The sequence below is a fragment of the Antechinus flavipes genome, chromosome 3, assembly GCF_016432865.1.
Source record: "Antechinus flavipes isolate AdamAnt ecotype Samford, QLD, Australia chromosome 3, AdamAnt_v2, whole genome shotgun sequence".
NCBI lineage: Eukaryota > Metazoa > Chordata > Mammalia > Dasyuromorphia > Dasyuridae > Antechinus > Antechinus flavipes.
Window position 1 is genome coordinate 464,602,508 of NC_067400.1, and position 115,633 is coordinate 464,718,140.

Genomic DNA, 115,633 nt, shown 5'->3' on the forward strand with positions numbered 1-115,633 from the left:
CATGTAAGTCTCTCCAAGCCTTTCTAAAATCATCCTGCTGGTCATTTCTTACAGAACAATACTATTCCATAATATTCATATACCACAATTTATTCAATCATTCTCCAATTGATGGGCATCCACTCAGTTTCCAATTTCTGGCCACTACAAAGAGACCTGCCACAAACATTCTTGCACATACAGGTCCCTTTCCCTTCTTTAGTATCTCTTTGGGGTATAACCCCAGTAGAAACACTGCTGGATCAAAGGGTATGCACAGTTTGATAGCTTTTTGAGCATAGTTCCAAATTGCTCTCCAGAATGGCTGGATGTATTCACAATTCCACCAACAATGTATCAGTGTGCCTGTTTTCCCACATTCCCTCCAACATTCCGCATTATCTTTCCCTGTTATTCTAGTCAATCTGACAGGTGTGTAGTGATATCTCAGAGTTGTCTTAATGTGCATTTCTCTGATTAATAATGACTTGGAGCATCTTTTCATATGGCTAGAAATAGTTTCAATTTCTTCGTCTGAGAATTATCTGTTCATATCCTTTAACCATTTATCAATTGGAGAATGGCTTGATTTCTTATAAATTAGAGACAATATTTTGGAAATGAGGCCTTTATCAGAACCTTTGACTGTAAAAATGTTTTCCCAGTTTATTGCTTCCCTTCTAATCTTGTCTGTATTAGTTTTGTTTGTACAAAAACTTTTCAGTTTGATATAATCAAAATTTTCTATTTTGTGATCCAAAATGATCTCTAGTTCTTCTTTGGTCATAAATTCCTCCCTCTTCCACAGATCTGAGAAGTAAACTATTCTATGTTCTTCCAATTTATTTATAATCTCATTCTTTATGCCTAGGTCATGAACCCATTTTGACCTTATCTTGGTGTACGGTGTTAAGTGTGGGTCAATACTTAGTTTCTGCCATACAAGTTTCCAATTTTCCCAGCAATTTTTGTCAAACTGAGTTCTTATCCCAAAAGCTGGGGTTTTTGGGTTTGTCAAACACTAGAGTATTAAAGTTATTGGCTGTTTTGTCCTTTGAACCTAACCTCTTCCTCTGATCAACTAGTCTATTTCTTAGCCAATACCAAATGGTTTGGTAACTGCTGCTTTATAATATAATTTTAGATCTGGTATAGCTAGGCCACCTTCATTTGATTTTTTTTTTCATTAATTCCCTTGAAATTCTTGACCTTTTGTTTTTCCATGTGAACTTTGTTATTTTTTCTAGGTCATTAAAATAGTTTTTTGAGGGTCTGATTGGTATAACACTAAATAAATAGATTAGGTAATATTGTGATCTTTATTATATTTGTTCACCCAATCCAAGAGCATTTTTAAAAAATTTTATTTTATTTAATAATAACTTTGTATTGACAGAATCCATGCCAGGGTAATTTTTTACAACATTATCCCTTGCACTCGCTTATGTTTCGTTTTTTCCCCTCCCTCCCTCCACCCCCCCCAAGATGGCAAGCAGTCCTATATATGTTAAATATGTTGCAGTATATCCTAGATATAATACATATTTACAGAACCAAACAATTCTCCTGTTGCACAGGGAGAATTGGATTCAGAAGGTAAAAATAACTCGGGAAGAAAATCAAAAATGCAAATAGTTCACATTCGTTTCCCAGTGTTCCTTCTTTGGGTGTAGCTGTTTCTGTCCATTATCCATTGAAACTCAGTTAGGTCTCTTTGTCATAGAAATCCACTTCCATCAGAATATATCCTCATACAATATCGTTGTCGAAGTGTATAATGATCTCCTGGTTCTGCTCATCTCACTTAGCATCAGTCCATGTAGGTCTCTCCAAGCCTCTCTGTATTCATCCTGTTGGTCATTTCTTACAGAACAATAATATTCCATAACATTCATATACCACAATTTACCCAGCCATTCTCCAATTGATGGGCATCCATTCATTTTCCAGTTTCTAGCCACTACAAACAGGGCTGCTACAATCCAAGAGCATTTAATATTTTTCCAATTGGTTAGATCAGACTTGATTTGTGTGGAAAGTGTTTTGTAGTTTTGCTCAAAGTTTCTGATTTTCCCTTGGCAAATAGATTCATAAGTATTTTATTCAGTTTTCTCTTTTTATAAAAATAAAGGTGTTGGATTAATAGATAGCTAACCTCCCTTCCAGTTCTAAAAGTCTTTGAGACTACAGGTCTATCTGTGGTAAAAATCATAAGTGCTATAACATTTTCTTATCAGTTTCTTCATTTGTAAAAGCTGGGCTCTAGGACCTCTAAGATCTTTTCCAATTCTAAGTCTATGATCTTTTGAACTCAGAGTAGGATGGGTCAAAGAAGGGCTCATGGAGAAAGTTACATTTCACAAGGCTAGTCTGAGGTAGGTTTGGAAGATTTTACAGATGGATTGTTGTTAGACCTTCATACTGGAAGAGGACCAATAATATCACAATGTGGGGTCAAAGTACATATGTTTAACTGTGGCTATCAGTTCAATATGAACTTAGAAGGCTCTACCACAAGGTGGGCACAAATTTTGGACAGTCTGAACATTTGGCATAGAAAAAATCTTTAGATTTGCTCCTTTCAATTTCTTAGTGTTACTGCAATTCTCCGTTGCTTGTAGAGTACAGCGCCTTATAGTAAAGTTCTTCAGAGAAACCTTAAAAGAATGTCCTTATATTGCTTCTTCTGACCTATATGTGAACCCTTGCCTTGTTTGAATTTTCCATTTAGATAGGCCTATGTTTGCCATTTGAACAATGTGACCAGATCATCAGAGTTGTTCTTTCTATAGTAGTTTGAATGCCTGGCAGTTCAGTTCTAGAGAGGCTCTCAATATGTGTTACTTTATCTTCAGTTGATCTTCAGAATCTTCCTAAAACACTCTTCTATTGGCTTTGGGAGTAAGGAGATCAGCTAGGAGACTATTACAATAGAAAAAAAGAGAAATGATGGCGTCCTTAACTAGGGTAGAAATATGAATCAAGAGAAGTATAGATAGATGATAAAAATGACCTGAAAATTTAGCCCATCGACTATGAGGGCGCGAAGGGATGAAGTAGGCAAAAGCTAAATACAATACAAATGGTCGACATACTGTGCCATTAAAGTAGGTATTATATAAATAGTTTGGAATATCTCCTTACCTAGTTCTGTCCTTCTATTATGGTGTCATCCCAGTGTTCCCTAGAATTCTCTGTTTTGGTAACAGTCACAGCCTACTCCTTGAGACTTTCTAAGACTAAAAACAATCAGATTTGGGAGGTTCCAGTCCTCCCTCCATCAGGGACAATTTCCAAGATTCCAGTCATGTTTCAATTTCCTGATCTTCTTGTCTCCTGAGTTAACAATCCGGATTTGGGGACTGAGGCTGACAAGTTTAAAAACTTTCCTTATAACTCGCCTCTCCCTTCTCTCCCTTATCCACAGCAACTTTCCTCAGCCCTTCCAATCTCTATTTCCACTCTCCGAAGTAAAAAGGGTCTTTGAGACAGTGAAGGTTCTCAGAGGTCATAGGTTACTCCTGGGGGAGGAAGGTGCCGCCGAAAAGATGAGCGCTTAGGCCAATTCAGTTCCACAAACCTTGGAGCACTTACGAGCAAGACAACACTGAACTAAGCACTGAGATGGGGGGAGGGGAATGAGAGGGTGGGAGTTCGACCCTAAGACCCATGGAGAGAGTCTGAGCATTCGGTCGATACAGACTGCCCAGCCTCCCCCGGATTCCTACTCAGTTCACCCTTAGGCTGCCACTACTTCCCCACATCGCTCTCCGCCCAGCTCTCCCCGCAGGCCCCGCCTCCTCAAGCCCCGCCCCCTCCCTGTCTCCGATCCTCCCTTCCCCCTCTTCTCTCTTTTTTCTTCTCTCTCTCTTCTCCCCCCTCCCATCAGAGGCCACCCCGGCCCGGGCCTCGGCCCTTAACCCCACCCCCCTGTAGCCGGCTGCGGCGGGCGCGTAGAACAGCTGGAGCTAGCGGCGGCCCGGACTGGAATGGGGGGTGGGGGAGGGCGGGGTAAGAGGTCAGTACGAGGAAGGGCCACGCCGTCGACTACTGCAGCCGAGGAGGAAGACGAGGAGGAGGAAGAAGGAAAAAGAGAGGAAGGAGAAGGGATTCTCGCCACAGAGGAGGATTTAGGCGAGGACGAGGGGGAGGAGCTGCAGGCTGCCTGGGTTCCGCGGCTGCGGGTCCGCGGCAGGACGCGCCCCCGGGCTTGCCAGTCCCGCCAGCCCAGTATGACGCCTTGGAGGCTGCTCCGCTGCTGCCAGTGGACCGCGGCCTGGGTGCCGGTGCTCTTCATCGCCGTGGTCATCTGCTGGTCCTACTACACCTTTGTGGTGGAGCTCTGCCTCTGTGAGTACTGGGGCCGAGGGCCCGGGGGAGGGAGGGGAAGAAAAGGAGGAAGAGAAAAAGTGAAGGAAGGCATTCTGGGGAAGGCGACTCCCCTCCCCCTCCCCCTTCCCACCCGAGGCAGAAAGAAACTCGGCCGGCGGCCCACTCCCACCAGGCTGAGCTTTTCAGGAATTGGAGATTTGTCTTATGTCCCGCGCTGAAATCTGGGGGCAGCTTGGGAGTATTTTTGTGTCTGGAGGGGTGGTGGGGAGGGAGGATGATTCGCCCTCGGGCTACGAACAGGGAGTGGTGATTATTGTCACCATCCTCTTCATCACCATCTTTATTACCGAGTTACTCTCACTGAAACTCCAGCCCGGAGCCTGTCCCGGGAATCTCCTGGAGCCTTCCTGCGGGACTCTGAAGTACTCGTGGTCTGGCCCGAATGGGTGGTTTTTTAGGAATGAATGAATGAATAACTCCCCGGAGGTCCTGGTCCTTCCCCGGAGCTTCAGCCTGGGGTTCTTTCCGCAGCTCTCCCTGTTTCCCGCTTCTGGATCGTCTTTATGTTTTGTCGTCCTCTGTAAGCTCCTTGAGGACAGAGACTGTGGTTTTGCATTCTCATCTGTAAGCACTGTGCCTAGCACATTGCAAGTGCTTAATAAATGTTCACTCCCTCTTTTTCCTCTTCCTCTTGACCTTTTCTCTAGCTTTGTATCCCAGTCTCAGCAGTGTCTGGTCCAGAGTGGTTAATAATTCTCGTCTCTTCTCTGCTCCTCTCTTCTCTTCTTTCTATCCCCCTCAGTACTTAGTACTGTGGCTGGCATGTCGTTAAGTGCTTAATTAAATTTCTCTTCCTTCTCCCTCCCTCTCCCTTTTCCCCTTTTCTTTTTATTCTAACTGATTAGTACAGTCCCTGGCATATAGTGCCCACCTCAGAAGTGCTTTATAATTCTCTCACTCTTTGTTTCTCCCCCTTTCTCTCTTCTTTGTATTCCTAGTTTTTAACACTGCCTACTCTTAGAGTTAAGCACTTAATCAATACTTGTCAGACAGACCCCCTCCCCCTGCAAATGTGGCATCGTGTTATTTTCTTCTGAGAGGGTTGAGAAAGATGTTTATAGGAGCTTTTGAAAAGAAATGTCATCTGACTTTATTTTTTTTTAATAGATCGTGTGGGAAGTAGTTATGACTTGGAAAAAAATAAAAATAGGCTGATCTATTATGTGCAGAAGAAAAACGGATTTATTTTGATCTAACATTGAATAATAATTCAATTGAAGGTGACACTTTACACATTACCTTCTGTTGTAGCCACCTTAAGATGCTAAGAATTAAAGGGGTCTCTAGTTGTGATTTTTCTTTTAAACTACTTTTACCCGAAGGTTGAATTGTATAACCATTTCACAGCTGTAGAATGCTTTTAGTGAAGTTTGGGAAATGAGCCAGATAAACGTCTTTCCATTATGTTTGTTGGATGCTTATATTGTGATATAACATAAAACAGTATATAATTTGTGGTAATATTTTACATATATATTCTGATGGGTGTGGTGGCATCTTCTGACTACAATTTTTATTTCCTTTTTCAGAGAGTTTCTATGTGACTGGGTTCATTTCTAGGACTCTTAAGTCACTTGTTTAATTTGGCTCTACATATGGTTGGAGGAATTAGTCATAAATCCACAAATATTTATGCTATATGCAAGGCACTATGCCAATCAGTCACTGCAGATTATCATCTGTAAATCCTTCAGAGAGGTTGAGGAGAAAATGCCCATTTCCAAACAACAAATTTGCAAAAAAGCTTTAGAAACACAATGCTTTCTAAATTAGAGGTTTCGAGTACCTTAATACCAGTCAACAGTATTATCTTTACTATTTGTTCCATAATGTTATTACTTTAGCCACATAATGGGTTAAAGATACTTAGGTTCATAGGCTATTAGACGTCATAGGATAATAGGATCATAGAATTAGCACTGGACTAGATTTAGTTCAACCATTTAATTTAACAGATGAAGATAAATGATGTTCCCAAGGTCATTAACTATAAGTGGCAGAGCTGGGATTTGAGCTGGGCCCTTTAAAGTGGGATCCACTGTTCTCTCCATTGCACCATTCTCCCATAAGGGACCTTAAAGACAATTTCAGAGATGTGTCTCGAAGCTATTACCACCAAAATGAGAACTCCCAGCTTCCAGAGTGCTTTTTTTCATTATCCTTTGCTCTTGTTGGGATTTCTTAGAAGTACCTATAATAATATAAATAAACTATTTTAGAACCCAACTAGTAGACCCTAACCATGTGAAAATACATTTGGAGAGCCCAGTTCTGAATATGTCAGGCACACACCTCCTTTGCCTCTTTCCCCTTTTCTCTGCCCATTCCTTCAGTGCAGTGGAGGTGACAAACCTTCCCTTCCCCCTTTTCTGCAGGACCATAGCAGCATCCCATTTTTAAGGCTGCAAGACTAGGGTAAAAAGGTGCAAGGATTCCAAACGTTCACAGAAAGAAAATAACTTGGGCAGGTATAAAAGAGCTCTGAATAAATTCAGTTTAAGTCAATAAATATATATCTTTAGACTAGAGAATGATCAAGCCCACTTAATCTAATAAAGAATGAATTCCAGCAACAGAAGGTTTGAGTGTTAAATTTCAAATTTATAAGCAAAGAGCTGTCAAATTTGCTTTTGGGCTCTTGGATTTCTTTTCTTTTTTCCTCTCTCTCTCCCTCTCCTGCTTGCTTGTCTTCAAAGAAACCTTATTTATTAATATTGGGACTTATGGCAAGTAGTACCACCAAAAATTAATGAAGTTACTCAGATTATTAGAGGTAAACCACTTCTGTAGAGTTGCTATCTCTCCTTGTTTCTTCCTAAAATGTAAGGCACAATAGGAAAGTTGAGCATTTTTGTTTGAGGTCCTGAAGTAAATTTATATGATTGAGATGTTGAATCTATCTCTGCAATAAGCTGGTATTAATTGTATAGACATAACTTAGAAGTGAGAATGGTTCAGTAGTAATCTTTCTACTTTGATTGGCAAGTAGGAAAAGCCTTTATGTGTATTATGTGATATGACCCAGGATTCATTGTGCTATTTAAAAATTGTTTTTTGTCTGCACTTAATTGTCCATTTATCATATCACTAAGAATTGGTCTCATTGTTGTGTAATGGTTTAAATTTTATATCTAATATTCTTTTTGAAGGAATTTAGTTTATGTCTAGAATGATATTTTTATAACCTGATTCTCATAACTTAAACCAGTTCTAATCACTCTCCCCAAAATACAATTTACACATTGTTGTGTCTGAAGGATTTATTCATGATGTCTCCTTACCTGCCCTCCTTTCCTTGTGTTTTATCCTCCACTTTACCTATTCAATTCTTACCCATCTTTCACAGCCCAGCTAAAGTTTCATCTTTTTTTTTTAAGCCATGAACAAATGAAGGAATGAATAAAGCATTAATTAAATGCTTATCATATAGAAAAGTAATTAAATCCCTTATGTCAAGGAGCTTGTGATAAGATGATCTTTGTGGTTTCTTCCAACTCTAAAGTAATGATCCCATGATCTTGTTCTCTTCTGAAGTCATATCCTATTTGTTTGGACCGTCATTTGACAATTTATAAAATCGTAGACATTTTAAAGGTAGTTGGAAAGGATGTTAGAAATGATTTAGCAAATCTTCACTTTTTAGATAAAAATGAAAAGCCTGGATAGACTTAGGTGGTATGGTAGAGGCAAATAGGTGGTGCAGAGGATGGAGTGCTGGGCCTGGAATCAAGAAGATTCATCTTCCCAAGTCCACATCCAGCCTCATAGATTGTGTGACCCTGGGCAAGTCATTTAACCATATTTATCTCAGTTTCCATACATCTGTAAAATGAACTGGACTACTCTACTTTCTTTGCCTAGAAAATCCCAGATGGAGTCATGAAGAGTCTAGAGACAAAAGCAGTCATCATTTCAGCCTATGCAAAAGCTGTCAGCCCCGTTTTCCTCAACGTAAAAAAAAAAAAAAAAAAAAAAGATGATAATAATAACATTTGCCTTGAAGGATTGTTGTGAGGCTTGACTGAGATAATATTGTAAAGTGCTTAGCACAGTGCCTGGCACAATAAGCACATGATATAAATAAATGCTCATTCCCTTACCCTTCTCTTAGACTAAGTTTAAGAATTTCAAGAAATTTTGATTCTCATAACATAGTGCAGCATTTTTCTGTTCTTGAGATAAAGCATATCAAGAATTTGCTTTGATTCTTAAATGTTGCCAACTGAGAGAGAACAAAAAATGGTCTATTATTTAAGTATCTTCAAAATATTGTGGCGCAGGAAGGAGAACAGCTTTTGGAGTTGGGCCTGTTTTTGAATCTCAGGTTTAGAAATTACTCTTTGATTTTTTTTTAATTAAAAAAATTTTTTTAACTCTTTGATTTTTGACAAGGTACTTATGGAGTCTTTAGTTTCTTTATCTGTTAAAATAAGAGAATTGGATTAGATCTCCTTTAAAGTCATCTTCCAGTACTAGATTTATGATCCTGTGATTCTCTTCTAGAAAACTTTTTTTTCTTTTCAGAAATAAAAATATCTTAACAACTTTTAAATTGTCATGTGGATGCAAAAATTCTTTTCATTTATCATTATTTAAACTAGTCTATACCAAGAATAGAGAAATTGTCCTTTACTGTAGACTTAGTTAATATTTTGCTTATTGTTTGAAGAGTAGTTTTTAAAGTAAAAAGAAAAATGAAAGAATATAATATGAATTAACAAGTTACCACATTTCTTTTAGTCATGTTTTTTAAAAGTTAAGATGGTTTTGAGTCCTTCCAGAACAAAGTTGTTTAGTATTCTCTCCTGTTAAGCTCCTTTCTTCTCATTCCCACTCCCACCCCCAGCTTCAATTTAGTACTGATAATGGAGAAAATAATATAAAACCTACTTTTGTTCAATCTTACTCCAATATTTCAGATAGTTTCCCAGTTGCATCTCTACAATGAGGGCTACATGGTATACGAGTTAATGATTTCATAGTGTACCTGAAATCTCCATAATAGAAACTTGTCATGTTCTTATGCCTTGGGCTTAGATTGATGGCATTCAGGGCAAAAGTTTGCTGTAACCCCTCTTAGTTGTAGTGTATCAAGCTAGTTTTAAACAACATGTACATTTTTTTTTTTTTTTTTTGCATAGTTTTGTGAAAGGAGTAACTCAGATTAACCATTCATTTTCTGGAGGTAAATAGTATTTTCATCATGTCTTTTAGGATTGTTTTTGTCAGATAATGAGTTCTTGTCCCAAAATTTTGTATCTTTAAATCTATCAAACACTATCTATGGTCATTTACTACTGTGTATTGTGTACTATATGTAGTGTAATATATTCCACTGATCCACTTCTCAATTTCTTAGCCAGTGCCAGATTGTTTTAATGATTACCACTTCGTTTTTTCTTTTCTTTCTTTCTTTCTTTTTTTTTTTTTTCTTCTTGTAAACTTAAATGCAAAATAAGTGAAAAGGGAAAAAGAAAAAAAATTGTCATGTGCCCTGCGGAACATTAGGAAGGATTCAGAATATGTAACAATAAATTTTCATTTCAACAAAGCATATAAAATAATAGAATAAATTATATATTCATATCTTTCTATCATTTTTATGTTTCCTTGTAGGTTATTCTTCACTCTGTATTTTTTACTTTATTACCTCCAAGCAGGTTAAAGTTAAGCACATATATAGTGTATGTGTGTGTATATATGTGTGTGTGTGTGCACATATACATACCTGCACATGCATCTAGAACAATATTAATAATTAGCTACATTATATATAGCTTTCTCTTTTTAAAAAAAATTTTAATAGCTTTTTTATTTACAAGTTATATGTATGGGTAATTTTACAGCATTGACAATTGCCAAATCTTTTGTGCCAATTTTTCCCCTCCTTCCCCCCATCCCCTCCCCTAGATGGCAGAATGACCAATACATGTTAAATATATTAAAGTATAAATTAAATACAAAACAAGCATATATGTCCAAACCATTTTTTTGCTGTACAAAAAGAATCGGATTCTGAAATATTGTACAATTAGCCTGTGAAGGAAATCAAAAATGAGGGCTACATGGTATACGAGTTAATGATTTCATAGTGTACCTGAAATCTCCATAATAGAAACTTGTCATGTTCTTATGCCTTGGGCTTAGATTGATGGCATTCAGGGCAAAAGTTTGCTGTAACCCCTCTTAGTTGTAGTGTATCAAGCTAGTTTTAAACAACATGTACATTTTTTTTTTTTTTTTGCATAGTTTTGTGAAAGGAGTAACTCAGATTAACCATTCATTTTCTGGAGGTAAATAGTATTTTCATCATGTCTTTTAGGATTGTTTTTGTCAGATAATGAGTTCTTGTCCCAAAATTTTGTATCTTTAAATCTATCAAACACTATCTATGGTCATTTACTACTGTGTATTGTGTACTATATGTAGTGTAATATATTCCACTGATCCACTTCTCAATTTCTTAGCCAGTGCCAGATTGTTTTAATGATTACCACTTCGTTTTTTCTTTTCTTTCTTTCTTTCTTTTTTTTTTTTTTCTTCTTGTAAACTTAAATGCAAAATAAGTGAAAAGGGAAAAAGAAAAAAAATTGTCATGTGCCCTGCGGAACATTAGGAAGGATTCAGAATATGTAACAATAAATTTTCATTTCAACAAAGCATATAAAATAATAGAATAAATTATATATTCATATCTTTCTATCATTTTTATGTTTCCTTGTAGGTTATTCTTCACTCTGTATTTTTTACTTTATTACCTCCAAGCAGGTTAAAGTTAAGCACATATATAGTGTATGTGTGTATATATATGTGTGTGTGTGTGCACATATACATACCTGCACATGCATCTAGAACAATATTAATAATTAGCTACATTATATATAGCTTTTTCTTTTTAAAAAAATTTTAATAGCTTTTTTATTTACAAGTTATATGTATGGGTAATTTTACAGCATTGACAATTGCCAGATCTTTTGTGCCAATTTTTCCCCTCCTTCCCCCATCCCCTCCCCTAGATGGCAGAATGACCAATACATGTTAAATATATTAAAGTATAAATTAAATACAAAACAAGTATATATGTCCAAACCATTTTTTTGCTGTACAAAAAGAATCGGATTCTGAAATATTGTACAATTAGCCTGTGAAGGAAATCAAAAATGCAGGCGGGCAAAAATATAGGGATTGGGAGTTCAATGTAATGTTCATAGTCATCTCCCAGAGTTCTTTCGCTGGGTGTAGCTAGTTCAGTTCATTACTGCTCCATTAGAACTGATTTGGTTCATCTCATTGCTGAAGATGGCCAGGTCCATCAGAGTTGATCATCATTATATAGTTTTGTTGTTGAAGTATATAATGATCTCCTGGTTCTGTATAGCTTACTCTCTTGACTGAATCTTTTAGTTTGACTTTGTCTCAGATTAGTGATTATTAGCCCTACTTTTTTGTCTTGGTAAATTGTACTCCTGATCATTGTTATATGTTTGTGTCTATCTCTTATTTCCTATCTCTTCTATTTTAATTCTACTCCTTGTGTTACGATCACCTAACCTCTGCTTACCCGTGGATCCCTTCCTTATCGTCTGTCGGACTCTTTCCCTCCTTCTTTATCCCATTCCCAATAATCTAAGTACCCTTCTGTACTTCACCTTATTATATGCCACCCTTTTCCTGTCTTTTTTATCCCTTTTCCATTATTCCACACACCTTTCTATACCCTCCCTTATCCTGTTCCTTCCCCCTCATTTCTTTATAGATTTTTGAGGGTGCTAAATATCCTTCTTGGCATGTATATTTATTGTTCCCTATTTAACCAATTTCTGATGTAAGCATTCAGAGTTATCAGCCTCCTTCTCCATCTAATGCCTCTGTATATAGTCTTCCTCTGCACCTCATTTGTATAGCATAATTACTATTTTACCTTTTCCTAGACAGTTTTGTTTTTTAAATTCAGATCATAACTCAGCTCTGCCCCACTTTTTCTTTTGACTCCCCAATTACTAATGTCAGTCGTAGACATACGGTTTATATTTCCATGTATTAAAAAATAAGTAGTTTGTCCTTATCGAGTCCCTTGAAATTAGTCTTTGACATTAGCTCTTATACATTAACTTCTTTCTTGAGTTCAAGTTTGTTTGAGACAATCATGAAAATATGAGAGTTCATTGAATGTCCATTTTTTTCATTCAATACTATACTTAATTTTGCTGGATATAATGTTTTTGGCCACAGGACTAATTGTTTTGATTGTCAGTATGTAATATTCTGGGACCTGCAGTCTTTTGTTACAGCTGCTGATAAATCCTGTAAAATTCTAATTATAACTTGGTTATAATTAACTACATGTTAACTATAATTATAAGCATATTTGAATTGTTTCTTGTGAAATTTTCTCTTTGATCTGGGAGTTTCAAAATTTAGCAATAATGTTCTTATGAGTTTTTGTGGATGAATCTCAGATGGTGAATGGTGGGGGGGTTTTAAAATTTCTTTTGTTCTGTGACTTCAGAATAATTTTTTTGATTGTTTCTTGTATTACTGTGTCAAGATTCTTTTTTTTTTTTTTGGTCACAGCTTTCAGGTACTCTAATTATTCTTACATTTTCTCTTCTTGATTTGTTCTCTAGCTCTAATGTTTTTCTGTTCTGTTGTTTCATTCTCTGCTTTATTATTTCTTGGACTCATATCTTCATTGGTTTCCCCTTGCCAAATTCTAATTTTCAAAGAATCATTTTCTTTAAGACTCTGAATTTCCTTTTCTAGTTCATTGATTTTCTTTAATAATCTTGTTTTTCTTGGAAGGTGGTTCTTTTAAAAAAATTTTCCTCAATTTTTCTCATTTGATTTTTAGTGTTTTTTTTTTTTTTTTTTTGAGTTCTTTCTGGGCAGATAGCCATTTAACATTACTCTTTGAGGTAGGAGAGCTTTTTAAAAATAAGTTTCTATGGTTAGGTTCTTTCTCCTTTGTCTGTTCTTTAATTAAAAAAAATTATAAGAATTTATTAGTGTAACCACTTCTCATCCTGATATAGGGGACATGGTGCCTCAGGTTTACTTCAGCTCTCCCCTCTTGTAAGTGCGGAAGCCAGCAGCTTCCCTGTCCCACTGTTTCTGCACCCATCATTCCTTCTTGCCGAGGGCTGTGACTCAGCAGCACAGCTGAGCTTGGAGTTCCTTATCACCTGAGGTTTCCTCAATCTTCCTAGACAAAAAACACCAGGTGAAACTGTGGTTTGGGTTGAGGTTACCTTCAGAGCTAGCTAGCCTCAGGGCTCGCTGCTTGCTAGCCTGGGGTTTTTACACTTCATTCTGGCTAAACCTCGGTTTTGAGATTTTTCTTCCCTTCTTTTTGGGTAGTCCCGGAGGACCTCTGTTCTGCTCCAGTCTTCATTGTTTTTCCAGTCAATGTTTCCCCTGAGGTACAATTTTGTTTTGTTTGTGGGGGGAAATCTGGAGAGCTTGGAATTTTCTGACCTACTCCCCTGTCTTGATTACACTTTCCTTCATACATTTTTTCATTGATTCCCTTGCAATTCTTCCCTACCCTTCCCCCCCCCCCCCCGCGGCAATTGGGGTTAAGTGACTTGCCCAGGGTCACACAGCTAAGAACTGTTAAGTGGCTGAGGCTGAATTTGAACTCAAGTCCCTCCTGACTTAAGGGCTAGTGCTTCCCTTGCAATGCTTAACCTTTTGTTCTTTCAATTGCATTTTGTTACTATTTTTTTCAAGCTCTTCAAAATACTTTTTATCATAATGGCACTGAATAAGTAAATTAATTTAGGTAGAATTATCATTTTTATTATATTGGCTTGGTCAACCCATGAGCAATTAACATGAGTAACTTTTCACAATAATTTCATTTTTTTTAAACAATTTCATTTTTTGATAATATACTTTTAAAAAGAGACTTTTAAATTTATTTAGATTCTGTTTAACATAAGGGATGTACAACAAATGATGGGGAAATGCAGTAAATGAAAGCTCAGTAAAATGTTGAGATAAAAGTGGGCATAGAATTTGTTTTGCCATGTTAAAGAATGTTTTCAGGTAAATGCTTCTAAAGAAAAACTCAGACTCTTGTTTTAAAAAAATGAGAAAAACTGTTGCTGAAACTCAACAAGGAGGTAGAAACAAATATGGTATGTGAATAGGGAAGTGAAAACAATGGCTTGATTGGAGAAGAATGATTGTTTTCATGCCTACGTGATGAAAGTTGACTTAAGAGTTATGGAATATATTGATGACCTAGAGTATAGTTACTTGGGATTATATAGCCTGGAGAAAATACTTTGGCTTAGACATTATTGTCTTTAAGTATTGGAAGGACTTTTATGTGAAAAGAGAGACTTATTTTGCTTACTCCCAAAGAGAACTAGGAACAGTAGGTAGAAATTGCATAGAGATAGATTTTAGCTTGATAAAAGGGGAATCCTAAATTAGTTGCCTAAAAATAGAATAGGCTGTCCAAAGAGTTACTAGTTTCTTCATCATGGAAATCTTTTTTAGCAAAGGATGTTTTTGGAAGAGATTCATGGAAGCATTTATATAGAAGGCCTTTTTATTTTTACTTTTTTTTCTCAATGGTATTTTATTTTTTCAATTACATATGAAGATAGTTTTTTTTTTTTAATAGCTTTCTATTTACATGTTATATGAATGGGTAATTTTACAGCATTGACAATTGCCAAACCTTTTGTTCCAATTTTTCCCTTCCTTCCCCCCACCACCTCCCCCAGATGGCAGATTGACCATGTTAAATATGTTAAAGTATAAATTAAATACAAAATAAGTATACATGTCCAAACAGTTATTTTGCTGTACAAAAAGAATCGGACTTTGAAATAGTGTACAATTAGCCTGTGAAGGAAATAAAAAATGCAGATGGACAAAAATAGAGGGATTGGGAATTCTATGTAGTAGTTCATAGTCATCTCTCAGAGTTCTTTTGCTGGGTGTAGCTGGTTCAATTCATTACTGCTCTATTGAACTGATTTGGTTCATCTCATTGTTGAAGAGAGCTACGTCCATCAGAATTGATCATCATTTAGTATTGTTGTTGAAATACATAATGATCTCCTGGTCCTGCTCATTTCACTCAGCATCAGTTCATGTAAGTCTCTCCAGGCCTTTGTTCCTGTTGGCCATTTCTTACTAAACAATAATATTCCATGATATTCATATACCACAATTTATTCAATCATTCTCCAATTGATGGGCAACCACTCAGTTTCCAGTTTCTGGCCAGTACAAAGAGGGCTGCCACAAACATTTTGGCACATACAGGTGCCTTTCCCTTCTTTAAAATCTCTTTGGGTTATAAGCCCAGTAGTAACACTGCTGGATCAAAGAGTATGCACAGTTTGATAGCTTTTTGAGCATAGTTCCAAATTGCTTTCCAGAATGGCTGGATGTATTCACAATTCCACCAACAATGTAAAGATAGTTTTTAACATTCATTTATGTAAGATTTTGAGCTCCAAATTTTTCTCCCTACCTTCTTTATCTCTCATCTCAAGTCAGCAAGTTATCTGATATAGGTTATATATGTATCTGCCATTTTAAACATATTTCCATATTAGTCATGTTGTGAAAGAAAAATCAGAACAAAAGGGAAAAACTACAAGAAAGAAAAAGCAAACAAAAAATAAAAAGTTGAAAATAATTTGCTTCAATTCACATTCAGTCTCTGTAGTTTCCTTTGTAGATGCAGATAGCATTTTCCATCCCACTTCTGTTGGAATTGTCTTGTAATCACTGTATTGCTGAGACTACACCTGTCGTAGTGGATCTTTACACCATCTTGCTGTTACTGTGTACAATGTTCCCCTGGTTCTGTTCACTTCACTTAACATCAGTTCATATAAATCTTGTCAGGCTTTTCTAAAAGCAGCTTATTCATAATTTTTTATAACAATATTCCATTACATTCATATACCACATCTTACTGAACCATTCTCCAACGGTCCACATTCACTTAATTTCCGATTCCTTTCCACTACCAAAAAGCTGCTTATGATGCCTTTTTAGAAGACATTTATAAATGTTGATCAGATGACCTCTTGCGATCTGTGAATGAATAGTTGGAGTCCCTGCCATAAACTTTGGTTGAATTGGAACTGTATCTTTTTTCCATATGATAGCCACAAGAAATAGAGACTGAATCCTCATTCAGATGGACTCCAGAAGAAACTATACTTTTGGAAATTCTTGGAGCTCTATCTTCACACCATACTTATGTGAACATACATTGAAAAGATCCTTAAGGACAAATTTTGCCACTACTTTATACTTTTTAATTCTCCACAGTACTTAATTGTTTTTAATTCTGTAAAGGTCTAGTTTTTGATCAACAAACCTTCATAGAAAGTCATAATAACAGAAAGACTTGGAATTTATTTTTTTTCCTACCATACTGCATTTTCCCATGAGTGATGGATTCTGTGTCATCACAAGGCTTTTCTGGTTCTTTGTAGGCACTTTGTAAATGCTTGTTTTTTAATTCATTTTTAACTTCATTATAGAAAAGGGTGTGTGTATGTGTTTATGAAAGAACATGAGATTTATCAGTAAGATAGGCTCACATAAGAACTTAGCCACTTATTAACTTTGTGGCCTTGGGTAAGTAACAATTTCTCTGACTTTTCTATTCCACAAACAAATGTGGACAATAATATAACGTGTTCATAATAATTTAAATAAATGTGCATGATAATTATATCATTTAGCATATAGTTGTTGTGAGAAATGTTCTCTTTAAACTTTAATAGGCTATATAAATAGTGAGTTATTATTGTTAATGGCATGCAAAAGCATATGGGTGTTGACCAAAGTATATGTTTTAAAAGGTAACTGCAATATAGAAATAAGAATAATAATTGAGATATGTGGAAATTCACAGGAGATAAAATTCAAGAAAGGGATCAGAATAAAAGGACTGCTACCTATATGCAGATTCACAAAGTCTGAATAACAAGCAAGATAAATTAGGAGATCCTAATGTCAGAAGACAAATCTGACCTCAAATCTCATCCTGGTGAGAAGAAATCCACAATTGGAACATTATTTGGAAAGAGTATAACTTATTCAAAAAAAAAACAATGTATATTTTATGTCATTCTTTCTCTCAAACTATACTGTATATGCTCCTAAAATACAGAAGTATAATTGGATTTGAAGATATATACTTTAAAAAAGGAGAGAAAATGATTATTCATTTTTAGGGTTTGTGATTGAGGTAGAGCTAAGCCAGAATTAGTTTAACATACTCTCTAGATTTGGGGACATCGCATTTCAATGAGTTTAGAGCAGAGTTTCTTTTCTTTTCTTTTTATTAAAGCTTTTTATTTTTCAAAACATATGCGTAGATCATTCTGCAACATTAGCCCTTGCAAAGTCTTGTATTCCAGGGTCCCCCCTCCCCCCCATCTCATCCCTCTCCCCTAGATGGCAAGTAGTCCCAATATATGTTAAACATGGTAGAAATATATTAAATTCATTATAAGCATACATATTTATACAATTATCTTGCTGTACAAGAAAAATCAAATCAAACCGGAAAAGAAAATGATGGAGAAAATGAAATGCAAGCAAACAACAAGAGTGAGGATGCTGTGTTGTAAATCACATGCGGTTCTCCCAGTTCTCTCTCTGGGTGTAGATGGCTCTTGTGATTACAAGACCACGGAATTGGTCGGAATCATCTCATTGTTGAAGAGAGCCACATCCATCAGAATCGATCATCATTATAATATTAGAGCAAAGTTTCTTAACCTGGTCTGTAAACTTGTTTTAAAAAAATATTTTGACAAGTGGTTTTCTTTTCTTTTTTTTATTGTAATAAGTTTAGTTATTTTTAACACACATTGCTTTATGAGTCATGTTGGGAGAGGAAAATTAGAGCAAAAGGGAATAACTCTGGGAGAGAAAAAAATAAAAAAAAGAAGTGAATACAGCATGTGTTGATTTACATTCAACCTTCTTAGATCTTTTTCTGGATGTAGATTGCATTTTCTTTCCAAATTCTATTGGGATTGCTTCGGATAATTGAAATGTTAAGAAAAACCAATCATTGCACATTCTTGCTATTACAATATGTTCCTGGTTCTGCTTGTTTTGCTCAGCATGAGTTCATGTAAATCTTTTCAGGGCTTTCCGTAATCAGTTTGTTCATCATTTTTATAGGACAATATTCCATTACCAAATGATTTTCTTTGTAATCTTGTGAGTTCTATTTTATGACTTTAAAAACATTCTGAGAATGAGGCCATAGGTGTCAGCAGACTTTCAACTGGGTCCATGACACAAGATAGACACATATATAAAAGACATGTCAATGGGATATCAATACTTCAAGAAAAGCATTCTGACCATATGACGAGAAGTAGTGCCAGTAAGGAAAAGAAGAGATTGTTTTCCTATGAAATTAACATGGATCCACAGTTAAATTGTGATATTAACATCTACGTATTCTTAATGACAAGTGGTCATTGGATATGAACAAATAATTGTCCAAAGAATTGAATTGTCAATAACCTGTGAAAGAATGTGTCATAATAACTAATCAACAGAATGAGATGTTTTGCTTCTTGCTCAGCAAATTGGCAAAGATGACAAAAGATAGAGATGTTGAAGAAGAGGCTATTGAAAGACATTAATGAACTATTACATTTAAGTTTTATTGGAGCTTTGAGTAGTTCAGTTCCTCTGGAAAGCAGAAAATATGTGAAGAAAAGTGATTAAAATGTCCAGCTATAGTGATTTGACCTAAAGATTCTACTACTAGGCATATATCCCAAGAAGGTCAATAATAGAATTAAAGACTTTGCTTACACTTAAATATCTATATAATGACTACAGCAAAATATAAATGCAAAGGATAACAACAAAATTGTCACATCTGAATGTTGTGAAATTATAATAATAAGCAAGATTGGCTTCAAAGAAGGGAGCAGAAAAAGTTCCTTAGAGGTGGTATAATTTGGTTATGCAACAAAACTAAATTTGTCAGGCTTTGGCTTTTTTTTTTCTTCTTTTGATGGCTAGTTTTGCTTAATTATTTTTGGTTATTTTGTTTCTTAACAATGGTTTTCTGGGAGGTAAAAAGTAAAGGTAAACACATAATTATTTATTAATAAATAAATTATTATTTAAAAGAATAATAGTTATTAAAAGAAATAACCATGTCAATGTAAGAAGACCATAACATAGTAACATCAACTATTAATAATCTATACAAAGAAGTAAAGAACAGCTAAGTAAAAGGGAAAAGACAAATACAGATAGAGTAATGGAGGAATAAGTATAAAATCAATCTTTAGAATAGTTTCAGAAGTGATAAAGGTCAAAATGAACTAATGCTAGTGGGGAAACCTAGGGAAGAAAAAAAAATTTGGTTCTTAAATTCTCAACCCACTACTAGTAGAAGAAAGGATCAATGAAAAGATAGAGCTACTGGTTAGGATGAGTAAAATGATATGATTGATTATAGATAGACTAAAGCTGCTCAGATTTGTTTGGTTTTGGTTTTGCTTTTGGTTTTTGCTTGGCTTGGCTTTTATTTATTCTATTAAATAGAATGATCTTAACATTAGGAAGGATAGACCAAAAATTGTTAATGGGTGCCAAAGATAAATAAGAAGATAGTCACCTGGCCTGGTGCCAAAAGAACAGGCAGAAAAGATTGCTGAGCTATTACTCTTAGTTATCTGGGAAAGATCTTGGAGAGATCCTGTAAATTAGGAGAAGGGCAGATGTCCTGATTTTCAAAAAGGAGAAAAGAATGCAATATGCAAACTCCAAGCTATAGAGTTTCACTTCTATTTCTGAGGTCAAATTCTAGGACATATTGTTAAACAGATGGTTAATGAACATCTAGAAGCAGTAAGATGCTTTTTCAAGAATAGGTTGTACCAGACTAACTTTATTCCATCTTTTGACAGGCTTCTTAAATTGGTAGATGAGGGGAACATTGTAAATGCAGTTTAACCTACTTCCTAGCAAAGTATTTGATATACTTTCTGAAGATGTTCTTGTGAGGAGAAAAAAAAAGAGGGGAAGATGTAGGATAGGCAATAAACATAAGTAAACAAAATAATTTGGATAGATATCTTAACTGTTTAGAAAGAGGTCTCTTTTCCAATATAATTAGTGAAAAAGGAAACACCTATCTATTTTAAAGTATTTACAGCAGCTCTTTTTGATGTCAGAGGATTGGAAATCACTGGGATGCCTGTCAGTTTGGGAATAACTGAACAATTTGTAGTTTTATTTTGATAGAATATGACTGTGCCATAAGAAATGATGAACTCAATTAAAAATATGGATAGACTTGCATAAAATGAAAGGTAACATGAGCAGAACTGAGAAAATGTATATAGTAACATTATTTTTAGAATAACTTTGAGCGATTTAAGTCATTTTGGCTATTACAGATATCCAAATTAGCTAATAAAGAATAAATGGAGACACTATCTGAATCCAGAGAAGTTAATTGATAAATAAATGGATAGAATGATATTTTATACATACATACATAAATATACATATATATATTTATTTATTAGTAACCATCTTGGGGGGAGGAAGAAAAAAAAAGAAAAGTTATATAACTATTATATATTTAATAGGAATAGCAAATTATACATAATATATTTGCAGATTCATATACAATCTTTTTTTATTCTACTTTGTTATGGAAATGTTTGTCTTATTTCTTAATTTGAAATTAAAATAAATTAAAAAAAAAAAGAGATCTCTGATGGAGTGTCCCAGGAATATGGGCTTGACCTTATGTTTAACATTTTTATCCATGATGAGAGTAAAAGAACTAGATTTACAGATGACACTAAACTAGGAGCAAAAACTGACACCCCTAGATCGGGGGTCTTCAAAGTGGGAACCGTCCCTATCAATGAGAAGACAGATTACATTCCACTCTAGATAGGATGGCCAATCGTGGAATTTGTGTGAACTATACCATATTCATTCTTGTAGCCAGCTTTGTCCTATTCTCTCACAATCTTCCTCCTTTTCCTCTTCTCAGTCTCAGGGCAATTATAATCTAAAGTAATTCCAGCAATCCTAAAGGTGATGGGAAAATTTCCTCACCTCTTGCTTTCTAGATTACTTTGTAGCGGCAGCAGAATCAGTTGTCACATCTTGTCATTCTACCTTCGTATTTCTCCCAACTCTCAGCTTCTTTATTCATACAATCACCACCATAGTTCAGGCTTTCTTCAGAGAAAAGAGAATATCAAGAAAAAGGAAATTCATTTTGTGAGAGTAGAAAGGCAAGATGAATGAGGGTCAGGAAGAGGCAATTAATTAATTAATAATTATAGCACTATCTTGAAAAATTATTATGAAGTTCAAATGAAATAATAATGGTAAAGTATTTAGCACAGTGCCTGGCCCATAGAAAGTGCAATATAAATGTTAGCTATTATTTGCTATTGTTATTCTTCTACATGTGGAGTCCTTGTGGTAAAACCTATTCTTTTTTCTGGGATTTCATTTGTAATTATTTATTAAGCTTATTATTTGTAATTATTTTCACTTAGGATCATTTTAAGTTACAGTTTATTGCCAGTGTATTAGGAGTATTATTCTGTTTATTCATGTTTACAGTGTTAGTTCCTGGATTTAGACTTTGTACCACTACCAGGCTGAGTTCCTCCCACTTTTTTGCATAAAATTACTAGGTCCAAATCCTATTGCTTATGTAGGCTTAAGAGTGGGACCCTCCTTGTTCTACCAGGAATTTGAGCTAGCCTTAGCCTTGTCTCCTTGTGCTTCATCTCCCTGGGAAGTGTCTAGTTTTGTAGACCATCTTTCCTGGTACGTTGGTCATGGGCCATCTTCTAGACTTAATTAATTTATAATAATTGAGAAATATAATTTAATTTTTAAAGTTAAACAATTGAAAACAAAATGATAACACTGACATAATCTGTAAGATACTTGAGGACATTAATTCCTTTCTAACTTCACCTTTGTTTCCTTCAGTTGGACCTCGTGGCATAAATCAAAGACCCTTGTCCTTCAGTTTAGCTAAGCTGGACTATTTACCACACTTTGTACATATGCAGCTTTTTACTTACTACCTTACCTTATATTGTTCCATATGCTTCAAGTGCTTTCCTCACATTTAATTTCTCACACATTATTTCTACCTAGATATCCATTCCTTAATAGCCAGATAAGCTGCATTTATATATTCTGCATTGTGGTTATTATCCAGTTTATTTCATATTTTCATGTCTGTACATAGTGTAATTATTGCATATTTATATATATTTTTTATCTTCTAGAGAGTAAGCTCTATGAGGTTTGTATTCATTTTTATACATTTATAGTGAATAGGGCACTGAATCTAAAAGTCAGGAAAACCTAGTTTCAGATCCCACTTGAGATACTTCCTAGCTATGTGGCCTTGGGTAAGTCACTTTACCTCTCTGTGCCTCTGTTTCATCATCTGTAAAATGAGGGAGTTATATTTAGTGGCCTCTAAGATTCATTTCAGCTTTTAACTTATGATCCTGTTGTCTTTATATGTATAATGGAGTTCTCTGTTATTCAAATAATAGAATTATAGACTTAGAAAAACCTATTTAGTCCAATGTGAGTGAGAGTTTGGAACATAAGGACTGAAATAGAAGCTGCCAAAAAGAGATTATTTACATTCTCTTAAGGATAATACAATTAAACCTTATGCTTATTCATTTTACCAGTTGTTAGTTGCTTGGTTTTTGTCCCCAAAGAAATGATTGCTTAACTAAGCATAAGGATAAGGCTTTTATGAGTTCATTTTAGCAAAAATTAAACTTGATGCATATGTTGCTCATTAGGCATTGTGGTTACATTTAATGGGATCTGTGACCTCCAAATTACAGTTTATCCATACCTTATCCTTTGCAGCTTTTTTCTGTGACTTCTACAGAAATTTATCCAACATGATGGAGGACTTTCTCCACATTTGGGGTTTTATTATTGTCTTTTTAAAGAATTTTTGTTAGTATCAGTTCAACACTAAAAGTGGCCACATTAATCCTTTCATACCAAATTGAGGAGCAGGGGAGCAGCAAGAAAGGTCTGTCTCACTGGAATGGGAGGGGAATGAGATTCAACAACAGCAGTGGGAGCCAGTCAGCCTCATAGCAGGGAGCCTACAGCGAGGCTTCCAGCCTGGGTCAATCCATCTGGGAGGCCTTGCCCTCCTGCAAACTAGCAGCACCCTAGGAAAATGAGCAGTCTGTGCAGTATAGCAAGGCTGCACCCCAACAATTCCACCCCAGCACAAGCCACCAGCAAAACCTTAACCCCATTCTTGACCAGTAGTGAAGCTCCAGGGCTGGCCACCAGCAAAGACATTGTCCTTGGGGCTTACCAACAAAAAACCCTGTTTCTATAGCAACCCAGCAGCAGGGCCCACTCCTCCAGCTGATCATCAATAAAATTATTTCTTCAGGGTCTTCCTAACAGAGATGCCCTGTTTCCATAGCAACCCGCAGTTCCTATCCCTGGAACAGGCCAGCAGCTAAATCTTAACACCCATAGGAGACCAACAGGGATCTTCCCTGTACAAGCCAGAAGGGAGCTTACCCTTCAGAGAAAGAAGCAGCTAAGCCTTAAAGCAATAAGACCTAGTGCCCCAGCACAGAAAACTTAGGACAATGCAGGACCAGAGCCCAGCTCTGACATAAAAACACCAAGTCACAAAAAAGGTAAAAAAAGAGCAAAAATCAAAAAAAGATTTCAATTATAGAAAGATACTGTGGTGATAAGGAGGATTAAGGCATAAATTTAGAAGAGGACCATAGTGTCAAAATGACTATATGTGAAGCCTCAAAGGAAAAATATATTTTGGCCTAAGGCCCAAAAAGAATTCTTGGAAGAACTTAAAAAGGGTTTTAAAAAGTAAGTTAAAGAAGTAAAAGAAAAAATTAGTAATTGTGGGAGAGAATGAGATATTTACAAGAGAGAATCATGAAATGAGTCAATAGCATAGAAAAAGATATACAAAAATTTACATATCCCTCCCCCCCAAAAAATAAAGAGGTTAGAAGACAACTGCACTGGAAAGATGGGTGAGATTGAATGGAGTAAATGATCCCACATAAAAGAAACATGAAAAAAATTATTGTAATAAAAGGAAAGATGGGGGAGGGGTTTTCAATCTACCTGGTTTCGGTATCAGTACCATGTCTGTGTCATAAAAGGAATTTAATAGGACCCCTTCATTCCCTATTTTTCAAATAACTTATATAGCACTGGGCTAATTGTTCTTTAAATGTTTGGTAGAATTCACATGTAAATCCATCTGGTCCTGGGGATTTACCCCTAACTTTTTGTTGAATGTAGTTTTTATTGCATTGTGATCTGAAAAGAAAGCATTTACTATTTCTGCCTTCTGCATTTAATTTTGAGGTTTTTATGTCCTAACATATAGTCAATGTTTGTATAGGTTCCATGAATTGCTGAGAAGAAAGTAATACTCCTTTCTATCACTATTCAGTTTTCTCCGAAGATCTATCATACCTAATTTTTCTAATATTCTACCGCTTTAATTTCTTTCTTATTTGTTTTGTGGTTTGATTTATCTAATTCTGAGAGTGCAAGATTGAGATCTCCCACTATTATAGTTTTGGTGTCTGTTTCTTCTTGCTCTCTTAACCTCTCCTTTAGGAAGTTAGGTGCTATCCCACTTGGTGCATATATGTTTAATATTGATATTGCTTCATTATCTATAGTACCCTTTACCAAGATATAGTTTCCTTCCTTATCTCTTTTAATTAGATCAATTTTTGCTTTTGCTTGATCTGAGATAAGGATGACTACCCCTGCTTTTTTGACTTCACTTGAAGCATAATAGATTCTGCTCCAGCCTTTTACCTTTACTCTGTATGTATCTCCCTGTTTTAAATGTGTTTCCTGTGATGTTGGAATCTTTACAAACTGCTAACTCATTAGAGTCGATAGATTATTGATCTGATCTTATAAGAAGATGTTTTGGGCTAGAACCTGAAACAAGGTACTAAGTAGAACTAATTGATACAATGCTTGTGTTCACACCTTTACTCATTGGAGTTCACAAGTATGGGAGATTCACAAAATAAACTTTGTAACTTTGTGAATTCACACCTTCCAAGTCTTGTCTCTTTCCTTGGGCTCGGATAGCTGGATTCTTAGAGGCCTATCTCTCTGCTTGGTTCCAAGAGCTCTTGCCGCTTTGTCCTTTGCTTCTGCCTCTGCTTTTATCAGCCTTCAATCCAGCTCCACTCTTCATGTAATTCCGCTGAAATCTGTCCGAGAGCCTCTGTCTGTCTCATATATATGAAAGAGGAATTGTGGGATACGAGAGAGAGGGATTATTGGTTTTCTTCCATAGTGCTCTCTGGCCCTAAGAGCTTCAAGGGAGGTGTGAATTCACAAAGTTACACAATTAACTTTGTGAATCTCCCATACTTGTGAACTCCAATGTGTAAAGGTGTGAACACAAGCATTGTATCAATTAGTTCTACTTAGTACCTTGTTTCAGGTTCTGGCCCAAAACATCATCTTGTAAGATCAGATCAATAATTTATCAACTCTAATGAGTTAGCAGTTTGTAAAGATTCCAACACTGTAAACAATAAAATTGCTGGGAAAATTGGAAATCAATATGGCAGAAACCAGGCATTGACCCACACTTAACACCATATACCAAGATAAGGTCAAAATAGGTTCATGACCTAGGCATGAAGAATGAGATTATAAATAAATGGGAAGAGCATAGGATAGTTTACTTCTCAGATCTGTGGAAGAGGAAGGAATTTATCACCAAAGAAGAACTAGAGATCATTATTGATCACAAAATAGAAAATTTTGATTATATAAAGTTAAAAAACTTTTGTACAAACAAAACTAATGCAGACCAGATTAGAAGGGAAACAATAAACCGGGAAAACATTGTTACAGTCAAAGGTTCTGATAAAGGCCTCATTTCCAAAATATATAGAGAATTGACTCTAATTTATAAGAAATCAAGTCATTCTCCAATTGATAAATGGTCAAAGAATATGAACAGACAATTCTCAGACGAAGATTCAAAACTATTTCTAGCCATATGAAAAGATGCTCTTAGTCATTATTAATCAGAGAAATGCAAATAAAACAACTCTGAGATACCACTACACACCTATCAGATTGGCTAGAGTGACAGGGAAAGATAATGCGGAATGTTGGAGGGGATGTGGGAAAACAGGGACACTGATATATTGTTGGTGGAATTGTGAATACATCCAGCCATTCTGGAGAGCAATTTGGAACTATGCTCAGAAAGTTATCAAACTGTGCATACCCTTTGATCCAGCAGTGTTTCTACTGGGCTTATATCCCAAAGAGATTTTAAAGAAGGGAAAAAGACCTGTATGTGCAAGAATGTTTATTGCAGGTCTCTTTGTAGTGGCCAGAAACTGGAAACTGAATAGATACCCATCAATTGGAGAATGACTGAATAAATTGTGGTATATGAATATTATGGAAAAGTATTGTTCTGTAAGAAATTACCAATAGGATGATTTCAGGAAGGCCTGGAAAGATTTACACAAACTGATGCTGAGTGAAATGAGCAGGACCACGAGATCATTATATACTTCAACAATACTATATGATGATCAGTTCTGATGGATGTGGCTCTCTTCAACAATGAGATGAACCAAATCAGTTCCAATAGAGCAGTAATGAACTGAACTAGCTACACCCAGAAAAAAGAATTCTGAGAGATGACTATAAACCATTACATAGAATTCCCAATCCCTATATTTTTGTCCTCCTTCATTTTTGATTTCCTTCACAGGCTAATAGTACACTATTTCAGAGTCCAATTCTTTTTGTACAGCAAAATAACTGTTTGGACACGTTTACTTATTTTGTATTTAATTTATACTTTAACATATTTAACATGTATTGGTCAACCTGCAATCTGGTGGAGAGGGGGAGGGGAAGGAGGGGAAAAATTGGAACAAAAGAGTTGGCAATTGTCAGTGTTGTAAAATTACACATGCATATAACTTATAAATAAAAAGCTATTAAAAAGGGGGGGTTATGATCGCTGATGTGTCTACTAAAAAATAAGAGCATCAAGAGGGAATATCTAAAAGCCAAACAGTAAAAAAAAAAAAAAAAAGAAAAAAACTATAAAAAGCAGAAACAGAAACTCAGAAAATATTCACCTGGTGTCTTGTAGCACATAAACCACCCTATTTAGCATATCCCAACTGACACTGTATGGATATGTAAGGGATGTAGAAGACCCTTACCCAAAATGACTACTCAGAGATCCCTCAGTAGAAGGCAGAAAAGTTGTTTATTGAAAAACCTCCGGAGGATGAGCCGTCCCATCGCAAGATAAGCTCGGGGTAGGAGGGCTAAAGAAGTAGTAAAGATACATAGCTTTTATACAAGAAATTACATCACAAGTAAGAGAGCATTGAGAAGGGGAGGGAGAGGCATCTAATTGGTTGTTGCTATTTGGGGAGATTGGAATGGAAGGTTTCTGTTTCCCTGAAATCTCCTGATTTCTGGGAAACAGAAAGTCAGGCCTTCAGGCTTAATCAAGCAGACAGTGGTCCAGCTAATAGACTAAATATTGATAAATGTCAAATACCAATAAATGTCATCAGTTCAGGTTAAGTAAATATGTTTCTAGCTGGCCAAGGCTCAAATAGATATGAACCTGCACATATTATACAGGTCATAGGGGAGACACAGAAATAATAAAATACAGAAAAAGAATGCATACATCCCTGTAAGTTCTTCACCTTATCTATTCCCCACAGCTCCCCCCTTCTAACATGTAAATGATTTTTTATCATATTTCTATGAAGAACTTACACACTTTTCAAAATCAGTTAATATATCTATACATTGTTTATCAAGTTCACAATCAAGATCATCCCTCTTTAATACATTCTAGTCTTTTCTCTGAAGAATCATCATTTTAATAGCATTTTCTGTATGCAATATTTTGATAGGGACCACTGAACTATTCTGGTTACTAATGTAATTATACAGGATAGACATAGCAGCAACAGGATAATACCATTGACTGCAATAAGTTCATACCATAAAAATTGCTTCCACCAACTATCTTAGAAACAGTTATCACAGAACAGATTGGCATTTGGCAAACATAAAAATACAAAGATAAATAAAGATGACAATCTAGGGAAACTGAGGCACAACATTACACACTCTTCTTCTGAATATTTGAATTATTGAATTACCTCCCTAAGATACCTGGGAGGTCTCAGCACCATAATTTTGACCAATCCAATGTGAGGCAAATAAATCAAAATGAAACTAGAAAATGCAAGGACTTATGGCAAGGACAAGTCTCTTCCTGACAACCCCAGAGTTATCAGCAGTACAAAGGCCCTCATCTCAGCCAGAGAATCCAGTTTGAGATAGACAGTTCACTGTATTAGGGGGTCTGCAGTCATTTGTGCACTTAACTCAGCTTCTTCTTATAGAGGGAGTAGCAGGGCTCGAGACAGTCATGCTGCCCATTCAGAGGGGCAACCCACTCCAGGGGAGAAGGGTGAGGCTTAGAGTAGCTCCACCTGTCCCCACCCAGGGGGACAGACAGGGCTGCTACTAGAATACAGATTTCTGAGCAGAGCTATCAGAGCATGCACAGTTAGAACATGAAGGCAGGCAAACCCCAAACTTTAGAGGCTTGATCTCAAAAGGGCAATGTTATTAAAAATGCTGAGGTACCAGTTAAGAAACTGAGGTTACAGGGCTGGAGATTGCCAGTCCCACGACAAGTGTCTTTATCTTAGAGATTTCTTTAAAACAGAATAATTCCCAAAACTGAGTCTGCCAGGGCAATTCCACAGAATAAGGGGTTTCAAAGCTAAAACATAGTAAAAACAAAAAAGATTGCTTAAGGACTTCCAATTTAATCTGAACTGGTGGTATAGGGGGTGGGGCAGAAGTACGTAAGGCAAAAGTGAAAGAAAACTAAGGATTCCCACTCTTTTAGGTATTTTGAGAAAAATCCACCAGTTTCCCTAGTTCCCTATCTCTTCCTCTCCTTTTTTTTTCCTCATGGAAAGGAATCATCCAAAAAAAAAAATAATAAATAGTCAAATAACCATCCACATATAAATCCCGAGTGAATTAAAGTTCCTACATACATAACAGTCTAGTACAGGAAGAGTTTCCTAAAATCAATCAAATCAAATCAAATCAAATCAAATACCTTAAACAATTACATATTCTGAAGTGAACATAGATATTATAAACATATTATAACTTCCTTAACAGCAATAGTTACCATTTTTAATAATTTCCATCCCAAATCTTAAACACACAGTAATGTTTGCATTTTTTTTCTAACTCTAGTAATAGAATTGTAATTTTAACAATAATTCATCAACCACTTTCCCATTTCCCCCATATCAGTCCAAATTACATCAGGAGCACTGGCGATGGTCTCGATCTTAGCTGCTTCAGGCTGAGAAATGGGCGAAGGTGCTCAATCCATGCAGGGGTGTGGGTGTGGTGTCAATCTAAGCTTCAGATGGGCCGATCCATGTCTCAGAAGAGATTCAATAATCTGTGATTTGACCAAAATCTAGAACAAAAAACTAAATCTAACAAAGTTAGAACAGTTTGGACCTGCAACAACATGTGGGGATGCCAGTATAGATTGGCCAGCAGTTCCTGTGTGAAGGAATAAGCTTGCTTCACAGGACAGGCAGACAGCTATAGTTCCAATAAATAGCAGTTAGGTTTCACAGACCATTGTAAATTGTCCTCTTATCATTTAAAAAAAGAACATTTTAAAAATAAAACACAAATATCCAGTAACAGACAGATGACCAGGCTAAATACTTATTTGCCTAAGTATTTAGGATATAATGATTACATATAACCAGATTGGAAACAGCAAGGTATGACATATTTGAATTACATTAGCAGTTCTTATTAACTATTGTTCTGATCATAGAAATCAGTCACAGGAGGAAAAAATGCAAGAACATAACTATAACATAATATAAGCAGTTAAAACTCAATCTTCAGCACATCGAAGAGTGGAGCTTTAAAACTTCCAAATAGCATTAATTACAAGCCCAAAGAATTTCGTCTCCAAAGTTTCAAATAAATCCCAGTTATTTACCATGACCTTATATCAATAACAGTAAGAAATTTATCCCAGAAAATTCACACAATTCTTATATACCCAAGTAAATGTTGCATCTTGAATAAATTTAATATACCAATCATTTTGCTTTTAAAATACCCAATATACAGAAAAATCCCAAACTACATATGGTTCACAACAAAAACATTTTCAAAAGGAAGGAGGCAAAAACTATTATCCTTAAAGTCCCATTTCAGATAATTGGCATCAATACAGTTAATTAAAACTTCCTATTTTCACATAAAAAGAATCTGAAAAGTTCTTGAAAACATCAATTAAACTTTTTGAAATAACCCTTTCAAACTATATACCACATTTCTGATCATATTCTTTAATATTCATAACCATTATGTATCTAAAGAAACAAATATTCAATCAATTGACATCTTGTAAGAGCAATTTGTCTCTTTAAATAACCTTTTGTTTTCTTCAGCCAAAGGAACCAAGCGGCTGCCGCTTTCCACTGCTGCTCGCTTGCTCTCCTCCCACAAAAACACATCCCTTCTCACAATCATCTCTCTGTGACTACCCTTTCCAACCAGTTCCTTCTTTTTCCCACTGACGACTTCTTGAAATCATTTGTTTCTACTAATCAATCCTTCTTAAATTACCTTCATTCTCCTATCCCATCTCTCTGTCTCTCTCTCTTCCCAATGCTTACTTGCTCAAAATTTATTACATACTTTAAACACTCCTAAACCAAAAATCCGTCCGACTAGATGCTCTATTTAAACTATTAATTGCTTTTGTAAATCAATCTCTTTTCCCTTGTCTTTAAATCATCTTTTTTTTTTTAAACTTTAAACTTCAAGATTCACAATTTTGAATCAAATTTCATAAAACTTTTAATATAGTTTATAAATTACTCAATACTTTTAAAAAGCAACATACCATTTAAGTAGGGAGATACAAACACAAGCCCCCCCTAAGGTAAGCTACTGGCATTTTGTTTAATAACCTATATTTCAATTTGAAGTCCAACCAAATAATAAAAAAAAGACAAGTTTTTCTCTTCAGTTGTAAAGGCCACAATATTCGAAAAATTCTTAAGATTTTATACTCAGAATAAATCTAACATGTGTAAGGCAACAGTAAATTATTTCCCCCAATTCTATGAATTGTGAATATCTTAATTGTTTTCAGCAATACAAGAATCCAAGAGGACTAATGATGAAGCATTTTATTCACCTCCAGAGAAAGAATTGATATTGACTAAACATATACTAATGCATGCTATTTTTCACTTTTTTTTTCTTTTATTCATTTTTTTTTTTTTACAAAATGACTCATGTGGAAATATTTTATGTAATTGCACATGTATAACCTATATCTGATTGCTACCCTCTCTAGGAGACGGGAGGGAAAGAATTTGGAACTCAAATTAAAATGTGTAAAGATTGAGGGGGAAAAAGGTTCGTTTATGGAAGGGGATATAAGCTTTCTAAATTAATTTTTTTATTATTATTAAAGCTTTTTATTTAAAAACATGAACAGATAATTTTTCAACATTGATCTTTGCATAGCCTTGTGTTCCAAATTTTTCCCTCCTTTCCTTCATCCCCTCCCCTAGATGGCAAGTAATCCAATATATGTTATACATGTTAAAATATGTTAAATCCAATATATGTAAACATATTTATACAGTTATCTTGCTGCACAAGAAAGAGCAGATCAAAAAGGAAAGAAAATGAATGAGAAAACAAAATGCAAACGAACAACAACAAAAATAGCAAGAATTTTATATTATGATTCACATTCAGTTCCCACAGTTCTCTCTCTGGGTATAGATGGCTCTCTTCATCATAAGATTATTGGAACTTTTCCAGATGATTTTTAAAAAGGATGAATGTGAAGAAAAAAAGTTGTCCATTAGAATTCATATTTTTACTTTAGCATTTTAAAAAAATGAAAGTTGGTTTGGTGATGTGATAGGAGGGCTTAATTTTATGAGGGCTTATTTGTTTTTAATTATTAGGAAGGGGGAAGGAGTGCCAAACTTGAGAAATTGCCATGCCAGTAGAGCAGGTGAAAGAAATGAAAACCATGTCCAGTGGTCTGTAATTGGAGGAATAAATAGGACTTTGTTAAATTCTTGCTTGGAAGAAATGGATAGAGTCTATTCAGAGCCTTGTTTATTCCCAATTTCGCCTAAGTAGGAGGTTGGTTCATAATAGTAGTTTAGGAGTGATGGTGTCTGTCAGCATATCCTTCATTCCTATTAGAAGATTCCTTATTGGGGGAAGGGGGAGAAAGGAGATGGGTGACAACCCAAAGGCAAAGCACTCTGTGTTTATTGAATTGAGGAAAGATTGAATTGAAACCAGGGAATGTACACATTTCTACAATACTCACTAGGTATATCAGTGATTCCCATTGAAATAATTTATGTACAATGGAAAGAATGGGACACCTCGGTTTGAATCCTGCTTAGGACACATAATAGCTGTCCATAGTAGGAAAGTATCACCCTCTCTGAATTTCACTTTTCTCATCTATGAAATAGGGATAATACCGCCTGTATTATTTATCTTAAACTAGGCCATTGTATCAGAAGAGATGGCATATGGAAAGTGCTTTGTAATAAACCTTAGAGTGTACTACATGTTTGGCTATTATCATGATGATAAACCAAGAATTCCTTTGTAGTTGAAAGAATGCTGACAAATCCTAATTATAAGTTTTGTCTTTTTCTCATGTTTTATTATGTTTTTCCAGATTTTCTAATCTTTAATGATACTGAGCAGATTTTCATCTTTTCTATACCTTCCCTGTGAATTTTGCTCTCTGGAAGTTGCTCAGTTAGACATATCAATTGGTTTTCCTTTATTCCAAGGGAAGATTCTGTGGAGCAGAAAGTAGTAGAATGTTATTATGGTGTAAATAAAATAGAAGGCACTATATAAGGATCAATTCTGATGGACATGACCCACTTCAACAATGAGGTGAACCAAATCAGTTCCAATAGAGCAGTAATGAACTGAACCAGCTACACCCAGAGAAAGAACTCTGAGAGATGACTATGAACCACTACATAGAATTCCCAAGCCCTCTATTTTTTGATTTTCTTCACAGGCTAATTGTACACTACTTCAAAGTCCAACTCTTTTTATACAGCAAAATAACTGTTTGGACATGTATACATATATTGTATTTAACTTATACTTTAACATATTTAACATGTATTGGTCAACCTGCCATCTGGGAGAAGGAGGGAAAAAGTTGGAACAAAAGGATTTGCAATTGTCAATGCTGAAAAATTACCCATGCATATATTTATAAATGAAAAGCTATTAAAAAATAAAATAGAAGGCACTAACAATAACTAAACAAAAGTCAGTTTAGATTCATTTTCTAGTGTTATTCACCAAGATGGAAAGAAAGGAAAATGAAATTGTATTTTAAGAGGATGTTAATTGTCTTCCATTTCAGAGATTAGTCAATATAGCTATGTATAATCGCAGTGAAGCATCTAGGTAATGCTAGGCCAGGAGTCAAGAAGACCTGAGTTTCTGTGTGGCTTCAGACATTTATTAATTGCATGATTCTGATCAAGCTACTTAACCTGTTTGCATCAGTTTCCTTATCTATCACTTGCACCGGAGAAAAAGATAGCAAACATCAAAGTATCTTTGCTAAGAAAACTACTAATTGGTTCATGAAGGGTCAGGCACAATTGATACAATTGTGCAACAACAATAAATCACAATATCTGAAATATATCTTCAGAAAGCATAGACAGAAGAAAGTAAATTTCTTTCTTTTTTTTTTTAAATAATTATAACTTTTTATTGGCAGAACCCATGCCTGGGTAATTTTTTAAAATATATTTTATTTTATTTTATTTAATAATAACTTTATATTGACAGAATCCATGCCAGGGTAATTTTTTTTACATTATCCCTTGCACTCGCTTCTGTTCTGATTTTTCCCCTCCGTCCCTCCACCCCCTCCCCTAGATGGCAAGCAGTCCTATACATGTTAAATATGTCACAGTATATCCTAGATACAAATATATGTGTGCAGAACCAAATAGTTCTCTTGTTGCACAGGGAGAATTGGGTTCAGAAGGTAAAAATAACCCGGGAAGAAAAACAAAAATGCAAATAGTTCACATTCATTTCCCAGTGTTCTTTCTTTGGGTGTAGCTGCTTCTGTCCATCATTTATCAATTGAAACTCAGGGGAAATTAGTATGGCAGAAATTAGGCAAGGACCCACACTTAACACCACATACCAAGATAAGATCAAAATGGGTCCATGACCTAGGCATAAAGAACGAGATTATAAATAAATTAGAGGAACACAGGATAGTTTATCTCTCAGACTTGTGGAGGAGAAAGAAATTTGTGACCAAAGATGAACTAGAGACCATTACTGATCACAAAATAGAAAATTTTGATTATATCAAATTAAAAAGCCTTTGTACAAACAGAACGAATGCAAACAAGATTAGTAGGGAAGTAACAAACTGGGAAAACATCTTTACAATTAAAGGTTCTGATAAAGGCCTCATTTCCAAAATATATAGAGAACTGACTCAAATTTATAAAAAACCAAGCCATTCTCCAATTGATAAATGGGCAAAGGATATGAACAGACAATTTTCAGATGAAGAAATTGAAACTATTACCACTCACATGAAAGAGTGTTCCAAATCACTTTTGATCAGAGAAATGCAAATTAAGACAACTCTGAGATATCACTACACACCTGTCAGATTGGCTAAGATGACAGGAAAAAATAATGATGAATGTTGGAGGGGATGCGGGAAAACGGGGACACTGATGCATTGTTGGTGGAGTTGTGAATGAATCCAGCCATTCTGGAGAGCGATCTGGAATTATGCCCAAAAAGTTATCAAACTGTGCATACCCTTTGATCCTGTAGTGTTTCTATTGGGCTTATACCCCAAAGAGATACTAAAAAAGGGAAGGGGACCTGTATGTACCAAAATGTTTGTAGCAGCCCTGTTTGTAGTGGCTAGAAACTGGAAAATGAATGGATGCCCATCAATTGGAGAATGGCTGGATAAATTGTGGTATATGAATGTTATGGAATATTATTGCTCTGTAAGGAATGACCAGCAGGATGAATACAGAGAGGCTTGGAGAGACCTACATGGACTGATGCTAAGTGAGATGAGCAGAACCAGGAGATCATTATACACTTCGACAACGATATTGTATGAGGATGTATTCTGATGGAAGTGGATTTCTCTGACAAAGAGACTTAACTGAGTTTCATTGGAGAAATGATGGACAGAAACAGCTACACCCAAAGAAGGAATACCGGGAAATGAATGTGAACTATTTGCATTTTTGATTTTCTTCCCGAGTTATTTTTACCTTCTGAATCCAATTCTCCCTGTGCAGCAGGAGAACTGTTCGGTTCTGCAAATATGTATTGTATCTAGGATATACTGCAACATATTTAACATATATAGGACTGCTTGCCATCTTGGGGGGGGAGGAGAGAGGGAGGGGAAAAAACGAAACATAAGTGATTGCAAGGGATAATGTCGTGTAAAAATTATCCTGGCATGGATTCTGTCAATACAAAGTTATTACTAAATAAAATAAAATTTAAAAAAAAAATAAGAAATAGATTAGTTGATCAGTGGAAAAGGTTAGGTTCACAAGACAGAATAGTCAACTATAGCAATCTAGTGTTTGACAAACCCAAAGATTCTAACTTTTGGGATAGGATTTCATTATTTGATAAAAACTGCTGGGATAATTGGAAATTAGTATGGCAGAAATTAGGCAAGGACCCACACTTAACACCATTTACCAAGATAAGATCAAAATGGGTCCATGACCTAGGCATAAAGAACGAGATTATAAATAAATTAGAGGAACATAGGATAGTTTATCTCTCAGACTTGTGGAGGAGAAAGAAATTTGTGACCAAAGATGAACTAGAGACCATTACTGATCACAAAATAGAAATTTTTGATTATATCAAATTAAAAAGCCTTTGTACAAACAGAATGAATGCAAACAAGATTAGTAGGGAAGCAACAAACTAGGAAAACATCTTTACAATTAAAGGTTCTGATAAAGGCCTCATTTCCAAAATATATAGAGAACTGACTCAAATTTATAAAAAACCAAGCCATTCTCCAATTGATAAATGTCAAAGGATATGAACAGACAATTTTCAGAGGATGAAATTGAAACTATTACCACTCATATGAAAAAGTGTTCCAAATCATTATTGATCAGAGAAATGCAAATTAAGACAACTCTGAGATACCACTACACACCTGTCAGATTGGCTAAGATGACAGGAAAAAATAATGATGAATGTTGGAGGGGATGCGGGAAAACTGGGACACTGATGCATTGTTGGTGGAGTTGTGAACGAATCCAGCCATTCTGGAGAGCGATCTGGAATTATGCCCAAAAAGTTATCAAACTGTGCATACCCTTTGATCCAGCAGTGTTTCTATTGGGCTTATATCCCAAAGAAATACTAAAGAAGGGAAAGGGACCTGTATGTGCCAAAATGTTTGTAGCAGCCCTGTTTGTAGTGGCTAGAAACTGGAAAATGGATGCCCATCAATTGGAGAATGGCTGGGTAAATTGTGGTATATGAATGTTATGGAATATTATTGCTCTGTAAGGAATGACCAGCAGGATGAATACAGAGAGGCTTGGAGAGACTTACATGAACTGATGCTAAGTGAGATGACAGAACCAGGAGATCATTATACACTTCGACAACGATATTGTATGAGGATGTATTCTGATGGAAGTGGATTTCTATGACAAAGAGACCTAACTGAGTTTCAATGGATAAATGATGGACAGAAACAGCTACACCCAAAGAAGGAACACTGGGAAACAAATGTGAACTATTTGCATTTTTGATTTTCTTCCCGAGTTATTTTTATCTTCTGAATCCAATTCTCCCTGTGCAACAGGAGAACTGTTCAGTTCTGCAAATGTGTATTGTATCTAGGATATACTGCAACATATTTAACATATATAGGACTGCTTGCCATCTGGGGAGGGGAGGGGGTGGAGAGCGGGAGGGGAAAAATCGAAACATAAGCGAGTGCAAGGGATAATGTTGTAAAAAATTACCCTGGCATGGATTCTGTCAAAACAAAGTTATTATTAAATAAAATAAAATTTAAATTAAAAAAAAAAAAAAAGAAACTCAGTTAGGTCTCTTTGTCAAAGAAATCCACTTCCATCAGAATACATCCTCATACAATATCGTTGTCGAAGTGTATAATGATCTCCTGATTCTGCTCATTTCACTTAGCATCAGTTCATGTAAGTCTCTCCAAGCCTCTCTGTATTCATCCTGCTGGTCATTTCTTACAGAACAATAATATTCCATAACATTCATATACCACAATTTACCCAACCATTCTCCAATTGATGGGCATCCATTCAATTTCCAGTTTCTAGCCACTACAATTAGGGCTGCCACAAACATTTTGGCACATACAGGTCCCTTTCCCTTCTTTAGTATCTCTTTGGGATATAAGCCCAGTAGTAGCACTGCTGGATCAAAGGGTATGCACAGTTTGATAACTTTTGGGGCATAATTCCAGATTGCTCTCCAGAATGGTTGCATTCGTTCACAACCCACCAACAATGCATTAGTGTCCCAGTTTTCCCGCATCCCCTCCAACATTCATCATTATTTTTTCCTGTCATCTTAGCCAATCTGACAGGTATGTAGTGGTATCTCAGAGTTGTCTTAATTTGCATTTCTCTGATCAATAATGATTTGGAACACTCTTTCATAGTGGTAATAGTTTCAATTTCTTCATCTGAAAATTGTCTGTTCATATCCTTTGACCATTTATCAATTGGAGAATGGCTTGATTTCTTATAAATTTGAGTCAATTCTCTATATATTTTGGAAATGAGGCCTTTATCAGAACCTTTAACTGTGAAGATGTTTTCTGGGTAATTTTTTTACAGCATTATCCCTTGCACTCACTTCTGTTCCGATTTTTTTCCCCTCCCTCCCTTCACCCCCTCCCCCATATCATTATGTTCAACGTTCTGGTTCTGTATCAGATGCTCACGTGTTTCCAGGTTTTTATAAAATCATCCTATTTGTTTTTTCTTATATAGCACAACAATATCACATTATACTCATATACTACAGCTTGTTTAACCATTCCCCAATTGACGGGCACCACTGATTTCCAATTCTTAAGACACCACAAAAAGAGCTGTTAATGTATGGACGTGTGTGTGTGTGTGTGTGTGTGTGTAGTATTTAACTTATACTTAAATATATTTAACATGGATTGGTCAACCTGCCATGGGGGAGAAGATGTAGGGGGAAGGAGGGAAAAGTTGGAACAAAAGGATTTGCAATTATCAATGCTGAAAAATTACCTATGCATATATTTGTAAATAAAAAGATTATTTATATTTATATATATATATATGCTGTTAAAAATATTATTGTACAAATAGGTCCTTTTCCCTTTTGTTTGGGATGTCTTTGGAATACAAACCTAGTGGTGGAATTGCTGCATCAAAGGATATGCACATTTTTATAGCCCTTTAGACAAATTACTCCCAGAAAGTTTGGATTATATTCACAAGTCCACTAATAGTGCCTTAATATCCTAGTTTTCTTCCCAAATCCCCTCTAAAGTCCATTTTCCTTTTCTGTCATATTCAATCCTTATAATTTTGGTTATATTAGTTTTGTTTATGCAAAATCTTTTCAATTCTATATAATCAAAATTATAATTACAAACATTTTAATAGATAAAAATAGACAGAAAGGCTTATGATTTATGTAGCTTTATTTTGAATCTTGCAACTTTGCTAAAGTTGTTCATAAATTTCAAGTGTATTTTCCCCTAAGTTCTTTGACTATATCCCATAAATTTTGGTATGCTTTCTCTTTGTCCAAGAAATCCACTTCCATCAGAATATATCCTCATACAGTATCCTTGTTGAAGTATATGATGATCCTCCTGGTTCTGCTCATTTCACTTAGCATCAGTTCATGTAAGTCTCTCCAAGCCTCTCTGTATTCATCCTGCTGGTCATTTCTTACAGAACAATAATATTCCATAACATTCATATACCACAATTTACTCAGCCATTCTCCAATTGATGGGCATCCATTCATTTGAAGAAAGCAAATTTCAAAGAGATCTCATAAATGTTCTTAAAAATTAAAAAACTCCAAAACCCCAGATTAGAACTCTTACACTTGAAAAAAATATGAATAAAAATCTGAAGGCATTTTTAGCATAGATGCTTTTATATTGAATTAATACAAAGGAACATTAAAATTAGAAACTTTATGTTCTAAGGAATTTCAAACATTTAATATTTGAAATGTTTCCTTTCCAACAAAATTAATAGTACTTTGGATGATTGGCATTTTTTCGTTAAGAGATGGTAGCAACTTTTCTCTGACAAAAAAATTCCTTAACATATATGAACTTGAGCAAATCAAAGTCACAGAGCTTTGTTTTTAGTTTTTAGTTATATTAAACTTAGTGATACTGTTTTGTTAATACTTGAGTTTTATAAATTTTTAAAGTTAAGTCCCATCCTGGCTAAAAGTTTCTTCTCTGAAATGGATTCCAGTTAATAAATGAAAAAGAACACCAAAATGACAGACGAGAAAGACTGGATTATTTCTGAACAGAATATCCTTCGATAAAGTAGTTGGTTCATACTCATTTGGAATCTTCAAGGTTGGATAATCTGGGTGGTTATGCTTTGGGGGATAATTATGCTTTTAAACTTTGGCTGCTAATCAGAATGACAGCCCAGAAGGAACCACTAATTGTTTTGGTACATTATTGTATATAACATTGCTTTTATTTTTATTAATTTAAAAAAATTATCATTTATCTCATGTAAAGAGGTAGAGTACTTTTAGATATGATGATTTATACAGTACTGTCTTTTATTGTAAAAAATTGTTTATTATTCATTTCTCTCTGCTTTCCTCACCCACCTTGTGTGATTCTTGTCCATTTTCTTCTCTGGGTCCTCCAGAGAGGATCCAGTCAATTTTCCAGATTACATTTTATCAATACTAGTTTGAACAGCTTTTGGACTAATCACTTATTAAACCTTACTCTCACAAAATGATCAGCCCATTTCTCTTTCTCAGCATGATGATACACCATGCACTATTTTTTGTTCCCATGAAGCTTATCTGAGCCAACCTTGCCTCTGCCTCTCTCTATTGTCTTCTAGTTTTTGATGTTTCTTTGATTCTATAGTATTCTAAAATGTCAAATTAAATAGCATAACTGAAAGAATATTTGTATGGAAAATGATGATTGGGCACGAAATACAGTTTCCCGAGTGTACTATATTCTCTTTGCTTTTTTCCATTCTCAGCCCATTTCTAGCCCCTTTAAAATGCTTGTTATATATATATATATATATATATATATATAATATATATATATATATATATATATGTTGTTGTTATTCAGTCATGTAGCTATATCCAGCTCTCTTTGTGTCCCCATGGACATACCTGGCCATTAATCTTTCCCAATGTCAGAGTCTTTTCCATTTTCTCATTATGTGACCAAAGTATTTAAGCTCCAACTTCTATATTTGACCATCCAGTGAATAGCCTGAATTAATTTATTTAAATAATGACTGATTTGAACTCTTTGTTGCCCATGTGACTACCAAAAGTCTTCAGTACCACAAATTTAAAACATTGATTCGGTTGGTGCTCAATGTTCCTTATGGTCCAACTCAAACAACTATATATTGCTACTAGAAAAACCATACTTTGACTAGTTTTTGACATAGTTTTGACTTTGGATCTTTGTCAGCAAGGTGATATTTCTGTTTTTTAGTATGTTATCTTGATTTGCTATAGCTTTCCTTTCAAGGCAGAAATATATTTTAATTTCATGGCTACAGTTGCCATCTGCAGGGATCCTCCTCCTCCCCCTCTTTCCCCTGTATAAAATCTTACACTTTATTCCTCACACATGGCATACCGTTTCCTGACATCTTGTTTAGTTCTAGCTATTCCTTATACTTGGAATTGTCTTCTTGCTCACCTCCCCCTCTGATCGTTTATTTCCATCAAAACCTAGTTTAAACACCACTTTCTACTCTAACCACAAGATGGGAGTGGTGGATGTATTATGTATGCTAGTAGAGCTGGGCTACCTTAAGTTAACCTTTACTCTCTTTTAGACCATTCAATAAGATTCTGGTTTTTTGTTCTTTGGCAAAGAAGAGATCACTGACATAATCTCAGTGTATGATTGAGTTTTTCTTCAAAGTTAGCATCTATTGCCTTCCAAATTGTCTTTGACTCACTGCTCATCTGTTTCCATGGGAGAGGTAAAACCTTAGTGTTTACCTTAATTATAATAGCTATCATTTATCTAGACTTCCAAAATACTTTACAAATATTGTCTAATTTTATCCTCATGACATGATCATCATCATTTTGCAGAAGAGGAAACTGAAGCACAGAGAGGTTGTTAGTTGTTCTGGGTTTCCCAGCTAGGGATTAAGTAACATGATTTGAACTTGTGTCTTCCTAAACTCCTAGGACTGTGGCATTTAACTATTTTTGTAGAAAAATATATATTATATACATGTAATTTTTACTTTAAGAAAAGGGAGTGTAATTCTGTAAGCTTGAATTTCAGGCAATGGAATTATTTTTCTTAGTTAAAAATTCAGATAATATTAATGTGATACAAAATTTTTGTCCCATAAGGAAAGTGATAAGGAGTGGCCAGACTATTAGGAGGAAAATCAGGGGAGAGCAAGCAGTGTCAGAGAATCCCAAAGAGGAAAGATTAGAGGTCAAAAATGATGAGAAAGTGTTCAAAGGACATGCATGAATAAACAATTCTTTTTTTTTTAATTTTTTAATAATTTTTTATTGATAGAACGCATGCCAGGATAATTTTTTACAGCATTATCCCTTGCATTCACTTCTGTTCTGATTTTTCCCCTCCCTCCCTCCACCCCTTCCCCCAGATGGCAAGAGTCCTTTACATGTTGAATGGGTTGCAGTATATCCTAGATACAATATATGTGTGCAGAACCAAACAGTTTTCTTGTTGCACAGGGAGAATTGAATTCAGAAGGTATAAATAACCCGGGAAGAAAAACATAAATGCAAGCAGTTTATATTCATTGAATAAACAATTCTTAAAAGAAAGCATTTAAAACCTAGCTTCTGGGCTATCTTTGTAGGCTTTTTGCACCAGACTTCTTTCCATGTATGCCAGTGTGACATTGCCCTCCTTGTTCTTTTTCATTTTCACTGGCTGCTTCCTGTCACTGGCTTGAAAATTTTCTCCCTCCTCATTTCTGCTTTATGGCTTCCCTGGATCCTTTCAAGTCTCAGCTAAAGATCCTACCTTCTACAAGAAGCCTTTCCTGATCTCTCTCTCTTTTTTTTTTATCCTCATAACAATCTTTTTTTTTTTTTAAATTTTTATTTAATAATTACTTTATATTGACACTCGTTTCTGTTCCGATTTTTTTTCCCTCCCTCCCCTCCACCCCCTCCCCTAGATGGCAAGCAGTCCTTTATATGTTAGATATGTTGCAGTATATCCTAGGTACAATATATGTTTGCAGAACCAAACAGTTCTCTTGTTGCATAGGGAGAATTGGATTCAGAAGGTATAAATAACCCGGGAAGAAAAACAAAAATGCAGATAGTTCACATTCGTTTCCCAGTGTTCTTTCTTTGGTTGTAGCTGCTTTTATCCATCGTTTATCAATTGAAACTCAGGTCTCTTTGTCAAAGAAATCCACTTCCATCAAAATATGTCCTCATACAATATCGTTGTCGAAGTGTATAATGATCTCCTGGTTCTGCTCATTTCACTTAGCATCAGTTCATGTAAGTCTCGCCAGTCCTCTCTGTATTCATCCTGCTGGTCATTTCTTACAGAACAATAATATTCCATAACATTCATATACCACAATTTACCCAGCCATTCTCCAATTGATGGGCATCCATTCATTTTCCACTTTCTAGCCACTACAAATAGGGCTGCTACAAACATTTTGGCACATACAGGTCCCTTTCCCTTCTTTAGTATTTCTTTGGGATATAAGCCCAATAGAAACACTGCTGAATCAAAGGGTATGCACAATTTGATAATTTTTTGGGCATAATTCCAGATTGCTCTCCAGAATGGTTGGATTCGTTCACAGCTCCCAACAATGCATTAGTGTCCCAGTTTTCCCGCATCCCCTCCAACATTCATCATTATTTTTTCCTGTCATCTTAGCCAATCTGACAGGTGTGTAGTGGTATCTCAGAGTTGTCTTAATTTGCATTTCTCTGCTGATCTCTCTTAATACTAGTGTTTTCCTTTTGATGATTGTCTCCAGTAGTTCTTTATTGCTTCTCCTATTAGACTCTTAAGCTCATTGAGACCAAGGGCTATCTTTTTGTTTTTCCTCTTATCTCCAGGGGTTAGCATAGTGGTACATCTAGGAAAAGCTTGTTGTGTTGACGAACATATATATTAAATATTGCTCCAAAGGATTGTAATAAGAGGAATGTAAATCAGAATAACTCTGAGGTTTTTCTTCTTATGCAGGAAATTGGCAAAGATGATAATAGATGGAAATATTCAATTTTGGAAAGGCTGTGGGATGATAGATACACTATTGAAATTGTAGAGAGCATTTATGACCAGATTGTTTGACTAAGAGGTATCAAAATTAGGGAGAAAGAAAAGGTCCCATATATACCTAATGATTCATTGTATAGCCTGTGTTATTGTAGAAAACAATTGGAAACAAAGTAATTGTTGATTGATTGGAGAGTGGCTGGACAAATTGTGGTGTATCAGTGAAGTAGCATATTTCTGTTCCATAAATCAATTAATATGAAGAATCCAGAGAAGTATGAAAAAAATTTATGTGATCTATTGCTGAATGAAGTAAGCAGAAGTGGGGAAACAGAAGATAATTATGGCATGCAAACAAAAGACTAAAATGAAATTGAAAACTCTGAAATTATGACAGTTATGCTTGCTTCTAGACAACAGTTGAAAAAAAGATGTAGCTTTCCTTTCCTTGTAGATGTGGAAAATTATTGGGTGTGGAATATTACAGATAAGTAGAATATGTTAGTCTGATTACCTGTATCCCCCTACTTTCTTAAATCCTTCTTAGAGAGCACAGATCCTGTTCTTTTAATTTTTGTTGTATTATTTTTAACATTCCTTTGCCAAATTCTAGTTTTTAAGGAGTTATTTTCTTCCATAAGATTTTGGATCTCATTTTGGTTGAATTTCTTTTCATAATTTTCTTGGGGCTGCTTTTATTTTTTTTTTCCTAATTTTTCCTTGATTTCTCTTTTGATTTTTTTTTTTGTATTGTATTTGTATTGCATATTTGTTTTGTCCTTTTTAAGTTCTTAGAAATACTTGTTTTATTTCTTAAGTTCATAATAAAAAAAAAGTTTAAAAAAATTTAAAAACAAAGGAAGGATCCTTGGATAGAAAAGGGAAAAATGTAATCAGAAATGAATATAATAAGAAAATAAAAGGCATCATTAAAACCTTTTTTTTTTTTTAAAGAGATTACTAATCACATACCTTAGAGATTATCAAATCCATTTGTTCCCACTGTGAACAACAAAATTTGGGCACAGTGTTTGGGAAAGATCAGAAGAATGGATGAGAAGAAGAGTGGTGGAACATTTATTGCACAAAATTCATATATGGAATTACCAAAAAGCAAATTTTTTTTTGAACTGAATAGTGTATATCACAATATACAAAGTGCTAGTTTTCAAACATATATCAATGCTGCTGTGTCTAGTAAAATTTAAGTTCATTTAAATGCAAAAAAAAAATCTTTGGTAAACTTGGAAATAGCAGACTATTTAGTAATGAGGTCAGAAGCCAGACTGTAAAGGCCTGAGAAATGAAAGCAGTATAAACCATTCATTCAAATGACTGCATAAAAGGAAGATGTTAAAAAGTCACAATTATGGGTATTAGTATACTTCAGATGTATGAGACTATAACTAGGAAAACAGTATAATTTTCTAAATGCCTTCTTCAAGTTCTTTGTAGAAGTAGTCAAATATTGACAATTTAATTTCTCATTTAAAGAAAAAAATGATTAAAATGAAGAAAAATGAAACCAATGATTTTCTTGAATATTTAAATGCAATTTTCTTTATTTTTCTTTTATTCTAGTTACTATTGCTGCACAAGAAGAAGAAGGTAAGCATTTCTTTTTTGTAATTAGTAATAAATTTAAATAAATTTTGGCATATTAAGGGCAAATCCCCTTTTAATTCATGCTATAGTAAATACATTAATGTTTATAATTATTCCAGAAGGGGAACAATATATTTATTTCAAAGTTAAACATTAAAAAAAAATAGATGATCCTGTTGGATACTTGATTTTATTCCCATTTATTTAGCATCTTTCCATTTATAGTTGGTTGGTTCTCTAAATGGAGAATGGTAATGGAATTATTTAAGGTTATTATAGCACTCTTAATGTATATTTATTTCTATAAATACTTCATCTAATTTTTCTCTCCTTAAGCCTGTTACTACTATATATAGTAGGAATAGTATCCTTTAGTTTTTGAGACTGATAATAATACATTCACAAGGCATTGTGAATCCAGCTATCATCATGATAGGATAATTAATTGGCACATGGTTGAGAATTGTTGTGAATGAGGTCCAACCTAATTTTGGCAGTGAAAAATGCTCCCATTACATGGAATATAAATATATTCTCCTTGGGAAAGCTTTTAGGTTTGCATAATTATATAAGTTGAGCTCCCATTTTTTGAAAATACTCTATATTATCTAACTCAGGTCTTTCCTTTAGACTAATTGTTAGTCACAGTGTCATCACATTTTGAAAAGGTACCTTATTTTAAAAAAGTTAAATATAGTCAAGTAGGATAAATAGATTGAAAGAAGAACGAATCTTTCTTAAAATATCATATAAATAAAAAGTAGGTTTCAGAAATACTTAAGAAATAAGACTCCAAAAATAAAATGGTGATTTATAGAAATAGAAGAGTTTGGGGGAAAGCAGTAGGATATTGTTAATGTTATGAATCTCTAGTCTCATCAGTGTGCTCTCTCTAGTGCTGTAGACTCCAGCCTATCGTCAGTACTTTTTCCAATGGTGAGAGCACAAACAATTTCTTATGGCTCTTGTCCATAACTTCTCATAAATCTTTAAAAGAAGGTCCACCCAACCTTTTGTAGACTTTCCTTTAGACCTTTTAAAATTATTTAATAATAATAATTGTCATGATTATAATTAGCATTTATGTAGTACTTTTAAGATTTGTAGAATACAGTATTCTCACAACAACCCTGTGAGGTAGGTACTTTTTGTTATCCTTATTTTACAAGAAAAAGAAGAAATTAAATACTTGCCTATTGTCACACAGCTAGTATCTGAGGCCAGATTTCAACTTTAGTCTCCTAACTTCTATAAGTCCAATGTCCTGTATGTTGCGCCATCCAGCTGCCTCCAGCAGAACATGCAGGCTGTATACCAATCAATCAAACAGCCATTACGTGCTAAGCATTGTGCTAAGTGCTGATAAAACAGTCCTGTTCTCAAGGAGCTCATAGTCTAATGGGGGAGACAACATGGACACGACAAGTACAAAGAAGCTGTATATATGGTAAATTGGAGGGAATCTTGGCAGAAAATGCTAAGAATAAGAAAGATTGGGAAATGTTCTTACAGAATGTAGGAGATTTATTCACCTCTTACTACATGATTAAACCACTTCTTTTTCTAATTATATTAATATTTTTCATATGCTTTATGTCACTCACTTCCACATCGTGCCTTTCCATTGCCCTTTTATACTACATATATATATATGGAGAGAGAGAAAGAGAATCTCATAAAGAGTATTTTTGTTTAAAAGGTAGGCCTTTATTTCAGGAAGAAATTTGGGATCCTTTGAAAGTACAGTGATTTCCCCACACTGTTTCTGGAGCCAGAAAGTCTGAATTTCAGTCCTGTTTCTAAGCCTTCCTACCTATATGACTTTGAACAAGTCACTTCCTGAGCTTCATTTTCTTTATCTATAAAATTAACTAGAAGGCCTTTCCACTCTAAACCTATGTTCCGGGATCTCTCTCTCTTCCTGTTCAATTCTAGACACAGTTCATCATTCATGTTAGTAGCTGTCTAAAGTGTATATATTAATAGATCAGTTCTATGGGTTGTCCCATTTAACTGCCTATCATTATTTAGACAGTAGCCCTCATTCATTTGGTTTTTTCCTATGTGATAAGCTAGCTTCTTTGAAGTGATTCTAGGACTTCCGGTTAAGATGGCGGAGAGGAGGCTCACAGCTGCATAAGCTCCACGCTTTCTCTTACTATCCATTTCATTACAAGCCTCTGAATCAATGCTTGACTGAAAAAAACCCACATATAGTTACCAAGAGAAGCCATCCTTGAGATCCACCAAGAAAGGTCTGTCTTTACTGGAGGGCTGGGGCGGTTTTAGATCGGGCGCAGGCAGCGAGCAGCGGCAGTGAGAGCACGGGAGCAGAGCTGAGAGGGGGTGGGGAGTGATCGTAGCCGTCTCTGCGGGGAGAGCTTCGCTACAGGTTTGGAACCTGCAGCAAGTCAACAGCCCAGCAGAGAAGCTAAAAACACCGGGGCTGAAGAATACAACCCCAAACAGCTGGAGTCTCTCGGGACCTGGCCCCCCCCCCCCCCCCCCCCCCCCCCCTCAGTGACTCAGCACGCTTTGGGATCTCAGAGCGCAGGCGCAGCACAGTCCTGCTAGTGCCTCACTGCTGCCCCCTGCAGTCTGTAGAGGAAGCTCGATAACACACCCAGCCCCCCCCCAAAGAAAGACTCCAGTTTTTTCTGTTTTTCTTTGGTAGTTTGTCTCTGATTAATAGACAGAATGAGCAAGAAGCTGAAGAGGACTTTAACCCTTGACAGCTTCTATACAGATAGAGAGCAGACTCTAAATCCTGAGGAGACTAAAAACAGGCAGTCCCCAGGTGAATCCCCAAAGGAGGAGATCGTCTGTTCCTCACCACAGATGAACCTCATAGAAGTGATTAAAAAGGCTCTCACAAGGGAGCTAGAAGAAAAATGGGGAAAGCAGAGTGGCTTGGGAAAAGGAGAGGGAGGCTTGGCAAAAGAGCCTGGAGAAAGTTAAAGAGAGAGTGGATAAAGAAGTAAAATCCTTGAAAAATAGGATTAGTGAACTGGAAACAGAAAACAGCTCTCTAAAAAACAAAATTGGCGAAATGGAAAAAAATTCCACAGAACAAAAGAACTCAATTGGACAATTAGAGAAAGATTTTAAAAAAGTGAGTGAAGAGAATACTTCACTGAAAATCAGAATTGAACAAGTGGAATTGAATGACTCGAGGAGACAAGAAGAATCAGTCAAGCAAATCCAAAAAAATCAAACAATGGAGAAAAATGTGAAATATCTTCTGGGGAAGACAACAGACCTGGAAAACAGATCCAGGAGAGACAATCTGAGAATCATTGGACTCCAGAAAAACATGATGAAAAAAAGAGCCTGGACACTGTCTTCCAGGAAATTATCAAAGAGAACTGCCCAGAAGTCATAGGAACAGAGGAAAAAATAAACATTGAAAGGATTCATCGATCACCCACTGAAAGGGATCCTAAAATCAAAACACCAAGGAATATAGTGGCCAAATGCCAGAACCCTCAGATGAAAGAAAAAATATTGCAAGCGGCTAGAAAAACCCAATTCAAGTATCAAGGAGCCACAATAAGGATCACCCAGGATCTGGCAGCATCCACATTAAAAGATCGAAGGGCCTGGAATATGATATTCCGAAAGGCTAAGGAACTTGGTATGCAACCAAAAATAACTTACCCAGCGAGAATGAGCATCTTTTTCCAGGGAAGAAGATGGACATTCAACGAAGTAAGCGAATTTCATCTATTTCTGATGAAAAAACCAGAACTTAACAAAAAGTTTGATCTACAAATATAGAACTCAAGAGAAATCTAAAAAGGTAAAGATTAATCTTGGGAACTATATTTTGACTATATAGATGTATAAAGAATACATGTATACCTTGTTCTAGAAATTGATGTGGAAAGGACATTGTACCAGAAAAAGGGTAAAGTGGGGTAGTACATCTCATGAAGAGGCATAGGAAACCTATTATATCTGAGAGAAAGAATGGAGGGGGATGAATATAGTGGGTATCTTACTGCCTTCAGAATTGGCTTTAAGTGAAAAATCTTAAGACATATTCAATCTATGGTGAAACTTCTCCCATCTCATTGAAAAGTGAGAAGGGAAAAGTGGAAAGGGAAGGAATAAGCTAAGCGGAAGGGAATACGGGAACTGGGAGGGAAAGGGGTAAGATAGGGGAGGAACTCTAAGGCGGGGGAGGGACACTAAAAAGGGAGGGCTGTGAGAAGCAAGGGGTGCTCACAAGCTTAATACTTGGAAGGGGGGAAAGGGGAAAGAAGGGAGGAAAGCATAAACCGGGGTTAACAAGATGGCAAGTAATACAGAATTGGTCATTCTAACCATAAACGTGAACGGGGTAAACTCCCCCATAAAGAGGAAGCGGTTAGCAGAATGGATTAAAAGCCAGAATCCTACAATATGTTGTTTACAGGAAACACACCTGAAGCGGGGAGATACATGCAGGTTAAAGGTAAAAGGTTGGAGCAAAATCTACTATGCTTCAGGTGAAGTCAAAAAAGCAGGGGTAGCCATCCTGATCTCAGATCAAGCTAAAGCAAAAATTGACCTAATTAAAAGAGATAAGGAAGGACACTATATCTTGCTAAAGGGTAGCATGGATAATGAAGCACTATCTATATTAAACATATATGCACCAAGTGGGTGCATCTAAATTCTTAAAAGAGAAACTAAGAGAGCTGCAAGAAGAAATAGACAGTAAAACTATAATAGTGGGAGATCTTAACCTTGCACTCTCAGAATTAGATAAATCAAACCACAAAATAAATAAGAAAGAAGTCAAAGAGGTAAATAGAATACTTGAAAAGTTAGATATGATAGATCTCTGGAGAAAATGTAATGGAGACAGAAAGGAATACACTTTCTTTTCAGCAGTTCATGGAACCTATACAAAAATTGACCATATATTAGGACATAAAAACCTTAAACTCAAATGTAGTAAGGCAGAAATAGTAAATGCATCCTTTTCAGACCACGATGCAATGAAAATTACATTCAACAAAAAAGCAGGGGGAAGTAGACCAAAAAATAATTGGAAACTAAATAATCTCATACTAAAGAATGATTGGGTGAAACAGCAAATCATAGACATAATTAATAACTTCACCCAAGAAAACGATAATAATGAGACATCATACCAAAATGTATGGGATGCAGCCAAAGTGGTAATAAGGGGAAATTTCATATCTCTAGAGGCCTATTTGTATAAAATAGAGAAAGAGAAGGTCAATGAATTGGTTTGCAATTAAAAATGCTAGAAAAGGAACAAATTAAAAACCCCCAGTCAAACACTAAACTTGAAATTCTAAAAGTAAAAGGTGAGATCAATAAAATTGAAAGTAAAAAAACTATTGAATTGATTAATAAAACTAAGAGTTGGTTCTATGAAAAAACCAACAAAATAGACAAACCCTTAGTAAATCTGATTAAAAAAAGGAAAGAGGAAAATCAAATTGTTAGTCTTAAAAATGAAAAGGGAGAACTCACCACTAACGAAGAGGAAATTAGAGCAATAATTAGGAGTTACTTTGCCCAACTTTATGCCAATAAATTCGACAACTTAAATGAAATAGAAAAATACCTCCAAAAATACAGCTTGCCCAAACTAACAGAGGAAGAAGTAAATATCCTAAACAGTCCCATCTCAGAAAAAGAAATAGAACAAACTATCAATCAACTCCCTAAGAAAAAATCCCCAGGACCAGATGGATTTACATGTGAATTCTACCAAACATTTAAAGAACAATTAACTCCAATGTTATATAAACTATTTGAAAAAATAGGGATTGAAGGAGTCCTACCAAACTCCTTTTATGACACAGATATGGTACTGATACCTAAACCAGGTAGGCTGAAAACAGAGAAAGAAAATTATAGACCAATCTCCCTAATGAATATTGATGCTAAAATCTTAAATAAAATATTAGCAAAAAGATTACAGAAAATTGTCACCAGGATAATACACTATGACCAAGTAGGATTTATACCAGGAATGCAGGGCTGGTTCAATATTAGGAAAACTATTAGCATAATTGACTATATCAATAACCAAACAAACAAAAACCACATGATCATCTCAATAGATGCAGAAAAAGCATTTGATAAAATCCAACATCCATTCCTAATAAAAACACTTGAGAGCATAGGAATAAATGGACTTTTCCTTAAAATAGTCAGGAGCATATATTTAAAACCATCAGTAAGCATCATATGCAATGGGAAAAACTGGAACCTTTCCCAGTAAGATCTGGAGTGAAGCAAGGTTGCCCACTATCACCATTATTATTTAATATCGTATTAGAAACACTAGCCTCGGCAATAAGAGTCGAGAAAGATATAAAAGGAATTAGAGTAGGCAATGAGGAAACCAAACTATCACTCTTTGCAGATGATATGATGGTATACCTAGAGAACCCCAGAGATTCTACCAAAAAGCTATTGGAAATAATTCATAATTTTAGCAAAGTAGCTGGCTACAAAATAAATCCCCATAAATCCTCAGCATTTTTATACATCACCAACAAAACCCAACAGCAAGAGATACAAAGAGAAATTCCATTCAGAATAACTGTTGATACCATAAAATATTTGGGAATCTATCTACCAAAGGAAAGTCAGGAATTATATGAGCAAAATTATAAAAAAGTCTCCACACAAATAAAGTCAGACTTAAATAATTGGAAAAATATTAAGTGCTCTTGGATCGGCCGAGCGAACATAATAAAGATGACAATACTCCCTAAACTAATCTATTTATTTAGTGCTATACCAATCAGACTTCCAAGAAAATATTTTATTGATCTAGAAAAAATAACAACAAAATTCATATGGAACAATAAAAAGTCGAGAATCTCAAGGGAACTAATGAAAAAAAAATCAAATGAAGGTGGCCTAGCTGTACCTGATCTAAAATTATATTATAAAGCAGCAGTCACCAAAACCATTTGGTATTGGCTAAGAAATAGATTAGTGGATCAGTGGAAAAGGCTAGGCTCACAAGACAGAATAGTCAATTATAGCAATCTAGTGTTTGACAAACCCAAAGCCCCTAACTTCTGGGAAAAGAATTCATTATTTGATAAAAACTGCTGGGATTATTGGAAATTAGTATGGCAGAAATTAGGCATGGACCCACACTTAACACCATATACCAAGATAAGATCAAAATGGGTCTATGACCTAGGCATAAAGAACGAGATTATAAATAAATTAGAGGAACATAGAATAGTTTATCTCTCAGACTTGTGGAGGAGAAAGAAATTTGTGACCAAAGATGAACTAGAGACCATTACTGATCACAGAATAGAAAATTTCGATTGCATCAAATTAAAAAGCCTTTGTACAAATAAAACTAATGCAAACAAGATTAGAAGGGAAGCAACAAACTGGGAAAACATTTTCACAGTTAAAGGTTCTGATAAAGGCCTCATTTCCAAAATATATAGAGAACTGACTCAAATTTATAAGAAATCAAGCCATTCTCCAATTGATAAATGGTCAAAGGATATGAACAGACAATTTTCAGAGGATGAGATTGAAACTATTACCACTCATATGAAAGAGTGTTCCAAATCATTATTGATCAGAGAAATGCAAATTAAGACAACTCTGAGATACCACTACATACCTGTCAGATTGGCTAAGATGACAGGAAAAAATAATGATGAATGTTGGAGGGGATGCGGGAAAACTGGGACACTAATGCATTGTTGGTGGAGTTGTGAACGAATCCAACCATTCTGGAGAGCAATCTGGAATTATGCCCAAAAAATTATCAAATTGTGCATACCCTTTGATCCAGCAGTGTTTCTATTGGGCTTATATCCCAAAGAAATACTAAAGAAGGGAAAGGGACCTGTATGTGCCAAAATGTTTGTAGCAGCCCTGTTTGTAGTGGCTAGAAACTGGAAAATGAATGGATGCCCATCAATTGGAGAATGGCTGGGTAAATTGTGGTATATGAATGTTATGGAATATTATTGTTCTGTAAGAAATGACCAGCAGGATGAATACAGAGAGGACTGGCGAGACTTACATGAACTGATGCTAAGTGAAATGAGCAGAACCAGGAGATCATTATACACTTCGACAACGATATTGTATGAGGACATATTTTGATGGAAGTGGATTTCTTTGACAAAGAGACCTGAGTTTCAATTGATAAATGACGGACAAAAGCAGCTACACCCAAAGAAAGAACACTGGGAAACGAATGTGAACTATCTGCATTTTTGTTTTTCTTCCCGGATTATTTATACCTTCTGAATCCAATTCTCCCTATGCAACAAGAGAACTGTTCGGTTCTGCAAACATATATTGTATCTAGGATATACTGCAACATATCCAACATATAAAGGACTGCTTGCCATCTAGGGGAGGGGGTGGAGGGAGGGAGGGGGAAAAAAATCGGAACAGAAACGAGTGTCAATATAATGTAATTATTAAAAAAAAAAAAAAAAGAAGAAGTGATTCTAGATTTCATTTAGGAGGGTCTAAAGTATTGTAGAATTTGATTCAGTCAGCATAGTGTTATTCACAAAAAAACATCTGAAGGACCTCAGGGTTTATAGGAAATTTTTCTCATCCTTGCATGACAGTGGCAGACACTTTAGGAAGTATATAGGTCCTGTTTTTAGTACCTCATTTGATGGTAACAAGAGCATTACTGAACCAGATTTTCTCTATGAAATCTTTCAAGGAATTGTGTATGATTTTTTTTGATACATGCATGAGAAACATTTTGTTAAAGGAGAGACATAGACCACATTTTGCTTTACTGAGTCAAATACTTTTATTATACTCAATATGTAGCCCAGTGTGCTCTTTTTTTTTTTTTTTTTTGTATATTTTACTCAGTTCTAATTGTAAAAATGTGATCTACTATGGAATCAATTGCAAATATCTGTACCTTTCTCTTACATTTATTTTTTTCCCTTTTTAAAATTCTGAAGATAAGAAATGTATAATAAATTTTAAAATTCTGAAGATAAGAAATATCTAATAAAGTGTTCATTTCAATGTGCATTGTAGAATACAATATGTGAAACTAAATCTTGTTATGTAGAATTTTTCTTTTTAAGTATATCATAAATTCAACATATAACTTTTCAGAACTATTTCCATATTTTATTTCTCCTGGATTTCTGTTCTTATTTTCTGGGAGATGGAAGGTGAGGGTGGGGTGATGCGTGTTGTTAACCATACCATCTTTTCTTCCCAAATCTCTGGAAATAAAATTCTACAAAACTCTTGTAACAAATTTCTATATTTGTCATGTCCAGAAATCTTTATTCTGCATCTTCTCTAATGCTTTCACCAAGCGTGCCCTCAGTTTACAAACAGATTATTTTTCACAAAGATTTTAGAAATATTTGAAATAAGAATGGGTTCATAGTTATGTATTCTCCATAGCCTTTTTTGGGTATTAAAGTCTGTGTTTTTTTTTTTCCCCCAACTGTTGAGATATTAATTATAATTGCTTGTTAATATTATACCACTTGTTGGAATAAAAATATTTTGTTTGGATCTCTTAGCTGGCAGAGTATAAAAACAGATGTAAATTAGGATGAGTCATTTCCTTCTAGTCAAAACTACAGATTCACACAACCATAGAATTTCAAAGTGGAAAGAAATCCAAGAAGCCATCTTATCCAGCATTTAAGAAAAAGATCCCTCATATAGCGTAACTGAAAAGTAGTCATCTAGTCTCTGCTAAGGATCAGCCCATTAAGTTCCAAGATGGCCCATTCTACTTTTATATAACTCTGATTGTTTTTGTTTTTTTAAAATAACTTTTTATTGATAGAACCCATGCCAGGGTAATTTTTTACAGCATTATCCCTTGCACTCACTTCTGTTCCGATTTTTCCCCTCCCTCCACCCCTCCCCCAGATGGCAAGCAGTCCTTTACATGTTGAATAGGTTACAGTATATCCTAGATACAATATATGTGGGCAGAACCGAACAGTTTTCTTGTTGCACAGGGAGAATTGGATTCAGAAGGTGTAAATAACCTGGATAACTCTGATTATTAAAAAGCTTCTTTCTAACATTAGTTTCTTTGTAATTTTCAGTCATTTTTATTCCCTTGAATCTTCTCTGCATCTCATTTAAAATAACAACAAAGCCTAAATTGATCAGTAGATTCTTTGTAAGTGTGTGTGTGTGTGTGTGTGTGTGTGTGTGTGTGTATTCTCATTTTTATTTCTTTTTGGAATGAATCCCTTTGAATATTTAGATTTTCAGCCTAGTCATGGAGCGACTTCTATACTACTTTAGTCTATATGATCCTACTTAAGATTCTTATGAAATCTTTGAATTTACTTTCTCAAAATCTAGGGTGAATATTGGATTTTTACTTGGCTTTCCTCTCCTTTATCACAGATTTTAATAAGTAGTGAGCACTGTTCACCATGGTTTACATCATTCTCATCCCAGCAATTAGTTTCTTCCTGTTGGAGAGAATCAGATACAGAAGAACCCTAAAAGGTAGACAGAATCAAGTAAGCTTATATACAATCAAAATTGTTCTAGGTGGTTACTTTGGTTTAAATACCTGAAAATACTATAGAACAGAAGACGATAAATTCTGTCAGAAGTCTTGAGGATGTTCACAGAGCATAATAGAGGACATTATCTCTAGGTTACCTAGTTGAACAATTTTAATTACTGTAACTTTTATAACCAGCAGCTTCTGATTCTTTTATACTCTTTACATCTTTGCTACATATACATGCTTTACCTGATAATATCTGCTTGATTTTACTTCTGCCCCAGGGAACATAAATGAAGAGCATACATATAAGGATTATTGTGGTTAGGTCAGCTTATATCTCCTGCCTTGCAACTACTGATGTCTTCCATCAATCTTGTTATATTTGTCACTGATTTCATGACTGCTCAGTCGCTTTCTGTTATTTCCTGGGCTTCAACTCTTTTTCAAGCCAACTGCTGTTCTTTTCTACCATTGTTAGGAGATAGCAGGTAGTAAAGGATACTATTAGGATTTTAAAACCTTCTTGGGAGAGCTCTAATGCTGGCTCAGTGCATAGTTTAGGGAAGTGAGCTACTGTGTTCAGACAGTAACTCTTTTAGTTAATTACCCCACTATATCTTCTGACCCCCAAAATCCTAGGATGTGATGATTAGAGTTTTGTATATAAATTGTACAGTATTTGTGTATATAAATAACAAGTATAATTTAGCAAAACCTCTAGAAAACCTGAGGTAAATTTTTTTATTCTTTTAGCTGCTTTTTTTACATATCCAATTTGGATTTAGAAAGCTCCTTTTCTTTTTTGTGAAATATTTGATTGTCTGTTTGTCTGCAAGCCTATTTTTGGAAACTATATCCAACAGTATCCTATGGAAGCTATATGGGAGTTGAATCTACAAATTTGCTTCCAAATAAGCATGCAAATAAACATAGGAGCAAGTAAAAAGGACTTGTTGAGATGTTTAGGGGCTTACTTTCATTCTATATGCCTTCCTTTATTATACATATCTGCTAGAAATAATTACTTTCAAATGTGCTCAACTGTTTGTTTCCCTACAAAGCATTGAAAGAAATATGAAATAATATCTATGAGGTGGTGCTGTAAAGGAAAATCAGCAGTATCTCTACTGTATACATTCTGATATTATAACTATATAAAAGAAGGAAGATCAAAATTAGTTGAACTGAAGTCTATTCATTCTCTACTTTTAATCCATTTAAAATAATCTGGGCATTCAAGTGTCCCTTGTTGAAAAGTTTTCTCATTCTCTGATCTGAAAATTTGCTCCCAGAAAATGTCCTAGAAATAAAAATTGAGATCATAGATGTATCACTCCCAATTTTTTTCTCCCTGAGGCAATTGGGGTTAAATGACTTGCCTAGGATCATACAGCTAGGAAGTGTTAAATGTCTGAAGCCAGATTTGACTTCAGGGCTGGTCCTTTATCCACAGCACCACCTAGCTGCCTCCCAATTGTTTTCAAAATCTTTTTCTTTCCCTCCTCCCCCAATTAGTCAGACTACTAAAAGTTCTTGTGTTAAGCCTATTAGTTTCCAAATATATTTTGCTTTATGAAAAGTTTGTACTGTGCTGGTTTAATAAGAGACTTATAAATTTCTTTATATTATCTCATATCTGGGCCCTGAGTGAACATTTTTATCATCCCATAGGAGCCTCTTTCTTTTTTCTTCTCTACTTTTAACAACGCCTATGGTGTGATTCATTGTACCTGATTAGGGTGGATTTATGGCCATAGGAACCTCTCTATTCCTTATATACTAGTTTTCTCCAAGAAATCATTCTTGAAATTTAATTATCCATCCTAGATTAAAGATTGAACTATTCACACAGTTACTTGATTGTCTAAGTCCCAGTTTCTTAAACTGTGGTTCATAACCCCATAAGGCAGGGGTCCTCAAACTTTTTAAATAGGGGAGCAGTTCACTGTCCCTCAGACTCTTGGAGGGCCAGACTATAGTAAAAACAAAAACTTTGTTTTGTGGGCCTTTAAATAAAGAAACTTCATAGCCCTGGGTGAGGGGGATAAACGTTCTCAGCTGCCAAATCTGGCCAGTGGGCCGTAGTTTGAGGACCCCTTCAAGGGGTCTATTAACTAAATGTGAGAGTCACAAAATTATAATTAAATATATTTATTAATATATTAATGTTATTGATTATTATAATAATATTATAGTAACATAATAATATATTAGTATAATTATAATATCAATAAGTGCTTTATTTTTTATATCTATTTTTTGTGCCTATATACCTGGGGTAATATAAAAATTCTTCAGGCAAATGAGTAGGAAAAGTTTTAAGAAGACCAGCACAATACCCTTTGATCCAGCAGTGTTACTACTGGGCTTATATTCCAAAGAGATCTTAAAGAAGGGAAAGGGACCTGTATGTGCAAAAATGTTTGTGGCAGTCCTTTTTGTAGTGGCCAGAAACTGGAAATTGAGTGGATGCCCATCAATTGGAGAATGGCTGAATACATTGTGGTATATGAATGTTATGGAATATTGTTGTTCTGTAAGAAATGACCAGCAGGATGATTTCAGAAAGGCTTGGAGAGACTTACATGAACTGATGTTGAGTGAAATGAGCAGAACAGGAGATCATTATATACTTCAACAATACTATATGAAGATCAATTCTGATGGACATGGCTCTCTTCAACAATGAGATGAACCAAATCAATTCCATTTGTTCAGTAATGAAGAGAACCAGCTACACCCAGAGAAAGAACTCTGGAAATGACTGTGAACTACAACATAGCATTTCCACTCCCTCTGTTTTTGTCCACTTGCATTTTTGATTTCCTTCTCAGGTTACTTTTACATTATTTCTAAGTCCAATTTTTCGTGTGCAGCAAAATAACTATATGGGTATGTATACATATATTGTATTTAACATATACTTTAACATATTTAGCATGTATTGGTCTACCTGCCATCTAGGGGAGAGGGTGGGGAGAAGGAAGGGAAAAGTTGGAACAGAAGGTTTTGCAAGAGTCAATACTGAAAAATTACCCATGCATATATCTTGTCAATAAAAAGCTATAATTAAAAAAAAAATTAATTTTTTAAAAAAAGGGCCAGCACAGTTTAGACCAAACAAGGGATAGCAAATCTAAAGTCATGCCTTGCTAGTGATAGGGAGAACAAGAAAAGCTGTATCCAAATGAACCAATGTTGTAAACTCTGCTGAATATCCTGCCTTTGCTGGTGTCGAGTAAATTCCCTTTGCAAAATGTTAGATTATGTACAGGTATCTCATTTCATTCTAATACCAAGCCTAAACCACCTGACTGGCCCAGAAACAAGCCTTCCTGATACATCAACGTAATATTTTTTGGAACATTTAAACTGAAACTTATCATACCATTCAGCTTTTTATCTCCTGCCTCCAAGGCAACTAGGTGGTATGATGGATTGAGGCTGGACCTGGAATCAAAAGACATGATTTCAAACCCAATGTTACATACTTAATAGCTGTGTGACCCTGGGCACATCTCTTGCAATCTTTGTTTTCTCATCTGTGAAATATCCCAGGATTGTTGTGACAATCAAATAAATGAGATAATATTTGTGTAGTGCTTAGCACAGTGCATGGCATACAGTAGGTATTATATAAATGCTATCTATCATTTATTATTATTATTATCCTTTCACATATTCCCTGGATATTACTTTTATAAGAATTATGATTTCTGTTTTTTGGTTAGGTTAGGTCTACTTCTTTCTCTTTTGTTGTTTACAAACTGGATCTGAAGTCTGAGAAATTGGGCTAACTCTTAGCTTTATTTGCTTTGTCTCTTAACCTTTTTGGACTTCAGTTTCCTCATGTCTAAAGTGAAGGCATATAGGAAGAAATATAGGCCTAAATCTTGTAATTCAATGAATGTGGCCTACCTCTATGTTTGAGATCCAGTCAGATGAATTTGGTCCTTGACTAACCAAGCTTTTATAGTGCAGATGTGTGGACTACTTACTTATCTCCTAAAAGCCAATGGAGGGTTTGAACTAGATGGGCTCCTGAGGTCCCATCTACTTGCTCAGTTATTTCTTGCCATACTTAAATGTAGTATTAGCTTGCCTGCCATATCTACTTGGGCTGCTCTAAACCGGTTGGTTACCTCCCATTGTTCTTAGAATAATGTCTTATGTGTATCTTATCTCTATCAAATTGTAAGCTCCTTGAGGGCAGAGATTGTTTTTACTTAAAGCTAAATGTCTCTAATCATGTTACAGTGATTTGCTCGTAGTCTGATTTTTCTTGAATTGAATTCTCAAAGCAGTAGAAATCCTACATTCTACAAATCTAAAATAATGGCCTTTTTGTTGTGATAAATTTAAATTATATTAAAACAGTTTCCTTGAAGTCTGCATTACTAAAAGAAAATTTCTGACTTAAGTTGAATCTTCAGAGATCCATGATAATCTTCCTTAAATAGAAGTAGAAAAGAAAATACTTCTCAGAAAAAAGGAAACTCTTTTAAAGTTCTTTTAATATACTTCTTTCTGGATCCCTGTAATTTTATTTTCCTTTGTCTTGTTTGCCTCAACTTTCCTTAATCCTTCTCTGATAAAGCTGACTTAAAAGCCAGATCCCAAATATTTCTTGGCCTGATATTTTTTTTCTTTCTACATAAATTTCATCTGGGCTGAAATACTCCCCTTATGATTTAATATCTATTTTCAAGAATTCTCATCATAAGATTTTTTTTTCTTTTTTTAAGCAAGGGGAAATTGAATCCCATTAACCAGGTAGTGGTTATTAAAAATTTTAGGTAGGGGTCATTCTCCCTTTCATTGTAAGGTGCCTGCCACCAATGCTGATCCTAAATTATGATTTGGATTATTCATTATCTGAATTGCCCAATCCATCAATTTGGAAATTAGATTTTATTCCTCAGATTTTAGTAAGCATTTTTCATTTCTCTTATGTTGGTTCTAGTTCTGTATTATATTAATTATTGTCATTTGTACATATTTTAGTTCTCCCACATGAAAGCAAAGTCTCTTTCTCATTTAATTTTTGTTTCCTGTTATCTAAAATTGAAACTGTAAGTGGTGTATTAGTTTCAGAAGAGTGGAGGTAAGAAGACAGTTCACTGAAATAACTATGGCAGAGTTAATAGCCACCTATTGGGTTTAAGAGTATCAGAACCTTAAGCAACCCCATAGTAAATTAGACTTGAAAATTGTTCCTATAGCTGGAGTCCAAAGGGGAAGGATCCATTTGGTTCAATTCAGTTTAGCAATTCATTGATCATCTAATAGGTATGTAACAAATGTTGAATTGAGTTGCTATATCTTTCTCCATTCCACATCGTCATCAATTTCCAGCTATCTTTTCTTTGGTTTCTAGGTGATGTTTTACCTAAAGGAACAATTTTCACAAAAGCCTTTCTATGGAGTTTTTGAACATTCAAATGCTGGTAGTCCATTATCTGCTAACTCAAACTTTCATATTCATCTCAATTGCATCGTAATCCTGGCTGTGAATTGACTCCTCACTTTCATTACAATGATTATGCAATCATCATATCATCCAAAATAACGAATTCTCCCCTGCTAAACTCCATATATCATAATTTGGGAGTGTATATTCTAGGTTCTAAGTTGATCTGCTAATAGTTCCAAATGACAAGGACCAAATGAAACTGCTGCCATAATATTCTGAGAGTTGGATCAGGATCTTCTTTCCATGTATTTACACTCCTGTCATTTCTTACTCCTAGTAAGTACAGTCACCTGTATTTTTTTTTTCTTTTTTGCCTTGCAGGTTTAGCCTGCCTATTTCCTTGTCAAGTTTTTTCAAATTTTTCATGTGGAAGGCTTGAGTTTGCCTTTTAAACTATTCTCAAAGCTTTCCTTCTTTCTCTGTTCATAATACTCAAAAGGAAGGGGAGAGAAACAGACACACAGAAAGAGGATACTTTGTTACCAAAAAAAAATACCTTTACCCTTCCCTATTCCTAACTTTTTTCTTTGTCCAGCCACCATAGGATACTTTCCCATTTTAATTTTTTATTTCTCTCTTCTTGTTAACTATTTAATTGCATTAATTTTGATCTGTTATAGATAGAATTTGATCTGTTATAAAATACTTGTCTATTTTTAATATTATGTTGATTGAGATTGTATCCAGAAAAGCTTTTTAATGATCTATAACAAATCAAGTCTTTAAAAAAAATGGTTTGAAAAATGTAAATACAGTTTTAAACAAAAATTTAAATTAATTTCAAATATTGAAATGTTAGATAGAAATCACTTTGGAGAACTATAGAAGATTCCATTTCATCACTAAGAGTCTGGTATTGAAAAAATTTATTGGCCAAAAAACAGATCTAATTTGAGGTGCTTTTTTACCGTCATAGCAAGTCTTTACTTTTTCTGTGTTAGCTGTGGGCAGATAAGTGCTAAAATTTCTAAACAAAGCACTCTTATCCTTTAAGTCAGGGTTTGGGAACTTGGACTCCAAAGGTAATGAAATCATTTGCTAAGGCTATTGCAGGAAATGATGATCTGAAAGCTAGGTACCACAACCTCCCACTATTTGAATTTTATAAGTTGATAATTATGCAATTTTGCATAATTGATTATAAATATCCAAATGTCCCTTTGCAGAAAAAAGGCTCCTCACATCTGCTCTAAGTCATGCTCCACTAGCAACTGAGATTTTGGGTATTTATCACACTGCTGCTTAATTACTATAATAATATAACAGTAGATTTAAATATCTCTTGTGTAAAGGTATGAAAAAGCCTGCTTTGGATAATATTTGCTGCTCATGGGGGATTGAGCTGTTTTTTAGAATAGCACATTAATGGCTCCTTAACCAGCTTTTCAAGGCCTGTTATCTGTACTCAGCTCCCTACCTAAACTTAACTCTTTCTCTTCTGTTTCCACAGAGGATTTACCTGTAGAACACAAGATAATGAAAAGAAGAAAAATACTAGTATGCCTCACAAGCTCTTTGACTGCTTTTCTTAGAAGTATATCAGAAAGGCCACAAACAGTCACACCACAGAAATAAGAGGGTGAAAGCCTAGATCACTTTTTCTCCACTTCTACTAGTTTTTCAGAGCCTTGTCTACTTTTTACTTCCTTCAACTTGCCAAATTGTGACTATTTCTCAAAGATGGGTTGATATAACCAAGATAAACCAGCAATAAAGGTAGTAGAAAACTGGTTTAAATGTTATATCTGGACAATTACCTCTGATGTGGAGCCATAGCTCAGATTCATTGTTCCATGTCTAATAGAAAACAAGCCTAATGTACCTATTGTCTCCAGCCTTGCAATTAGAAAAAAGATAAGTGAATCTTAGCATAACCTTCCCTTATAACCATAACCAAAATAGCAACAAATATTGATATTTTTATTTCCTTGACATTTATATCATGACTTTAGTTGTCTGCTACTTTCAATGATCCCAAGCTGCTCCCCAGTGAAAAGACCTATTTTCAAATATCGATATGCAAATATTGAATTTATGATTGCAAATCTTGGATACCACAGTCTCCAAGGAAGTAGACTGCAGCATATATCAAGTATATATCAAGTGGTAATTTACATTTTAAAAATGACTTAAAGGATATCATTGGAAAATCTATAATGGGATGAGGAGTAGGGGAATTGGACTGGTGACAAGCTACATGTGAGAGATAATGTTCAAGTAATGTGTGTTCTTGAAAAATAAAAAATTTCTAGCATATTGAGTAGATCTTCTTTGGGGGATGTGTAGGAAAATATGGACAAGACTCATCAAGATGAGAATATTTTTATAAGTCATAAGTGTATAGATGGAAGAGATGCCCTCTTTGGTGACTTCATAGCTCTGTTGAGATATCATGTCATAACTCAAGGGAAGTACCTCAAAACCATAGCACACCAAACCATTCTATCCTCCCACATAGCCCAAACTCTATCTAGGTTCTTATTTGTTGTTGCCATGAACTATTTTTCTATTTCATCCTTTGCCATCTCCTTCTTTTGCCTTTAATCTTTCCCAATATCAGGGTGTTTTCCAGTGAATCCCGTTTTTCTCATTGTGTAACCAAAGTATTTAAGCGTCAGCTTCTATATTGGTTCTTCCAGTAGGAAGTCTGAATTGGTTTCTTTAATTATTGACTGATTTGATCTCCTTGTTGTCCAAAGGCCTGTCAGGAGTCTTCTCCAGTATGATAGTTTGAAAGCCTTGGTTCTGTGGTGGTCAGCTTTCCTTAGCTTTCCTACTCTTAATAGCCATATAGTGCTGTTAAAAAAACCATAGCTTTGACTACATAGAATTTTATTGGCAAGATGTTATCTTTGCTTTTTAGTATGCTGTCTAGATTTGTTATATATTTCCTTCCAAGACAGGAACATCTTTTAATTTCATGTTTGCAACTGCCATCTACAGTGATCTTTTTAAGCCCAAAAATGTAAAATCTGATACTCCTTCCATTTTTTCCTTTTCTATTTAACAGAAAGTGATGGATCCAGTAACCAACTATCTTAATTTTTTTGATTAAGCTTTAAGCCAGTTTTCACACTCTCCTCTTTCACTCTCATCAAGAAGCTTCTTCACTTTCTGTCATCAGAATGGTATCTCTGTTTATCTGAGATTGTTGATATTTCTCCCAGATCAGGATTTAATTCCAAATACATTTAAAACAAAACTGAATGCAATTCTAATGTTTAAGTAAGTTTACATAAACTTTTAGAAATATGTGTGTAGGGTCTTTTTCAAAGAGAATGACAAAAATTACTTCAATTAATTTTGATAAGCTTCATAAAGAGAGGGTATTGCAGTGATCCAATCAGAAAAGTCACAGCATGATGTTCACATGGTTCAATATGATTATAGTAATGATAATGGTAATAGTAGCAGTAAGCTTACATTTTTGGCAAATGTTGAAAATGGGGACTGAAAAATAGGAAGCTTTTTCTAATCGGCTCTTCTGCTGATAAGGACTGGATTGTTTTATTATGCTGCACAATATTGCAATTCCTTCTCATTTACTTTCATTTTGTAATTCCACATGTTGAATGTTTCACAGTGCTAAATTACAAATTGAATGATTTTTGCTCAATTAAAAATTTTTTTTTGATATAAGGCTGAAAAGAAAGTGAGTAAAGATAGTCATTTTTGAAAGTTTGATTCTGAAAAGCCTTGGCACTAGTTTTGTGAAATAAAAACCTACCTTAGTCATCAGTTATCTTTTTAAAACTAAATTGTTATGTGGATAAATCTAATACCATAAGTTTATTCCCCTGTGGTAGAATTCCTAGAAAGTATCAAGAGAAATTCACATAAAAAAGTTTTATTGACATTTCCATTGACCTGGATTAAATATTTTAATCCAGCTAGGAAAAAAACTACTTAAGAATTCAAGTGTATTATATGTTTTGTAATTTTTACCTGAACCCACTGAAATCTTGTTTGTATTTATTTTTATTTACCAGGAAAGGCAGCTATCTACCTTGTGATTTTCCATCTGTCATTTGTCTTGTTTATGTGGTCCTATTGGAAGACAATTTTTACACCTCCAGTTTGCCCCTCCAAAGAGGTAAATTTAATGTTGGTAAAAACTAGAATTTTTTCACAGTCTGAGAAGTTATTTTCCTTTCTGTGGGATTTATTTAAAGCATAGTGAAATGTGCCTGGTTTCTATTTCATTTCATTGAATTGTTTGATAAATTAATATTTTAAGTTTCAAATTATAAGCCTACTCTGAAACAGTTATTGATTTGGTGAAAGAAACTTTAATGTGTGTAATATATCTTTGAGCCTCTCATAGTAGCATAATATTGTTTAAAAGTTGATTTAGGTATGGATAGTATAGTTCTAATATTTTCTTAAATTTCAAATAAGGTTTGGGATAACTTGTTAAAAGAGGCAGGGATGAACATGAGGATAGTTTCTAAGCAATCAAGTTAATTTTCATTTTGAAGTTAAGTTTTGTAGGTATCATTATCCCCATTTCATAGCTGAGGACACAGGGAGGTTAGTTGTTCATCCTTAGGCTCACAAAAGCCTGGATTCGACACTTAACTAGTTTGCAAACTAGTTAAGTGTCGAATCCAGGCTTTTGTGAGCCTAATTTTCCTCATCTATTTTATGAGGAAAAAAAGAGAAGTAGAAAGGATTTAAGCATTTATATAACTCTTACTACATCTGAGAAATATATTTGATACCTTACAAATATGATCTTAGTTGATCTCTACAACAGTCCTGAAAGGTAAGTGATATTATTCCCCATTTTACAGAGAAAACAACTAAGAAAAAACAAAGGAGAAGTGATGTTAAATCAGTCTAGGGTCACATAGCTAGTAAGTGTCTGAGGCCAAATCTGAATTTCCATTTTTTTGGATCTCTAGATCCAGTATGGACTTTAAGACTGCCATTTTAAGATGGTAGTTTAGGTAATATCTAAGGTCCATGTGCATCCAGAAAGAAGACTGTGGGGACTGAAAGTGAATCACAACATAGTATTTTCACCTTTTTTTGTTGTTGTTTACTTGCTTTTTTTTTCTTTTTGATTTGATTTTTCTTTTGTTGCTTAATAAATGTGGAAATATGTATAGAACTGTACATATTTAACATATATTGGATTGTTTACTGTCTGGTGGGAGAGATGGATGGGGGAAGGGAGGAAGAAAAATTTAGACTACAAGGTTTTGCAGGAGTGAATGTTGAAAACTATTTTTGCATGTATTTTGAAAATAAAAAGCTATTTAAAAAAATTGAGCCCACAAGTATTTAATGAATGGAGAAATTGAATGATAAAAGATAAGGTGAATTTCTAATTTATGTAATTAAATTTTGAAGAAACTATAGTCTGTACGCTAAAGAGTTAGATGAAAAAACAACTTAGTAATATATTATCTGCAAAAAATGGACTCAATATGAAAAACAACGGGCTAAAATTAGAACTATATTGTGATAATACAAGAAAGACTGGATGATCAACCATAATATTAGATAACAAAATTTAAGTGGAAAAGCATTGACAAAGATAAAAAAGGCATTGTAAATTATAAAAGCCATAATAAAAAATGAAATATGGCATTGAACTTATGCTCCAAATAACATAGATATTTCCTTTGATACTTAGATTAATCTTTGAGCATAAAAATAGGTCTCCATCCAGGTAGATTGTAACCTCATCCTCAGATCTTTCTAAAAAACCTAACAAAGAATTTGCATCATATGCTGGAGACCTTTGCTGAAGTGTTTTGTATTCATATGGAATGTTGCAGTTACAGTTGACTTTCACATATTGCTGTATGAGTAAACCAACTCCTTTTTTTTTTAATTTTGTATTTTATTGCTATTTCTCATACACAGATCAATATTAATAATATATTACAATCTACTTTACAATCACTATATGTTTATCTTGGTTCACAGGAAAGAACGTAATTCTTATATTTTAAAAGAAAAGATTTCAAAGTATTCAAAGAAAAGATAGGGTTCTGGTGGCACAGAATTCTGGGAATCCTCAGAATTCTGCTAAAACAGCCAACGGTAGATAGAAATCTCTTAGGAAAAAAGGTCTGACAACACACACACACACACACACACACACACACACACACACACACACACACACTAAGTTAGTGAGAAAGAAAAAGAAGAGTTATCTAAATGTAATTCTGCAAGCATAACGTTTTCATTGACCAGTTAAAATTTTTTTTATAAAGCACTTAAATGAGGTGAAAACAAAGGAAAGAGAATGAATAAAAATATGTGGCATAGTCCTGTAAAAGTAGCATTGAGGACATTAAACCTCAGAACAAGTCAAGAGTAGTGATAGAATAAAATACAGACGATAAGATAAAAAGGATAAAAATAAGGTCTTTTTGGAAAAATTTATTGAGAAAGAAAAAATTAGGAAGATAATAGACTCATATTATTTAGAATTTGAAGAGATCTTAGCCCTAACCCTTTGTTTTATAGGTAAGGGAATTAAAGCCCAGAAAAAGTGATTTCCCCAAAGTTGATGATACACGCCCAGTAGGGACATAAATTCAAACACTCAGGTGCTGCTTGGAGCAGTGATAACTGATGATGGAGAGAAGACAGACGTGCTCATCTCTTATTTTGTTTTTGTTACTCCTGCTAAGGAGAGAATGATTTTTATACTGAAAAGGAAAAAATAAAAATTGATAAATTAGGGTGTTGAAACCCAGTATAAGTAAGTATAAGTATAGTTACCTGACCCAGGTGAATTCAAATCACTTCTCTTGAGGGAACTACATTCCAGGTTATTGAAGATCTAATTACCCAGTCATTGTCAGTAATCTTTGAAAGATGGTGGAGATTATGCTTCAGGGTACATAAAAGTACACATAACAATTTATTTAAAAAAAAAAAACAAGAAAAGATAAATGTACTAACTTATGAAAAAAGGAAGAGGCCAGTTAGCTTGATTTCAGCTCCTGGCAAAATTTTAGAAAATTATTGAAGAGATACTTTTTAAACATCTAGAAAAGGTAATAATAGTTGTCAAGAACCAGCTTGGCTTCATCAGAAACATTTTATGCCAGAATAACTTCATTTCCTTTTTTAATAGGGTTACTACATTGGTATATTAAAGAAATGCTATAGATACACTCTACCTAGATTTTCTCATGTCATCATTGAAGACAAGATGGAAAAATTTAGGTGCCAAATAAGTGGATTTAGAACTGTATGAATGTCCCCTGGGATTAGACCTCTTAGTATTATAATGTGTTCCCTATAACTCCAAGTCTTAAGCAGATTGAATGATCTTTTGGGAGGTGGAAGGGTACAAGTTAATTATAAACATTTGTCATTATTATTATTATTATTATTATTACAAACATCAAATAAAATTGGCATTGTAGTTGAATGGTTGGAAAGGCTTATTATACATGAAACTGCAAATTGGTAATGTACAGCTGGCTTTTTAAGTATGTAAAGAATTTAACACAATTTTGAAAGCTGTCCTTTTTGTCTTTGATTTCTTATAGACTTGGTTCTGATCTCTCTGGATTTTAAAAAATGCTTCAATGATCCTTTTTTGCTCAACCCTATTCTTAAAAATTTCTTAAAAAATTCTTTAAAAAAAAAATTTTTTTTAAAATAAGAAGTTAATATTTTTCTCCCTCCAGTTACCCCTATATTGGAAAAAAAAAAAGAAAAATGAAACCTCTTGTAATAAATATGTGCAAACAAGCAAAACAAATTCTCACATTATCCATGTACAAATATATACATTTTATTCTAAATTTTGAATCCTCTCAGGGAGGTGAACAACATGTTTTATCATGGTTGGTCATTGTGTTGATCAGGTTTCTCAAGTATTTTAAAGTTGACTTTACAGCGTTGTTGAATCAATTATTTTTGGTTCTATTCACTTTACTTTAAGAGAATTCATAAAATAATATGTAAGCTTCTTTGAAACCATTCCATCTGTCACAGTTTGGGACCAATGTGGTATTCTATGACAAATGTATACCATAATTTATTTAGTCTCTTTGCAGTAGATAGGCATTCCCTTAGTTTTTAGGTTCTATGCCATAACAAAAAGAACTGCTACATATGAGTCCTTTTCCTCTGTCTTTTATCTTTCTTGGAGTATAGTAGTCCTAGAGTGGTTTTGATAAGTTAAAGGGTATGCACAGTTGAGTAACTTTTGGGGCCTAGTTCTAAATTGCTTTCCAGAATGAGTGAATTAAATTTGCAGATTTGTTTTCTGATTTTTTAAAGCCTCTCTAATAGTTATTTTCCTTAGTTGTCATCTTTGTCAATTTGATGAGTGTGAAGTAAGCTTTAGAACTGCTTTAATTTGCATAGTGCATGGAATAATGAGTCAAGTTGGGAGGTAGGGAAGGATTACCTAGCAGTAGTGAGGGCCTAGCTATTATGGATCCAATCAGCGCAATATAATGATTTTTTTCTCTAGTGTCCTTGTGTTTAAGAGCAAAGGCAGCTAATAGTGGGAGTAATCCAAGCCTATGGTTTGGCGTAGCAAGATCTTCAGTAGGTTAAAAATAAAGGATTTGCAAAAAGACAATATAGAATAAACTCCTTCACCAGAGTCAAAATGGAAGAAATAAACCAGGGCAGGGCTGATGGCCTGAAAAAGAATTAAGGAGGAGGGAGATTGGAAATATAGATTTGGGTGTTGCTTTTTACCTGGTTGTTTTAATTTTATGAATAAAAATTGCCCATTTTACCTTCTGTGATGCTATTTCTTATTTGGTCATGAACTTTTTCTCTTTCTAGTATTCTAGACTTGCTACAGTGTTGTCTGCAAATAGAAGCATTTGGACAAACTATCCAAACCCTAGACTCTGTATAGAACATACTTTTTGAAGCTTCAGACATTATAGATCAGAATGTCTCTTGATGGATTGTTCGACTGTTGTGTCTTGTTTTAGGGTGACAAAACTAGAGCCCCCACACCAGAGTGAAAAAACATACTGTCTTAGTGGAGGAGTGATGAGGTGAGACTCCCGAGGATGATTAAAATATGGAGTCCATTTATTCCAAGTTCTTTCACCCTTATATACCCTCATACCCTTATATAACCAAAGCAACACTGGACATGCCTAAGTATATATTGCGCCCGTGGGATCACATGAACAACTTGCTATTGTATGTAGTTTGCCACCTGGTATCACTCTTCCACCTGGTATAACTCTGCTTCAGTCACAATATAGGTTGGCGCTGCCCCCTGACTTCTCAGGAAGGCCAAGAGTCCTTAAGGGAGATGGGGAGCCAAACCAGAATTACTAGCAGGTTCCCTTTGTGCTGAAGGGTCTTATACCTCACCCAGAGTTCCCCCACTATATGTGGCCCTCTACATTCAACAAACAGTATTCTTCTTGTAGTCATATATTACCTTACTTGAGAAGAGCCTTGAACATTGAATTTTTTCCTACGTCTATATTTTTCTAAGTCTACATTATTTTAAAATCAGTAAGTAATAAAATAAAAACCTTATGTTCTCTTTTCCTTCTGATAAAGATATAATCATTAAAAGGGATTTCTCTCTGTGTATAAATGATTATCATAAAGTTGTTGGGTTTTTTTTTAAGATGTGAAACTGAACATGTAGATTGGTTATTATTAATGTGGTTTTGAGTACCTTGGGGATATAAAAGTATCAATACCAACCTTGTCCGCTCTTTGGAAATTCTCTTCTTTTTTAGGTATTTTGATAATCAGTCAAAATTGTATAGCATTCACTACTGACTTTTTGGTTACTCTTGCTTCTTGAACATAAACTGTACCCATATGTTGATGGGAATAGTCATTTATTGTCTCTTTGTTTCCTTACCTGTAAAATATGGATGATAATACATTATAAATTGTAATGTTATGAAGAAAACATTTTGTAAATCTTGTAATACTTTTTTGAGCTTTCTGAGTCCATCCCAGCCACTGGACCTGGGTTAAGTACCTCAGAACATGCCAGTTGGATCTCAAGGGTCAGAAATAGATGGGCCCTTACATTGGTATGTGAAGTGGCTTCCATTCATGTATTTCAGATGTGGGTTAGACCCAGATCTCTTCAAAAATTTAGATTCTCAGATATTATACAGCCTAATCCCAGTGAATGGGCTGGAAGAGTATGGGAGAGTTTTTACTAGTTTGAATATGACCAAAGACAATACTCAATATGAATATATTTCCAAATGAATCAGCAAGAATTTATTAAGCACTACACTATAGAGTAAGTCTACAAAGGCAAAAGTGAAAATTTCTGCTCTTAAGAATCTTCTATTCTATAAGAGACGACATGCACATGTATTGGTATATACAAAGCTGATAGAAGATAACCTTGCATTACCCTTTGTGGAGAAATCAGGGATGATAGTGCAGAAAAGTATCTTTTGAACTGAATCTAAAAGAAAACCCAATGATTCCAAGAGGTGGAGTTGAGGAGGCAGAACATTTCAGGTATGGGGGACAGCTGATACAAATGCAGATTTGGCACTAATGTGCAGAAAAGAATAGCAAGGAAGCCAGAATAGCAAGAGTGGGTAAAGGAGAATAATATTTAATAAAATTAAATAATATTTAATAAGTTAGGATGTGGCCAGGTTGTAAAGACTTTTAAATGCCAAACTGAAAATTTATGTTTGGTCCTTAAAAAAGATAGGGAGACAGTACAGTTTATTCAGTATCAAGAATGGTGTAATGTGGTCAGACATCTCTGCTTTAGGAGAATCTCTTAAGCAGTTTATATATGATAAATTGGAATAGGGAAAAATTTGAGGTATGGAAATTAAGTAGGAAGCACTTATAAGAGATGACAAAAGCCTAAACCAGAAGAGGAAGAGTATAGTGTAGTGAAAAGAAGAGCACAGTCAAGAGATGTTGTGGAGACAGATTAGTTTATAATCATATCCATGTGACCTGATTTACCTGAGATGGACATGACCAGACCTTCAAAATTGATCCATTGAAATAGTAATCTCATCCCATCCTGATTTAAGCAAGATTCTTGCTATAGTCATTCTTAATAGGCTGATCTTTCATCTGGAAGATTATTTTCTACCCAAAAGCCAGTGTGGCTTCAGGAAGGATGAACAAGTAACGGTGTTTGCTGCTTGACAACTCCAGGAGTAACAACAAGGGCACAACAGAGATCTGTGTAGTGTTCATCCATTCGACCAAGGGCTTAGGGGAAATTGTGTCAAAACTTGGTTGCCTAGAGAAGTTTCTCCACATTGTCTGCCAGTTTCAGGATGACATGCTTGTCCAGGTTCTGGATGATGGACAGTGCTTGAGTTTTCCCAAGTATCAGCAGAGTGAAACAGGACAGTGTGCTTGCTCCCATGCTTCTTAGCATGGAGTTTTCAGTGATTGTCAGACAGCTTCAATGAGGACATAAAAGGTTGGCTATTACCCTGGTGGTGAATTATTTAATTTTAAAAGGCTACAAGCCAAGACTCTATTGACAGTAGAGTTGGTGTATGATTTTTTGTTTGCAGATGATTGTACAATCACTGCAGCCATTGAAGCCAAGATGCTACAAAGGTAGTGTGTGGTCATTTTAGCCAAAGAGTTAACACCAAGAAAACACAAGTTCTCTACCATCCATATGTGGAATCATTGGTTATAGCAAATGGAGAAGTGTTGAATACTGTGGATAAGTTCACTTACCTTGGCAGTGTACTTTCTAGTGATATACAGTGTTTGGGAGGCTCCAAAGGAGTGTGAGTGAGAAGAGGTATCAGACTGTTACCAAATTAAAGATCTACAGAGCCATTGTGCTGTATGCCTATGAAACCTAGACAGTGTACCAGGGCCATGCCAGACAATTGAACCACTTCTACCTGGATTGTTCTTAGAAATATTCTGAAGATCACCTGGCAGAATAAGGCACCATACACTTGAGGTTCTCTTGAGATGAATGCCTAATATATCTTTACCTAAAACACTGTTTTATAGAAAACTCATACAAGGCAGTTGCCCACACAGAGGTCAGAAGTGATAAAAGGACCCTCTCAAGGGCTCTGGCAAACTTTAGTATATGAGTTGTGAGATATGGGGGATGCAGGCTCATCACCACCTAACATGGCATTCCCACATCAAAGGTAGCACCGTGCTTTATGAGTAAAGCAGAATCACAGTAGCACAAAGGTATCATGAGGTACGCAAATCTAAAGATATCTCCATTTCTACCTATAGTAGAACTTTCTGAGCTCATGTTGGAATTATCAGCCACAGGCATACACACTGTTCCTTGATTCCCAACATTATGATATCATTGGTCCTCCTCAAATAGAAAGATGAACAGTAGTAAGTTTCAGGAGGAGCTGATATTCTTTATCCCATTTTTTATGCTTGTTGAAGGAGATAAATCTTCCCATAAAGGGAGCATCAGAAATTTATAAGGCTGAATGAATTTAGGGTCTCACCCCCTTCAGTGCAAAAGTTGGGAATTATGGTTGTGAAATACAGTATATACTATTAGACATGATTGATGTGTCAGTTACTTTTACTGAACTGATCTTTTAATGGGGGAAAGAGAAAATTGTCAATAAAATGATATTTTTAAGGTATTAACACTGAAAAATAAAATAGGGGATTTTTTTTTTAGTGAAATAAGAATGTTTGCTCTTCTAGTTGGAATACTTCAAGATCAACTTGGTCCTTTCTACAGGACATTCCAAATTCAGAGGATTTTAACATTTTACAATGAGCTAGGGAGCTTGTGTGAGTTCTCTACCATGAACTTGGCTGCCCAAAAATACTTGGAATTTTCCAGATGCTGTTTATCTGTGTTTGACTGTCCTGCCTTCAGAGATATAAAAGTATTTTATAGCATTGCCAGTTTTGCAAATATCTGGGACAAATAGTCTATCAGCACTATGGACTTTGGAGTCTCTTGTGGGGGGCTACCTAGCAAGACAAGTGGTCTTTCCTGTCCCCAATTGGAGTCCAAATCTGGAGGTAATGAGAAATAAGTGTAAAACAAAATCTATGCCAGGTTAATATCAAGATGTCAGCATATTACTGAGAGCCTGAGATAAATGAAAAACCTGGTTACAGGAGCTAAGAAATTTCAGGCTCAAAAGTTCATTCCAGGACAGATGGCAAGATGCATGCTACAGGAGTTGACCATATGGATGCTGGTGACGTTCTTCACTCTACTATTGCTGACATACCAGAGAGGTTTGCCAAGCTTCCCTCTGAGTTATGGCCTGAAAAAAGACTGGATGCCAGATACGGCACTGCTCTTGCTTGGCCTTTTAAAAAGTACTTCCAGTTTAGTAGAACCTGACAGAGCTGTGTTCTGCTGACGTAGACTTTATGATCCAAGATCACCTTATACCTTGAGGCATTAAAGGAGTACTTTTGAAGTAGGCAAATACATAGAAGTGTTGAATTTATTAAATTTTAAGGTTGAAAGAAAATATACCCCACCTAAAAAAATATTTCTGTATATTAGCTATAAAGATAAAATGCTAAAAGATAAAATGAAAAAATTATATTTTAAGTGACTAAAAAATTGAATATTTGGATAATAATATAAAGTAGGACACTTCACAAAACTTTTGAAGTTGATTTCATTAATGTATGGGTGCTTTTCCTACCTAATATTGTAACTCTTCCATGTCTTATTAGAAAGTTCTTTATGAGTTATGATGATCAAAAAAATGTTATCCTCCTTATGACCCAGTCTTCTGATAAGGAGTCTCTAAATTTAGCTGGAGTGTCCTTAAAAAATAGTATTGGTACCTAGCTCCTAAGAAAGTGAAAAGTCTACAACGCATACACAAGCCTTGTATGTCCAAATAAGAATTATTAAAGGAGATTCTGTACAAGCTATGGAGACCTCAGACAAGAGAAATGCTGTAGCTATCTATGTCTACACAGATTTGGGATAGTGAATGTGGCAGCTTCCCATATGGCTTGCCAGATTTCCTCTTTTGAACAGGAAGAGTCCCATCTGTGATTGGTAATGCTTCTTTGCTTTTGGGGGGCTTCCAAAGTGGTAACATGAGAAAACAATGTGTGTTACCTGTTCATCTCTGCTTTCAGGTCTTTAAGTTGGAATTTTTTAATCTCATAATTGATGGAAGGATCAAAGGACTATTATAAAAGAAAGTAATAAAGACTCTAGCTCAACCTATAACTGACTTTGGGCCTGTTCTTAGAGATTCCTATTCCCCTGTCTATGTGATTATGACTTCGTAGAAAGAACAGAGGTGCCATAGCCTTTTCATGTTCTAAATTAATTGATTTGGGTCTTAATATTTCTTGAAGTAGTCTTCATTCTCTAAAACGCACTACAAAAAACAGTGCATAAATTAACATTTATTTGTGGCCTTTTGTTCAGTTCTTGACATATTGAGATATTTTACATCAACAAGATAGACCAATAAGTAATAACCCAAGACTAAAAAACTAATGAAGTTGAATAATGAAGAAAATAATCACTGCTTAATAAATGTTATTAGGGAAATTAGGTCATAATATAGAAGAAAATTAAATTCTTGCAATCAGAATTTCTGCTAATTAATAACTTAAATATTTAAATAAACAAATAAATGAAATAGCTGGGAAACAGAATCACATACTTACCTAAAATAGGAGATCTGTATTTTTGTAATTGAAGCATTAAAAACAATTATCAGAACAAGGTTAATGTATTTAGTTATCTAAAAAATAAGATTTATACAACAAATATCAAAACTAAGAAAAATAAAAGCAACAAAATAGGGGAAGGGTTCATTATAAATATAATGGATAAAAGACTCCAGAATTTTCCATGAAACAGAAGTAAGTCTACAAGAACAGTACCCTATCTCCAATAGACAAAATGGTCAAAATGTATAAACAAACAGTTCAGTATGTTGTAATGGAAAGGGTGTAAGCACTGAAGTTAGAAGATATGGGTTCAAACCATGCTTCTGATACTTTTTTTGTAACCATAGCAAATCATTTACCTTCTATGCCTCAGATTTCTTTTCTTTAAGATGAAGAGACTGGACTATATGGTCCTTGTTACTTCCAAGTCTATAGTCCTACTGAATAACATACTAAATATTTGGAAAAATAGTCACATTAATAATTGAGGAATTGCTTATTGAAACATTTGTGGGGATTAATTAAAATGAATATAAATCATAAAATCCAGTGATGAAGGGTAATGGTGAAGAAATGAGCAGGTTACGATAATCTTTGCTGAAGAGAAATCAGATGAGAAGTTTAATAGTCATTTGTTGTTAACATTAAAATAAAGATGTGAATTGAAAATCTAATCTTTAATTCAAATATGTGACCATGAACAAAACACTTAATCTCTTTGCATCCGTTTCCTCATCTGTAAAATGGACATAATAATAAGGCCTACCTCCTAGAATGGCTGTAAAAGATAAATTAGATAATGTTTGTGAAGTATTTTGAAAGCCTTAAAGTCATTTATATATATAAAATTATTCATTTTGTTTCATTTCATAATCTCAGTATTTGGTGTATTTCACAGGAAAGCATTTAAAGTAAAACTTTTTTTTTTACAAAGATATTTGTATTTGTTCTAAATATAAGAAAAACTAGGAAAAAATCCAACATTTGAGGTTTGGCTAAGCTGACTGATACACAGGTTAAATTTAACTATGTAAAATTTTTTGAAATATCATATAAATCTTAAGTTATGTTGATATTAGTGTTGTAAGAATGCATTTTTGTGAAAAAAAAAATTTCTCAACTGTTAGCCAAGCATACCTGAAATAACATGTTCAAACTTTTCCTGTAGTTTTGTAGTTCTTTTTGCAAGGACCTTTTTATATTAGAAAAATTTGTAGATAATATAATCTTAGGATCACGAATTAATAATTTTTCTCCTCTTTTAGTTCTTTTTATCTCAGTCCGATGAAGAACATTATGAAAAGGAAGAACGACCTGAAGTCCAACAAGAAATTTTGAAGAGAGTAGCAAAAGAGTTACCTGTCTACACTATGACTTCCACAAAATGTAAGCAAAACAGATTATAAGATTTCAAAGTATCTCTTCAGTTGTATTCACTTCCATAGTGAAATATGTTGATTTATTTGTGATTAAATGAAAGTTATGACTAGTCACAAAATAATATTCTATTGATAATGTATTTATAATGAGTCATTGACAACTTTTATTGCTATTCCATTTTCTTTCCCCTTCCCTCAATCCCATTACTATTTTTATCTATTAAATTAAAATATTGAAAATCTCCATTATACAAATACATTAAAAAGGAAAATACTCAGTGATCCATAACTTAACTATTGGTAATAATAGCTATCATTTACAAAGCACTTTAAAAATACTGCCCCACAGCCCTCTCTGTAGTGGCCAGAAACTGGAAACTGAGTGGATACCCATCAATTGGAGAATGGCTGAATAAATTGTGGTATATGAATATTATGGAATATTATTGTTCGGTAAGAAATGACCAACAGGATGATTTCAGAAAGGCCTGGAGAAACTTACATGAACTGATGCTGAGTGAAATGAGCAGGACCAGGAGATCATTATATACTTCAACAACAATACTATATGATGATCAATTCTGATGGACGTGGTCCTCTTCAACAATGAGATAAACCAAATCAGTTCCAATGGAGCAGTAATGCATTGAACCAGCTACACCCAGCAAAAGAACTCTGGGAGATGACTATGAACCACTACATAGAATTCCTAATCCCTTTATTTTTGTCTGCCTGCATTTTTGATTTCCTTCATAGGTAAATTGTACACTATTTCAAAGTCTGATCCTTTTTGTACAGCAAAATAACTATTTGAACACATATACTTATATTGTATTTAATTTATGCTTTAACATATTTAACATGTATTGGTCAACCTTCCATCTTGGGGAGAGGGTGGGGGGAAGGAGGGGAAAAGTTGGAACAGAAATTTGGCAATTGTCCATGCTATAAAATTCCCCATGCATATAACTTGTAAATAAAAAGCTATAATAATTTAAAAAAAAAATACTGCTCCAATTTTTCCTCACAGCAATGATAGTGAGAGGTTCTGTTAAGATCCCCATTTTATAGATAAAAAAACTGAGGCAGACAGAGATTAAGTGACTTACTAGAGTCATACAACTAATAAGTGTCTGGCGTCATATTTGATCATGGGTCTTATGTATCCAGAATTAGTGTTCTATTTACTGCACCACCAGCTTCTTCTTTCACTATTTGTAAGAAGTGCTTTTTCTTTAAGTGCAGGGTAAACTGTCATCCGCTGCAGAATCAATGTTAGTTCATTGAGGGCCAGGACTCTGATTTCTTTCTTTTTATGTCCCCATCACCTACCACTGGCGGAAGAAAGGAATATCTCCACTGTTGCAGTTTTTCCCACTACCAGGTTATCTAGAATGGCTTGTAGGATGGCCTAGGATGGGGAAGAGGATAAAGGGATGGGGATGGGGGAGAGAAATAAAAGAGGAGTCATTTTTATTAGATCATACTTGAAGTTGATGTGTTCAGTCATTTAATGCATTTTTGTGAAAAAAAAAATTTCTCAACTGTTAGCCAAGCATACCTGAAATAACATGTTCAAACTTTTCCTGTAGTTTTGTAGTTCTTTTTGCAAGGACCTTTTTATATTAGAAAAATTTGTAGATGATATAATCTTAGGATCAAGAATTAATAATTTTTCTCCTCTTTTAGTTCTTTTTATCTCAGTCCGATGAAGAACATTATGAAAAGGAAGAACGACCTGAAGTCCAACAAGAAATTTTGAAGAGAGTAGCAAAAGAGTTACCTGTCTACACTATGACTTCCACAAAATGTAAGCAAAACAGATTATAAGATTTCAAAGTATCTCTTCAGTTGTATTCACTTCCATAGTGAAATATGTTGATTTATTTGTGATTAAATGAAAGTTATGACTAGTCACAAAATAATATTCTATTGATAATGTATTTATAATGAGTCATTGACAACTTTTATTGCTATTCCATTTTCTTTGCCTCTCCCTCAATCCCATTACTATTTTTATCTATTAAATTAAAATATTGAAAATCTCCATTATCCAAATATATTAAAAAGGAAAATACTCAGTGATCCATAACTTAACTATTGGTAATAATAGCTATCATTTACAAAGCACTTTAAAAATACTGCTCCACAGCCCTCTCTGTAGTGGCCAGAAACTGGAAACTGAGTGGATACCCATCAATTGGAGAATGGCTGAATAAATTGTGGTATATTAATATTATGGAATATTATTGTTCGGTAAGAAATGACCAACAGGATGATTTCAGAAAGGCCTGGAGAGACTTACATGAACTGATGCTGAGTGAAATGAGCAGGACCAGGAGATCATTATATACTTCAACAACAATACTATATGATGATCAATTCTGATGGACGTGGTCCTCTTCAACAATGAGATAAACCAAATCAGTTCCAATGGAGCAGTAATGAATTGAACCAGCTACACCCAGCAAAAGAACTCTGGGAGATGACTATGAACCACTACATAGAATTCCTAATCCCTTTATTTTTGTCTGCCTGCATTTTTGATTTCCTTCATAGGTAAATTGTACACTATTTCAAAGTCTGATCCTTTTTGTACAGCAAAATAACTATTTGAACACATATACTTATATTGTATTTAATTTATGCTTTAACATATTTAACATGTATTGGTCAACCTTCCATCTTGGGGAGAGGGTGGGGGGAAGGAGGGGAAAAGTTGGAACAGAAATTTGGCAATTGTCCATGCTATAAAATTCCCCATGCATATAACTTGTAAATAAAAAGCTATAATAATTTAAAAAAAAAATACTGCTCCAATTTTTCCTCACAGCAATGATAGTGAGAGGTTCTGTTAAGATCCCCATTTTATAGATAAAAAAACTGAGGCAGACAGAGATTAAGTGACTTACTAGAGTCATACAACTAATAAGTGTCTGGCGTCATATTTGATCATGGGTCTTATGTATCCAGAATTAGTGTTCTATTTACTGCACCACCAGCTTCTTCTTTCACTATTTGTAAGAAGTGCTTTTTCTTTAAGTGCAGGGTAAACTGTCATCCGCTGCAGAATCAATGTTAGTTCATTGAGGGCCAGGACTCTGATTTCTTTCTTTTTATGTCCCCATCACCTACCACTGGCGGAAGAAAGGAATATCTCCACTGTTGCAGTTTTTCCCACTACCAGGTTATCTAGAATGGCTTGTAGGATGGCCTAGGATGGGGAAGAGGATAAAGGGATGGGGATGGGGGAGAGAAATAAAAGAGGAGTCATTTTTATTAGATCATACTTGAAGTTGATGTGTTCAGTCATTTAATGCATTTTTATAGTGCTTTATTCCATTTTTTGTGAACTTATATTATAAAAATGTATGGCTAATTTAATTGTAGGATTAGGAATTCTAACAACACATCTTTGCTTGTTCATGTCCCTTTATGAACTTTCTTTTGTGTATTTTTTTCCGCGCCTGGATTAGGAAGATTCTCACTACCTATGTGATACGTCACATTAATGTGACAAGTCAATTAATCTTGTTTGCCTCAGTTTCTCCTTTTATAAAATGACCTAGAAAAGGAAATGGCAAACCACTTCAGTATCTTTGCCAAGAAAACCTCCAAAAGGGGTTACAAAGAATTGGACATAACTGAAAAGAATTGGTGTGTGGGTGTGTGTGTGTGGGTGTGTGTGTGTGTGTGTGTGTGTGTGTGTGTGTGTGTATGTATAAAAATATCTACACACCTCCATATAGGTATACATATATATATATTCATACAAACATAGGTGCACATATACACATATATAAATACAAGATCTAAGTAGGTTCTAGAGCCTAGGGTGGTTGTATCAAATGAAATAGGGTTTTTTTTTTTAATAGCTTTTTATTGACAGAACATATGCATGGGTAATTTTTACAACATTGTTCCTTGCACTCACTTCTGTTCGAACTTTTCCCTTCCCTCCCTCCACCCCCTCTCCTAGATGGCAGGCAGTCTCATGCATGTTAAAACATGTTAAAGTATATCTTAGATACAATGTATGTATGCAGATCTGTATAGTTCTCTTGTTGCACAAGAAAAATTGGATTCAGAAGGTAAAAATAACCTGTAATGCAAGTAGTCCACATTCATTTCCCAGTGTTTCTTCTCTGGGTGTAGCTGATTCTGTCCATCATTGATCAATTAGAACTGAATTAGATCTTCTCTTTGTCGAAGATATCCACTTCCATCAGAATTTTTGTGTATTTTTAAAAAATGTTTAATTAGCACTCTCTTCTTTCTGTTATTTTTGATATTGCTCTCTCCCATATAACATGTAAGTAGAGTTAAGAACAAATACACACATTGACCATGTCTGAAAATATATATCTCAGTCTGTACCTCTGAGATAATTGATTTTAAATTGCTGTGTGATTTCCCGAAGAATGAGCGAGCCATTTACTATTGGATTTCTGGATACATCCTCCCTTGAATCCTAAACTAATTTGATATAATAAGACTCTTTCAACTTTCTTTCATATATTTATATATTATATCCTTTTTAAATTATATATATATATTCATACAAACATAGGTGCACATATACACATATATAAATACAAGATCTAAGTAGGTTCTAGAGCCTAGGGTGGTTGTATCAAATGAAATAGGGTTTTTTTTTTTAATAGCTTTTTATTGACAGAACATATGCATGGGTAATTTTTACAACATTGTTCCTTGCACTCACTTCTGTTCGAACTTTTCCCTTCCCTCCCTCCACCCCCTCTCCTAGATGGCAGGCAGTCTCATGCATGTTAAAACATGTTAAAGTATATCTTAGATACAATGTATGTATGCAGATCTGTATAGTTCTCTTGTTGCACAAGAAAAATTGGATTCAGAAGGTAAAAATAACCTGTAATGCAAGTAGTCCACATTCATTTCCCAGTGTTTCTTCTCTGGGTGTAGCTGATTCTGTCCATCATTGATCAATTAGAACTGAATTAGATCTTCTCTTTGTCGAAGATATCCACTTCCATCAGAATTTTTGTGTATTTTTTTCCGCGCCTGGATTAGGAAGATTCTCACTACCTATGTGATACGTCACATTAATGTGACAAGTCAATTAATCTTGTTTGCCTCAGTTTCTCCTTTTATAAAATGACCTAGAAAAGGAAATGGCAAACCACTTCAGTATCTTTGCCAAGAAAACCTCCAAAAGGGTTACAAAGAATTGGACATAACTGAAAAGAACTGGTGTGTGTGTGTGTGTGTGTGTGTGTGTGTGTATAAAAATATCTACACACCTCCATATAGGTATACATATATATATATTCATACAAATATAGGTGCACATATACACATATATATAAATACAAGATCTAAGTAGGTTCTAGAGCCTAGGGTGGTTGTATCAAATGAAATAGGGTTTTTTTTTTTTTAAATAGCTTTTTATTGACAGAACATATGCATGGGTAATTTTTACAACATTGTTCCTTGCACTCACTTCTGTTCGAACTTTTCCCTTCCCTCCCTCCACCCCCTCTCCTAGATGGCAGGCAGTCTCATGCATGTTAAAACATGTTAAAGTATATCTTAGATACAATGTATGTATGCAGATCTGTATAGTTCTCTTGTTGCACAAGAAAAATTGGATTCAGAAGGTAAAAATAACCTGTAATGCAAGTAGTCCACATTCATTTCCCAGTGTTTCTTCTCTGGGTGTAGCTGATTCTGTCCATCATTGATCAATTAGAACTGAATTAGATCTTCTCTTTGTCGAAGATATCCACTTCCATCAGAATTTTTGTGTATTTTTAAAAAATGTTTAATTAGCACTCTCTTCTTTCTGTTATTTTTGATATTGCTCTCTAAACATTTTCCTTGAACAGAAACAGACTGTTTTCTAAATATCTGTCCCATCTTAGCTGAAATTCTACTTTAACTCTTCTAACAAAATTTCTTTGTTGCACTCACCCTAATTTCTGGGTTGAAGTTTTTTCCACTGGATCAGGATCAGAGGCTTTTCCACTTGAATCAGGATCGGAGCTTTTCCACTGAAATCCACTGAGGGGTCTATTTGTCCCACGTTCAGGGCGCCAAAATGTTGTGAGCTTTTTCTTCTCAAAAAGCAGCCAGGTGATAAAAGTTAAGATCTTTTATTATCCCAATATAGCCCGGTTAGCTTAGAGGCCTATCTCTCTGCTTGGTTCCAAGAGCTCTCTCCGAATGTCACCAAATCCAAAGGTCTGGTCCTTCAGCCTCTGCCTCTGCTTTCTTCAGCCTCCAGCCAGCTCCAGTCTTCATGTCATTCCAGTGAAATTTCGACTTGTAGCGTCTTCCTCTCTGAAGAACCTCTTCGACTGGCCCATTGGCCTATCCAAATCCTATCCTAATCCTTCCAGAGAGAGGGATTATGGGTTTTCTCCCATAGTGCTCTCTGGCCCAAAGAGCTTCAAGGGAGGTATGAACTCATTGAACTCCAATGAGTAAAGGTGTGAACACAAGCCTTGTATTGATTAGTTCTACTTAGTACCTAGTTTCAGGTTCTGGCCAAAACATCTTCTTGTAAGATTAGATCAACTCTAATTAGTTAGCAGTTAGTAAGGATTCCAACATGTATGTATGCAGATCTGTATAGTTCTCTTGTTGCACAAGAAAAATTGGATTCAGAAGGTAAAAATAACCTGTAATGCAAGTAGTCCACATTCATTTCCCAGTGTTTCTTCTCTGGGTGTAGCTGATTCTGTCCATCATTGATCAATTAGAACTGAATTAGATCTTCTCTTTGTCGAAGATATCCACTTCCATCAGAATTTTTGTGTATTTTTAAAAAATGTTTCATTAGCACTCTCTTCTTTCTGTTATTTTTGATATTGCTCTCTCCCATATAACATGTAAGTAGAGTTAAGAACAAATACACACATTGACCATGTCTGAAAATATATATCTCAGTCTGTACCTCTGAGATAATTGATTTTAAATTGCTGTGTGATTTCCCGAAGAATGAGCCATTTACTATTGGATTTCTGGATACATCCTCCCTTGAATCCTAAACTAATTTCATATAATAAGACTTTCAACTTTCTTTCATATATTTATATACTATATCCTTTTTTTATTATATATATCCTTTTTTTGTTAATATTATATTTTTCCCCATTTGCATATAAAAATAATTTGTGTAACAATTGATTTTTAAAATTTCATGAAAAAATAAAGTGAAGGGGCAAGTAGATGGCTAGTAATAGAGTGCCAGCCTTGAAGTCAGGAGGACCCGAGTTCCTCTGACACTTAATACCTCCTAGCTATATGACCCTGGACAAGTCATTTAACCCCAATTGCCTCAGCAAAATATATAAACAAACAAACAAATAAATAAAGTGAAAAATGGTATTCTTCAATTTGCATTTAATTCCATTCTTCATTCAATCTCTATCAGTTCTTTTTTTTTTTGGATGTAAAGAGCACTCGATTAACTAATTCAATTCATTTGGAATAGTCGAATCATAATTGCTGAGAATAGAGAAATCATTCACAGTTAATCAACATATGGTATTGCTGTTACTTATGTACTTTATTCTCTTGGTTCTGCTGATTTCATTTTGCATTGATATATCTAAACTTTTACAACCGTTTTTGAAATAAGCCTGCTTATAATTTCTTCTAGAACAATAGTATTCCACCACAATCAGGTACCACAATTTGTTCAGCCAATTCTCAATTGGGCAGCCCCGCAATGTTCAAGTGTTTTCTACTACAAAAAGAGATGCTATAAATATTTTTGTGTACATAAGTCCTTTTTCTTTTCTTTTTTTTCTTTCTTTCTTTTTTAATCTCTTTGGGATACAGACCTAGCAAGAAAAGAACAGATCGACTTAACTAATACTAAAACCCTTTCATCTTTTTATTCCTTTGTATTATTTTAAATCTCTTAATTGAAAGTAATTTGTTCCATAAATAAGTTTGAAAAGTTAAATAGGTTTATTTGTTGAATTTAATTAAGCAATAGTCTGTCCATTTTAATAATGTTCTTTTTCTTGAATTTAGTAATCAGATATTGTGAAAAATGTCAACTGATTAAACCTGATCGATGTCACCACTGCTCTGTATGTAACAAGTAAGTAGCTTTTATCAGCAGTTTTCATTATCACTGAGCATGGTATTGGAACTTTTGTCAAAGGGAGAAAGTTAATGTTACAAATGTACTGAGTTTTACATTTATACCCTAATTCTAAAAATTTGCATTCACTTCTCAAGAAATAAATATTATGGTTCTTTGCTCTGAAGAGATGAAGTTTCTTGCATAAGTCACATTCCCATCACTCAAGAGATCTCAGATGTGTCACCTTGATTTGTGCTTAATAACTTTAGCTTAACCTTCCAAACTTGTACCCCCAAAATCAGTAATGACTATGCTGTAATAATCTGAAGAAGAGTTCATAGTAGAAAAGTTGGTGTATCATATTTAACATTCAGGTTAAGCTATAACAAATAATATGTCAATTAATTTAATAATTTCCCTCAACTTATTCTCATCCCCTCTCTCTCTCTCTCTCTCTCTCTGGGGGAATAGCTTTTGTTGGTAATGGATTTAACTTATGCCATCATTCACTCACCCTTCCTTTACCTTTTGGATGAACCATAACTTTAATTTTTCATTCCCTATAGTAATCCATATAAAGAGGAGGGCTACTCAAGCATCTTTGGAATACCATACATGTGTTTTAAATGAACTAATCTTGTTCTTTTTTAATTTCAATAGAGAAGTTCTATATTTTAATTAGTTTGTGAGCAGTTCTGCCCTATACTCAGTAGTTTTTACTGTGTTTTCCTTATTTGTTTTAACTATTGTTAACTTGGCCTTTAGAACTGAAATTCTAGGTTCTAAAAAATTTGTAAAGATCAATCTCATTTGACAGTCTCTTTCAGCTTTTTTAGAGAATACTATGCTCCTGACCATGGCGGTTATTTAAAGTGTTGAACTTTATATGTAAAGAAAGCTTAGAACAAGTTAATTTGTTCAAAAGAATTGTCCCATCGAATTTTATGGTCTTTAAAAAAAAATTCTGCCACACATTTAGATATAACAAAGTACAATTAAAGGTAATAAATGAGCTCCACTAAGTCAGGCAACTTAGTTTTCCAAAGGATAAAGTAAATTTTCAAGTTTTCCTTGTCAGTGAAGCATATGCCTATAAATTTGTAAATTTCAAGGCCTGTTAGGTCTCAAATAAATTATTAAGAACTTACATTTTCATAGTTTTAAATCTTCATAATTCCATAGGAAAATGCTTGAAAATAAGTTTTATGTCCTATAGTAGTTTCACTTGTGTGTATTTTATGCCCCATAGTGATGTTGCTTGTATGTCACTCCTATGACTTCAATGCTGAAACAAGATAAAATCTCTAGACCTGTCTCAGGTCTCTCCCCATCCTATTCCATCTTCTACTGCCAGAGTGATTTTTTTAAAGCATAGGTCTGACCTTGTCACTCCCACCCCCTGCTTATTGAGCTCCAGTAGTTTTCCTGTTTCTTCCAGGATCAAATATAAATTCCTCCATCTGGTATTTAAAGCTTTTCAGAAGATCCTTTCCTACATTTTCAGTCTCTTTATTCACATGTACTTGATGATAAGCTAACCTAAACTCCTTGCGATTCCTTGGACATGACACTACATTTTCTATTCTGTGCTTTTACCCTATTTCCACTCTCAGTGCATTCATGTACTCTCATCTTAGCCTTTTAGTTTCTTTGACTTTCTTCCAGACTCAATTCAAGTCCCACTTTCTGCAGGAAGCTTTTCCTAGTCCAGTCATTCCACTCTATTTTCCCTATCCCCCTTCCCTGGTAAGTTGCTAATGCTTTCCCATCTTAGATTCATTTATACTGATTATCTTGGTTATACCTAGTCATTTACATGTTGTTTCTCCCATTAAAATGTAAGCTCCTTGAGAGTTTCCCTTCCTTTTTTTATCACCTTAGCAAATACCTATGGTTGAATAACATTAGTTTGATTCATATACTGTTTATGTTTGTCCTTGTCTTATTATTCCCTACTAGGTTATAAGTATCTTGATCTTATAGAATCATGGATCTAGAATGAGAAGGAATTTCAAAGGCAAAAATAGTTCAGCCTTTTCATTTTATAAGTGAGAAAACTGAAGTCCGACATGGTTAAATGATTTGCCTAAGATTATATGTATATAAAACAACCACTAGAAGTGTAATTTTAATCCACATCTTCTAAGTGATTTGCCTAAGATCTCACACACACACACACATATAATAATTACCAGAAGTGTAATTTTAATCCACATCCTCTGACCCTAGAGCCAGATCTGCTTCTTCTGTGTCTTTCTGAAATTCCTAAAGCTATAGATTTTTTTATGTGCCCAGAATCTATTATATAAGTGTTTACTGAGTATTAATCACCTGAGAAAGTTTTATATATCTTATTACAATAAAAATGCTAATTATAATGATCTTCTTAGATAACATTTTAAAATAAAATTTTAAGTGTTTGGGAATTTATAAATGGGAATTTGAAAATAGAATTTTATTGTACTTTTTTTCTTAGATGTGTTCTTAAGATGGATCATCATTGTCCTTGGTATGTATGAAAAATATTAAAACTTTTTTTTGGTGGGAAAGGAGATTTTGAAACAATTCTTTTTTCATTTAAAATGTAAATTCTCTAGATAGTTTCCCTACACAATCAATAATATATTCTGAAATGGTTCCAATAACTAAATTATTTAAGAATTAAGGTGTGGTACTATTCTGTATGGCTAGGTTTATTTACTAGTCTACTAATCTAATCTTTTTTTTTCCTACTACCCTCAACTTTAAAAATTGTTTTAATATAATTTCACTGTGTAATATTCTTTATTTTTCTTTTTCTTTTAAATTTGTATTGGTCTCCCTGTGCAGCAAGAGAACTGTTTGGTGCTACACACATATCTAGGATATAGTGTAATCTATTTAACATGTAAAGAACTGCTTGCCATCTGGGGGAGAGGGTTGAGGGAGGGAGGGGAAAAATCGGAACAGAAGTGAGTGCAAGGGATAATGCTGTAAAAATTTACCCTGGCATGGGTTCTGTCAATAAAAAGTTATTTTTTAAAAAAATAAATAAATAAAATTTTAAAAGTAAAAAAAAAAAAACACTGCACATGATAATCTTATATCGAACTACTTGCTATCTATGAGAGGGAGGAAGAAAAATTTTGAACGCAAGGTTTTGCAAGAGTTAATTTAAAAAAATCTTTCCGTGTATTTTGAAAAATAAAAAGTAATATTAAAAAAATAAAAAATAAATTTGTATTGGTATCTTTGTATCATAACCATTTATCTCCATTGTTTTTCTAGGGTGAATAACTGTGTGGGATTTTCTAACTACAAATACTTCCTGCTGTTTTTATTTTATTCCCTTGTGTATTGTATTCTGGTGACCACAACAGTTTTAGAATATTTTATAAAATTCTGGACGGTAAGTTTGTTAAAATCTTAAATGTATATACTTAAATTTTCATTGAGATATTGCTATATGTTAATGATTAGATATTTGATTTAGTACTAATGTAAGAGTTTATAACTAGTCTATACTATTTAAAATTTGTAATGAACAAGATAGAACAAGGCGGAGTTTGAATATTCCTTGTTTTTCATTCTTCCAGATTCTTCCCTTACCTCTAACATTCAATAGCATGTTCTCCTTTGAGGTTTCATGCTGTCCATATCTACCACCCAAAGCAAGCCCTGGTAGCTATTGTCTATAGATCTCCAGGTCATTCCCCTTCCTTCCCCAACAAATTAAGTACCTGATTTACAATTTTTCTCTCCTCCCCTACACCTGCACTCATATTAGAGCACTTTATATATATTGACTCTCCCTCTAACATCCTAACCAGTCAGTTCTTCATTCTACTCACTTCCCATGACCTATTCTCACCCAACCTCATTACACACAAAGATGGTAATGTTTTTGATCTTGCTTCAAATGTACCACTTCCATGTTCAAGGATTCCAAAATCCCCCTATCTGACCATAATCTATTGGCTTTTCTTCTTTTCTATTTCTCTTTCCAAACCCTATTCTTCATCCATAGTACCTTGACTCCTCAGTGTCTTCCAAGCTATCTCCTTTACACTCACCACTTAATCTTCTTTCCCCCATATTAACCCATTGGTGAGTAGTTCAACTTTTTGCTATCTTCCTCTCTGGATTTTTTGACCCAGTATCACCGCAGCCTTTGATCATTCCCACCATTGGCCTTGGCTCCTATAGACTTGCTGTTGAAGAGAAATGGAGAGAATTGCTTAATCATTCTGACTGACATTACAAATTTATTACACAATCTCAACTGGACTTTCCCTGCAGCTAAATAATCTTAACTATTTCGTTTCTATCAACTCACTATTCCACTTCCAACAATGACTTTTCCAAACCTTTTCATTACTCTTCAAGCTTCCCATGGCTTGCTACCTTTCCCCTTACATGAGCACTCAGTTTCTCATATATTACAGAAAAAAAATTGAGACCATTCACCATGGGCTCTTTTTCCTTTTTCTTTACCTCTTCACTTAGTTACCTTTTGCCACCATCACCCTTATCTCATATAATGAAGTGGTCTTACACCTCTACTTGTTCAAGCAATCCCATTATATCCCAACAGCTTATAGCCCCCCGTCATCCCAACTTTCACACTTATTTTCAATTTCTCTCTCCTAGTTCTTTCTCTCCTGCCTATAAATATACAAATATCTCCCTCATCCCAAAAAAATTTTCACTTGATCCTTCCATCCCCAGTAACACATTGTCTCATATTTCTTCTGCCTTTTATGGCTAAACTCTTTGAACGGGGTCATCCATAATCTGTGTCCCTTTTTTCTCTCCTTTTACTCTCTTCTTAACCTCCTCCAGTCTGTCTTCCAGCCTTATCATTACACTGAAACTGCTTTCTCCATCATTACTAGTGATCTTTATAATTCCGAAATCCAATGGTCTTTGACACAGTTGAACACCCTTTTCTCCTTGATATTCCCTTTTCTCTAGGTTTTGGGACATTGTTCTCTCCTACTTCTTCTGCCTATTAACTTCTCATTCTCCTTTGCTGTATCCTCATACATATCATGCCCTCTACCATGGGTGATGCTCAGGTTTCTGTCTTAGACCTCCTACACTTTTCCCTCTGTCTTCACTTGGTAATCTCATCAGCTGGTGGTGCAGTGGATAGATAATCCACTGGACCTAGAATAGGGAAACTGTAGGGAGTTCAAATCTAGCTTCAGATCCTTTCTATCTGTGTGATCCCAGGAAAGTCATTTAACTTTTGTTAATGTCCTCCTCAACTGCTAAATAAAAATAATAATAGCATCTGCCTCACAGGGTTGTTGCAAGGATTAAATGAGATCATATTTGTGAAAATCACATAGTAAATGCTAGTTTATAAATGTTTATTTTCTTTTCACTTCCCCTTCAGCTTCTGTGAATTTAATGATGATTTTTATGCTAATGATTCTCAAACCTGTCATATCTTAAGTTCTCTGTTGACCTCCATTCTCACACATCCCACCGCCTTTCAGACATCTCAAATTTGAATGTCCAGGAGACATCTTAAACTCAAAATGTCCAAAACAGAATTCATTGTTTTCTCTCCTAGACCCTCCTTTGACTTCATATTTTCCCATTACTTTCAAGAATACCATCATTCTCCCAGTCTTCTTTGATTCCTCTTACCACCACTTCCCCCATATCTAATTTGTTACCCAGGGCTGTGAATTTTACCTCTGCAGCATCTTTCAGGGACACCCCTTCTTAGATGTGGGTCCATATCATGCCTGAATTACTGCTATAGCCTGCTAGTGGTCTGCCTGTTTTAAAACTCTCCTCCACTCCTTGTCTGAGTGTGTCACCCCTGCTCCTCCATACTCAATAAATCCCAATGGTTCCTTATCATCTTCAGAAGTGGCAAAGAGCTTTAGAGGTCAAAATAAAAGACAAGGAAACTGAGAAGGATTTCAAGAAATAGACTTATTTAGCTAGATAAGACCTTAGAAATTAATGTAATCCCACATCATATTTTGGGGGAGTTAGGTGGCAGAGGGGCTAGGTCTGAAATCTAGAAAACATGGTTTTAGACATTTGCTAGCTATGTGACTCTGGGAAGATCACACTGTATTACTTCAGTTTCTTCATCTGTCAATGAGTTGGAAAAATAAATGACAAACTACCTCAATGTCTTTGCCAAGAAAACCCTAAATGGAGTCTCAAAAAAAATCATATACAACTGAGTAACAGCAGCAGCAAAACAACTCCATATTTACAGATGAAAAATTGATGGATAAGACAGTGAAATGATTTGCCCAGATAAGGGAATCTTTTTTAGCACCAGACCTAGAATAGGCTAATCTGGAGTGAAAAAACTTAAGACAGTCAAAACCTGAGTCCTGTACCAATTCACTTTCTAGCCCAAGCCAAAAGAAACGAGATCTTTTGGGAGCACATGTGGATTCTTTCTTTCTTACGTGGTGAAAGATTTGAGCTGATACAGATTGTGCAGTTTTGTCCTTTGGATTTAAACTCTAAAGTTGCCTTTGTTTTCTGCCCTTTGCTTTACCTAGTTCAAATGAAACTACAGGTCATTGAAAGCAGTGATGTTAGGTGGTTATAAGTGATTAGCATTTCATGCCCCATGACCTGGAGGACTAAATTGCCACATAACCCATAGCATCTTGCTCTCTCTCTGGTACCTACACAAAATCCTACTGTGATGCTTCTGTGTGTGAAAGGAGCCATTGGTCTTTGTAGCACATCCTGGCAAAAAAGTCCCTGTTCCTACCACACTAAAATGCAAATTGTTTAATAGCTTCAAATTAAGAAAGTAGAAAATTATGTATACATGTTAGAAAGATTATCACCAAAAATATAGCAGTATGTAAGTGATCTGTGATTTTGTTGACTTGAGAACTCTCCTTTCCAGAATAGTTAACAGCCATTTATGACATTCTGACTTAGGGAGTTACTGGAGACTCAAAAATAAAGCTGCTTTGCCCATGATCAAAGAGCTCTTAAGGGTCACAGTTGGGATTTGAAACTTCCTGATTTCCAATTTCTTTCTTTCTGAAACCAAGTCCAATGCTTCAGTGCTATAGTGTCATCAAAAATACCTTAAAATATTAAAAGTTTTGGCATTTAAAGAAGCATTTCTCATATTCTTAGAAATTGATTTAAACCATTTCACTTCCCAATGATACCCGATAAAACATCTCTGTAACTGTCATCCAGTAATATTACTGAAGACTTATTTGTTCAGAGTTAGACTGGTCAAGGAAGTGCTGGAGATTGCTAGCCCTTTCTTCTTGTCTCTAATTTTTTTGTAAACAATCATTAGAATAAACATATTGCTCTAATTTAGAAAACTATTTATATTTAATATATTGGACTTACAAATTTAAGACTTTTTCTTATGTATCTTCATTTTTAAGAATCAAGTAAATAGCCTTTAAAGAGTCCTAGGAATATGTTCCTGTATTTGAAGATGGCAGTATACTCACATGGAATCTTGTCTATTTTTCTTTTTTCTGGAGGATAAAGGGTAATCTAGTAATCCTTAAATATAAACCAGTCTTTAAATTAATGTTTTCAGGTATTTTTTAATTGATAATGGTATCTTAATATATTATCTTTATTTGTACAAGCTTTGCCGCAGGAAATCTGCAGAGAATTGTCCAAAGGTAAAATGCATTGTTGATGTAATTTATAAGTTGATCTTATTAATTTTCAGGATTTCTTTTTGTAGCATTGATTATGCTGTAGTATTATTTGTCTTAAACAATGTAAGTCTTATGTATAGATGGTAAATAGGTAGCTGCCTAATTTGTAAAATTTGAGGGGTACCCCTGAGAGACTTAAGTTAAAAAATAACTTCCTTGTAAGTTTTCCTTCTGAGTCTTCCATTTTATTAATATTTAAATTTTCCTTAAAATGTAACCACATTCATCCATTTTCATTCACTAATAGCTTAGTTATTAGATTTTACAATCAATTCAAAGTGCCGAAGAAGTTAATTGTAGGTATTGAAAAGCCTAAAGTTGTCCCATGAAGACAGAATAGTGGGGATGCTTGCTAGACAGGGGACGGCATTAAGTCAGTACAGATTGCCAAAGGGGAGAAAGGAGTGCAAAGAAAAACTTCATGGTTTTGCTAAGCGCAGGTACTAGTTAGCAGCATATATGTAATTTTGACATTATCTTTAAAAAATAACTATTTCATATTTGATATTGATTTGTGTCAATTTTGTTGAAGGAATTTGATTCTATATCATTTTATCATAGATTTTTTTCTGTAATTGATTCTATTTTTTCCCCATTCTGTGTCATGGCTCAAGCACTATTTTCTTGTTAATGCCTGTGAGCTAAGTTTAGAAATTCAGTTCTACTAATCACCATTCTATTTTTGCCTCAAGGAAATCTGTTATCCTGATTCAGGTGGATACCAGGGAGTTTGGTCCATTATCTCTAAACTTTCAGATAGACACCAACAGTGAATATTTCTTAGTCACAGGAGTCACAGGAGTCCCTCTGAGTTAGTAAGAAAAACTTGTTATTCCTCTACTTTTGGCTTCTGAGAAAATAGCAAGATATCTGACATTTAAGTCCCCCTTAGCTGACTCTAAGAGATACATTGCCCCTGATCTGTTTTTATACCATTAATAGTGAAACATCATCTCCAAAATGCAGATGGATCCTAAAGTCAGTCAACCAGTCCTCTCTGACAGAAATGGTTACTTACTGGCCCCACATGGTACTAGCCTGCTCTTCTTAATATAATCAGTAATGTAGTCCTTAGCTCATCCTGTAACCAGTTATCTTCCCCATCTACCCAACTCTTTGTCCCCCCGAACTATATTAAAGATATTGAGCCCTATCTTGGAGTCTTTGGCTGTCCAGAGAGGCCATTGACCCAATTTTTTGGTTACTGCTAGCCTAACTAATAAATTGGTCATGTTCAGATAATTCTCTTTCAGTTTACTTATTTTCAAATATGACACTATAAATTATTGAATTCTTCCTTTTGGACAAGAGGATGCTTTTTGTTGTTTTTGTTATCATTGTTCATTGATAAAGCTGAAAAGCTGTGAAAGTAATTTTAAATAACTGATCCATAGTGGTATGAGATTGTGAACCCTCTTCAATAGGTTGGTGATTAGATTTAACTCATCTCCTTTTGTGTGTTTCCTGCATTTAGAGTATCTTATTCATATGTGTTATCTTTTTTATCTGAAAAATTTGTTGACATATTTAAGTCTCTAGGAAGATTTTACCAGAGAATGGTAGACATCCAAATCAAAAAATAAATAAAGGTGTAAATGGAAACGTTTGAAAAGATCAGCTGTGCTCTGAATTAATTTTTTTTTCTTTCTTTTCTCAGACCAACCTAAGAAACACACGTGCACAATTCCATGTCCTTTTTCTTTTCTTTGTGGCTACTATGTTTTTCATTAGTATCCTGTCACTTTTTTGCTACCACCTCTGGTTGGTTGGAAAAAACAGAACAACAATAGGTCAGTTGATTTAAATAAAACCACTACCTGTCCAGGTAAATGTCTGTTATACATTTTGTGGTGAAGAGATATTCACAATAGAATCATAAAAAAAAGTCAGTAAAATTTCCAGATATTTGGTTTATGCAGAACCATCTAATTTATGAACTAGATGGTGGGATTGGAATTATGCATACTAAGCTAAAGACAAATGTGTGTTAATTAATATTAGAGCTGATTTTCTTTGAAACAGGTTAAGAAAAGGAAATTCCATGATTTTTTATAAAAAGGATAAAAATTTTTTCCCCCATTAAAATTTGGAAACCTGACCATTAGAAATAACAACATTTTTAGTTGGGCATTTTCTAATCACTTGTCTTGAATAGTATATTTTTCTAATTTGAAAAAATTGGAGAAAGTTAAACATATTTCTGAATGAGACTTCCAGATCTACTTTTAGAAGGCATTTCCCAAAGAAGTGGGGTTGAAAGACAGGGGAAAAAAATGTTAACAGTAGAGGGAAAAAATTAACAACTTAATGAGCTCTTTGGGAAAATGTTTTTACCTGGTGTGAAATAGGTTAGTGTCTAATGTTTGAAATTGGTTGGCCTTTATTATGAATTTTTAGAATGATCTTTATATTACCTGCCTTACCTGATAGCTAGGAGGAATGCTTTGTAAACCTTTAAAAATTCTTTAAATATTACTTGCTATCACTAATACTACTATTACTTTTAGTTCAGTTAAACAAGCAAATTTGCATGGTCTATGAATCTAAAACCTAAAAAGAAAAAAAAGTTTCACGTAAATGAGAATTTTAGTACAATCTGAAAATATAAACCATAGCAGAAGTATGCATGTAGAATGCTTTATAAGCCTACTGTACTTTAGTCAATCTAGGATCTCATCATTATGGGGACTCCCTTCAGTGGTATAGATGACAACTCATTCATGCCTCTTCATCCTTTTTGATTCTACTACATGTCTTACACAGAGATTATCTGTGTAAATGTACAAATCTATAACCCATATCTTTATCTCTTGTGGTATTATAGAAGTATGAGCTATTCTACTGTTTCTGCTTACATAGATAACTGTTATGTGTTGTGATGGACAGTCCTAAGATACATTTTTTCATTAAAAAAAATTATTCCATACCCAATTGTATTTTTAATCTATCCATTATGTGTGTGTGTATGTTTAAATAAAGATTAGAGATCTCTTCCCAACAATATGCTTGATCCAAAATAGTTTTCTTCTACCATAGTATGGGATGTAACAGAGGAAAATGTTTTGTTAATCTCCTTACAGACAAACAATATATTGTTTAGTTTCTTGATTTTATTTTTAACAGAGGCATTCCGTGCACCTGTATTTCTAAATGGACCTGACAAAAATGGTTTCTCTCTTGGGTGGAGTAAAAATTGGAGACAAGTATTTGGAGATGAAAAAAAATACTGGTTATTTCCCATCTTTACAAGGTAAGTTACTCAGCCTGAACTCGGGTCACCAAAGTGGTAGATTTTGATGAAATTCATTATCTTATTTGCTGAAGCATTATGACAAATGGGCCTTTGGAACATAGGATGGAGAGGAGGGAAGTAAATATGTTTCCTGCATTAAAATATTTAATACACATAACTTTTCTATTGTCTGTTGTTTTTCATCTTGTAAGCCCCTGCAAAGACAGAATACTAAGAATTTATTCTAATTTTGAAAGTAAATTGAAATATCAAATAATATTGGAGATTGTACTTAGGCAGTGTAGCATAATGGCAATAGCATTAGAAATTCTGAGTTTAAATCCTAATGCTGCTGCTTACTGACTCTGACAAGTCATTTAATTTTTATGAGCCTTTGTTCTTTGTTCTCCAAAATGAAGGCTAGTAAGCCCATGGTCTTCATTGGTTCCTCCTAACCTAATACATTGATCATGCTCAGATTATTGTCTTTCAGTGAACCTTAATTTTCAAACATAAAATATCTCTAATAAAAGTCTGATGTAAAAAAACTAAGAAATTGCTGCCAGGGTATAAAACTAAGTGCTATTCTTTCACAGTACACGGTTATCAAACGATATGAACAGTTTAAAAAAAAAAATGTAAAGATCAACAATACTAAATGAATGAAAAAAAATGGTCAACATCATTCAGAAGAGAAATTAAGGGGCAGCTTAGTGGATAGAGTATCAGCCTAGAATCAAAAGAACTTGAGTTCAAATCCAGTGTCAGACACTTAACACTTCCTAACTATATGAGCCTGGGCATGTCACTTAGCCCCACTTGCCTTGAGAGAGAGAAAGAGAGAAATTAAACAACATATTATTCTGATTTGATCTACACAATAACCTTTTGAGGTAATTTCTATTATTATCCTCATTTTAGACTTACCATGAGTCATGCAGTATCTTAGGCAAGATTCAAACATGGTTTTTCCTGATTTGAAATAAATTACAGTACCTTTTAAAAATAAATTTTATTAATGTCTTTTTTTTTACATTACCATATTTTTTCCCATTATTCCTTTTACTACTTCTTTCCTCAGAGACTAACCAAATAACAAATAATATTTTTTAAAGAAAGGAAAGGAATATAACTGACCACTAAATCAAGAAAGTCCAAAAATATGTACAGCGTATCACCATCATTGACCTCTTATCTGAATAGAGGGATAGGATGATAGGTCTTTACATATATGTTCTTTTTTTCATTGTTAAAAAACTTTCCTTGTTAGTGATTTGGAGCATTCTTTTATATAATTGTTAATAGTTTACAATTATTTTGAAAGCTATTTGCTCATATCCTTTGGTCACTTACCTATTTAGGATTGACTTTTGGTCATTTTCTTTTTATTATTTATTTCAAAAGCAGGCAACAAGCCTTATTGCTTTAATTTAAGCAGTTTTGTAAAATTTAAAATAATCACATATTTTAAATCATGCAGTTTAGGTGATGGTGTTCATTTCCCAACTCGCCTCATGATGGATAAGGAACATGTTACTGGCACAAATCATCATGAACACACCAGAAGGTAAGTGAGCCTTCCATCTTTTTTGTATAATGGGTTGTCTTTCATTTGTAGAACATTCAATTCTGTAAATTAAGATGGTAGCAATGTGCATACATTAAAGTCAGCTGATTGGCATAGTTGAGGAAAGAGTTCTAGTTGACTTAAATTTTCCTGTTAACTGTGTTTCACCATTTATGTACAGAGTGTACAGCCTTGCACAGATGGTCAAGAATGGTGCTCAAGAACTCTTTCAGGTATTCATGATTGTACTAGTTAATCTTTTATTTATGTATCAATATGTAGCATTTTATTAAACTCAGATCTTAATTCTGTTAAATCACCCACAATAGTTTCATCAACATTCTTCATAAAAAAATACAAAGTTTAACCAAACATAATAAATCAAGGGATACAGCAAAGTATAGAGGATAAAGGAATCAAGAAGATATGAATTGAGTCCTACCTCTGACTCTTGACACACACTAAAGCACGTCACTTAACCTCCTAAATGTCCCAGTCAACTTCAAAATTGCAGAGCAATTTCATTCTACTCTTGTAGAAGGAATTTCCTCACTGTAAGTTTCCCTCACAATTGTGTCTCTTCAGCAAGGATATACTCCATCTACGCTTGGTCCAGTACAACTCTTTTTCCCATCTTTGTTCTCTTTGGAGCCATTTCTACCTCCGTGTAAGCACACCTGATACTGTGACCTTAGGGTTAAAGTGTCAAGTGTGCTGATCCCTTCTTGATGGCAAACACAATTTGTTAGATTATCTGCTTTTAGAATATAAGTGCCTTGAAGATGACAGTTGTTTCTTTTCTTTGCTTCCCCAGAATTTAACACAGATCCTCACACATTTTAAGTGTTTAATAAATATTTGCTAGTCATCTGTATATCATTTTGCATTTTTCTTCTTTTTTTTTTTTCTTCTCATTTTCATGTTTAGATGGTGATATAACTACTTAGTTGGTTCTCTGGGCAAGCTTTCTCTAAACTGGCTTTATCTACCTTCTGCTTCATAAGATAGTACAGCTCATGATTGCCCATAACCTTTTTTCTTTCTTTCTTCTTTTTTTTTTTTTTCTGAAAATTTTTCAAAATGAGTTTCAGTTCTAAACTAGTGTTGATTTTGTTTACCATCTCTCTTTGCTTGGCAAGTATTGCAAATGTTTGCTGACTAAAGAACTCTGAGTTATTTTGATCTTAATCTTATGGCAGACCATTTGTAACCATTAGAATTCTGTATAAAATTATTGTAGTCTATGTCAGTAATGTTTCTGATGTCCATTTCCTATTTATTAGAACTTAGCTTAAGTAGTTGAGGAATGGATTGTTTCCATTGAATACTTTTATTATTATTAATCTTGCTTTTTACCAATTTTTATCTTTGTCTTATAAGTTGGTAGTCAGAGCTTGCAGAAGCAGCTAATCTAAAAATAACTCCTATATGTCAATAGTATCTAAGTGTTTCATATCTGTTAAAATATCTTCTTTTCCTTTTTTCCTTTTTTATTTTTACTTTTTTTTTTTTTTTCTGTTTTATTTGTTTCTGGCATTTACCACAATTTTTTTTCCACACATACTGTGCCCATTATATAAACATGTGAGGCTTCTGTGTAATCTCTTAAGTATTTGGCCTCATTTTTTCATGAACCACACTTTCCTTTATATTCCTTCTTATCTTGGCTTTGAAGTCACCAGTGCTACTAGTTGTTGATAGAATTTGGAGAAATCTTAATTTTTTCATAGTTTTTCCCTACCTCTTTATCTTAGGCAAAAGGTATTGGTGAATAAAGTACAATTATTTTCTTAATCGTCTTTATTGCAAAAATCAGTACTGTAATATGAGATGACCAACTGTTTTTTTTACAAATTATGTCCTCTCTGCCTCTCGTAGGAGTATCTAGAGCTCATCCTTCCACTTAATAACAGCTGCTTTCCTTTGGATTCTTTGAGAACAAGAATGTCAAGATTGTTTTGGTTTAGCATCTCCAGCAATATTTTTTCATTAGTCCCTGGTCAAGGATCTCAGATTTCCGTTTAATTTTCAAATTAAAGTTTATTGACTACAGTCTAACAACCATGACTCTTACCACCCTTTTCCACTACATGGTCACATCGTTACAAAACAAAAGGGGCCATAAAAATTGAGAACCAATTTCAATTTTTTTTCCTTGTTTCATTTTGTTGCTCTTCAGTGTGGTGCAATGGAAAAGACTACTAACCTTACAGTCAGAAGATCTGAGTTCACATTCTGATCCATGTGTACCTTTAGATAAGCCATCTAACTTCTCTGGGTCTCAGATCCTCATCAGTGCAGTAGGAGGGTGGGATTACATGACTCTTGAGACCCTGCTAGCTCTAAATGTCTAAGTCTGTGGTCCTATGTTTTGACATGACCAAAAAGCAAATCACCAAGTTGCTAGTTTTCTGGTAATGTTTTTTTTTTTTTTTTTTTTTACTAGACTAGACTAGGTTCAGGAACACAGACAGTTAGATAGAACCTAACCACAACTTACATTGAAATGATGTAGCTTTTTTTTTTTTAAATAGCTTTTTATTTATAAGACATATGCATGGGTAATTTTTCAGCATTGACCCTTGCAAAATCTTCTGTTCCAACTTTTCCCTTCCTTTCCCCCACCCTATGCTATCTACTCTCCTATATGGCAGGTAGACCAATACATGTTAAATATGATAAAGTATATGTTAAATACAAAATATGTATACATATCCATATAGTTATTTTGCTGCACAAGAAAAATTGGACTTAGAAATAAGGTAAAATTAACCTGAAAAGGAAATCAAAAATGCAAGTGGACAAAAATAGAGGGAGTACAAATGCTATGTTGTGGTTCACATTCATTTCCCAGCGTTCTTTTGCTGGGTGTAACTGGTTCAATTCATTACTGCTCTATCGGAACTGATTTGGTTCATCTCATTGTTGAAGAGGGCCACGTCCATCAAAATTGATGATCATATAGTATTGTTGTTGAAGTATATAATGATCTTCTGGTCTGCTCATTTCACTCAGCATCAGTTCATGTAAGTCTCTCCAGGCCTCTCTGTATTCATCCTGCTGGTCATTTCTTACTGAATAATATTTCATAACATTCATATACCCCAATTTATTCAGCCATTCTCCACTTTGATGGGCATCCAAAATTATATAGCTTTTGAAATCATAGGAAGTTAATGGTAGGATCAAAACTGGTCTTGGACCACCTGGTTAAGTAACTTGCCCAAGATCACACAACTAGTAAGTACTGAACTCTCCCAAGTTCAGCATTCTTTCCACAGTACGCTGGAACCTCTGTTCCTTTAAATCCTGGAATAAAGACAGAATTTTATTTAAATGTAATTCAGATTATGAATGATCCTAAATAATATACACCACCTATACCACTAATGTGCCTCACAAGACATCATAAATAGCTCTCACAACACAACACCTTATTTGTGCTACAGGTAGGGTATAGTTGCTACCCACATTGTATTAGAGTTCTCCCACCTTTCCTAGGCACAAGAGACATTCCACCTACTTTTCTCTGGGTTTGGTTTATTTATTTGTAAGTACCTCTCATTGCAGCAGTTCAGAGTTAGGCCACCACCACAGTTATTTATATTCAAACTTGGCATTTAGGGAAATTTAGGAAATTCATTTCCTCTGCTTTCATGCTCCTTTTCAGTCTGTTTTTTAACTGTACAATCACAAGCAACCTATGAGAAAATGTATCCACATAGTGTCTGACATTTACACAATTATCCACTCACAAGAATGACACCAATAAAAATAACAGTTTACTTAATTAATGTATCAAGTGAACAGGCATTTTGTTAAGTACTTACTATATATCAAGTGTTGTGCTAAGCAGTAGGGATACAGATTTAGCAAAAGAAAGGTTTCCTTGCCCTCTAAGAGTTTACTTTCTACTGAGGGAAGACTGCACATAAAAAGGAATTGAAAAGAGAGAGAGCTTGTAGGGGAGAGAGAGAGGGAAAGTACCCATGTAGGCAGCAGCTTGAGAATAAAGGAAAATTGGTTTGAGTCCCTCCTCAAAACGAAAGCTCCAGGAGAATTGTACCAGTGGTAGAATGGGGCCATGGGGCAGAGGGAGAAGGGGAAGAAAGCAGCTAAATTATGATTACATGCTAGAAAGTGAACAACTACTATGTGAAAACAAATGCAGAAATAATAAAGTAAATCATACTCTTCCACCAGTGTACTTAATAAATATGATGAAGAATTGACATCCTTTATAAGAATCTATCATGGAAATACAGAAGGGAAGAAAGCTCTTGTATTTAAGATACAGGGCTCCACATTTCGGGACTGCTACTGGTCCATTCAAGAACATCCGAACCACAGGAAATTGCTTCTCTGCTCACTGCTTGGTGGTTGTTTATTCTTATCACTCTTTAGTGGGGAAAATTTTCCTCTCTTCTCTATTCTCTATTCAGACAAATCTTTATAAGCTTTACAAGTTAGTCATCTCACTTAAAAGAGTTTAGAAAGTGTGAGCTTTTGGGGTATATAGCAGTTCTCTTAAGCCAAGAGTGTTCTAAGCTTATCCAGCTATTGAGCCCAGATTTTCATACTCAACTAAGCCTCGTCAGATAGTAGGAGAGGCACCAGGATACTTTCCTATTCCAAAAATGCCTAAAAAGCATCTCCATCTGCCTCTGGCCATGATCTTATCAAAGAGGTTGTTTCTTCTAATATTGCAGACAGGACCTATTCTTACCTGCTTGACCTATCTATCAGTCAACAATTATTTATTTTGTGCTTACTTGGCACTGAGCTAAATACTAAGAATACAAAATACAGTAACAAAGTCACTGCTATCAAGGAGCTTTATGTTCTAATGAGGAAAACAAAACATAAAAGGGAACTGAAGAAGGGATGAATAGGATACGTAGGCTGGGAACATAATACAGGAATTCATAGTGTAGCCTGGTGAAAATTAAAGAAATTGTCCTCCTTAACTGCAATTTCTAGAGGAGCCATCCAATCAGAGGGAGAGGCCATAGGGGCTGAAAAATATTTCTGAGGTATGAGTTCTAGGATTTAAGTGATCTTCCAAAATGAATAACTTTTTAGGGCATAATGTAAAAGTCCAGATTACAGCCAGGTGAGAAATAAAGATGACCTTATGTAACATGTGTCCGTGTTGTCCCAGAAAACAGGTCCAGTGGTTGCACCCAGAATGCAGGAAATCTTCACTTTCTTATAACATTTTGAGAATTGCAGTGAAACATATGTGTTATCTATCATTTATTGCCTACTATGCCCACGTTACTAGCCCATTTTTAAAATTATATTTTTATAATTTCTTCCTTTATTTTTAATTTGTAGTTTTTTACTTGTTATGTTCAATCTGCAGTCACCCATTTATCTTAATGATAATTTTTTAAAAATTCTTTGGGGAATGTAGTATTCCACGATCTATCTACATCCATATAACAATGGTGGCAGAATATTGGTATTAAAATGATTAAAATTGGTATTAAGATTAAATTTTCTTGAAGTTTGGGGTCCTTAAATAAGTTTGCAATTTCTCAAAGGCCACACAACTGCTTTCCTCCTCTTCTTTAATTCTAGGCCCAATTCATTGTCTGTTTATAACCATCTATGGAAAGCATTGGTATCTGTGCAAATGATCTCTGCAAGTAGTCTATCTAATTGTGTATTATAATCTGGATAATCCAAGGAAAAGGCCTACTTCGGCTAGTTTGTTTTCATGGTTAGCTTAAATTCTTTTGAGTGGTAATGGCTCTTGTCCAAAAGATTAAAAGAAGCTAAAGAAAAATCACTTTGCGGACCAGACCTACTACAAATATATCTTACATTATTTCAACTGGATCTTCATTGTTGCAAGACAATCCTTTTACACTTCTCTAATGAATCACTATTCCACTCACGATAGTAGCTTTTCCAAAACCTTTTCTTCCTTTTTCATATCTCCCATTACTTTTCCTCCCCCATCTTTTGAAATCTGAACCTTTCCTCATATTTTATAGAAAAATTTGAAACTGTTCACTAAGAGCTCCCTCTTTTGCCCCCCCTTATTTCACTCAGATGCCTTTTGCCACTATCCCCTTTAGCCCTGTCTCACATGATAAAGTTGTCCCTCCCTGCTATGTTGTATAATGTATTCATGAATCAAAAGCAGAAGGTAGGTTAGTGAAGAAGTTTTAAAAAACATTTGCAATCTGATTTAGTGGCTCACCCTCACCCCCTATTCCATCAAGTGTCTACCCATTAGATTGTAAGCTCCTTGAGGGCAGGGACTGTCTTTTACTTCTTTTGTATTCCCAATCTTGTGTCTGGTACATAGTTGATGCTTAATAAATGTTTGTTGATTGACTGGCTACTTTATTATCATAGGATTAGATAAGAGGAGTAACACAAGTGGGAACAGGACATCTGATAGTGATAGCAGGTGTTCCCAATTCTAGACAGATATTCTGAATTGCCATCAAATTCATGAAGTCCTGTTGGTGAATCTTAAATGATTAAATACATCGTTTGTTATTCTTTTCAGTTCTGGATCCACTCAAAATTTTCCTGTTGGACCACTTAGTGAATCAAAAAATTTCCTGTTGGCCACTGGATCAGAACAAGATGTCAGTTCAGGTAATATATATTTATTATATTCGCTTTTAAAAATAGGTGTCCTTCAGTGCAGATTTAAGCTTAAACTCTTTCTCTTTTGATTTTATATTGTGTGTGTGTGTCGAGGGGTAGTTTCTTTAGATTAGGTGTAATTTAATAATCAGGTGTAATATAGGTAAAATACAGTAATTTCTATATGGCACAAAATTGATATTGTATGATGAGCTCTTATCATAAAATGAAATTGTTATTGAAAAGACTTGATTAGGTATGATGGCACAAATCTATAGTTCCTACTATTGGAGAGGTTGAGACCAGTAGATTCTATATAGGAATAATGGGAACTTTATAAAACTCAAGTTTTCCACATAAAGTCTAGTATGTACATGGTGAGCCTCTAGGAGCCAAAGGACACTAGCTGAAAGGTAAACCAGCCCTTCTTGGAAAAAAAAGGAATGGATTTTCAAGCTTCTGTGCCAATCAGAAGAGATCTATTTGATCTAAGAGTAGCAGCTATATTTCTAGCCTGGGCAAATAGGGAGAGAAAAGAGGACGGGAAAGGAAAGGAAAAACTAAAGTATTTGAAGCTGCTTTCCAAATTATTCTGTTTAATTTCTGTGTAAAATGGAGAATGGGGTCCAGCCTTTGGGTTCTCCACAATGAAGGCAGCAGGAAGAACTTACCATTGGAGGTAGGGGATGGAAATTGCAGAGGGATATACTGAGATGAACAAGCTGCAAAGTAGCAGACTATGCCAGATCAAAAAGGTTCCAGACTTGAGGAAAGTCATAGGGCAAGCCAGTAATAAAGGGGACATGATTTTGAAATCTGAAGAAAAGTTAGGAATAGGACCAGGGAGGGAAGAACCCTACAAAATGTAAGCTCTAAAGTGACAAAGGAAGAAGCCAGGGGCAACTTTAGAGATAAGTAGGTATTCCAGGTGAGGAAATCCCAGGTGCTGAGTAGAGTTTAGGATGGGCTTATGATTTAAATCCAGAGAAAGTCTGGAACAGGGTTGAGAGAAGAATGCTATGCAATGATTGTTTGGATGTCAGCCTCAGGTTATATCTATTTTCTTACTTAAATCCATATAAACTTGCCTTCTTTGTCAGTTTCATCTTTCCCACTACACCATTTGTTTATGGGAAAACATCACCATCCTATGAACTTGAATGGGCTAAGATGACAATATCCTGAAATACAGCTTGCATTTTCACAACTATTAGCAAAAGTGTGATTTCATTTCTTGACCTGTTTCTTATTTCTGGATATATCCATTTCTGGAAAGCTGAGAATGCTAGACCTTTGAATGCCATATAAACAGGGTATTTTTGTGTTTTTATTTTAAAGTCTGTTTTCTAGTTTCCAAATAGAATAACTTTGTGTGTGTGTGTGTGTGTCAATCTGCTTTTAGGGATGAAGAACCATGTTACAGTTTCAATAGAAAGTTGATGGTCTATTAACATTTGAATGAAAGAAGTAAGGTAAGATAAACATCAAGACAACTTTTTTATTATAGAAATGAAGTTATGTACACATTTCATAATCACAAAAATAGTTGATTTTTATATAATCGTAAAAAAAAGTTTGCTTATGTTACCAGTAGTCTAGCCTAAGCATTTGGCTGTGTTTTACAAACTCTTCATTGTTCCTTGCAGTTCAAGTCCTCAAAATTCGTTAATTGATTGGTTAATAAAACTCATAAGAATAATCTAGTTTTGTATAGAAAGAATTAAATTCTGTTAGAAAAATTCATTAACTATTTAACAAGTAATTTTTGCCATTTTTCATCTTAATCACAATTAGAAAAGAAACAAGAGCCATTTACTAAAGTAAATAAAAATGGTTAAGATTGATAAGAGATAACATTTAATATGGACAAGATAATAAGGTTCAAAGATGACTTACTCTATTCAGGAATATATATAAAGTATGCTGATCAACTGTCTCTCATGTTCTCAGAAGAAAAAAATTCTAGGAAATGCGTTTAAACTGCAGCCAAAAACATTTGTCAAAACATAAGTAGTAATATCTTGACAATGAAATTTGTTTAAGCACTAAACTGAATCCTGAGAGGTGTCCTCTCTCTCTCTCTCCCCCTCTCTTTCTCCCTTTCTCCTTCTCTCCCTCTCCCTCCCTCTCCCCCTCTCCCCTTCTCTCTCTCTCTCCCTTCCTCCCTCTCTCTCTCTCTCCTTCTCTCCCTCCCTCTCCCCCCCTCTCTCTCCCCTTCTCTCCCCTTCTTCCCTCTCTCTCCCTCTCCTTCCCTCCCTCCCTCCCTCCCTCTCCCTCTCTCTCTCTCCCTCCCTCCCTCTCCCTTTCTCTCTCTTCTTCTCCCTCCCTCTCTTCTTCTCTCTTCCTCCTTCCCTCCCTCCCTCCCTCTTTCTCCCTCTCTCTCTCCCTCCCTCCCTTTCTCTCTCCCTCTCTCTCCCTCCCTCCCTTCCTCCCTCTTTCTCCCTCTCTCTGTCCCTCCCTCCCTTTCCTCCCTCCCTCCCCCCTCTTTCTTTCCCTCCCTCTCTCTCTCTCCCCCTCCCTCCCTCCCTCTTTCTCTCTCTTCTTCTCCCTCCTTCTCTTCCTCTCTCTCCCTCCCTCCCTCCCTCTTTCTCCCTCTCTCTCTCCCTCCCTCCCCCCTCTTTCTTTCCCTCCCTCCTCTCTCTCCCTCTCCCTCCCCCTCTCTCCCCTTCTCTCCCTCCTCCCTCTCTCTCCCTCTCTCCTTCCTTCCCTCCCTCCCTCTCTCTCCCTCTCTCTTCTTCCCTCCCTCCCTCTTTCTCCCTCTCTTCCTCTCTCTCCTTCCCTCCCTCTCTTTCTCCCTCTCTCCCTCCCTCCCTCCCCCCTTTCTCCCTCTCTCTCTCTCCCTCTCTCCCTCCTCTCCCTCCCTCCCTCCCTCCCTCCTCTCTCCCTCTCTCTCCCTCCCTCTCTCCCTCCCTCTCTCACTCCCTCTCCCTCTCTCTCTCTCTCTCTCTTTCTCTCCTCCCTCCCTCCCTCTCTCCCTCTGCCTCTCTTTCTCCTTTCCTCCCTCCATAAACACACAAGTATGGCTAAGGAATAGAAGTCCCTATTTTTAAGAACAAGGTGATTTTTTTTTTTTAACATATGTGATTTGGGTTCTTAAGAAGCAGTGTGGTATAGTGGAAAGAGCACCAGATGGGAAGTCAGAAGACCTAGCTTCAGGTCCATCTTCAGAACCTGATTACTCATATTTTAATAAAATATAAAATAAAAATTTTAATCAAATACCAATCATTTGTTTTTTAATAGGTTTATGCAACATATTCTGCTTGAATTCTTTTTTATATTTTATTTGGAAGAACTGATCAGTGGAATGAAACGAATCAAATATTACATAAGATGTATGAAAATGGAGTCTCTGTACAGATAAGTTGATGCTCATAAACATTACTGCTGAGCAGGAAATAAGACAGATGCCTTAAGAACCTTAAATGTGTGTTTATGCAACACTGACTTATCCTGCTCCGAAAGTGACTTGACTTTTTAAAAAAATAATTACTTCATAAAATGCAATAGTATGTTTTATTACACCAGATGTTTAACTTAGTGTATAATTTCTCCTTTAAAGCATGAATAAACATCACAATTATCTTAACATACATATATAAAAATTGATACTCCAGGAAAAAAGCAAATAGAATTCTGATATAGGAAGTAGGGAAAAGGTTCAGGCAGCTTTATACATGGCTGAAATTCACTAGTAAGAATAGCATTCTTCTTGAAGATTTGTACTGTATAAGGAATACAATTACCCAGTATCTTGCTTTTTATACTGAGCATTTGCAAGTTTTTTAATAGTTTTATACTGTTATTTTTAACAAAGGCCTTTTTTATTGGTGGTTGTGAAGTACCACTCAGAAGGAATTGAAATACCTGACTACAATCATTAATTTTTGACAACACTCATAGATCATTGTCATATGCTATACAGAGTAGCATATGACTGGGCTTAATGGAAACCTGGCAGTTGGATGGAGCTAAAAAAAATTTTAGCCTCATTCAGCTTTATGGAAATATTAAGGGGATTTTGTACAAGGAGGGAAACTCTGAAGTACATTTGCTACATGAAGATTCTTATATCTTTTTAGTAATATGGGAACACAGTGGATAGAGGACCAAGGCCTATGACATTTCCCCAAATTTTTTTTTTTAGAATGTAGTACATTGAAAGTTTTGTTGTTTAAATTCCATTTAAATTAGAAAATTACAAATAGAAATTATTCTGTTCCATTAACAAAGTGGAAACTAGCCAATCTCAGGAAATAGAATCTAAATTATGTACTTCATTACCACTTCAACATAATATTCCCCATTTCTAAGTAATGAAATCTAGCTTTGTTCTTTGGATAACTTTTTGGAGGTGTTTCCTTTCAAATATAAGGAACATAGATTGTGGGTTCATCTTCTTTAACATATATTTATTAAATGGAAATAGCATGGTAATCCTTGCTATTTTCCAAAGTTTAGAATATCAGATAATTCCTCAGTCCTGAGGCAAAAAAGTACTCATTGTTTCTGGTAATGAGTTTTTAAAAGCTTAAACTTACTAATTTATTTAAACATAGATTTTACAAAGTTTTCTCACATATAACTCCCCCTCCAAAAAAAAAAAAAAAGTCAACTATATTTTTTGGCAAATGCTTCCAAAATTGCTTAACCAACTTAAATGTTATTTAATTCTATATTTTAGCATTACTACTGAACATTTTGGCCTTACTTTTTAGATGACTTATCTAATTTTTGAATTATTCAACTAATCAGCTTTCAAAATTATCTAATTTCCTGCAAACAAAAAGAATAAGCTTTAAAAATCCATTTTGTAAACTCTAGAGTATTACTAATTTATGTCCTGTTTATTTTTCAGTCTTACTAGGCTTTGCTCAAATTTGGATCATTCTAGAGATGAAAGGAACTTCATTACCAGACAAATGTACCAACTAGTTTAAACTAACAGCTTCTATTTTAGATATCTATAAATAGAGTAAATGTTAAAATGATTTGATTGTAATCAGAAATATTCTCTACTGGTGCTTCTGTCCATTGTTTGGCCTTTCATATTTAGATTTATCTTTGATCTGCATGTTTTTCATCATCCAACTTGTACAGGTACTTTTATGGTGCTTGGTATCTCTTTCAAATCCTTTTACTTTAATAGATACATTAAGCTTCATTCCCCCATCCCTTAATGTAAGCAAGCCTTGTATAGTTTGGTTTTTGACTTACCAGCATGTGTAATCTGATCTTAAGTATCTCAATTTTTTATCAACACATTAGCACCACTCTGGAGTAAAATTTAACTAAAGATGTGCCTGTTTCCTAATGATCCAGTACTGAAGAAATCAGGGACAGTGAAGTAGATTGGTTTAGGGAAGGCTGCTATATCTTTATTTGTTCTGGCATTAACTAATACTATAATCACTTTCAAGAAGACAAATTTTTCGAAATGATTATCTGTTTACAAACCAAAAGTATTTTTTCCCCTTTGATTAAGAGAATGAGAATTGAAGAAAATAAAATTGAAATTGAATTCTAAGTGATTTTTTTTTTCAGTTAACAAATGTATCTTAAATTTAACTAGATATTCAGCATCCTATCAGTATCACTACATGAAACCAAAGAGCAGCTGAACATGTTTACAAAAGTCCAGGTTTATCTTTGTGTAAGGGGTCTGCTTTTAATGTATTTTTACATATGTAGTGATCTTAGTTAACATAAATGATCATTGTCATCTTAAATCAAATATGCAACAACAGTTACTTGAATTTTGTTTCCACAAGGTAGCTGATTTTGACCATGTTTACAATATCACTTATTCAACACATTGAACATTTGTGATTTTTACACATTAATCTCTAAAGCAGACAAGTTAAGAGGTTAGTGTTAGGATTTCTAAATTGCTAGGACCTAAGAAATGATAGTGTCCTTCAGATTTCTACTGTTTACATTTTTGCCTAGGCCATAGAATCGAATGCTGTACATCAAAATACATGCAGAGCATATAACACATTCACTCCAATTCATGACATTTTAGCCAGAATAAGGACCATTATCCAATACTCCATTATGATTTTTAAACAATATGTAGAAATAAAATCTATGTTCCATGTCTATATTATGTATTTTTCAACCTGGATTCTAAATAAGTTTTTAAAGTCCATATTTTTCTAATGACTTCATCTTAAATCATTATGTTACATAAAAGAGGCAAAGTATTGTATTTAAATCTGTATGGATCAACAGAGCCATGAAATATGTCAAGTTTATATTTGTATATGATCGCAAATGACTGTTCCTACTTAAAAGGAAAATATGGCCACTTGTAATATTTTGAAATGTTTTTTTTTTCCTTAAATGCTTTTATATAAACAGATTTTAAATACATTTTGTTTTGGTGTCTTCATATTTTTACTTGTATCATAACTCATGTGTATAGTTTTCCACAAATGTAACAGTAGAACATTATTTATGTTGAATATTTACATTAAGCTTCTTCAGCTGTTTAGATAAATTAACATGAGGATAAAACGTTTTAAGTTCCTTTTTTTCTTCCAGAAACTATGTTTGATGTCTTTATTAAATAAAGATGAACTCCAGAAAATTAAAAATTTTAACATTGTCTTTGTCCAAAAGTCATATTTATCAAATACTTTAAAAGGAACCATGATTAGCATAGAGGATTTCCTCCATCAATGCATATCACAACCACGTAATTATGTTTCTATTGTATGAAGGTTTCAGTAATTGAAAAAATTCATCATCAAGAGACTAACCTATGATGAATCTCTCATAATTTAATGAGATAACAAGAATACTGTCCATCAGAGAACCCATGTTCAAAATCTTGCCAGTGTTTATTTGCCAGAGCTTGTACTCCTTGTTTAGGGCTTTCACCAAACAATGTAAACTAAATATTTTTTAAATTTTGCATATTCATGATTTTGATCAACTTGAAAATAGGGTAAATTCATTTCCACAGACATTGAGTTTAAGTGCAAGGCACTGATACACTTTTGGAGGGTACAAAGATAGATACAACTCTGTAGGCTTAATGCTTACAATTTAATGGAGGAAAGACATCAATAACTGTCTTATTGATATAAAAGGGGGAGAGTGATGACTACAAACTCCTAGTTTTTGTTAAGAAAGCAATTTGATTATTCCCAGTTTATCACACATTATTCCTACCTTCAATAGGTTTTTTTGGTCCATTCCTCCTGTGAAAGTGTTCCCTTATTAATTTATCCTGTCAATTGCTTTAACTCTCAATTAAGAAAGTCTCAGGTTCCGCTATGATAAAATATTCAAAAATCTGAAAGATGAACCCAAGGTTTTATGAACTAAATTCAAAAGGAATTTGGCCATACCTGTGCTAAAGGAAGTATGCCCCTATCTTAGCCAAACATTTTTTAATAATGTCTATAAACAAGGAACTTTTGAAAGTTTTGCTTATCATTATTATATATTCTATAGGTGGCCCCTCACTCTACATAAAATTTTTAGGCTTTATTCTCTCCACATACACACGTGTGTGTGTGTGTATATTCTGTGTCATCTTCTAGCCTTCAAGTGTTATCTGCAGCTTCTGCAAAACTCCGGAGAAATTCCCATTTAATTTCTTATGCTGACCCAAATATGTCAAAACCAAGATGGGGCAAGTCATGATTTGGAAGGGATAAGTATAATATATATACTTATTAACATTACAGGGAAGAGAGGAAAAATGTCAACAATTGTCCCCCCTCCCCGACAATGGCTAATGAAGAAAAGACATTTTCCTTATCATCCTTAAAACAAGACTGCCATGTTTTGTTTGGTATTTTATGGCAAAAAAAGATCATTAGGCTTTGAACCAAAAAACCTGGATCCAGATCTTAGTGCTGCAACTGGTTTTGTGATGGTGCACATCATCTCTCAAAGCCCTCCTTTTCATATTTATAGTCTACATATACAAAGTGAACTATAATTTTTTGATGGCTGATTCTCCAAATATGTGATCACCAGCAAATAATGACCTGGAAACTTCAGCTTTTTCTTCTTTAAAACTAAATTAAGCCAGATAATCCAAATCTGATTACCACCTATGAAATTCTGACTAATAGTTTCATTATCTTCAGCTCTTAGGAAGCCATAAATTAATGCTTAGGAATATGTGTTCAGATCCTACCTCTGACACTACCTCATGTGACATGAAAAAGTAATTTCACTTCCATGAACCCCATGGAGTAGTGGACCAGATGCCTTTTATGAGGTCTATTCAAACATACATCTATAATCTGATAGATTAGCTGTGAGACCTTCAGTCACAATTTCTCAGAATCCCAGACGGCTCTCTAAAATATAGGGCAGCAGTTCAGTCGTGCTCAACTGTGATCCCATTTGTGGTTTTCTTTGCAAAGATTTTGGAGGAGTTTGCCATTTTCATCTCCAACTCATTTTACAGATGAAGAAATTTAAGGTAAAGAACTACATGACTTGGTCGTAATTACACAGCAGATGTGGACTCAAGAAGACTACAGTCTTCTCAATTCCAGGCTTCTCAATCTCCACTGGGCCCCTACTTGTGGATCTTTATTAATAAAAAGGGAATTAGCTTCCCCAGATTTTGTTGCACTGATGAAATCAGAATTCTAGTTCAGTTGTGCACTTGTGTGCATACAGAGGTGGCTCCAGATGTTTCAAAAGCAAAAATGAAAAAATCATCCCTGTCCACAAGGCACAGACATTATCCTGAGAATTTGAGGAGGGAAAGAGTACTGATAACTAAAGTGATCAGGAAAGACTTCCATAACCAACTAAGGATTCTGAAGCAAAGGTAAAACAGTACAAACCAGGCATCGAAAAAAATTAAACTATGGGAAATGGATACCAAATTCAGGGAAAACAAAGTAGGCCAGTAGAATGGGGGGAATGAAGTAGATTAATGTTAAGTAAGTAGTCAAGAAGGATAGAATGGAGACAGACTGGATTTGGACTGGAATAGCTTATTTGGAAAAACAAACAGTAAAGATTGAAAAGCATTTTAAGAAACTATATACAAGTTAGGGCTTCCTCATTTGTAAAATGGGGATGATAAATAATAGTACCCACCTCATAGGATTGCTGTGAAGATCCAATGAGAACATGAAAAGCAGAGTGCAGACCTTCAAATGCTGTATAAATGCTAGCTACTGTGGGTGGTACAGTACACAGTGTGCCAGACCTGGAGTCAGGAAGATTCATCTCCTCAAGTTGGAGATGCTTAAGAGCTTTGTGATCTTGGGCAAGTCACTTAACCGTGTTTGCCCTCAGTTTTCTCCTCTGTAAAATGAGCTGGAGAAGGAAACAGCAGACCAAGCCAGAGTCCAGTAAAACTTCAAGCAATTAACTAGTTAGGGTAGTATTTAAGATCTCACAATGTAAAAACTCTGATGATGACACATTTATAAGTGCTTTCCTTACAACTAACAAAGATGGGAAAAAAAAGTATCTTCAATTTAACTGATTTAGCAAACTGGTGATGGGCACATGGAACATAATACCCAAGTAGGTCCAACTTGAAGAATGACAACCACTGTCACAGCTATTAAATGATGTTGCTAGATCTCGATTCTAAAACCAAAGTTTTCCCCTCTAGACCATACTATAAATTGAAATGTTTTCTTTTTTTAATGAAAAGTGAATTGATGTTTTTTTTTTTAAATGAACAGGGAAGTAAAATAAGAATGAATATACTCATTTAAATCTTTTAACTATCCTAGTTGTATTCCTAATTTACACCAAATGTGTAAACACAGGACTTTGCTTTTACTTGTATTATTTACTCATGACCTACTCTTTAACCTTTTGACCTAATCACTTTTTTAGACAGTTTATACAAAAGACATCAATACTATCTGATATGGATGACCTCTCCCTCCTAGAATTCCTTCCTTTAGTTCTATACTCTATTCTACTTGATAGGATCACAGTCTGAGCTGGAAGGAAACAAATGATTTAGTCCAACTCCTTTCTTTAAATGGGTGGGAGATGAGACAGGTCTACAAATTGAAGATTTGATGTCCAACAGCTATAAATACTTCATCAGTTTTCTTCTCTCCCCTACCCCCCCCCCAAAAAAGGTACTTGGATAATATCCAAAAATTCTGAAAATATCAATCTTTGAAATTTACAAATATCACCAGAAAAATGTTAAATTTAAATAATACAATAATTAATGTAGATTAATAAAAATCTTTTACCAAGTTCTTTTAAAGTTACCATCAATCAAGTCACTTATGCAGAATTTAGGGGTACAATACTAAAAAGTTACTGACAAAGACAAAGCAGGTATAAAGCTGTTTTTTTCCAAGCCATATTCATCCATGTCCATAGGCTATTCTCCAACTTTTTTTTTTTTAAACAAATGAGGAATTTGTAGCTGATAAGTGATTTCACTTTCACTCAGGTCACACATTATTAAAAGTAGCAGTAGCATTGAACTGGAGAACCCAACTCCAAATTTAGCAGTGTAATAAGGCTATAAGTAAGGGGCTCTAAATGCTAGAGATTATATGTGACTCCAAAGATTATTTCTAGCCCCTTAAGTCAGGAAATCACTGGAATTTATTGAGGTAACATGCAGACTCATCCTTCATCTAAATAAACGAGAACTAATAACTAATCATCCCCTTGCTCACAATATTATTATTTCTATTTTTCACCTAGACTCGCTCATTTTCAGAGTTAAACCATTATTAACAATTTCCAAAAACAATTCTAGCCACTTCAAAGAATTCATTTCCC

General features: G+C 34.7%; 1 protein-coding gene across 4 annotated transcripts; it reads left to right on the forward strand.

Annotated features, from left to right (window-relative positions):
• The first annotated feature begins 219 nt into the window (after nucleotides 1-219).
• Nucleotides 220-111,477, forward strand: ZDHHC20 (zinc finger DHHC-type palmitoyltransferase 20). Of its 4 annotated transcripts, none has more exons than XM_051986579.1 (14): nucleotides 220-4,329; nucleotides 45,740-45,766; nucleotides 65,724-65,827; nucleotides 77,604-77,724; nucleotides 85,743-85,812; nucleotides 88,274-88,306; nucleotides 89,065-89,185; nucleotides 93,396-93,431; nucleotides 95,128-95,260; nucleotides 96,594-96,720; nucleotides 98,183-98,269; nucleotides 104,796-104,887; nucleotides 106,281-106,350; nucleotides 108,122-111,477. In XM_051986579.1, exons 1-13 carry the CDS (start codon nucleotides 3,969-3,971, stop codon nucleotides 106,316-106,318), a joined length of 1,350 nt encoding a protein of 449 aa, XP_051842539.1. In that variant the 5' UTR covers nucleotides 220-3,968; the 3' UTR covers nucleotides 106,319-106,350; nucleotides 108,122-111,477. The 4 variants fall into 4 exon arrangements, with proteins under 4 accessions (XP_051842539.1, XP_051842540.1, XP_051842541.1 ...); XM_051986580.1 differs by lacking the exon at nucleotides 77,604-77,724 and adding an exon at nucleotides 79,407-79,527; XM_051986581.1 differs by lacking the exon at nucleotides 93,396-93,431 and having other exon boundaries at nucleotides 276-4,329.
• Nucleotides 111,478-115,633: the final 4,156 nt, after the last annotated feature.

Coding starts and splice junctions, on each gene's coding strand:
- ZDHHC20 (XM_051986579.1), top strand. CDS start 3,969: ATGGGGGGTGGGGGAGGGCGGGGTAAGAGGTCAGTACGAGGAAGGGCC. Junction 98,270..104,795: donor CATCATGAACACACCAGAAG/GTAAGTGAGCCT, acceptor TATTCTTTTCAG/TTCTGGATCCACTCAAAATT. Junction 104,888..106,280: donor AGAACAAGATGTCAGTTCAG/GTAATATATATT, acceptor ATCTGCTTTTAG/GGATGAAGAACCATGTTACA.